Raw genomic sequence first — 144,179 nt, forward strand, 5'->3', positions numbered from 1 at the left:
GCTGAGCATGCGCGTCCGGAGCCTGTGCTCCGCAACGGGAAAGGCCGCAACAGTGAGGGGCCATCGTACCACACACACACACACACACACACACACAAAAGAAATGTAAAACCGAGCCACCATTCCATCCAGCAGGGCCAATGTTGGGCCTCTCACCTGAGAAGACCAGAATCGAGAAGACAGAGGCTGCAACAGCTGCACTGCAGCCACTTTCACAATAGCCAAGATACGGAAGCAACCAAAATGTCCATCAACAGATGAATTGATAAAGAAGAAGTGGTCCATGTACACAATGGAATATTAACCTTGGAAAACAATGAAACACTGCTCTTTGAGACACCATAGATGAGCCTAGAGATAATCACAGAACGTGAGGTAAGTCGGAAAGCAAAATACATATCCTATGATATCACTTATAGGCGTTATCTAACAACTGACCCCAATGAACATATTTCCACAGAGAAAGACACTCACAGACTTAGAAAACAAATTATGCTTATCTAAAAGGAAAGGTGGAGGGAATGGATAAATTACGACCAGGTTTACCGTACGTGTACAAATGCGTATTAAATACATATGTCAAAAAGACCGGCCGTATAGAAACAGAGGTCTACGGGACACTCTTCAATAATTTACATGGGAGGAGGATCTGCACATCTATATCTCTATATCTCTATATCTATATATATACACATATACATATACATATATATAAATATAATGTACAAATGAACCAGATTGTGTCACCTAGGACAAACAATATTCTAATCATTACCCTGATTAAAAAATTTCAAACAACGAACAAGAAGTAATGTGACATACACTTATGGGGTTTTTTCCTGGCACATTGCATTCTAACTTACAACCTGGTAACATGACTTCCAGAAAGGATCTGCTGCCCTAGTAACCGGATTTGGGGATGGAGAAATGCTGCAGACTTGTGGCCGTTTCCCACAACAGCAGCTTTAAAACCAGTGCTAAGGGTCACTAAATAGTCACACTCATTGCAGTCCTGTAAATGACACCTACCCTCAAAAAACATCCTGGCGTCGAAAATCGACCAAAAAAATCAAGAGGGCAACCTTCCAAGAAGACAATTTCAAGAGGTTTATTGTACTCACAGTTTTTTTTCTGTTTTTGTTTAACAGAATAAAAAAAGGTGTGGAAAAAAGCTGAACATTAGGAATTATTAAAGACATGCAAATCCAACTTACAAAAACCTATCAGCTCACCCCAGTCAAAATAGTCATCAGCAAAAGTTCTGCAAACAATAAATGCTGAAGGGGTTGTGGAGAAATGCACACCCTCGTTTCTAAGTGGGACATGGTAAGAACCAGTAATGAAAACACAAAGGAGGTGCCTTGATAAGGTAAATATTGAGCTACCATTCAATCAAGCATACCCACTCCTGGGCCTATCACCTGAGAGGATGAGAATCAAAAAGACACAGGGTGGCAATCCGGCACGCCAGCAATATTTACCACAGCCAACACTTGGAAGCAACAAAAATGTCTGTCAACAGAGGAAGGCACAACAGAGGAAGGCACAAAAAACAGAGGAAGGTCCATGTACACAATGGAATATTACTCCAATAAAAAATATATATAATTTCAATTTAGAAACCAAACGTAAGTAAGGAGACATCAGCTTTTGGGGCTTTGTCCGGGCACATTCCTCTCTAATATATAACCGAGGAACACCACTGGCAGGAAAGACTTTCCGTAATTCCCAGAATGGGGAAAGGAGAAATGCTGCCGCCCAATGGCCAGTACCTGCAACAGCAGCTTTAAAACCTGTGCTAATGGTCACTTCATATGCACAAGTACTGGAGGGCTGTAAATGAAACCTGCCCTCAAAATGTCTTCAGGGAGGTAATGGCCAAAATATTTCAAAATGTGACACATACTTCCAGAAAACCATTTGAAGAGGTAAGCGCTACTCACAGCTTGAAAAAAAAGAGGACATGCCTGGAAGTTCAATCTCAAGGGATTATGAGATGCATGCAAATCCAACCTCAAAGAGGTGTCAGCTCACACCTGTCAGAATAAACATCAGCAGAAAAGCTACAAACAATAAATGCTGAAAGGGTTGTGGACAAGGGCATACCCTCAAATTTAAGTGGAACATAACCTGGTAAGAGCCACTGATGAGAACAGAATGGAGACACCTTTACAAGGTAAACATTATGCTACCATATGATCCAACAGGCCCTCTCCTGGGCCTATAACCGAAGAAGACATAATTGAAAGACACAGGCAGGCAAATGTGCATTTCAGCAGTGTTACAATAACCAAGACATGGAAGCAACCAAAAAGTCCATCAACAGGTGAGTGGACAAGGAAAAACTGGTCCACGTACAGATGGAATATTAGCCAAGGACAAAAATGACACAATGCCATTTGCATCACCATAGATGAGTCTAGAAGTAATCACGCAACTTGTAGTAAGTCAGAAAGCGAAAGACACATATCCTATGATATCACTTATAGGTGTTACCTAAAAACCGATACCAGTGAAGATATTTCCACTGAGAAAGGCAATCACAGATTCATTAAACAAACTTATGGTTCACCAATGGAAAGGTGTGAGGATTGGATACATTAGGATGTCAGAGTTAAGAGATATACAAACACAGGTAAAGTATATAATCACCAAAGACCTACGGAATACCAAGAGAAGACTACTCAACATTGTGTCATAACCTAAAATGGGAAAAGGATCCAAAGAAGAAAAGAGATATGTATATGTGGAAAACAACCACATCTTGCACACCTAAAACAAGCAAAACATTGTAATCACACTTGCTGTGATAAACAATGAAAATTAAATTTAAAAAAAGAACAATATTTAGTGAGATATAAACTTAAGGGGCTTTTTCCTGGCCCATTCCATTCTAATTTGCAACCTAGAACAGGACTTCCATCGAGGCTCTGTTTCCCTAGTAACCAGATTTGGTTAATGAGAACTGCTGCCGCCTTGTGGCCGTTTCACACAACAGCAGCTCTAACTGCAGCTGTAACGGTTACTTGATAGTCAAAATAATTGCAGGCCTGTAAATGACACCTGCCCTCAAAACAATCCTTCGGTCGTAAATCGAGCAAAAATCTCAAAAGGCATCCATATTTGAAAACGACAATTTCAAGAGGCATATTTTATGCACATTTTATATTCTGTCTCTTTTTTTGTTATAGAAAAAGGCATGGAAAAACGCTCAACGTCAGGAATTAATAAAGCCATGCAAATCCAGTCTAGAAACACGTTCACCTCACAGCCGTCAGAAGGATCATGAGCAAAAAAGTCTACATAGTATAAATGCTGAAGGGGTTTTAGAGAACTGTGTACCCTCTAGCTGCTGATGGGATGTAACCTGGTAACAGCCAGTACAGAGAGCAAAATGGAGGTGTGTTTAAAGGTAAAACTTGTGATTAAAGCTACTATGTGATCTGGTAGGCCCACTAATGGGCCTATCAGCTGAGTAGACCTGAATCAAAAAGACACAGGCTGGCAATCCTTCACCGCAGCAACATGTACCATAGCCAAGAGCTGGAAGAAACCAAAATGTCCATCAACAGAAAAATGCACCAAGAAGAAGTGGTCCGTGTACACAATGGAATATTAGCCATGGAAAAGCATGGAACAGTGCCATTGGCACCACCATAGAAGGATCTAGAGATAATCACCCAACTTGAAGTAAGAAAGAAACCGAAAGACAGATATCCTATTACATCACTTATAGGTGTTACATAAAAGTTGATACCCACGAAATACTTTCCAAGAGAAGGACACTCATAGATTCAGAAAACCAAATTATGTTTAACCAAATGGAAAGGTGTAAGGAATGTATGAATTAGGATGTGGGGGTTAACAGACATGTACTCATATATATGAAATATATAATCACAAAATACCTATGGAATACCAAGAGAGGTCTACTCAACACTCTGTAATAACCTACATGGGAAAGGATCCAAAGATGAATAGATGTACACATAGATATAATGAAGCAGATTCTGTTCAGCTAGAACACACACAACAATTTTCTCAAATTTGCTCTTATAATTAATAAAAATTAAATTTAAAAAAACAAACAAGAATTATGGCGATATAAGCTCTTGGGCGTTTGCCCTGACACGTTCCACTCTAAATTGTAGCCTACAAACACGATTTCCAGGAAAGATCTGTTGCCCAAAAAACCCAGAATTGGAAACGTAGGAATGCTGTCGCCTTGTGCCATTTCCCGCAAGAGCGGCTTTAAAACCACAGGTAACCGTCACTTAACATTCACAAGGACTCACTCTGGGCTGTAAAGCACACCTGCCGTCAAAACTTGTGCTGAGGTATGGAATGGCCAAAAAAATTCAAATCTGGCAATTTTTTCAAGGAGATAGTATGAAGAGGTAAGTTTTACTCACTATTTTTCAAATAAAAAAAGAAAATGGATAAAAGCTCAACATCAGGAATTATTAGACTCATGCAAATCTAGCCTACAAAAAGGTTTCAACTCACGCAAGTCAACTACCATCAGCCAAAAGTCTACAGACAATAAACGCTGAAGGTGTTTTAGAGAACTGTGTATCCTCTAGTTGCTTGTGAGATGTAAAGTGGTAAGATCCGGTAATGAGAACAGAAAGGAGCTGCGTTTAAAAGTAAAAATTGAGATGTCGTTCGATCCGACACGCCCACCACTGGGCCTATCACCTAAGCGCCGAATCGAGAAGACACACGCTGACAAACCTGTACTGAAGTAATACTGAAAATAGCCAGGACATGGAAGCAGCAAAAATGTCAGTTAACAGATGAATGGACAAAGAAGAAGTGGTACATGTACCTAATGGAAGATTAGCTTTCAAAAAAATGAACAGTGTCGCTGTCATGACTACAGGTGAGTCTAGAAATAATCATATTACGTGAAGTCAAAAGTGTATGATATATATCCTATGATATAATTTATAGATGTTATCTTAAGATTCCTACCAATGAACATATTTCCAAAGGAAAAGACACTCAGAGACGTATAAAACAAACTAATGGTTAACCAAAATGAAAGGTGGGAGGATGAGTAAATTAGGATTATGGGGTTAACATACATACACTAATATATGTTATAAGTATATAAACTTATAATGTATACAAATTATATAATCATTAATATATATAAATTATATAATCACCAAACACCTACCAAATACCAAGGGAGCTCTACTCAACACTCTGTAATAACCTACATGGCAACAGAATCCAATGATGAACAGATATATGTATGAAAAATTGATCCTAATTGGTACATCCAGAGAATCACAACACTCTAATAAAATTTACTCCAATAGGGGCTTCCCTAGTGGCACAGTGGTTGAGAATCTGCCTGCCAATGCAGGGGACACGGGTTCGAGCCCTGGTCTGGGAGGATCCCACATGCCGTGGAGCAACTATGCCCATGAGCCACAACTGCTGAGCTTGCGCGTCTGCAGCCTGTGCCTCACAGCAAGAGAGGCCACAATAGTGAGAGGCCCACGCCCCTCGATGAAGAGTGGTCCTCGCTTGCCGCAACTAGAGAAAGCCCTCGCACAGAAACGAAGACGCAACACAGCCAAAAATAAACAAATAAATATTAAAGGCAAAGGAGAAAGGGGAAATTGTAGATCGAGGAAGAATCTAGTTTAAAAAACATTTACTCCAATAAGAAACATAAAATAAATGTAGAAAACAAACGTAAGTAGGAGACATAAGCTTTTGGGAGTTTGTCCTGGGACATTCCACTACAATTTGCAACCTAGGACCACAACTTCAAGGAAGGCCCTCCTGTCCTTGTAACCAAAGTTGGGAATGTAGAAATCTGCCGCCTTGTGGTCAATTCCCGCAACAGCAGCTTTAATCCCAGTGCTACTGGTCACTTAATATTCACAAGGACTGCAGGCCTTTGAATGACACCTGCCCTCAAAAAATATCTTGCGGTCAGGAATGGACATTAATATGCAAAACAGTAGAAAAGCCGGAGAAGACAATTTCGAGAGGTAAATTTCCTCACAGTGTTTTTTTTTTTAAGGACATGAAAAAATGTTCAACATCAAAAATTATTAGGGACATGCAAATTTAAACTACAAAAAGCTATCAGCTCACAATAGTCTGAATGGCCATCAGAGAAAAGTGTCTGCAAACAATAAGTGCTGAATGGGTTTCTGAGAATGGATACACTCATATGCTGCTGCTGGGATGTAAACTGGTAAGAGCCACTAATCAGAACAGAATGAAGGCGCCTTTAAAAGGTAAAAATTGAGCTACTATGTGATCCTGCCAAAACACTAATGGGCCTGTAACCCGAGAACACCAGAATTCAGAAATGCCCAGGTACCCAAAAATGCTCTTCAGCGATACTTACAGTAGCCAGACATGGATGCAAGCAAAATGTTCAAAAACAAATGAATGGGCAAAGAAGTGGTACATGTACACAATCGAATATTAGCCATGGAAATGATGAAACAATGCCTTTTCCATCACCACTGATGAACCTAGGGGTAAACATACTACGTAAAGTAAGTCACAAAAAGAAAGACAAATATCCGATGACATCATTTACTAGGGTTATCTAAAAATTGATACCCATGAATATATTTCCACTGCGAAAGACCCATACAGACTTTGGAAAAGGTGAAAGGAATGGAAAAATTAGGATGTTGGGGTTAACATGCATTTAATAATTCATATAAAATATATAATCAAGAAGGACCTACTGGATGCCAAGGGAGGTCTACTCAACTCTCTCTAATGACCAACATGCGAAAGAATCTAAACCTGATTAGATATATGTAGACATATGAATGAACCAGCTTCTTTACACCTAGAACAAACACAACATTGTAATGAAATTTACTCTGATAAGAAATAAAAATTAAATTAAACAAGAAGTAATGTGACACAAGATTTTGTGTATTTGTCCTGGCACTTTACACTCCAATTTACAACCTAGGAAGAGGAATTCCACGAAACCAATGTTTTACCTAGCAATCAAGGTGAGTATGAATAAATTCCACTGCCTTGTTGCCCTTTCCTGCAACTGCAACTTTAAAAACAATGCTTATGGGTACCTAATATTCAGAAGAACTGTTGGGCTCTAAATGACACCCACAATCAGGAAATGTCCACGGGTAGGTAAGCAAAATAAATTCCAAAGGAACAGACTTTCACGATCCTATCTCAATAGGTAAATTTTACACTGCTAAAAAGAAAAGCACTTGAAAAGATGTTCTAATTCCTATATTATTAGCGTCATGGAAATCAAAACTACAATGAGGGATCACTTCACATGAGTAAGAATAGCCACCATTGAAGCATCTGCAAACAAACAGTAAATGCTTGAGAGGTTGTAGAAAAAAGGCAACCCTCCTATGCTGCTGTTGGGATCTAAGAGTGGGTTGGGCAACAGCCACTATAAATAAGAGTATGGAGGTGCCTTTACAAGGTAAACTTAGAGGTACCATATGATCCAGCTGTCCCACTCCCAGGCGTATAACAGGAGAAAACCAGAACTGGAAAACACACATGCACCCATATGTGTGCCGCAGCACAATTTACAACGTCTAAGACATGGAAGCAACCAAAATATCCATCAGCAGATGGACGGATAAAGAAGCGGTACATGTTCACAGTGAAATATTACTCAGAAATGAAAAGAACGAAGGAATGCCATTTGCAGCATCATAGATAGAATTAGAGATAATCATACTAAGTGAAGTAAGTCAGAAAGAGAAAGTCAAATATCATATGATACTACTTATAGCTGGAATTTAAAAATTGATACCAATGAACTAATTTACAAGAGAGAAACAGGGACTTTCCAGGTGGTCCAATGGTTAAGAATCTGAGCTTCCAATTCAGGGGGCATGGGTTCGATCCCTGGTGTTGGGAGAACTAATATCACACATGCCTTGCAGTACAGCCAAAAAAATAAAATAAAAGAGAGAGAAACAGACTCACAGACTTAGAAGACAAACTTATGCTTACCCAATGAGAAAGGTGGGTGGAAGGAATAAATCAATCAGGAGGCTGGGGAAAATATTTACACACTAATACATATAAAATAGATTATCAACAAGGACCTACTGCATAACAAAGGGAAGTCTACTCAACACTCTCTAATAACCTATATGGGAAAAGAATCTGAAGATGAATACACATATGAGTATACATAACTGAACAAGATTCTGTACGCCTACCACAAACAGAATATTTTAAATCAACTTTACTCCAATAAAAAAGAAAAATTAAATTAAAACAAAAACAAGAAGTAACAAAACAGAAGATCTGGGGTGTTTCTTCTGCCACAGCCCACACTAATTTACCATCCAAGAGCCCGTCTTCCACAGTGGCTCTGGTTACCCAAGTAACCAGAGAGGGGCATGGAGGAAATCCTAACATCTGTGCCCATTTCCACAACAGCAACTTTAAAACATGTGCTTATGGGCACTTCATATTCACAAGGACTGCCAGGGTGTAAATGACACCTGCCCTTAAGAAATGTCCTGTGGTAGTTATCGAGAAAAAATTCAAAATAGTCAGACTTTCAAAAACCCAATGTCAACTGTAACTTTTCCTCACAGTGTTTAAAAAGAACACACGCAAAGATGCTCAAAATCTCGAATTATTGGACAGACACATGCAAATCAAAACTACAACAAGGTATCACCTCACACGGTCAGAATGGCCATCATCAAAAAGTTTACAAACCATAAATGCTGGAGAGGACATGGAGAAAAGGGAACCCTCCTATGCTGTTGGTGTGATGTAAGCTGGTAACAGCCACTATAAAGTACAGTATGGAGATGCCTTTTAAAAGTAAAACTAGAGCTACCATGTCATCCAGCAGTCTTACTTCTGGGTGTACATCTGCAGAAAGCCAGAAATGAAAATGGCAAATGCACCCAAACCCAAACATGCACTGCAGCAGCACTGTTTACAATAGCAAAGACATGGAGGCAACCAAAATGTCCATCAACAGATGAATGGATAATGAAGAAGTTGTACATGTACACAATCAAATAAATATTACTCAGAAATGAAAAAGCATGATCATCTCTAGGTCCATTCCTGTTGCTGCAAATGACATTATTTCATTCTAAGTGAAGTAAGTCAGATAGAAAAAGACAAATATCATATGATATCACTTATAGTGGAGTCTAAAAAATGATAGAAATGAACAAATTTATAAAACAGAAACAAACCAACAGACTTCATATATCCTTCAGGGAGAAAAAATTTTAAATGTTTCCAATCACTAAATGTCGACCTGAAAAATGTAAGCAATAAATAACACTGTAAAGGTATTAATTCTCCCCAAATTAACCTCTACCAGGCATTAGCAAACTAAACCTGGAGATCACATCCAGCCTATCACCTTCTTTTGTAAATTAAATTTAATGAATGATCCACAAGAAAACCCATAATGAGACGTCAGGTCACACCTCTCAACGTGGCTATTATTCCAAAGTATACAAATATGAAATGTCGTTCATGACATGGAGAAGGCAATCCTAGTACACTGGTGGTGGGATTGTAAGTTGGTACACCCACTATGAAAAGAATATGGAGGTCCTGATAAAAGCTAAAAGTAGAACTATCATATTAGCCAGCAATTCCACTGCTTGGTATATGTCCAAAGAAAATGAAGACACCAATTTGACAAGATACATGCATCCCAATGTTCATAGCAGCATGGTTTACAATTGCCAACATATGGAAGCAAACTAAATGTCCATCAACAGATGAGTGGATAAAGAAGATGTGGTATGTATACACAATAGACTATTACTCAGCCATTAGAAAGGATCAAATTCTGCCATTTGCAACAACATGAATAGGCCTAGAATATTTATACCTACTTAAGTTAGAGAAGGACAAATACACTATGTTCTCACTTCTCTGTAGAATCTAAAAATGCGAGAAATGTATGTATATAACAAAACAGAAATAGACCCACAGAGAACAAATTAGTGGTTACTGGTGGGGCGACTTAAAGGGGGAGGGAAAAACAGTAGTTTGTTTCTCTAAAGCCAGTACCCCTATGTATGAAATAAACAAACAAGGATATATAGTACAACACAGGGAAATATAGACATTATTGTGTAATCACTTTAGTGGAACATGATCTATAAAAATATTCAATCCATATGTTGTACCCCTGAGACTAATGTAATATTGTAAATCAACTATACTGCAATTTAAATAATCCATAGGGTGGCTGAATGGATTAAAGAAAGTTCAATTATACTGTGTACAAGATATTCATGTTAACTTCTAATCCATATATAGCATAAAATTGAAAGATTGGGAACAAAATACTCCATGAAAATGATACTTGACTGACTAGTCTATTATGAGATAAAAAAGACTTGAAGTCAAACCTCTCAAAGGAAAGAAGGTTATCATATAATGATAAATGGATTAATTCATCAAGAAATCATGACAATTATAAATATGTATGTATCCAGCTTTGGAGCCTCTCAACATATAAAGAATATATTAACCCACGTGAAGGGGAAAATGTGCAGAAATAAAATAATGGTAAGAAACATCGATACCCAACTTTCAACACTGTATAGATCATCCGGACATAATATCAATCAGGAAACACTGAACCTGAACACACACTTGATATCAAATGAACCTAACATACATCTACAGTATATTCCACTCAACAGCAGCAAACTTTCCATTGTTCTTAAGTACACATAGAACATTGCGTAGGGTAGATCCTATGTTAAGCCACAAAACAAGTCTTCAAAAATCCAAGAATATTGAAATCATATCAAGGATCATTTCCAACCACAATGGTATGAAACTGAAATTCAATATTAAAAAGAATAATTGAAAATTCAAGAACAATTAGAAATTGAACAATAAGCTCCTGAATAGCCAATGCATACAGGAATAAATCAAAGCGGAAATTTAAAAGAAATCTTAAAGCAAACAAAATTGGAAACACAAAGTACCTAAATTTATGGAATACAGGAACAAGACTGCAATTCAAAGAGTTATGTTTACAGTAATAAATGCATATATTTTCAAAGAACTCTTGAGAGGGGATCAAGATGATAGAGTAGGAAGATACTGAGCTCCCCTGCTGCCAAAGACACACCCAAATTACAACAACTTACACGGGAATTATCTCTGAAGACTAGCAGGGAATGTTTTCCACAACTAAAGATATAAGGAAGGAGAAACCACAAGGCAGGTAGGAGGACTGGAAACACAGTCTATTTGGAACCCACACATATAGCACAGTGACCCACAGCTGGAAGATATCACAATTGCATAGGTCCTCCACATGGAGGGAAGGGTATGAGCCTGGCATTAGGCTGCTCAGCCCAGGGTTCCTGCACTGGAAGAAAAGAACACAGCAGGTCTGGCTTTGAAAACTTGCAGGGCTTATTTTCAGGAAATCTGGAGACTAAAGGAAACTGAGACTGCTCTCATAGGGCACACACAAATCTCACATGTTCTCAGTCCCTGTGCAGAGCCAATAGAGTGAAAGACACGTGTGCCAGACCCACTTGCTAATCTCGGAGAGCTTCTTGGAAAGGCAAGAGGCAACTGGGACTCCCACTAGGAACTGAGACACGGGCAAGCAACATTTTAGAATCTTCCCTGGAACTGATTAGAATCAGGGGCCTGCCCCATTTACCACCATGCCCACAGCACTCCCGCACCAGAAGGCCTCACAACCAGACACACTGGGGGCCTAGGCTGTCCACCTGTGCACCTGGAGCACCACACAGCCACCCATAATGGAGGGCTGCCTTGGATATCAGCACACCCATGGCAATCAATCACATACTGCAGGGGCTCACAGCCATTTAGGCCAGGGTCCAATACCACCTACCGGCTCGTCTACAGCAGTTGGCCCTGCGTTGGCCGTAAGAGAAAGGTGTGTGCAGCCCACACAGGGGACACCCCTGGAGCATGTGGCTCTGCTGGCCAGAGGACAATGTGCTGCTGGGCCCTATCAGTCATCTCCTATATAAGGCCACTTCTCTGAGACCCGGGAATGTAACAACCTGAACCGAATGAATAAAGATGTACAGAGAATTAGGAAACATAAGGAAATAGAGGAATACGTTACAAATGAAGTAACAAGACACGACGTCAGAAAAAGAACTGAATAAAACAGGGATAGGCATTCTACCCGATAAAAAAAAGTGTTCACAGTAATGATTATAAAGACGCTCACCCAAGTCAGGAGAAGAATAGATAGACATAGTGAGAATTTCAACAGAGTAATAACATGTCAAAAAGAAGAAAACAGTGAACAATACAATAAAAGAGATTAAAACACACACACACATGTACATGAGAGAAGCCACATTATACTGTGTGATACAGAAGAACAGATCAGTGAAATGGAAAACAGAGTAGTGAAAATCACCCAAACTGAATAGCCCAAAGTAAAAGCAATTAAGAGTATACGTAAAGGGACCTCTGAGACAACATCAAGAATATTAACATGAGCATTACAGGGGCCCCAGAACGAGGAGAAGAGAGAAACGGGCAGATAACTTATTGGAGGATAGAGTAACTGATAACTTTCCTAACCTGGGGAAGGAAACACACATCCAGGTCCAGGAAAAACAGAGTCCCCAACAAGATGAAGACAAACAGGTCCACACCAAGACATATTATAAAGCTCCAAAAATTTAAAAATTTAAAGAGTGATCACAGAGGCAGTGAAATAAAAGGGTCTAGTTATGTTCAAGGTATTCCCATAAGACTGTCAGATGACTTCTCAGCACAATTTTCAAACTAGGAAGGAATGATAGGATATAATCAATGGGGTAAAAAGAAAAAGTCTACAACAGGAATACTCTACCAGCAAAATTATTATTCAGAATTGCAGGAGAGGGCTTCCCTGATGTCACAGTGGTTGAGAATCTGCCTGCCAATGCAGGGGACACGGGTTCGGGCCCTGATCCAGGAAGATCCCACATGCCACAGAGCAACTAAGCCTGTGTGCCACAACTACCGAGCCTGTGCTCTAGAGCCCATGAGACACAACTACTGAGCCTGCTAGCCGCAACTACTGAAGCCTGAGCACCTAGAGCCCATGTTGCACAACAAGGAGAGCCACTGCAATGAGAAGCCCATGCACCACAACGGCCCATGCACCACAACGAAGAGTAGCCTCCACTTGCCACAACTAGAGAAAAGCCCACGCACTGCAATGAAGACCTAATACAGCCAGAAATAAATAAATAAATTTATGGAGGAAAGAAAGAATTGAAGGAGAGATCAAGAGTTTCCCAGACTAGCAAAAGCTAAACGAGTTCGTCACTCATAAACCAGCCTTACATGCAATGTGGAAGGAATTTACTTAAGCTTAAAAGAAGTCTCACTAATTATTGATAGTAACAAGAAAACAAACAAAAGTAAAAATCTCACTGAAAAACCTATACATAGAGTAAGGGTAATAGATCAAACATTTTTTTAGCTTCTGTAAAGAACAAAAGACAATAGTAGTATGTTTTTTTTAAAAAGAGAGGGCCCAAATAAATCAGAAATGAAAGCGATGATGTTACAACAGACACCACAGAAATACAAAGTATCCTAAGATACACACAGGCTAACTCAGGGCTCAGACTGGACAGAGCCCAGTCTCCCTTCCACTGTACATGAGTTACAGGAGCCTCAGGAACTGAGGAGGGGGTCCCTGAGGGGAGGCACAAGATAGAAGATGTTAGGCATTAACCTGACTGTATTTATGTTAAACCTGCCTGAACTACATTCACATGAGATTGTTTTGTCCTGAATGTACATCGGCACCTTTAGTCTGAACTGCAGATCTTTGGCTTCACCACCTCCACCGACAGCATTAGCTTCACCTGCTGTGGACCGTCTCCTATAGGATTTCTAGAACCACAAAGCATCGAAGTTTCACAGGACACAGAGTCTGTGAGACTCCACTCAGTCTCAGAGTCTCAACCCCACTCAGAGACGTAGAGTCACAACAGAGACTCCACTCTTGGAGGACACACACAGTAGTGTGCACATCAGGACCCAAGGGAAGGAGCAGTGACCCCATAGGAGACTGAGCAGACCTACCTGCTAGTTTTAGAGGGTCTCCTGCAGAGGCGGGGGGTGACTGGGGCTCACAGTGCGGACAAGGACACTGGCAGCAGAAGTTCTGGGAAGTCCTCCTTAGCATGAGCCCTCCCAGAGTCCACAGGTAGCCCCACCAAAGAGCCAGGTAGGCCACAGTTCTGGGTCGCCTCAGGCCAAACAACAAACAGAGAGGGAACTCTGCCCCATGCATCAGCAGACAAGCGGATTAAAGTTTTATTGAGCTCTGCCCACCAGAGCCACACCCAGCTCTACCCACCACCAGTCCCTCACATCAGGAATGCTGCACAAGCCTCTAAGATAGACTCATCCAGCAGAGAGCAGACAGCAGAAGCAAGAAGAACTACAGTTCTTCAGCCTGTGGATGGAAAACCACATTCACGGAAAGATAGACAAAATGAAAAGGCAGAGGAATTTGTACCAGATGAAGGAACAAGATAAAACCCCAGAAAAACAACTAAATGAGGTGGAGATAGGCAACCTTCCAGAAAAAGAATTCATAATAATGATAGTGAAGATGATCCAAGACCTTGGAAAAAGAATGGAGGCAAAGATCAAGAAGATGCAAGAAATAGTTAACAAAGACCTAGAAGAATTAAAGAACAAACAAACAGAGATGAACCATACAATAACTGAAATGAAAAATACACTAGAAGGGGGCTTCCCTGGTGGCGCAGTGCTTGAGAGTCCACCTGCCGACGCAGGGGACATGGGTTCGTGCCCTGGTCTGGTAAGATCCCACATGCCACGGAGCGGCTGGGCCCGTGAGCCATGGTCGCTGAGCCTGCACATCCAGAGCCTGTGCCCCACAATGGGAGAGGCCACAAAAGTGAGAGGCCCACGTACCGCAAAAACAAACAAAAAAATACACTAGAAGGAATCAATAGTAGAATAACTGAGGCAGAAGAACGGATAACTGGCCTGGAGACAGAAAGGTGGAATTCACTGCTGCAGAAAAGAATAAAGAAAAAAGAATGCAAAGAAATGAAGACAGCTTAAGAGACCTCTGGGATAACATTAAACACAACAAAATTTGCATTATAGGGATCCCAGAAGGTGAAGAGAGAGAGAGAAAGGACCCGAGAAAATATTTGAAGAGATTACAGTCGAAAACTTCCCTAGCATGGGAAAGGAAATAGTAGCCACCCAAGTCCAGAAAGAGTCCCAGGCAGGATAAACCCAAGGAGAAAAATGCCGAGACACGTAATAATCAAACTGACAAAAATTAAAGACAAAGAAAAATTATTGAAAGCACAAGGGGAAAATGACAACATACAAGGGAACTCCCATAAGGTTAACAGCCGATTTCTCAGCAGAAACTCTACAAACCAGAAGGGAGTGGGCTGATATATTTAAAGTGATGAAAGGGAAGAACCTACAACCAAAAGAACTCTACCCAGCAAGATCTCATTCAGATTCAATGGAGAAATCAAAAGCTTTACAGACAAGCAAAAGCTAAGAGAACTCAGCACCACCAAACCAGCTTTACAACAAATGCTAAAGGAACCTATCTAAGTGGGAAACACAACAGAAGAGAAGAATCTACAAAAACAAACACATAACAATTAAGAAAATATTAATAGGAATATACATATCAATATTTACCTTAAATGTGAGTGGATTAAATGCTCCAAACAAAAGACACAGTCTTGCTGAATGGATACAAAAACAAGATCCATATATATGCAGTCTATAAGAGACCCACTTCAGACCTAGGGAAACCTACAGACTGAAAGTGAGGGGATGGAAAAGAATATTCCATGCAAATGAAAATCAAAAGAAAGCTGGAGTAGCAATACTCATATCAGATACAATAGACTTTAAAATAAAGAGTGTTACAAGAGACAAGGAAGGACACTACATAATGATCAAGGGATCAGTCCAAGAAGAAGACATAACTATTATAAATATATATGTACCCAACATAGGAGCACCTCAATACATAAGGCAACTGCTAACAGCTATAAGAGAGAAAATCGACAGTAACACAATAATAGCAGGGGACTTTAATGCTTTACTTACACCAATGGAGATCATCCGGACAGAAAATTAATAAGGAAACACAAACTTTAAATGACACAATAGACCAAATAGATTTAATTGATATTTATAGGACATTCCATCCAAAAACAGCAGATTACATGTTCTTCTCAACTTCACGCAGAACATTCTCCAGGATAGATCACATCTTGGGTCACAAATAAAGCCTCAGGAAATTTAATAAAACTGAAATCATATCAAGCATCTGTTCTGACCACAAGGTTATGAGATTAGAAATCAATTACAGGGAAAAAATATGTAAAAAACAGAAACACATGGAGGCTCAACAATACGTCACTAAATAACCAAGACATCACTGAAGAAAGAAAAGAGGAAATCAAAAACAACCTAGAGACAAATGACAACAAAAACATGATGATCCAAAACCTATGGGATGCAGCAAAAGCAGTCCTAAGAGGGAAGTTTATAGCAATACAAGCCTACTTCAAGAAACCAGAAAACTCTCAAATAAACAATCTAACCTTACACCTAAAGGAATTAGAGAAAGAAGAAAGAAACCCAACGTTAGTAGAAGGAAAGAAATCATAAAGATCAGAGCAGAAATAAATGAAATAGAAACAAAGAAAACAATAGCAAAGATCAATAAAACTAAAAGCTGGTTCTTTGAGAAGATAAACAAAAATGATAAATCGTTAGCCAGACTCAAGGAAAAGAGGGAGAGGACTCAAATCAATAAAATTAGATGTGAAAAAGGAGAAGTTGCAACAGACACCACAGAAATACAAAGCATCCTAAGAGACTTCTACAAGCAACTCTATGCCAATCAAATGGACAACCTGGAAGAAATGGACAAATTCTTAGAAAGGTATAACCTTCCAAGACTGAAAGAGGAGTAAATAGAAAATATGAATAGACCAATCACAAGTAATGAAATTGAAACTGCGATTAAAAATCTTCCAACAAACAAAAGTCCAGAACCAGATGGCATCAGAGGTGAATTCTATCAAATATTTAGACAAGAGCTAACACCCAACCTTCTCAAACTCTGCAGAAATTTGCAGGGAAAGGAACACTCCCAAACTCATTCTATGACGCCACCATCACACTGATACCAAAACCAGACAATGATACTACAGAAAAAGAAAATTAGAGACCAATATCACTGATGAATATAGATGTAAAAATCCTCAACAAAATACTAGCAAACAGAATTGAACAACACATTAAAAGGATCACACACCATGATCAGGTGGGGTCTATCCCAGGAACGCAAGGGTTCTTCAATATACACAAATCAATCAATGTGATACACCATATTAACAAATTGTAGAATAAAAATATCATCTCAATAGAAGCAGGAAAAAATTTTGACAAAATTCAACACCCATTTATGATTAAAAATTCTCCAGAAAGTGAACATAGAGGGAATCTACCTCAACATAATAAAGGCCATATATGACAAACCCACAACAAACATCATTCTCAATGGTGAAAAACTACAAGAATTTCCTCTAAGATCAGGAACAAAACAAGGATGTCCACTCTCACCAGTATTATTCAACATAGTTTTGGAAGTCCTAGACAGCGCAATCAGAGAAAAAAAGAAATAAAAGGAACACAAATTGGAAAAGAAGTAAAATTTTCACTGTTTGCAAATGATACGGTACTACACATAGTGAATCTTAAAGATGACACTAGAAAATTACTAGAGCTAATCAATGAATTTGGTAAAGTTGCAGGATGCAAAATTAATGCACAGAAATCTCTTGCATTCCTCTACACTAACAATGAAAGATGAGAAAGAGAAATTAAGGAAACAATCCCATACGCCACTGCAACAAAAAGAATAAAATATGTAGGAATGAACCTACCTAGGGAGGCCAAAGTCCTATACTCAGAAAACTATAAGACACTGCTGAAAGAAATCAAAGATTATATAAACAGATGGGAGTATTAACCATATGCTTGGATTAGAAGAATCAATATTGTGAAAATGACTATCCTACCCAAAGCAATCTACAGATTCAATGCAATCCCTATCAAATTATCAGTGGCATTTTCTACAGAACTGGAACAAAAAAAAACTTAAAATTTGTATGGAGACACAAAACACCCCGAATAGCCAAATCAGTCTTGAGGGAAATTAAAAGAGCTGGAGGAATCAGACTTCCTGACTTCAGACTATACCACAAAGCTCAGTAATCAAGACTATATGGTCCTGGCACCAAAACAGAAATATAGATCAATGAACAGGATAGAAAGCCCAGAGATAAACCTACATACCTATGGCTAACTCATCTATGACAAAGGAGGCAAGGATAAACAATGGAGAAAAGACAGTCTCTTCAGTAAGTGGTGCTGGGAAAACTGGACAGTTACACATAGAAGAATGAAATTAGAACATCCATAACACCATACGCAAAAATAAACTCCAAATAGATTAGAGATCTAAATGTTAAGACCAGACGCTATTAAACTCTTAGAAGAAAACATAGGCAGAACACTCTATGACATAAATCACAGCAAGATCCTATTTGACCCACCTCCTAGAGAAATGGAAATAAAAACAAAAATAAACAAATGGGACCTAATGAAACTTAAAAGCTTTTGCACAGCAAAGAAACACATAAAGAAGACGAAAAGACAACCCTCAGAATGGGAGAAAATATTTTCAAATGAAGCAAATGACAAAGGATTAATCTCCAAAATTTACAAGCAGCTCATGTAGCTCAATATCACAAAAGCAAACAACCCAATCCAGGAATGGGCAGAAGACCTAAATAGACATTTCTCCAAAGACGCTATACAGGTTGCCAACAAACACATGAAAGGATGCTGAACATCACTAATCATTACAGAAATGTAAATCAAAACTACAGTGAGGTATCACTCACAGCAGTCAGAATGGCAATCATCAAAAAATCTACAAAAAATAAATGCTGGAGAGGCATTTATTGGAGAAAAGGGAACACTCTTTCAGTGTTGGTGGGAATGTAACTTGATATAGCCACTAGGGAGAACAGTATGGAGGTTCCTTAAAAAACTAAAAATAGAAGTACCATACGACCCAGCAATCCAACTCCTGGGCATTTACACTGAGAGAACCATGATTCAAAAAGAGTTATGTTCAACAATGTTCGTTGCAGCTCTATTTACAATAGCCAGGACATGGAAGCAACCTAAGTGTCCATCGACTGATGAATCGATAAAGAAGATCTGGCACATATATACAATGGCATATTACTCAGCCATAAAAAGAAACAAAACTGAGTTATTTGTAGTGAGATGGATGGACGTAGAGACTGTCCTACACAGTAAAGTAAGTCAGAAAGAGAAAAACAAATAGCGTGTGCTAACACAGATATATGGAGTCTAAAGAAAAAAAAAGTTTATGAAGAACCTAGGGGCGGGACAGGATTAAGGACACAGACGTACAGAAAGGACTTGAGCACACGGGGAGGGGGAAGGGTAAGCTGGGACAAAGTGAGAGAGTGGCATGGACAAATATACATTACCAAATGTAACATCGATAGCTACTGGGAAGAAGCCACATAGCACAGGGAGATCAGCTCAGTGCTTTGTGAACACCTAAAGTGGTGGGATAGAGACAGTGAGAGAGAGATGCAAGAGGGAGGGGATATGGTGGTATGTGTATAGCTGATTCACTTTGTTATACAGCAGAAACTAACACATCATTGTAAAGCAATTATACTCCAATAAAGTTGTAAAATGAAAAAAAAAAAAAAGAAAGCCCAGAGATAAACCTACATACCAATGGTCAATAATCTATGACACAGGAGGCAAGACTATACAATGGAGAAAAGACAGTCTCTTCAATCAGTGGTTCTGGGAAAAATGGGCAGCTACATGTAAAAGAATGAAATTAGAATACTCCCTAACACCATACAGAAAAATAAATTCAAAATGGATTAGAGACCTTAATGTAAGACCGGACAGTATAAAACTCTTAGAGGAAAAAATAGGAAGAATACTCTGACATAAATCACAACAAGATCTTTCTTGATCCACCTCCTAGAGTAATGCAATAAAAAAGAAAAATAAACAAATGGGAACTAATGAAACATAAAAGCCTTTGCAAAGCAAAGGAAAGTAAAACCAAGACGAAAAGACAACCCTCAGAATGGGAGAATATATTTGCAAATGAATCAACAGACAAAGGATTAATCTCCAATAATATATAAACAGCCCATGCAGCTCAATATTAACAAAACCAAACAACCCAATACAAAAATGGCAGAAGATCTAAATAGACATTTATTCCAAGAAGAGAGAGAGATGGCCAAGAAGCACATGAAAAGTTTCTCAACATCACTAATTATTAGAGAAATGCAAATCAAAACTACAATGAGGTATCACCTCGCACCTCTTAGAATAGACATCATCAGAAAATCTACAAACAACAAATGCTGGGGAGGGTGTGGAGAAAAGGAACTCTCTTCCACTATTGGTGGGAATGTAAATTGATACAGTCACTATGGAGAACAATATGGATGTTCCTTAAAAAACTAAAAATAGAATTACCATATGATCCAGCAATCCCACTACTGGGCATATACCCAGAGAAAAACATAAATCAAAAAGACACATTCACCACAATGTTCACTGCAGCACTATTTACAATAGCCAGGTAATGGGAGCAACCTAAATGCACACAGACAGACGAATGGATAAAGATGTGGTACATATATAAAATGGAATGTTACTCAGCCATAAAAAGGAATGAAATTCGGTCATTTGTACAGACGTTGATGGACCTAGAGACTGTCATACAGAGTGAAGTAAGACAGAAAGAGGAAAAGAAATATTGTATATTAATGCATATATGTGGAACCAAGAAAAATGGAACAGATGAACTGGTTTGCAGGGCAGAAATAGAGACACAGATGTAGAGAACAAACGTATGGACACCAAGGGGGGAAAGCCGTGGGGGGGTGGGGTAGTGCTGGGATGAATTGGGGGTTTGGGATTGACTTATATACACCCATATGTATGAAATCGATAACCAGAAAGAACCTGCTGTATAATAATAAAATTAAAAATTAAAATAATACATAAACATACAAAAAGTAAAACAGAAAAAAAAAGTTCTTCCATTCCCATACATGTATTTATATGAATGAATGATTTCCATGCTTCTATCTATAAATACAAAAAAGAGGAATAAAACCTACATTGAACCAAAAAAGAAAAAAAAAAGCAGAACCCACCAGTTATAAACAGGAAAACCCTATCAGGGCACTTGCTCCAAAGGTAAAGAATCCTGAAGTTGGTCAGAGGTGGGTAATCGTCTCCCATGCAGCCAGGAGCAACCCCCCCCCCCGCAAGGAGCGTCCTCATTGTAAAGCTGGGGGACCTTGCTGAGGCATCTCTGAGTAAACGTGAGCTGAGCTCCAGGCCAGCTGCTGCTGAACTGTTCCCACACTTCCCAGGTAAAACACCTGAATCTGTGCAAGGACTTGAAAGCCTAGAGGAAGGGTCATGGAGCCACACCAGCGACAGCACCCAGGCCGACTTGGTGCCTACAGGCCAACCAGGATGGTCCTGGCCCCGGGTGCACTTCTGGAAGCTTTCCATTTCCCTGCCCGAGATACCCCTCCTGTCCCGGCCCCCACTGCTTTTTTCCTTACTCACCTCTGCCTGGGGAGAAATTCCAGCAGCAGATATGGGTGACACATCCTCTTCTTTAGCAGTTGGCAGCTTGGCAACTCCTGCAGAAAGCCCAGCAGAGCCCCACTCACACCGGGCCACCCAAAAAACCGTGGCCCCTCACTCCCTCCCACCAGCCCAGCGCCGACACTGCTGACGGGGCAGAGAGTATGGCGTCAGACACAACTGAAGGGGCTCTTGCTGCCTGGAGCGGTGTTTATATTGACCTCAAACCAGGCACACCTGTAGAGGGCTGGCCGGCAGTGTCAGGCTGCCCAGGTCAGCCAATCCTCACCCCTCTGGGGCTCACAGCAGCAGAAAATGGACCTTGATGAACCGACCAGGTCCAAGGAACAGGTGTGGGCTCCTGAGAGTCAGGATAGACAAGGGGCTGCAGCTCTGGCTTGTTTTCTAATCATCATTTTATCAGGCCCATGAGTGGGAGACAACTTCAAGAAGACCCTCTCCTAATGAGAGGAACCCAGGAGTCAGGGAGAGGAGGGGTGGTGGGTGGAGACAGAGGCCTGGTGCCCCGGCTGCAGTGGAAGTCTCTGGAAGACCAGGTGGAGGGAGGCCGCACAGAGTGACGCCCAGTGTCACAGACCTGTTGGAGCTGTTGTTTGTTCGTTCAAGTCGTGCTCTGAGGTGCTCTGTGTCAGCCCTGAGCAACAGGTGAGCTGGGGGTGCTCTGCAATGGGGGCTATGTGCACGGTTCCTGTGTGCCCAGTCTTGCTGGGTACCTGCACAGGAGAGCTCCATATCCTGGGAGGGGCCTGACCACGAGAGCCCCGTGGGCTGCTGGGTATCTGCACAGGTGAGCTCCAAATCCTGGGAGGGGCCTGACCACGAGAGCCCCATGAGCTGCTGGGTACCTGCCCAGGTGAGCTCCATATCCTGGGAGGGGCCTGACCACGAGAGCCCTGTGGGCTACTGGGTACTTGGTAAAGGACGTCAGGTCAGTGAAGCAACTGAGAATATACATCCAGTAGTTCCTAATTCCTACACACTGATGGTCATTCTACCATCCACCAGGACATGGTATTCTGTATTAGACTTAGATGATGTCTTCTTCTGTATTCCATTAGTCCCAGAGTCACAAGAAATTTTGAAGTAGCGAGGAGTCCAGCCAGTCTTATTGGCCGCCGTCACTGCAGTGTCTGCAGGTTTTTCTATAGTGACAGTGTGATATACGGTTCCCCCGCCAAGGTACGGGTTAGGATTAGGGTACGGGTTAGGGTATGATTTAGGGTTAGGGTTATGGTTAGGATTAGCGTTAGGGAATGGATACAGTTTATGGTACCAGTTAGTGTACGACAACGGGTTTGGTTAGAATCCATGTTAGGGTGTGGGTTAGTGTTAGTATATGGGTTAGGATTAGGTTGTGGGTTAGGGGACGGTTTAGGGTTAGGTTTAGCGTTAGGGAAAGGGTACGGATTAGGTCACTGTTTAGGGTACGACAACGGTTTAGGGTACCTGTTAGGGTTAGTGTTACTGTTAGTGTACGTGTTACAATTAGGACTTGGGTAAGTATAAGGTTTAGGGTTGGGTTAGGGTACGTGTTAGTGTTAGTGTATGGGTTATTATTATGGTACAGCTTAGTGTAAGGTTTAGGGTTAGGTTTAGGGAATGGGTACAGTTTTGGTTACAGTTTAGTGTAGGACAACATCAGCCTTTGGGGGTTTATCCAGGCACATTCACCTCTAGTGTATAAAAGAGGAACACCACTGGCAGGAAGGTCTGTTTCCCTGCTTACCAGAATGGGGAAAGCAGAAATGCTGCCGCCCAATGGCCGTTGCCTGCAACAGCAGCTTTACAACCTGTGCTAATCGGCACTTCATATGCACAAGTACTCGAGGGCTGTAAATGAAACCTGCCCTCAAAATGTCTTCAGGGAGGTAATGGCCAAGATATTTCAAAATGTGGCACATATTTCAAGAAAACCATTTGAAGAGGTAAGCTGTACTCACAGTTTGAAGAAAAAAAAGGACATGCCTGAAAGCTAAATTTCAAGGCATTATGAGACACATGCAAATCCAACCACAAAGAGGTATCAGCTCACAGCAGTCAGAATAAAAATTAGGAGAAAAACTACAAACAATAAATGCTGAAGGGGTTATGGAGAAGTGCATACCCTCAACTTTAAATGGGACGTAACCTGGTAAGAGCCATGAATGGAACAGAATGGAGGTGCCTTTACAAGGTAAACAATTGGCTACCATATGATCCAGCAGGCCCACTACTTGGTCTAAAACCAAAGATGACAGAATTGGAAAGACACAGGCAGGCAAATGTGCATTGCAGCAGTATTACAATAGTCAAGACATGGAAGCAACCAAAAATTCCATCAACAGATGAGTGGACAAAGAACTGCTACATGTACAGACCGAATATTAGCCAAGGAAAAAAATGACACAATGCCATTTGCAACACCGTAGATGAGTCTAGAAGTAATCACACAACTTGTCATAAGTCAGAAAGTGAAAGACACATATACTATGATATCACTTATAGGTGTTACCTAAAAAGTGACACCAGTGAAGATATTTCCACAGAGAAAGGCAATCACAGATTTATTAAACAAACTTATGATTCACCAATGGAAAGGTGTGAGGATTGGATACATTAAGATATCGGGGTTAACAGAGATATACAAACACAGGTGAAGTATATAATCACCAAAGACCTACAGAATACCAAGAGAAGACTACTCAACATTGTGTCATAACCTACATGGGAAAAGGATCCAAAGAACAATAGATATATGTATATGTGTAAAACAACCACATCTTGCACACCTAGAACAAGCAAAACATTGTAATCACACTTGCTGTGATAAAAAATGAAAATTAAATTTAAAAACCGAAGAAGTAGTGGGATATAAAGTTAAGGGGCTTTTTCCTGGCACATTCCATTCTAATTTACAACCTAGAGCACGACTTTCATATAGGCTCTGTTGCCCTAATAACCAGATTTCTTAAAGGAGAACTGTGCCTCTTTGTGGCCGTTTCACACAGCAGCAGCTCTAAACCCAGCGATAATGGTTACTTGATATTCAAAATAATTCCAGGCCTGTAAATGACACCTGCCCTCTAAACAAATCCGTGGTCACTAAATCGAGCAAGAATCTCAAAAGACGTGCATATTTCAAAATGACAATTTAAAGAGGCATATTCTTTCTTTTTCTCTCTTTTTTTTTTTGTTAAAAAAGGGGGCAAGGAAAAATGCTCAACATCAGGAATTAATAAAGCCATGCAAATCCAGTCTACAAAAACGTTCACCTCACAGCCATCAGAATGATCACCAGCAAAAAAGTCTACAACTTATAAATGCTGAAGGGGCTTCAGAGAACTGTGTACCCTCTAGCTGCTGGTGGGATGTAACCTGGTAACAGACAGTACTGAAAACAGAATGGAGGTGTGTTTAAAGGTAAAAATTGAGCTACCATGTGATCTGGTAGGATAACTGATGGGCCTATCACCTGAGTAGACCAGAATCAAAGAGACACAGGCTGGCAATCCTGCACTGCAGCAACATGTACCATAGCCAAGACTTGGAAGAAACCAAAATGTCCATCAACAGAAAAATGCACCAAGAAGAAGTGGTCCGTGTACACAATGGAATATTAGCCATGGAAAAGCATGGAACAGTGCCATTGGCACCACCACAGAAGGATCTAGAGATAGTCACCCAACTTGAAGTAAGAAAGAAACCAAAAGACAGATATCCTATGACATCAATTATAGGTGTTACCTAAAAGTTGATACCCATGAAATACTTTCCAAGAGAAGGACACTCATAGATTCAGAAAACCAAATTATGTTTAACCAAATGGAAACGTGTAAGGAAGGTATGAATTAGGATATGGGGATGAACAGACATGTACTAATACATATGAAATATATAATCACAAAATACCTACGGAATACCAAGAGAGGTCTACTCAACATTCTGTAATAACCTACATGGGAAAGGATCCAAAGATGAATAGATCGATACATACATAAAATGAACCAGATTCTGTACACCTAGAACACACACAACATTTTTATCAAATTTACTCTGATACTAAATAAAAATTAAATTTAAAAAACGAACAGGGAGTAAGGAGATATAAGCTCTTGGGGGTTTGCCCTGGCACATTCCACCCTAATTTGCAGCCTACTAACAGGATTTCCAGGAAGGCTCTGTTGCTCAAAACCCCAGAGTTGGAAATGTAGAAATGCTGCCACCTTGTGGCCGTTTGCGGCAAGAGCGGCATTAAACCCACTGCTAATGGTCACTTAACATTCACAGACTCAGGGCTGTAAAGGACACCTGCCCTCAAAAAATGTCCTGAGCTAGGGAATGACCAAAAATATTCAAGACATGCAAATGTTTAAAGGAGATAGTATGAAGAGATAAGTTTGCACACTCTTCTTCAAAAGAAAGGAAAATGGATAAAAGCTCAACATCAGGAATTATTAGACTCATGCAAGTCTAATCTACAAAAAGGTTTCAACTCACACACGTCAACTACCATCAGCAAAAGGTCTACAAACAATACATGCTGAAAGGGTTTTAGAGAACTGTGTACTCTCTAGCTGCTGGTGAGATGTAAAGTGGTTACAGCCAATAATGAGAACAGAAAGGACCTCGTTTAAAAGTAAAAACTGGGGCTTCCCTGGTGGTGCAGTGGTTGAGAGTCCACCTTCCGATGCAGCGGACACGGGTTCGTGCCCCAGTCCGGGAAGAACCCACATGCCCCAGAGTGGCTAGGCCCGTGAGGCATAGCCGCTGAGCATGCGCGTCCGGAGCCTGTGCTCCGCAACGGGAAAGGCCGCAACAGTGAGGGGCCATCGTACCACACACACACACACACACAAAAGAAATGTAAAACCGAGCCACCATTCCATCCAGCAGGGCCAATGTTGGGCCTCTCACCTGAGAAGACCAGAATCGAGAAGACAGAGGCTGCAACAGCTGCACTGCAGCCACTTTCACAATAGCCAAGATACGGAAGCAACCAAAATGTCCATCAACAGATGAATTGATAAAGAAGAAGTGGTCCATGTACACAATGGAATATTAACCTTGGAAAACAATGAAACACTGCTCTTTGAGACACCATAGATGAGCCTAGAGATAATCACAGAACGTGAGGTAAGTCGGAAAGCAAAATACATATCCTATGATATCACTTATAGGCGTTATCTAACAACTGACCCCAATGAACATATTTCCACAGAGAAAGACACTCACAGACTTAGAAAACAAATCATGCTTATCTAAAAGGAAAGGTGGAGGGAATGGATAAATTACGACCAGGTTTACCGTACGTGTACAAATGCGTATTAAATACATATGTCAAAAAGACCGGCCGTATAGAAACAGAGGTCTACGGGACACTCTTCAATAATTTACATGGGAGGAGGATCTGCACATCTATATCTCTATATCTCTATATCTATATATATACACATATACATATACATATATATAAATATAATGTACAAATGAACCAGATTGTGTCACCTAGGACAAACAATATTCTAATCATTACCCTGATTAAAAAATTTCAAACAACGAACAAGAAGTAATGTGACATAAACTTATGGGGTTTTTTCCTGGCACATTGCATTCTAACTTACAACCTGGTAACATGACTTCCAGAAAGGATCTGCTGCCCTAGTAACCGGATTTGGGGATGGAGAAATGCTGCAGACTTGTGGCCGTTTCCCACAACAGCAGCTTTAAAACCAGTGCTAAGGGTCACTAAATAGTCACACTCATTGCAGTCCTGTAAATGACACCTACCCTCAAAAAATATCCTGGCGTCAAAAATCGACCAAAAAAATCAAGAGGGCAACCTTCCAAGAAGACAATTTCAAGAGGTTTATTGTACTCACAGTTTTTTTTCTGCTTTTGTTTAACAGAATAAAAAAAGGTGTGGAAAAAAGCTGAACATTAGGAATTATTAAAGACATGCAAATCCAACTTACAAAAACCTATCAGCTCACCCCAGTCAAAATAGTCATCAGCAAAAGTTCTGCAAACAATAAATGCTGAAGGGGTTGTGGAGAAATGCACACCCTCGTTTCTAAGTGGGACATGGTAAGAACCAGTAATGAAAACACAAAGGAGGTGCCTTGATAAGGTAAATATTGAGCTACCATTCAATCAAGCATACCCACTCCTGGGCCTATCACCTGAGAGGATGAGAATCAAAAAGACACAGGGTGGCAATCCGGCACGCCAGCAATATTTACCGCAGCCAACACTTGGAAGCAACAAAAATGTCTGTCAACAGAGGAAGGCACAACAGAGGAAGGCACAAAAAACAGAGGAAGGTCCATGTACACAATGGAATATTACTCCAATAAAAAATATATATAATTTCAATTTAGAAACCAAACGTAAGTAAGGAGACATCAGCTTTTGGGGCTTTCTCCGGGCACATTCCTCTCTAATATATAACCGAGGAACACCACTGGCAGGAAAGACTTTCCGTAATTCCCAGAATGGGGAAAGGAGAAATGCTGCCGCCCAATGGCCAATACCTGCAACAGCAGCTTTAAAACCTGTGCTAATGGTCACTTCATATGCACAAGTACTGGAGGGCTGTAAATGAAACCTGCCCTCAAAATGTCTTCAGGGAGGTAATGGCCAAAATATTTCAAAATGTGACACATACTTCAAGAAAACCATTTGAAGAGGTAGGCGCTACTCACAGCTTGAAAAAAAAGAGGACATGCCTGGAAGTTCAATCTCAAGGGATTATGAGATGCATGCAAATCCAACCTCAAAGAGGTGTCAGCTCACACCTGTCAGAATAAACATCAGCAGAAAAGCTACAAACAATAAATGCTGAAAGAGTTGTGGACAAGGGCATACCCTCAAATTTAAGTGGAACATAACCTGGTAAGAGCCACTGATGAGAACAGAATGGAGACGCCTTTACAAGGTAAACATTATGCTACCATATGATCCAACAGGCCCTCTCCTGGGCCTATAACCGAAGAAGACATAATTGAAAGACACAGGCAGGCAAATGTGCATTTCAGCAGTGTTACAATAACCAAGACATGGAAGCAACCAAAAAGTCCATCAACAGGTGAGTGGACAAGGAAAAACTGGTCCACGTACAGATGGAATATTAGCCAAGGACAAAAATGACACAATGCCATTTGCATCACCATAGATGAGTCTAGAAGTAATCACGCAACTTGTAGTAAGTCAGAAAGCGAAAGACACATATCCTATGATATCACTTATAGGTGTTACCTAAAAACCGATACCAGTGAAGATATTTCCACTGAGAAAGGCAATCACAGATTCATTAAACAAACTTATGGTTCACCAATGGAAAGGTGTGAGGATTGGATACATTAGGATGTCAGAGTTAACAGAGATATACAAACACAGGTGAAGTATATAATCACCAAAGACCTACGGAATACCAAGAGAAGACTACTCAACATTGTGTCATAACCTAAAATGGGAAAAGGATCCAAAGAAGAAAAGAGATATGTATATGTGGAAAACAACCACATCTTGCACACCTAAAACAAGCAAAACATTGTAATCACACTTGCTGTGATAAACAATGAAAATTAAATTTAAAAAAAGAACAATATTTAGTGAGATATAAACTTAAGGGGCTTTTTCCTGGCCCATTCCATTCTAATTTGCAACCTAGAACAGGACTTCCATTGAGGCTCTGTTTCCCTAGTAACCAGATTTGGTTAATGAGAACTGCTGCCGCCTTGTGGCCGTTTCACACAACAGCAGCTCTAACTGCAGCTGTAACGGTTACTTGATAGTCAAAATAATTGCAGGCCTGTAAATGACACCTGCCCTCAAAACAATCCTTCGGTCGTAAATCGAGCAAAAATCTCAAAAGACATCCATATTTGAAAACGACAATTTCAAGAGGCATATTTTATGCACATTTTATATTCTGTCTCTTTTTTTGTTATAGAAAAAGGCATGGAAAAACGCTCAACGTCAGGAATTAATAAAGCCATGCAAATCCAGTCTAGAAACACGTTCACCTCACAGCCGTCAGAAGGATCATGAGCAAAAAAGTCTACATAGTATAAATGCTGAAGGGGTTTTAGAGAACTGTGTACTCTCTAGCTGCTGATGGGATGTAACCTGGTAACAGCCAGTACAGAGAGCAAAATGGAGGTGTGTTTAAAGGTAAAACTTGTGATTAAAGCTACTATGTGATCTGGTAGGCCCACTAATGGGCCTATCAGCTGAGTAGACCTGAATCAAAAAGACACAGGCTGGCAATCCTTCACTGCAGCAACATGTACCATAGCCAAGAGCTGGAAGAAACCAAAATGTCCATCAACAGAAAAATGCACCAAGAAGAAGTGGTCCGTGTACACAATGGAATATTAGCCATGGAAAAGCATGGAACAGTGCCATTGGCACCACCATAGAAGGATCTAGAGATAATCACCCAACTTGAAGTAAGAAAGAAACCGAAAGACAGATATCCTATTACATCACTTATAGGTGTTACATAAAAGTTGATACCCACGAAATACTTTCCAAGAGAAGGACACTCATAGATTCAGAAAACCAAATTATGTTTAACCAAATGGAAAGGTGTAAGGAATGTATGAATTAGGATATGGGGGTTAACAGACATGTACTAATATATATGAAATATATAATCACAAAATACCTATGGAATACCAAGAGAGGTCTACTCAACACTCTGTAATACCCTACATGGGAAAGGATCCAAAGATGAATAGATCTACACATAGATATAATGAAGCAGATTCTGTTCAGCTAGAACACACACAACAATTTTCTCAAATTTGCTCTTATAATTAAAAAAAATTAAATTTAAAAAAACAAACAAGAATTATGGCGATATAAGCTCTTGGGCGTTTGCCCTGACACGTTCCACTCTAAATTGCAGCCTACTAACACGATTTCCAGGAAAGATCTGTTGCCCAAAAAACCCAGAATTGGAAACGTAGGAATGCTGTCGCCTTGTGCCATTTCCCGCAAGAGCGGCTTTAAAACCACAGGTAACCGTCACTTAACATTCACAAGGACTCACTCTGGGCTGTAAAGCACACCTGCCGTCAAAACTTGTGCTGAGGTATGGAATGGCCAAAAAAATTCAAATCTGGCAATTTTTTCAAGGAGATAGTATGAAGAGGTAAGTTTTACTCACTATTTTTCAAATAAAAAAAGAAAATGGATAAAAGCTCAACATCAGGAATTATTAGACTCATGCAAATCTAGCCTACAAAAAGGTTTCAACTCACGCAAGTCAACTACCATCAGCCAAAAGTCTACAGACAATAAACGCTGAAGGTGTTTTAGAGAACTGTGTATCCTCTAGCTGCTTGTGAGATGTAAAGTGGTAAGATCCGGCAATGAGAACAGAAAGGAGCTGCGTTTAAAAGTAAAAATTGAGATGTCGTTCGATCCGACACGCCCACCACTGGGCCTATCACCTAAGCGCCGAATCGAGAAGACACACGCTGACAAACCTGTACTGAAGTAATACTGAAAATAGCCAGGACATGGAAGCAGCAAAAATGTCAGTTAACAGATGAATGGACAAAGAAGAAGTGGTACATGTACCTAATGGAAGATTAGCTTTCAAAAAAATGAACAGTGTCGCTGTCATGACTACAGGTGAGTCTAGAAATAATCATATTACGTGAAGTCAAAAGTGTATGATATATATCCTATGATATAATTTATAGATGTTATCTTAAGATTCCTACCAATGAACATATTTCCAGAGGAAAAGACACTCAGAGACGTATAAAACAAACTAATGGTTAACCAAAATGAAAGGTGGGAGGATGAGTAAATTAGGATTATGGGGTTAACATACATACACTAATATATGTTATAAGTATATAAACTTATAATGTATACAAATTATATAATCATTAATATATATAAATTATATAATCACCAAACACCTACCAAATACCAAGGGAGCTCTACTCAACACTCTATAATAACCTACATGGCAACAGAATCCAATGATGAACAGATATATGTATGAAAAATTGATCCTAACTGGTACATCCAGAGAATCACAACACTCTAATAAGATTTACTCCAATAGGGGCTTCCCTAGTGGCACAGTGGTTGAGAATCTGCCTGCCAATGCAGGGGACACGGGTTCGAGCCCTGGTCTGGGAGGATCCCACACGCCGTGGAGCAACTATGCCCATGAGCCACAACTGCTGAGCTTGCGCGTCTGCAGCCTGTGCCTCACAGCAAGAGAGGCCACAATAGTGAGAGGCCCACGCCCCTCGATGAAGAGTGGTCCTCGCTTGCCGCAACTAGAGAAAGCCCTCGCACAGAAACGAAGACGCAACACAGCCAAAAATAAACAAATAAATATTAAAGGCAAAGGAGAAAGGGGAAATTGTAGATCGAGGAAGAATCTAGTTTAAAAAACATTTACTCCAATAAGAAACATAAAATAAATGTAGAAAACAAACGTAAGTAGGAGACATAAGCTTTTGGGAGTTTGTCCTGGGACATTCCACTACAATTTGCAACCTAGGACCACAACTTCAAGGAAGGCCCTCCTGTCCTTGTAACCAAAGTTGGGAATGTAGAAATCTGCCGCCTTGTGGTCAATTCCCGCAACAGCAGCTTTAATCCCAGTGCTACTGGTCACTTAATATTCACAAGGACTGCAGGCCTTTGAATGACACCTGCCCTCAAAAAATATCTTGCGGTCAGGAATGGACATTAATATGCAAAACAGTAGAAAAGCCGGAGAAGACAATTTCGAGAGGTAAATTTCCTCACAGTGTTTTTTTTTTTAAGGACATGAAAAAATGTTCAACATCAAAAATTATTAGGGACATGCAAATTTAAACTACAAAAAGCTATCAGCTCACAATAGTCTGAATGGCCATCAGAGAAAAGTGTCTGCAAACAATAAGTGCTGAATGGGTTTCTGAGAATGGATACACTCATATGCTGCTGCTGGGATGTAAACTGGTAAGAGCCACTAATCAGAACAGAATGAAGGCGCCTTTAAAAGGTAAAAATTGAGCTACTATGTGATCCTGCCAAAACACTAATGGGCCTGTAACCCGAGAACACCAGAATTCAGAAATGCCCAGGTACCCAAAAATGCTCTTCAGCGATACTTACAGTAGCCAGACATGGATGCAAGCAAAATGTTCAAAAACAAATGAATGGGCAAAGAAGTGGTACATGTACACAATCGAATATTAGCCATGGAAATGATGAAACAATGCCTTTTCCGTCACCACTGATGAACCTAGGGGTAAACATACTACGTAAAGTAAGTCACAAAAAGAAAGACAAATATCCGATGACATCATTTACTAGGGTTATCTAAAAATTGATACCCATGAATATATTTCCACTGCGAAAGACCCATACAGACTTTGAAAAAGGTGAAAGGAATGGAAAAATTAGGATGTTGGGGTTAACATGCATTTAATAATTCATATAAAATATATAATCAAGAAGGACCTACTGGATGCCAAGGGAGGTCTACTCAACTCTCTCTAATGACCAACATGCGAAAGAATCTAAACCTGATTAGATATGTGTAGACATATGAATGAACCAGCTTCTTTACACCTAGAACAAACACAACATTGTAATCAAATTTACTCTGATAAGAAATAAAAATTAAATTAAACAAGAAGTAATGTGACACAAGATTTTGTGTATTTGTCCTGGCACTTTACACTCCAATTTACAACCTAGGAAGAGGAATTCCACTAAACCAATGTTTTACCTAGCAATCAAGGTGAGTATGAATAAATTCCACTGCCTTGTTGCCCTTTCCTGCAACTGCAACTTTAAAAACAATGCTTATGGGTAGCTAATATTCAGAAGAACTGCTGGGCTCTAAATGACACCCACAATCAGGAAATGTCCACGGGTAGGTAAGCAAAATAAATTCCAAAGGAACAGACTTTCACGATCCTATCTCAATAGGTAAATTTTACACTGTTAAAAAGAAAAGCACTTGAAAAGATGTTCTAATTCCTATATTATTAGCGTCATGGAAATCAAAACTACAATGAGGGATCACTTCACATGAGTAAGAATAGCCACCATTGAAGCATCTGCAAACAAACAGTAAATGCTTGAGAGGTTGTAGAAAAAAGGCAACCCTCCTATGCTGCTGTTGGGATCTAAGAGTGGGTTGGGCAACAGCCACTATAAATAAGAGTATGGAGGTGCCTTTACAAGGTAAACTTAGAGGTACCATATGATCCAGCTGTCCCACTCCCAGGCGTATAACAGGAGAAAACCAGAACTGGAAAACACACATGCACCCATATGTGTGCCGCAGCACAATTTACAACGTCTAAGACATGGAAGCAACCAAAATATCCATCAGCAGATGGACGGATAAAGAAGCGGTACATGTTCACAGTGAAATATTACTCAGAAATGAAAAGAATGAAGGAATGCCATTTGCAGCATCATAGATAGAATTAGAGATAATCATACTAAGTGAAGTAAGTCAGAAAGAGAAAGTCAAATATCATATGATACTACTTATAGCTGGAATTTAAAAACTGATACCAATGAACTAATTTACAAGAGAGAAACAGGGACTTTCCAGGTGGTCCAATGGTTAAGAATCTGAGCTTCCAATTCAGGGGGCATGGGTTCGATCCCTGGTGTTGGGAGAACTAATATCACACATGCCTTGCAGTACAGCCAAAAAAATAAAATAAAAGAGAGAGAAACAGACTCACAGACTTAGAAGACAAACTTATGCTTACCCAATGAGAAAGGTGGGTGGAAGGAATAAATCAATCAGGAGGCTGGGGAAAATATTTACACACTAATACATATAAAATAGATTATCAACAAGGACCTACTGCATAACAAAGGGAAGTCTACTCAACACTCTCTAATAACCTATATGGGAAAAGAATCTGAAGATGAATACACATATGAGTATACATAACTGCACAAGATTCTGTACGCCTACCACAAACAGAATATTTTAAATCAACTTTACTCCAATAAAAAAGAAAAATTAAATTAAAACAAAAACAAGAAGTAACAAAACAGAAGATCTGGGGTGTTTGTTCTGCCACAGCCCACACTAATTTACCATCCAAGAGCCCGTCTTCCACAGTGGCTCTGGTTACCCAGGTAACCAGAGAGGGGCATGGAGGAAATCCTAACATCTGTGCCCATTTCCACAACAGCAACTTTAAAACATGTGCTTATGGGCACTTCATATTCACAAGGACTGCCAGGGTGTAAATGACACCTGCCCTTAAGAAATGTCCTGTGGTAGTTATCGAGCAAAAATTCAAAATAGTCAGACTTTCAAAAACCCAATGTCAACTGTAACTTTTCCTCACAGTGTTTAAAAAGAACACACGCAAAGATGCTCAAAATCTCGAATTATTGGACAGACACATGCAAATCAAAACTACAACAAGGTATCACCTCACACGGTCAGAATGGCCATCATCAAAAAGTTTACAAACCATAAATGCTGGAGAGGACATGGAGAAAAGGGAACCCTCCTATGCTGTTGGTGTGATGTAAGCTGGTAACAGCCACTATAAAGTACAGTATGGAGATGCCTTTTAAAAGTAAAACTAGAGCTACCATGTCATCCAGCAGTCTTACTTCTGGGTGTACATCTGCAGAAAGCCAGAAATGAAAATGGCAAATGCACCCAAACCCAAACATGCACTGCAGCAGCACTGTTTACAATAGCAAAGACATGGAGGCAACCAAAATGTCCATCAACAGATGAATGGATAATGAAGAAGTTGTACATGTACACAATCAAATGAATATCACTCAGAAATGAAAAAGCATGATCATCTCTAGGTCCATTCCTGTTGCTGTAAATGACATTATTTCATTCTAAGTGAAGTAAGTCAGATAGAAAAAGACAAATATCATACGATATCACTTCTAGTGGAGTCTAAAAAATGATAGAAATGAACAAATTTATAAAACAGAAACAAACCAACAGACTTCATATATCCTTCAGGGAGAAAAAATTTTAAATGTTTCCAATCACTAAATGTCGACCTGAAAAATGTAAGCAATAAATAACATTGTAAAGGTATTAATTCTCCCCAAATTAACCTATACCAGGCATTAGCAAACTAAACCTGGAGATCACATCCAGCCTATCACCTTCTTCTGTAAATTAAATTTAATGAATGATCCACAAGAAAACCCATAATGGGACGTCAGGTCACACCTCTCAACGTGGCTATTATTCCAAAGTATACAAATATGAAATGTCATTCATGACATGGAGAAGGCAATCCTAGTACACTGGTGGTGGGATTGTAAGTTGGTACACCCACTATGAAAAGAATATGGAGGTCCTGATAAAAGCTAAAAGTAGAACTATCATATCAGCCAGCAATTCCACTGCTTGGTATATGTCCAAAGAAAATGAAGACACCAATTTGACAAGATACATGCATCCCAATGTTCATAGCAGCATTATTTACAATTGCCAACATATGGAAGCAAACTAAATGTCCATCAACAGATGAGTGGATAAAGAAGATGTGGTATGTATACACAATAGACTATTACTCAGCCATTAGAAAGGATCAAATTCTGCCATTTGCAACAACATGAATAGGCCTAGAATATTTATACCTACTTAAGTTAGAGAAGGACAAATACGCTATGTTCTCACTTCTCTGTAGAATCTAAAAATGCGAGAAATGTATGTATATAACAAAACAGAAATAGACCCACAGAGAACAAATTAGTGGTTACTGGTGGGGCGACTTAAAGGGGGAGGGAAAAACAGTAGTTTGTTTCTCTAAAGCCAGTACCCCTATGTATGAAATAAACAAACAAGGATATATAGTACAACACAGGGAAATATAGACATTATTGTGTAATCACTTTAGTGGAACATGATCTATAAAAATATTCAATCCATATGTTGTACCCCTGAGACTAATGTAATATTGTAAATCAACTATACTGCAATTTAAATAATCCATAGGGTGGCTGAATGGATTAAAGAAAGTTCAATTATACTGTGTACAAGATATTCATGTTAACTTCTAATCCATATATAGCATAAAATTGAAAGATTGGGAACGAAATACTCCATGAAAATGATACTTGACTGACTAGTCTATTATGAGATAAAAAAGACTTGAAGTCAAACCTCTCAAAGGAAAGAAGGTTATCATATAATGATAAATGGATTAATTCATCAAGAAATCATGACAATTATAAATATGTGTGTATCCAGCTTTGGAGCCTCTCAACATATAAAGAATATATTAACCCACGTGAAGGGGAAAATGTGCAGAAATAAAATAATGGTAAGAAACATCGATACCCAACTTTCAACACTGTATAGATCATCCGGACATAATATCAATCAGGAAACACTGAACCTGAACACACACTTGATATCAAATGAACCTAACATACATCTACAGTATATTCCACTCAACAGCAGCAAACTTTCCATTGTTCTTAAGTACACATAGAACATTGCGTAGGGTAGATCCTATGTTAAGCCACAAAACAAGTCTTCAAAAATCCAAGAATATTGAAATCATATCAAGGATCATTTCCAACCACAATGGTATGAAACTGAAATTCAATATTAAAAAGAATAATTGAAAATTCAAGAACAATTAGAAATTGAACAATAAGCTCCTGAATAGCCAATGCATACAGGAATAAATCAAAGCGGAAATTTAAAAGAAATCTTAAAGCAAACAAAATTGGAAACACAAAGTACCTAAATTTATGGAATACAGGAACAAGACTGCAATTCAAAGAGTTATGTTTACAGTAATAAATGCACATATTTTCAAAGAACTCTTGAGAGGGGATCAAGATGATAGAGTAGGAAGATACTGAGCTCCCCTGCTGCCAAAGACACACCCAAATTACAACAACTTACACGGGAATTATCTCTGAAGACTAGCAGGGAATGTTTTCCACAACTAAAGATATAAGGAAGGAGAAACCACAAGGCAGGTAGGAGGACTGGAAACACAGTCTATTTGGAACCCACACATATAGCACAGTGACCCACAGCTGGAAGATATCACAATTGCATAGGTCCTCCACATGGAGGGAAGGGTATGAGCCTGGCATTAGGCTGCTCAGCCCAGGGTTCCTGCACTGGAAGAAAAGAACACAGCAGGTCTGGCTTTGAAAACTTGCAGGGCTTATTTTCAGGAAATCTGGAGACTAAAGGAAACTGAGACTGCTCTCATAGGGCACACACAAATCTCACATGTTCTCAGTCCCTGTGCAGAGCCAATAGAGTGAAAGACACGTGTGCCAGACCCACTTGCTAATCTCGGAGAGCTTCTTGGAAAGGCAAGAGGCAACTGGGACTCCCACTAGGAACTGAGACACGGGCAAGCAACATTTTAGAATCTTCCCTGGAACTGATTAGAATCAGGGGCCTGCCCCATTTACCACCATGCCCATAGCACTCCCGCACCAGAAGACCTCACAACCAGACACACTGGGGGCCTAGGCTGTCCAACTGTGCACCTGGAGCACCACACAGCCACCCATAATGGAGGGCTGCCTTGGATATCAGCACACCCAAGGCAATCAATCACATACTGCAGGGGCTCACAGCCATTTAGGCCAGGGTCCAATACCACCTACCGGCTCGTCTACAGCAGTTGGCCCTGCGTTGGCCGTAAGAGAAAGGTGCGTGCAGCCCACACAGGGGACACCCCTGGAGCATGTGGCTCTGCTGGCCAGAGGACAATGTGCTGCTGGGCCCTATCAGTCATCTCCTATATAAGGCCACTTCTCTGAGACCCGGGAATGTAACAACCTGAACCGAATGAATAAAGATGTACAGAGAATTAGGAAACATAAGGAAATAGAGGAATACGTTACAAATGAAGTAACAAGACACGACGTCAGAAAAAGAACTGAATAAAACAGGGATAGGCATTCTACCCGATAAAAAAAAGTGTTCACAGTAATGATTATAAAGACGCTCACCCAAGTCAGGAGAAGAATAGATAGACATAGTGAGAATTTCAACAGAGTAATAACATGTCAAAAAGAAGAAAACAGTGAACAATACAATAAAAGAGATTAAAACACACACACACATGTACATGAGAGAAGCCACATTATACTGTGTGATACAGAAGAACAGATCAGTGAAATGGAAAACAGAGTAGTGAAAATCACCCAAACTGAATAGCCCAAAGTAAAAGCAATTAAGAGTATACGTAAAGGGACCTCTGAGACAACATCAAGAATATTAACATGAGCATTACAGGGGCCCCAGAACGAGGAGAAGAGAGAAACGGGCAGATAACTTATTGGAGGATAGAGTAACTGATAACTTTCCTAACCTGGGGAAGGAAACACACATCCAGGTCCAGGAAAAACAGAGTCCCCAACAAGATGAAGACAAACAGGTCCACACCAAGACATATTATAAAGCTCCAAAAATTTAAAAATTTAAAGAGTGATCACAGAGGCAGTGAAATAAAAGGGTCTAGTTATGTTCAAGGTATTCCCATAAGACTGTCAGATGACTTCTCAGCACAATTTTCAAACTAGGAAGGAATGATAGGATATAATCAATGGGGTAAAAAGAAAAAGTCTACAACAGGAATACTCTACCAGCAAAATTATTATTCAGAATTGCAGGAGAGGGCTTCCCTGATGTCACAGTGGTTGAGAATCTGCCTGCCAATGCAGGGGACACGGGTTCGGGCCCTGATCCAGGAAGATCCCACATGCCACAGAGCAACTAAGCCTGTGTGCCACAACTACCGAGCCTGTGCTCTAGAGCCCATGAGACACAACTACTGAGCCTGCTAGCCGCAACTACTGAAGCCTGAGCACCTAGAGCCCATGTTGCACAACAAGGAGAGCCACTGCAATGAGAAGCCCATGCACCACAACGGCCCATGCACCACAACGAAGAGTAGCCTCCACTTGCCACAACTAGAGAAAAGCCCACGCACTGCAATGAAGACCTAATACAGCCAGAAATAAATAAATAAATTTATGGAGGAAAGAAAGAATTGAAGGAGAGATCAAGAGTTTCCCAGACTAGCAAAAGCTAAACGAGTTCGTCACTCATAAACCAGCCTTACATGCAATGTGGAAGGAATTTACTTAAGCTTAAAAGAAGTCTCACTAATTATTGATAGTAACAAGAAAACAAACAAAAGTAAAAATCTCACTGAAAAACCTATACATAGAGTAAGGGTAATAGATCAAACATTTTTTTAGCTTCTGTAAAGAACAAAAGACAATAGTAGTATGTTTTTTTTTAAAAAGAGAGGGCCCAAATAAATCAGAAATGAAAGCGATGATGTTACAACAGACACCACAGAAATACAAAGTATCCTAAGATACACACAGGCTAACTCAGGGCTCAGACTGGACAGAGCCCAGTCTCCCTTCCACTGTACATGAGTTACAAGAGCCTCAGGAACTGAGGAGGGGGTCCCTGAGGGGAGGCACAAGATAGAAGATGTTAGGCATTAACCTGACTGTATTTATGTTAAACCTGCCTGAACTACATTCACATGAGATTGTTTTGTCCTGAATGTACATCGGCACCTTTAGTCTGAACTGCAGATCTTTGGCTTCACCACCTCCACCGACAGCATTAGCTTCACCTGCTGTGGACCGTCTCCTATAGGATTTCTAGAACCACAAAGCATCGAAGTTTCACAGGACACAGAGTCTGTGAGACTCCACTCAGTCTCAGAGTCTCAACCCCACTCAGAGACGTAGAGTCACAACAGAGACTCCACTCTTGGAGGACACACACAGTAGTGTGCACATCAGGACCCAAGGGAAGGAGCAGTGACCCCATAGGAGACTGAGCAGACCTCCCTGCTAGTTTTAGAGGGTCTCCTGCAGAGGCGGGGGGTGACTGGGGCTCACAGTGCGGACAAGGACACTGGCAGCAGAAGTTCTGGGAAGTCCTCCTTAGCATGAGCCCTCCCAGAGTCCACAGGTAGCCCCACCAAAGAGCCAGGTAGGCCACAGTTCTGGGTCGCCTCAGGCCAAACAACAAACAGAGAGGGAACTCTGCCCCATGCATCAGCAGACAAGCGGATTAAAGTTTTATTGAGCTCTGCCCACCAGAGCCACACCCAGCTCTACCCACCACCAGTCCCTCACATCAGGAATGCTGCACAAGCCTCTAAGATAGACTCATCCAGCAGAGAGCAGACAGCAGAAGCAAGAAGAACTACAGTTCTTCAGCCTGTGGATGGAAAACCACATTCACGGAAAGATAGACAAAATGAAAAGGCAGAGGAATTTGTACCAGATGAAGGAACAAGATAAAACCCCAGAAAAACAACTAAATGAGGTGGAGATAGGCAACCTTCCAGAAAAAGAATTCATAATAATGATAGTGAAGACGATCCAAGACCTTGGAAAAAGAATGGAGGCAAAGATCGAGAAGATGCAAGAAATAGTTAACAAAGACCTAGAAGAATTAAAGAACAAACAAACAGAGATGAACCATACAATAACTGAAATGAAAAATACACTAGAAGGGGGCTTCCCTGGTGGCGCAGTGGTTGAGAGTCCACCTGCCGACGCAGGGGACATGGGTTCGTGCCCTGGTCTGGTAAGATCCCACATGCCACGGAGCGGCTGGGCCCGTGAGCCATGGTCGCTGAGCCTGCACATCCAGAGCCTGTGCCCCACAATGGGAGAGGCCACAAAAGTGAGAGGCCCGCGTACCGCAAAAACAAACAAAAAAATACACTAGAAGGAATCAATAGTAGAATAACTGAGGCAGAAGAATGGATAACTGGCCTGGAGACAGAAAGGTGGAATTCACTGCTGCAGAAAAGAATAAAGAAAAAAGAATGCAAAGAAATGAAGACAGCTTAAGAGACCTCTGGGATAACATTAAACGCAACAAAATTTGCATTATAGGGATCCCAGAAGGTGAAGAGAGAGAGAGAAAGGACCCGAGAAAATATTTGAAGAGATTATAGTCGAAAACTTCCCTAGCATGGGAAAGGAAATAGTAGCCACCCAAGTCCAGAAAGAGTCCCAGGCAGGATAAACCCAAGGAGAAAAATGCCGAGACACGTAATAATCAAACTGACAAAAATTAAAGACAAAGAAAAATTATTGAAAGCACAAGGGGAAAATGACAACATACAAGGGAACTCCCATAAGGTTAACAGCCGATTTCTCAGCAGAAACTCTACAAACCAGAAGGGAGTGGGCTGATATATTTAAAGTGATGAAAGGGAAGAACCTACAACCAAAAGAACTCTACCCAGCAAGATCTCATTCAGATTCAATGGAGAAATCAAAAGCTTTACAGACAAGCAAAAGCTAAGAGAACTCAGCACCACCAAACCAGCTCTACAACAAATGCTAAAGGAACCTATCTAAGTGGGAAACACAACAGAAGAGAAGAATCTACAAAAACAAACACATAACAATTAAGAAAATATTAATAGGAATATACATATCAATATTTACCTTAAATGTGAGTGGATTAAATGCTCCAAACAAAAGACACAGTCTTGCTGAATGGATACAAAAACAAGATCCATATATATGCAGTCTATAAGAGACCCACTTCAGACCTAGGGAAACCTACAGACTGAAAGTGAGGGGATGGAAAAGAATATTCCATGCAAATGAAAATCAAAAGAAAGCTGGAGTTGCAATACTCATATCAGATACAATAGACTTTAAAATAAAGAGTGTTACAAGAGACAAGGAAGGACACTACATAATGATCAAGGGATCAATCCAAGAAGAAGACATAACTATTATAAATATATATGTACCCAACATAGGAGCACCTCAATACATAAGGCAACTGCTAACAGCTATAAGAGAGAAAATCGACAGTAACACAATAATAGCAGGGGACTTTAATGTTTTACTTACACCAATGGAGATCATCCGGACAGAAAATTAATAAGGAAACACAAACTTTAAATGACACAATAGACCAAATAGATTTAATTGATATTTATAGGACATTCCATCCAAAGACAGCAGATTACATGTTCTTCTCAACTTCACGCAGAACATTCTCCAGGATAGATCACATCTTGGGTCACAAATAAAGCCTCAGGAAATTTAATAAAACTGAAATCATATCAAGCATCTGTTCTGACCACAAGGTTATGAGATTAGAAATCAATTACAGGGAAAAAATATGTAAAAAACAGAAACACATGGAGGCTCAACAATACGTCACTAAATAACCGAGACATCACTGAAGAAAGAAAAGAGGAAATCAAAAACAACCTAGAGACAAATGACAACAAAAACATGATGATCCAAAACCTATGGGATGCAGCAAAAGCAGTCCTAAGAGAGAAGTTTATAGCAATACAAGCCTACTTCAAGAAACCAGAAAACTCTCAAATAAACAATCTAACCTTACACCTAAAGGAATTAGAGAAAGAAGAAAGAAACCCAACGTTAGTAGAAGGAAAGAAATCATAAAGATCAGAGCAGAAATAAATGAAATAGAAACAAAGAAAACAATAGCAAAGATCAATAAAACTAAAAGCTGGTTCTTTGAGAAGATAAACAAAAATGATAAATCGTTAGCCAGACTCAAGGAAAAGAGGGAGAGGACTCAAATCAATAAAATTAGACGTGAAAAAGGAGAAGTTGCAACAGACACCACAGAAATACAAAGCATCCTAAGAGACTTCTACAAGCAACTCTATGCCAATCAAATGGACAACCTGGAAGAAATGGACAAATTCTTAGAAAGGTATAACCTTCCAAGACTGAAAGAGGAGTAAATAGAAAATATGAATAGACCAATCACAAGTAATGAAATTGAAACTGCGATTAAAAATCTTCCAACAAACAAAAGTCCAGAACCAGATGGCATCAGAGGTGAATTCTATCAAATATTTAGACAAGAGCTAACACCCAACCTTCTCAAACTCTGCAGAAATTTGCAGGGAAAGGAACACTCCCAAACTCATTCTATGACGCCACCATCACACTGATACCAAAACCAGACAATGATACTACAGAAAAAGAAAATTAGAGACCAATATCACTGATGAATATAGATGTAAAAATCCTCAACAAAATACTAGCAAACAGAATTGAACAACACATTAAAAGGATCACACACCATGATCAGGTGGGGTCTATCCCAGGAACGCAAGGGTTCTTCAATATACACAAATCAATCAATGTGATACACCATATTAACAAATTGTAGAATAAAAATATCATCTCAATAGAAGCAGGAAAAAATTTTGACAAAATTCAACACCCATTTATGATTAAAAATTCTCCAGAAAGTGAACATAGAGGGAATCTACCTCAACATAATAAAGGCCATATATGACAAACCCACAACAAACATCATTCTCAATGGTGAAAAACTACAAGAATTTCCTCTAAGATCAGGAACAAAACAAGGATGTCCACTCTCACCAGTATTATTCAACATAGTTTTGGAAGTCCTAGACGGCGCAATCAGAGAAAAAAAGAAATAAAAGGAACACAAATTGGAAAAGAAGTAAAATTTTCACTGTTTGCAAATGATACGGTACTACACATAGTGACTCTTAAAGATGACACTAGAAAATTACTAGAGCTAATCAATGAATTTGGTAAAGTTGCAGGATGCAAAATTAATGCACAGAAATCTCTTGCATTCCTCTACACTAACAATGAAAGATGAGAAAGAGAAATTAAGGAAACAATCCCATACGCCACTGCAACAAAAAGAATAAAATATGTAGGAATGAACCTACCTAGGGAGGCCAAAGTCCTATACTCAGAAAACTATAAGACACTGCTGAAAGAAATCAAAGATTATATAAACAGATGGGAGTATTAACCATATGCTTGGATTAGAAGAATCAATATTGTGAAAATGACTATCCTACCCAAAGCAATCTACAGATTCAATGCAATCCCTATCAAATTATCAGTGGCATTTTCTACAGAACTGGAACAAAAAAACCTTAAAATTTGTATGGAGACACAAAACACCCCGAATAGCCAAATCAGTCTTGAGGGAAATTAAAAGAGCTGGAGGAATCAGACTTCCTGACTTCAGACTATACCACAAAGCTCAGTAATCAAGACTATATGGTCCTGGCACCAAAACAGAAATATAGATCAATGGAACAGGATAGAAAGCCCAGAGATAAACCTACATACCTATGGCTAACTCATCTATGACAAAGGAGGCAAGGATAAACAATGGAGAAAAGACAGTCTCTTCAGTAAGTGGTGCTGGGAAAACTGGACAGTTACACATAGAAGAATGAAATTAGAACATCCATAACACCATACGCAAAAATAAACTCCAAATAGATTGGAGATCTAAATGTTAAGACCAGACGCTATTAAACTCTTAGAAGAAAACATAGGCAGAACACTCTATGACATAAATCACAGCAAGATCCTATTTGACCCACCTCCTAGAGAAATGGAAATAAAAACAAAAATAAACAAATGGGACCTAATGAAACTTAAAAGCTTTTGCACAGCAAAGAAACACATAAAGAAGACGAGAAGACAACCCTCAGAATGGGAGAAAATATTTTCAAATGAAGCAAATGACAAAGGATTAATCTCCAAAATTTACAAGCAGCTCATGTAGCTCAATATCACAAAAGCAAACAACCCAATCCAGGAATGGGCAGAAGACCTAAATAGACATTTCTCCAAAGACGCTATACAGGTTGCCAACAAACACATGAAAGGATGCTGAACATCACTAATCATTACAGAAATGTAAATCAAAACTACAGTGAGGTATCACTCACAGCAGTCAGAATGGCAATCATCAAAAAATCTACAAAAAATAAATGCTGGAGAGGCATTTATTGGAGAAAAGGGAACACTCTTTCAGTGTTGGTGGGAATGTAACTTGATATAGCCACTAGGGAGAACAGTATGGAGGTTCCTTAAAAAACTAAAAATAGAAGTACCATACGACCCAGCAATCCAACTCCTGGGCATTTACACTGAGAGAACCATAATTCAAAAAGAGTTATGTTCAGCAATGTTCGTTGCAGCTCTATTTACAATAGCCAGGACACGGAAGCAACCTAAGTGTCCATCGACTGATGAATCGATAAAGAAGATCTGGCACATATATACAATGGCATATTACTCAGCCATAAAAAGAAACAAAACTGAGTTATTTGTAGTGAGATGGATGGACGTAGAGACTGTCCTACACAGTAAAGTAAGTCAGAAAGAGAAAAACAAATAGCGTGTGCTAACACAGATATATGGAGTCTAAAGAAAAAAAAAGTTTATGAAGAACCTAGGGGCGGGACAGGATTAAGGACACAGACGTACAGAAAGGACTTGAGCACACGGGGAGGGGGAAGGGTAAGCTGGGACAAAGTGAGAGAGTGGCATGGACAAATATACATTACCAAATGTAACATCGATAGCTACTGGGAAGAAGCCACATAGCACAGGGAGATCAGCTCAGTGCTTTGTGAACACCTAAAGTGGTGGGATAGAGACAGTGAGAGAGAGATGCAAGAGGGAGGGGATATGGTGGTATGTGTATAGCTGATTCACTTTGTTATACAGCAGAAACTAACACATCATTGTAAAGCAATTATACTCCAATAAAGTTGTAAAATGAAAAAAAAAAAGAAAGCCCAGAGATAAACCTACATACCAATGGTCAATAATCTATGACACAGGAGGCAAGACTATACAATGGAGAAAAGACAGTCTCTTCAATCAGTGGTTCTGGGAAAAATGGGCAGCTACATGTAAAAGAATGAAATTAGAATACTCCCTAACACCATACAGAAAAATAAATTCAAAATGGATTAGAGACCTTAATGTAAGACCGGACAGTATAAAACTCTTAGAGGAAAAAATAGGAAGAATACTCTGACATAAATCACAACAAGATCTTTCTTGATCCACCTCCTAGAGTAATGCAATAAAAAAGAAAAATAAACAAATGGGAACTAATGAAACATAAAAGCTTTTGCAAAGCAAAGGAAAGTAAAACCAAGACGAAAAGACAACCCTCAGAATGGGAGAATATATTTGCAAATGAATCAACAGACAAAGGATTAATCTCCAATAATATATAAACAGCCCATGCAGCTCAATATTAACAAAACCAAACAACCCAATACAAAAATGGCAGAAGATCTAAATAGACATTTATTCCAAGAAGAGAGAGAGATGGCCAAGAAGCACATGAAAAGTTTCTCAACATCACTAATTATTAGAGAAATGCAAATCAAAACTACAATGAGGTATCACCTCGCACCTCTTAGAATAGACATCATCAGAAAATCTACAAACAACAAATGCTGGGGAGGGTGTGGAGAAAAGGAACTCTCTTCCACTATTGGTGGGAATGTAAATTGATACAGTCACTATGGAGAACAATATGGATGTTCCTTAAAAAACTAAAAATAGAATTACCATATGATCCAGCAATCCCACTACTGGGCATATACCCAGAGAAAAACATAAATCAAAAAGACACATTCACCACAATGTTCACTGCAGCACTATTTACAATAGCCAGGTAATGGGAGCAACCTAAATGCACACAGACAGACGAATGGATAAAGATGTGGTACATATATAAAATGGAATGTTACTCAGCCATAAAAAGGAATGAAATTCGGTCATTTGTACAGACGTTGATGGACCTAGAGACTGTCATACAGAGTGAAGTAAGACAGAAAGAGGAAAAGAAATATTGTATATTAATGCATATATGTGGAACCAAGAAAAATGGAACAGATGAACTGGTTTGCAGGGCAGAAATAGAGACACAGATGTAGAGAACAAACGTATGGACACCAAGGGGGGAAAGCCGTGGGGGGGTGGGGTAGTGCTGGGATGAATTGGGGGTTTGGGATTGACTTATATACACCCATATGTATGAAATCGATAACCAGAAAGAACCTGCTGTATAATAATAAAATTAAAAATTAAAATAATACATAAACATACAAAAAGTAAAACAGAAAAAAAAAGTTCTTCCATTCCCATACATGTATTTATATGAATGAATGATTTCCATGCTTCTATCTATAAATACAAAAAAGAGGAATAAAACCTACATTGAACCAAAAAAGAAAAAAAAAAAGCAGAACCCACCAGTTATAAACAGGAAAACCCTATCAGGGCACTTGCTCCAAAGGTAAAGAATCCTGAAGTTGGTCAGAGGTGGGTAATCGTCTCCCATGCAGCCAGGAGCAACCCCCCCCCCCCCCGCAAGGAGCGTCCTCATTGCAAAGCTGGGGGACCTTGCTGAGGCATCTCTGAGTAAACGTGAGCTGAGCTCCAGGCCAGCTGCTGCTGAACTGTTCCCACACTTCCCAGGTAAAACACCTGAATCTGTGCAAGGACTTGAAAGCCTAGAGGAAGGGTCATGGAGCCACACCAGCGACAGCACCCAGGCCGACTTGGTGCCTACAGGCCAACCAGGATGGTCCTGGCCCCGGGTGCACTTCTGGAAGCTTTCCATTTCCCTGCCCGAGATACCCCTCCTGTCCCGGCCCCCACTGCTTTTTTCCTTACTCACCTCTGCCTGGGGAGAAATTCCAGCAGCAGATATGGGTGACACATCCTCTTCTTTAGCAGTTGGCAGCTTGGCAACTCCTGCAGAAAGCCCAGCAGAGCCCCACTCACACCGGGCCACCCAAAAAACCGTGGCCCCTCACTCCCTCCCACCAGCCCAGCGCCGACACTGCTGACGGGGCAGAGAGTATGGCGTCAGACACAACTGAAGGGGCTCTTGTTGCCTGGAGCGGTGTTTATATTGACCTCAAACCAGGCACACCTGTAGAGGGCTGGCCGGCAGTGTCAGGCTGCCCAGGTCAGCCAATCCTCACCCCTCTGGGGCTCACAGCAGCAGAAAATGGACCTTGATGAACCGACCAGGTCCAAGGAACAGGTGTGGGCTCCTGAGAGTCAGGATAGACAAGGGGCTGCAGCTCTGGCTTGTTTTCTAATCATCATTTTATCAGGCCCATGAGTGGGAGACAACTTCAAGAAGGCCCTCTCCTAATGAGAGGAACCCAGGAGTCAGGGAGAGGAGGGGTGGTGGGTGGAGACAGAGGCCTGGTGCCCCGGCTGCAGTGGAAGTCTCTGGAAGACCAGGTGGAGGGAGGCCGCACAGAGTGACGCCCAGTGTCACAGACCTGTTGGAGCTGTTGTTTGTTCGTTCAAGTCGTGCTCTGAGGTGCTCTGTGTCAGCCCTGAGCAACAGGTGAGCTGGGGGTGCTCTGCAATGGGGGCTATGTGCACGGTTCCTGTGTGCCCAGTCTTGCTGGGTACCTGCACAGGAGAGCTCCATATCCTGGGAGGGGCCTGACCACGAGAGCCCCGTGGGCTGCTGGGTATCTGCACAGGTGAGCTCCAAATCCTGGGAGGGGCCTGACCACGAGAGCCCCATGAGCTGCTGGGTACCTGCCCAGGTGAGCTCCATATCCTGGGAGGGGCCTGACCACGAGAGCCCTGTGGGCTACTGGGTACTTGGTAAAGGACGTCAGGTCAGTGAAGCAACTGAGAATATACATCCAGTAGTTCCTAATTCCTACACACTGATGGTCATTCTACCATCCACCAGGACATGGTATTCTGTATTAGACTTAGATGATGTCTTCTTCTGTATTCCATTAGTCCCAGAGTCACAAGAAATTTTGAAGTAGCGAGGAGTCCAGCCAGTCTTATTGGCTGCCGTCACTGCAGTGTCTGCAGGTTTTTCTATAGTGACAGTGTGATATACGGTTCCCCCGCCAAGGTACGGGTTAGGATTAGGGTACGGGTTAGGGTATGATTTAGGGTTAGGGTTATGGTTAGGATTAGCGTTAGGGAATGGATACAGTTTATGGTACCAGTTAGTGTACGACAACGGGTTTGGTTAGAATCCATGTTAGGGTGTGGGTTAGTGTTAGTATATGGGTTAGGATTAGGTTGTGGGTTAGGGGACGGTTTAGGGTTAGGTTTAGCGTTAGGGAAAGGGTACGGATTAGGTCACTGTTTAGGGTACGACAACGGTTTAGGGTACCTGTTAGGGTTAGTGTTACTGTTAGTGTACGTGTTACAATTAGGACTTGGGTAAGTATAAGGTTTAGGGTTGGGTTAGGGTACGTGTTAGTGTTAGTGTATGGGTTATTATTATGGTACAGCTTAGTGTAAGGTTTAGGGTTAGGTTTAGGGAATGGGTACGGTTTTGGTTACAGTTTAGTGTAGGACAACATCAGCCTTTGGGGGTTTATCCAGGCACATTCACCTCTAGTGTATAAAAGAGGAACACCACTGGCAGGAAGGTCTGTTTCCCTGCTTACCAGAATGGGGAAAGCAGAAATGCTGCCGCCCAATGGCCGTTGCCTGCAACAGCAGCTTTACAACCTGTGCTAATCGGCACTTCATATGCACAAGTACTCAAGGGCTGTAAATGAAACCTGCCCTCAAAATGTCTTCAGGGAGGTAATGGCCAAGATATTTCAAAATGTGGCACATATTTCAAGAAAACCATTTGAAGAGGTAAGCTGTACTCACAGTTTGAAGAAAAAAAAGGACATGCCTGAAAGCTAAATTTCAAGGCATTATGAGACACATGCAAATCCAACCACAAAGAGGTATCAGCTCACAGCAGTCAGAATAAAAATTAGGAGAAAAACTACAAACAATAAATGCTGAAGGGGTTATGGAGAAGTGCATACCCTCAACTTTAAATGGGACGTAACCTGGTAAGAGCCATGAATGGAACAGAATGGAGGTGCCTTTACAAGGTAAACAATTGGCTACCATATGATCCAGCAGGCCCACTACTTGGTCTAAAACCAAAGATGACAGAATTGGAAAGACACAGGCAGGCAAATGTGCATTGCAGCAGTATTACAATAGTCAAGACATGGAAGCAACCAAAAATTCCATCAACAGATGAGTGGACAAAGAACTGCTACATGTACAGACCGAATATTAGCCAAGGAAAAAAATGACACAATGCCATTTGCAACACCGTAGATGAGTCTAGAAGTAATCACACAACTTGTCATAAGTCAGAAAGTGAAAGACACATATACTATGATATCACTTATAGGTGTTACCTAAAAAGTGACACCAGTGAAGATATTTCCACAGAGAAAGGCAATCACAGATTTATTAAACAAACTTATGATTCACCAATGGAAAGGTGTGAGGATTGGATACATTAAGATATCGGGGTTAACAGAGATATACAAACACAGGTGAAGTATATAATCACCAAAGACCTACAGAATACCAAGAGAAGACTACTCAACATTGTGTCATAACCTACATGGGAAAAGGATCCAAAGAACAATAGATATATGTATATGTGTAAAACAACCACATCTTGCACACCTAGAACAAGCAAAACATTGTAATCACACTTGCTGTGATAAAAAATGAAAATTAAATTTAAAAACCGAAGAAGTAGTGGGATATAAAGTTAAGGGGCTTTTTCCTGGCACATTCCATTCTAATTTACAACCTAGAGCACGACTTTCATATAGGCTCTGTTGCCCTAATAACCAGATTTCTTAAAGGAGAACTGTGCCTCTTTGTGGCCGTTTCACACAGCAGCAGCTCTAAACCCAGCGATAATGGTTACTTGATATTCAAAATAATTCCAGGCCTGTAAATGACACCTGCCCTCTAAACAAATCCGTGGTCACTAAATCGAGCAAGAATCTCAAAAGACGTGCATATTTCAAAATGACAATTTAAAGAGGCATATTCTTTCTTTTTCTCTCTTTTTTTTTTGTTAAAAAAGGGGGCAAGGAAAAATGCTCAACATCAGGAATTAATAAAGCCATGCAAATCCAGTCTACAAAAACGTTCACCTCACAGCCATCAGAATGATCACCAGCAAAAAAGTCTACAACTTATAAATGCTGAAGGGGCTTCAGAGAACTGTGTACCCTCTAGCTGCTGGTGGGATGTAACCTGGTAACAGACAGTACTGAAAACAGAATGGAGGTGTGTTTAAAGGTAAAAATTGAGCTACCATGTGATCTGGTAGGATAACTGATGGGCCTATCACCTGAGTAGACCAGAATCAAAGAGACACAGGCTGGCAATCCTGCACTGCAGCAACATGTACCATAGCCAAGACTTGGAAGAAACCAAAATGTCCATCAACAGAAAAATGCACCAAGAAGAAGTGGTCCGTGTACACAATGGAATATTAGCCATGGAAAAGCATGGAACAGTGCCATTGGCACCACCACAGAAGGATCTAGAGATAGTCACCCAACTTGAAGTAAGAAAGAAACCAAAAGACAGATATCCTATGACATCAATTATAGGTGTTACCTAAAAGTTGATACCCATGAAATACTTTCCAAGAGAAGGACACTCATAGATTCAGAAAACCAAATTATGTTTAACCAAATGGAAACGTGTAAGGAAGGTATGAATTAGGATATGGGGATGAACAGACATGTACTAATACATATGAAATATATAATCACCAAATACCTACGGAATACCAAGAGAGGTCTACTCAACATTCTGTAATAACCTACATGGGAAAGGATCCAAAGATGAATAGATGTACACATAGATATAATGAAGCAGATTCTGTTCAGCTAGAACACACACAACATTTTTATCAAATTTACTCTGATACTAAATAAAAATTAAATTTAAAAAACGAACAGGGAGTAAGGAGATATAAGCTCTTGGGGGTTTGCCCTGGCACATTCCACCCTAATTTGCAGCCTACTAACAGGATTTCCAGGAAGGCTCTGTTGCTCAAAACCCCAGAGTTGGAAATGTAGAAATGCTGCCACCTTGTGGCCGTTTGCGGCAAGAGCGGCATTAAACCCACTGCTAATGGTCACTTAACATTCACAGACTCAGGGCTGTAAAGGACACCTGCCCTCAAAAAATGTCCTGAGCTAGGGAATGACCAAAAATATTCAAGACATGCAAATGTTTAAAGGAGATAGTATGAAGAGATAAGTTTGCACACTCTTCTTCAAAAGAAAGGAAAATGGATAAAAGCTCAACATCAGGAATTATTAGACTCATGCAAGTCTAATCTACAAAAAGGTTTCAACTCACACACGTCAACTACCATCAGCAAAAGGTCTACAAACAATACATGCTGAAAGGGTTTTAGAGAACTGTGTACTCTCTAGCTGCTGGTGAGATGTAAAGTGGTTACAGCCAATAATGAGAACAGAAAGGACCTCGTTTAAAAGTAAAAACTGGGGCTTCCCTGGTGGTGCAGTGGTTGAGAGTCCACCTTCCGATGCAGCGGACACGGGTTCGTGCCCCAGTCCGGGAAGAACACACATGCCCCAGAGTGGCTAGGCCCGTGAGGCATAGCCGCTGAGCATGCGCGTCCGGAGCCTGTGCTCCGCAACGGGAAAGGCCGCAACAGTGAGGGGCCATCGTACCACACACACACACACACACAAAAGAAATGTAAAACCGAGCCACCATTCCATCCAGCAGGGCCAATGTTGGGCCTCTCACCTGAGAAGACCAGAATCGAGAAGACAGAGGCTGCAACAGCTGCACTGCAGCCACTTTCACAATAGCCAAGATACGGAAGCAACCAAAATGTCCATCAACAGATGAATTGATAAAGAAGAAGTGGTCCATGTACACAATGGAATATTAACCTTGGAAAACAATGAAACACTGCTCTTTGAGACACCATAGATGAGCCTAGAGATAATCACAGAACGTGAGGTAAGTCGGAAAGCAAAATACATATCCTATGATATCACTTATAGGCGTTATCTAACAACTGACCCCAATGAACATATTTCCACAGAGAAAGACACTCACAGACTTAGAAAACAAATCATGCTTATCTAAAAGGAAAGGTGGAGGGAATGGATAAATTACGACCAGGTTTACCGTACGTGTACAAATGCGTATTAAATACATATGTCAAAAAGACCGGCCGTATAGAAACAGAGGTCTACGGGACACTCTTCAATAATTTACATGGGAGGAGGATCTGCACATCTATATCTCTATATCTCTATATCTATATATATACACATATACATATACATATATATAAATATAATGTACAAATGAACCAGATTGTGTCACCTAGGACAAACAATATTCTAATCATTACCCTGATTAAAAAATTTCAAACAACGAACAAGAAGTAATGTGACATAAACTTATGGGGTTTTTTCCTGGCACATTGCATTCTAACTTACAACCTGGTAACATGACTTCCAGAAAGGATCTGCTGCCCTAGTAACCGGATTTGGGGATGGAGAAATGCTGCAGACTTGTGGCCGTTTCCCACAACAGCAGCTTTAAAACCAGTGCTAAGGGTCACTAAATAGTCACACTCATTGCAGTCCTGTAAATGACACCTACCCTCAAAAAATATCCTGGCGTCAAAAATCGACCAAAAAAATCAAGAGGGCAACCTTCCAAGAAGACAATTTCAAGAGGTTTATTGTACTCACAGTTTTTTTTCTGCTTTTGTTTAACAGAATAAAAAAAGGTGTGGAAAAAAGCTGAACATTAGGAATTATTAAAGACATGCAAATCCAACTTACAAAAACCTATCAGCTCACCCCAGTCAAAATAGTCATCAGCAAAAGTTCTGCAAACAATAAATGCTGAAGGGGTTGTGGAGAAATGCACACCCTCGTTTCTAAGTGGGACATGGTAAGAACCAGTAATGAAAACACAAAGGAGGTGCCTTGATAAGGTAAATATTGAGCTACCATTCAATCAAGCATACCCACTCCTGGGCCTATCACCTGAGAGGATGAGAATCAAAAAGACACAGGGTGGCAATCCGGCACGCCAGCAATATTTACCGCAGCCAACACTTGGAAGCAACAAAAATGTCTGTCAACAGAGGAAGGCACAACAGAGGAAGGCACAAAAAACAGAGGAAGGTCCATGTACACAATGGAATATTACTCCAATAAAAAATATATATAATTTCAATTTAGAAACCAAACGTAAGTAAGGAGACATCAGCTTTTGGGGCTTTCTCCGGGCACATTCCTCTCTAATATATAACCGAGGAACACCACTGGCAGGAAAGACTTTCCGTAATTCCCAGAATGGGGAAAGGAGAAATGCTGCCGCCCAATGGCCAATACCTGCAACAGCAGCTTTAAAACCTGTGCTAATGGTCACTTCATATGCACAAGTACTGGAGGGCTGTAAATGAAACCTGCCCTCAAAATGTCTTCAGGGAGGTAATGGCCAAAATATTTCAAAATGTGACACATACTTCAAGAAAACCATTTGAAGAGGTAGGCGCTACTCACAGCTTGAAAAAAAAGAGGACATGCCTGGAAGTTCAATCTCAAGGGATTATGAGATGCATGCAAATCCAACCTCAAAGAGGTGTCAGCTCACACCTGTCAGAATAAACATCAGCAGAAAAGCTACAAACAATAAATGCTGAAAGAGTTGTGGACAAGGGCATACCCTCAAATTTAAGTGGAACATAACCTGGTAAGAGCCACTGATGAGAACAGAATGGAGACGCCTTTACAAGGTAAACATTATGCTACCATATGATCCAACAGGCCCTCTCCTGGGCCTATAACCGAAGAAGACATAATTGAAAGACACAGGCAGGCAAATGTGCATTTCAGCAGTGTTACAATAACCAAGACATGGAAGCAACCAAAAAGTCCATCAACAGGTGAGTGGACAAGGAAAAACTGGTCCACGTACAGATGGAATATTAGCCAAGGACAAAAATGACACAATGCCATTTGCATCACCATAGATGAGTCTAGAAGTAATCACGCAACTTGTAGTAAGTCAGAAAGCGAAAGACACATATCCTATGATATCACTTATAGGTGTTACCTAAAAACCGATACCAGTGAAGATATTTCCACTGAGAAAGGCAATCACAGATTCATTAAACAAACTTATGGTTCACCAATGGAAAGGTGTGAGGATTGGATACATTAGGATGTCAGAGTTAACAGAGATATACAAACACAGGTGAAGTATATAATCACCAAAGACCTACGGAATACCAAGAGAAGACTACTCAACATTGTGTCATAACCTAAAATGGGAAAAGGATCCAAAGAAGAAAAGAGATATGTATATGTGGAAAACAACCACATCTTGCACACCTAAAACAAGCAAAACATTGTAATCACACTTGCTGTGATAAACAATGAAAATTAAATTTAAAAAAAGAACAATATTTAGTGAGATATAAACTTAAGGGGCTTTTTCCTGGCCCATTCCATTCTAATTTGCAACCTAGAACAGGACTTCCATTGAGGCTCTGTTTCCCTAGTAACCAGATTTGGTTAATGAGAACTGCTGCCGCCTTGTGGCCGTTTCACACAACAGCAGCTCTAACTGCAGCTGTAACGGTTACTTGATAGTCAAAATAATTGCAGGCCTGTAAATGACACCTGCCCTCAAAACAATCCTTCGGTCGTAAATCGAGCAAAAATCTCAAAAGACATCCATATTTGAAAACGACAATTTCAAGAGGCATATTTTATGCACATTTTATATTCTGTCTCTTTTTTTGTTATAGAAAAAGGCATGGAAAAACGCTCAACGTCAGGAATTAATAAAGCCATGCAAATCCAGTCTAGAAACACGTTCACCTCACAGCCGTCAGAAGGATCATGAGCAAAAAAGTCTACATAGTATAAATGCTGAAGGGGTTTTAGAGAACTGTGTACTCTCTAGCTGCTGATGGGATGTAACCTGGTAACAGCCAGTACAGAGAGCAAAATGGAGGTGTGTTTAAAGGTAAAACTTGTGATTAAAGCTACTATGTGATCTGGTAGGCCCACTAATGGGCCTATCAGCTGAGTAGACCTGAATCAAAAAGACACAGGCTGGCAATCCTTCACTGCAGCAACATGTACCATAGCCAAGAGCTGGAAGAAACCAAAATGTCCATCAACAGAAAAATGCACCAAGAAGAAGTGGTCCGTGTACACAATGGAATATTAGCCATGGAAAAGCATGGAACAGTGCCATTGGCACCACCATAGAAGGATCTAGAGATAATCACCCAACTTGAAGTAAGAAAGAAACCGAAAGACAGATATCCTATTACATCACTTATAGGTGTTACATAAAAGTTGATACCCACGAAATACTTTCCAAGAGAAGGACACTCATAGATTCAGAAAACCAAATTATGTTTAACCAAATGGAAAGGTGTAAGGAATGTATGAATTAGGATATGGGGGTTAACAGACATGTACTAATATATATGAAATATATAATCACAAAATACCTATGGAATACCAAGAGAGGTCTACTCAACACTCTGTAATACCCTACATGGGAAAGGATCCAAAGATGAATAGATCTACACATAGATATAATGAAGCAGATTCTGTTCAGCTAGAACACACACAACAATTTTCTCAAATTTGCTCTTATAATTAAAAAAAATTAAATTTAAAAAAACAAACAAGAATTATGGCGATATAAGCTCTTGGGCGTTTGCCCTGACACGTTCCACTCTAAATTGCAGCCTACTAACACGATTTCCAGGAAAGATCTGTTGCCCAAAAAACCCAGAATTGGAAACGTAGGAATGCTGTCGCCTTGTGCCATTTCCCGCAAGAGCGGCTTTAAAACCACAGGTAACCGTCACTTAACATTCACAAGGACTCACTCTGGGCTGTAAAGCACACCTGCCGTCAAAACTTGTGCTGAGGTATGGAATGGCCAAAAAAATTCAAATCTGGCAATTTTTTCAAGGAGATAGTATGAAGAGGTAAGTTTTACTCACTATTTTTCAAATAAAAAAAGAAAATGGATAAAAGCTCAACATCAGGAATTATTAGACTCATGCAAATCTAGCCTACAAAAAGGTTTCAACTCACGCAAGTCAACTACCATCAGCCAAAAGTCTACAGACAATAAACGCTGAAGGTGTTTTAGAGAACTGTGTATCCTCTAGCTGCTTGTGAGATGTAAAGTGGTAAGATCCGGCAATGAGAACAGAAAGGAGCTGCGTTTAAAAGTAAAAATTGAGATGTCGTTTGATCCGACACGCCCACCACTGGGCCTATCACCTAAGCGCCGAATCGAGAAGACACACGCTGACAAACCTGTACTGAAGTAATACTGAAAATAGCCAGGACATGGAAGCAGCAAAAATGTCAGTTAACAGATGAATGGACAAAGAAGAAGTGGTACATGTACCTAATGGAAGATTAGCTTTCAAAAAAATGAACAGTGTCGCTGTCATGACTACAGGTGAGTCTAGAAATAATCATATTACGTGAAGTCAAAAGTGTATGATATATATCCTATGATATAATTTATAGATGTTATCTTAAGATTCCTACCAATGAACATATTTCCAGAGGAAAAGACACTCAGAGACGTATAAAACAAACTAATGGTTAACCAAAATGAAAGGTGGGAGGATGAGTAAATTAGGATTATGGGGTTAACATACATACACTAATATATGTTATAAGTATATAAACTTATAATGTATACAAATTATATAATCATTAATATATATAAATTATATAATCACCAAACACCTACCAAATACCAAGGGAGCTCTACTCAACACTCTATAATAACCTACATGGCAACAGAATCCAATGATGAACAGATATATGTATGAAAAATTGATCCTAACTGGTACATCCAGAGAATCACAACACTCTAATAAGATTTACTCCAATAGGGGCTTCCCTAGTGGCACAGTGGTTGAGAATCTGCCTGCCAATGCAGGGGACACGGGTTCGAGCCCTGGTCTGGGAGGATCCCACACGCCGTGGAGCAACTATGCCCATGAGCCACAACTGCTGAGCTTGCGCGTCTGCAGCCTGTGCCTCACAGCAAGAGAGGCCACAATAGTGAGAGGCCCACGCCCCTCGATGAAGAGTGGTCCTCGCTTGCCGCAACTAGAGAAAGCCCTCGCACAGAAACGAAGACGCAACACAGCCAAAAATAAACAAATAAATATTAAAGGCAAAGGAGAAAGGGGAAATTGTAGATCGAGGAAGAATCTAGTTTAAAAAACATTTACTCCAATAAGAAACATAAAATAAATGTAGAAAACAAACGTAAGTAGGAGACATAAGCTTTTGGGAGTTTGTCCTGGGACATTCCACTACAATTTGCAACCTAGGACCACAACTTCAAGGAAGGCCCTCCTGTCCTTGTAACCAAAGTTGGGAATGTAGAAATCTGCCGCCTTGTGGTCAATTCCCGCAACAGCAGCTTTAATCCCAGTGCTACTGGTCACTTAATATTCACAAGGACTGCAGGCCTTTGAATGACACCTGCCCTCAAAAAATATCTTGCGGTCAGGAATGGACATTAATATGCAAAACAGTAGAAAAGCCGGAGAAGACAATTTCGAGAGGTAAATTTCCTCACAGTGTTTTTTTTTTTAAGGACATGAAAAAATGTTCAACATCAAAAATTATTAGGGACATGCAAATTTAAACTACAAAAAGCTATCAGCTCACAATAGTCTGAATGGCCATCAGAGAAAAGTGTCTGCAAACAATAAGTGCTGAATGGGTTTCTGAGAATGGATACACTCATATGCTGCTGCTGGGATGTAAACTGGTAAGAGCCACTAATCAGAACAGAATGAAGGCGCCTTTAAAAGGTAAAAATTGAGCTACTATGTGATCCTGCCAAAACACTAATGGGCCTGTAACCCGAGAACACCAGAATTCAGAAATGCCCAGGTACCCAAAAATGCTCTTCAGCGATACTTACAGTAGCCAGACATGGATGCAAGCAAAATGTTCAAAAACAAATGAATGGGCAAAGAAGTGGTACATGTACACAATCGAATATTAGCCATGGAAATGATGAAACAATGCCTTTTCCGTCACCACTGATGAACCTAGGGGTAAACATACTACGTAAAGTAAGTCACAAAAAGAAAGACAAATATCCGATGACATCATTTACTAGGGTTATCTAAAAATTGATACCCATGAATATATTTCCACTGCGAAAGACCCATACAGACTTTGAAAAAGGTGAAAGGAATGGAAAAATTAGGATGTTGGGGTTAACATGCATTTAATAATTCATATAAAATATATAATCAAGAAGGACCTACTGGATGCCAAGGGAGGTCTACTCAACTCTCTCTAATGACCAACATGCGAAAGAATCTAAACCTGATTAGATATGTGTAGACATATGAATGAACCAGCTTCTTTACACCTAGAACAAACACAACATTGTAATCAAATTTACTCTGATAAGAAATAAAAATTAAATTAAACAAGAAGTAATGTGACACAAGATTTTGTGTATTTGTCCTGGCACTTTACACTCCAATTTACAACCTAGGAAGAGGAATTCCACTAAACCAATGTTTTACCTAGCAATCAAGGTGAGTATGAATAAATTCCACTGCCTTGTTGCCCTTTCCTGCAACTGCAACTTTAAAAACAATGCTTATGGGTAGCTAATATTCAGAAGAACTGCTGGGCTCTAAATGACACCCACAATCAGGAAATGTCCACGGGTAGGTAAGCAAAATAAATTCCAAAGGAACAGACTTTCACGATCCTATCTCAATAGGTAAATTTTACACTGTTAAAAAGAAAAGCACTTGAAAAGATGTTCTAATTCCTATATTATTAGCGTCATGGAAATCAAAACTACAATGAGGGATCACTTCACATGAGTAAGAATAGCCACCATTGAAGCATCTGCAAACAAACAGTAAATGCTTGAGAGGTTGTAGAAAAAAGGCAACCCTCCTATGCTGCTGTTGGGATCTAAGAGTGGGTTGGGCAACAGCCACTATAAATAAGAGTATGGAGGTGCCTTTACAAGGTAAACTTAGAGGTACCATATGATCCAGCTGTCCCACTCCCAGGCGTATAACAGGAGAAAACCAGAACTGGAAAACACACATGCACCCATATGTGTGCCGCAGCACAATTTACAACGTCTAAGACATGGAAGCAACCAAAATATCCATCAGCAGATGGACGGATAAAGAAGCGGTACATGTTCACAGTGAAATATTACTCAGAAATGAAAAGAATGAAGGAATGCCATTTGCAGCATCATAGATAGAATTAGAGATAATCATACTAAGTGAAGTAAGTCAGAAAGAGAAAGTCAAATATCATATGATACTACTTATAGCTGGAATTTAAAAACTGATACCAATGAACTAATTTACAAGAGAGAAACAGGGACTTTCCAGGTGGTCCAATGGTTAAGAATCTGAGCTTCCAATTCAGGGGGCATGGGTTCGATCCCTGGTGTTGGGAGAACTAATATCACACATGCCTTGCAGTACAGCCAAAAAAATAAAATAAAAGAGAGAGAAACAGACTCACAGACTTAGAAGACAAACTTATGCTTACCCAATGAGAAAGGTGGGTGGAAGGAATAAATCAATCAGGAGGCTGGGGAAAATATTTACACACTAATACATATAAAATAGATTATCAACAAGGACCTACTGCATAACAAAGGGAAGTCTACTCAACACTCTCTAATAACCTATATGGGAAAAGAATCTGAAGATGAATACACATATGAGTATACATAACTGCACAAGATTCTGTACGCCTACCACAAACAGAATATTTTAAATCAACTTTACTCCAATAAAAAAGAAAAATTAAATTAAAACAAAAACAAGAAGTAACAAAACAGAAGATCTGGGGTGTTTGTTCTGCCACAGCCCACACTAATTTACCATCCAAGAGCCCGTCTTCCACAGTGGCTCTGGTTACCCAGGTAACCAGAGAGGGGCATGGAGGAAATCCTAACATCTGTGCCCATTTCCACAACAGCAACTTTAAAACATGTGCTTATGGGCACTTCATATTCACAAGGACTGCCAGGGTGTAAATGACACCTGCCCTTAAGAAATGTCCTGTGGTAGTTATCGAGCAAAAATTCAAAATAGTCAGACTTTCAAAAACCCAATGTCAACTGTAACTTTTCCTCACAGTGTTTAAAAAGAACACACGCAAAGATGCTCAAAATCTCGAATTATTGGACAGACACATGCAAATCAAAACTACAACAAGGTATCACCTCACACGGTCAGAATGGCCATCATCAAAAAGTTTACAAACCATAAATGCTGGAGAGGACATGGAGAAAAGGGAACCCTCCTATGCTGTTGGTGTGATGTAAGCTGGTAACAGCCACTATAAAGTACAGTATGGAGATGCCTTTTAAAAGTAAAACTAGAGCTACCATGTCATCCAGCAGTCTTACTTCTGGGTGTACATCTGCAGAAAGCCAGAAATGAAAATGGCAAATGCACCCAAACCCAAACATGCACTGCAGCAGCACTGTTTACAATAGCAAAGACATGGAGGCAACCAAAATGTCCATCAACAGATGAATGGATAATGAAGAAGTTGTACATGTACACAATCAAATGAATATCACTCAGAAATGAAAAAGCATGATCATCTCTAGGTCCATTCCTGTTGCTGTAAATGACATTATTTCATTCTAAGTGAAGTAAGTCAGATAGAAAAAGACAAATATCATACGATATCACTTCTAGTGGAGTCTAAAAAATGATAGAAATGAACAAATTTATAAAACAGAAACAAACCAACAGACTTCATATATCCTTCAGGGAGAAAAAATTTTAAATGTTTCCAATCACTAAATGTCGACCTGAAAAATGTAAGCAATAAATAACATTGTAAAGGTATTAATTCTCCCCAAATTAACCTATACCAGGCATTAGCAAACTAAACCTGGAGATCACATCCAGCCTATCACCTTCTTCTGTAAATTAAATTTAATGAATGATCCACAAGAAAACCCATAATGGGACGTCAGGTCACACCTCTCAACGTGGCTATTATTCCAAAGTATACAAATATGAAATGTCATTCATGACATGGAGAAGGCAATCCTAGTACACTGGTGGTGGGATTGTAAGTTGGTACACCCACTATGAAAAGAATATGGAGGTCCTGATAAAAGCTAAAAGTAGAACTATCATATCAGCCAGCAATTCCACTGCTTGGTATATGTCCAAAGAAAATGAAGACACCAATTTGACAAGATACATGCATCCCAATGTTCATAGCAGCATTATTTACAATTGCCAACATATGGAAGCAAACTAAATGTCCATCAACAGATGAGTGGATAAAGAAGATGTGGTATGTATACACAATAGACTATTACTCAGCCATTAGAAAGGATCAAATTCTGCCATTTGCAACAACATGAATAGGCCTAGAATATTTATACCTACTTAAGTTAGAGAAGGACAAATACGCTATGTTCTCACTTCTCTGTAGAATCTAAAAATGCGAGAAATGTATGTATATAACAAAACAGAAATAGACCCACAGAGAACAAATTAGTGGTTACTGGTGGGGCGACTTAAAGGGGGAGGGAAAAACAGTAGTTTGTTTCTCTAAAGCCAGTACCCCTATGTATGAAATAAACAAACAAGGATATATAGTACAACACAGGGAAATATAGACATTATTGTGTAATCACTTTAGTGGAACATGATCTATAAAAATATTCAATCCATATGTTGTACCCCTGAGACTAATGTAATATTGTAAATCAACTATACTGCAATTTAAATAATCCATAGGGTGGCTGAATGGATTAAAGAAAGTTCAATTATACTGTGTACAAGATATTCATGTTAACTTCTAATCCATATATAGCATAAAATTGAAAGATTGGGAACGAAATACTCCATGAAAATGATACTTGACTGACTAGTCTATTATGAGATAAAAAAGACTTGAAGTCAAACCTCTCAAAGGAAAGAAGGTTATCATATAATGATAAATGGATTAATTCATCAAGAAATCATGACAATTATAAATATGTGTGTATCCAGCTTTGGAGCCTCTCAACATATAAAGAATATATTAACCCACGTGAAGGGGAAAATGTGCAGAAATAAAATAATGGTAAGAAACATCGATACCCAACTTTCAACACTGTATAGATCATCCGGACATAATATCAATCAGGAAACACTGAACCTGAACACACACTTGATATCAAATGAACCTAACATACATCTACAGTATATTCCACTCAACAGCAGCAAACTTTCCATTGTTCTTAAGTACACATAGAACATTGCGTAGGGTAGATCCTATGTTAAGCCACAAAACAAGTCTTCAAAAATCCAAGAATATTGAAATCATATCAAGGATCATTTCCAACCACAATGGTATGAAACTGAAATTCAATATTAAAAAGAATAATTGAAAATTCAAGAACAATTAGAAATTGAACAATAAGCTCCTGAATAGCCAATGCATACAGGAATAAATCAAAGCGGAAATTTAAAAGAAATCTTAAAGCAAACAAAATTGGAAACACAAAGTACCTAAATTTATGGAATACAGGAACAAGACTGCAATTCAAAGAGTTATGTTTACAGTAATAAATGCACATATTTTCAAAGAACTCTTGAGAGGGGATCAAGATGATAGAGTAGGAAGATACTGAGCTCCCCTGCTGCCAAAGACACACCCAAATTACAACAACTTACACGGGAATTATCTCTGAAGACTAGCAGGGAATGTTTTCCACAACTAAAGATATAAGGAAGGAGAAACCACAAGGCAGGTAGGAGGACTGGAAACACAGTCTATTTGGAACCCACACATATAGCACAGTGACCCACAGCTGGAAGATATCACAATTGCATAGGTCCTCCACATGGAGGGAAGGGTATGAGCCTGGCATTAGGCTGCTCAGCCCAGGGTTCCTGCACTGGAAGAAAAGAACACAGCAGGTCTGGCTTTGAAAACTTGCAGGGCTTATTTTCAGGAAATCTGGAGACTAAAGGAAACTGAGACTGCTCTCATAGGGCACACACAAATCTCACATGTTCTCAGTCCCTGTGCAGAGCCAATAGAGTGAAAGACACGTGTGCCAGACCCACTTGCTAATCTCGGAGAGCTTCTTGGAAAGGCAAGAGGCAACTGGGACTCCCACTAGGAACTGAGACACGGGCAAGCAACATTTTAGAATCTTCCCTGGAACTGATTAGAATCAGGGGCCTGCCCCATTTACCACCATGCCCATAGCACTCCCGCACCAGAAGACCTCACAACCAGACACACTGGGGGCCTAGGCTGTCCAACTGTGCACCTGGAGCACCACACAGCCACCCATAATGGAGGGCTGCCTTGGATATCAGCACACCCAAGGCAATCAATCACATACTGCAGGGGCTCACAGCCATTTAGGCCAGGGTCCAATACCACCTACCGGCTCGTCTACAGCAGTTGGCCCTGCGTTGGCCGTAAGAGAAAGGTGCGTGCAGCCCACACAGGGGACACCCCTGGAGCATGTGGCTCTGCTGGCCAGAGGACAATGTGCTGCTGGGCCCTATCAGTCATCTCCTATATAAGGCCACTTCTCTGAGACCCGGGAATGTAACAACCTGAACCGAATGAATAAAGATGTACAGAGAATTAGGAAACATAAGGAAATAGAGGAATACGTTACAAATGAAGTAACAAGACACGACGTCAGAAAAAGAACTGAATAAAACAGGGATAGGCATTCTACCCGATAAAAAAAAGTGTTCACAGTAATGATTATAAAGACGCTCACCCAAGTCAGGAGAAGAATAGATAGACATAGTGAGAATTTCAACAGAGTAATAACATGTCAAAAAGAAGAAAACAGTGAACAATACAATAAAAGAGATTAAAACACACACACACACACATGTACATGAGAGAAGCCACATTATACTGTATGATACAGAAGAACAGATCAGTGAAATGGAAAACAGAGTAGTGAAAATCACCCAAGCTGAATAGCCCAAAGTAAAAGCAATTAAGAGTATACGTAAAGGGACCTCTGAGACAACATCAAGAATATTAACATGAGCATTACAGGGGCCCCAGAACGAGGAGAAGAGAGAAACGGGCAGATAACTTATTGGAGGATAGAGTAACTGATAACTTTCCTAACCTGGGGAAGGAAACACACATCCAGGTCCAGGAAAAACAGAGTCCCCAACAAGACGAAGACAAACAGGTCCACACCAAGACATATTATAAAGCTCCAAAAATTTAAAAATTTAAAGAGTGACCACAGAGGCAGTGAAATAAAAGGGTCTAGTTATGTTCAAGGTATTCCCATAAGACTGTCAGATGACTTCTCAGCACAATTTTCAAACTAGGAAGGAATGATAGGATATAATCAATGGGGTAAAAAGAAAAAGTCTACAACAGGAATACTCTACCAGCAAAATTATTATTCAGAATTGCAGGAGAGGGCTTCCCTGATGTCACAGTGGTTGAGAATCTGCCTGCCAATGCAGGGGACACGGGTTCGGGCCCTGATCCAGGAAGATCCCACATGCCACAGAGCAACTAAGCCTGTGTGCCACAACTACCGAGCCTGTGCTCTAGAGCCCATGAGACACAACTACTGAGCCTGCTAGCCACAACTACTGAAGCCTGAGCACCTAGAGCCCATGTTGCACAACAAGGAGAGCCACTGCAATGAGAAGCCCATGCACCACAACGGCCCATGCACCACAACGAAGAGTAGCCTCCACTTGCCACAACTAGAGAAAAGCCCACGCACTGCAATGAAGACCTAATACAGCCAGAAATAAATAAATAAATTTATGGAGGAAAGAAAGAATTGAAGGAGAGATCAAGAGTTTCCCAGACTAGCAAAAGCTAAACGAGTTCGTCACTCATAAACCAGCCTTACATGCAATGTGGAAGGAATTTACTTAAGCTTAAAAGAAGTCTCACTAATTATTGATAGTAACAAGAAAACAAACAAAAGTAAAAATCTCACTGAAAAACCTATACATAGAGTAAGGGTAATAGATCAAACATTTTTTTAGCTTCTGTAAAGAACAAAAGACAATAGTAGTATGTTTTTTTTTAAAAAGAGAGGGCCCAAATAAATCAGAAATGAAAGCGATGATGTTACAACAGACACCACAGAAATACAAAGTATCCTAAGATACACACAGGCTAACTCAGGGCTCAGACTGGACAGAGCCCAGTCTCCCTTCCACTGTACATGAGTTACAAGAGCCTCAGGAACTGAGGAGGGGGTCCCTGAGGGGAGGCACAAGATAGAAGATGTTAGGCATTAACCTGACTGTATTTATGTTAAACCTGCCTGAACTACATTCACATGAGATTGTTTTGTCCTGAATGTACATCGGCACCTTTAGTCTGAACTGCAGATCTTTGGCTTCACCACCTCCACCGACAGCATTAGCTTCACCTGCTGTGGACCGTCTCCTATAGGATTTCTAGAACCACAAAGCATCGAAGTTTCACAGGACACAGAGTCTGTGAGACTCCACTCAGTCTCAGAGTCTCAACCCCACTCAGAGACGTAGAGTCACAACAGAGACTCCACTCTTGGAGGACACACACAGTAGTGTGCACATCAGGACCCAAGGGAAGGAGCAGTGACCCCATAGGAGACTGAGCAGACCTCCCTGCTAGTTTTAGAGGGTCTCCTGCAGAGGCGGGGGGTGACTGGGGCTCACAGTGCGGACAAGGACACTGGCAGCAGAAGTTCTGGGAAGTCCTCCTTAGCATGAGCCCTCCCAGAGTCCACAGGTAGCCCCACCAAAGAGCCAGGTAGGCCACAGTTCTGGGTCGCCTCAGGCCAAACAACAAACAGAGAGGGAACTCTGCCCCATGCATCAGCAGACAAGCGGATTAAAGTTTTATTGAGCTCTGCCCACCAGAGCCACACCCAGCTCTACCCACCACCAGTCCCTCACATCAGGAATGCTGCACAAGCCTCTAAGATAGACTCATCCAGCAGAGAGCAGACAGCAGAAGCAAGAAGAACTACAGTTCTTCAGCCTGTGGATGGAAAACCACATTCACGGAAAGATAGACAAAATGAAAAGGCAGAGGAATTTGTACCAGATGAAGGAACAAGATAAAACCCCAGAAAAACAACTAAATGAGGTGGAGATAGGCAACCTTCCAGAAAAAGAATTCATAATAATGATAGTGAAGACGATCCAAGACCTTGGAAAAAGAATGGAGGCAAAGATCGAGAAGATGCAAGAAATAGTTAACAAAGACCTAGAAGAATTAAAGAACAAACAAACAGAGATGAACCATACAATAACTGAAATGAAACATACACTAGAAGGGGGCTTCCCTGGTGGCGCAGTGGTTGAGAGTCCACCTGCCGACGCAGGGGACATGGGTTCGTGCCCTGGTCTGGTAAGATCCCACATGCCACGGAGCGGCTGGGCCCGTGAGCCATGGTCGCTGAGCCTGCACATCCAGAGCCTGTGCCCCACAATGGGAGAGGCCACAAAAGTGAGAGGCCCGCGTACCGCAAAAACAAACAAAAAAATACACTAGAAGGAATCAATAGTAGAATAACTGAGGCAGAAGAATGGATAACTGGCCTGGAGACAGAAAGGTGGAATTCACTGCTGCAGAAAAGAATAAAGAAAAAAGAATGCAAAGAAATGAAGACAGCTTAAGAGACCTCTGGGATAACATTAAACGCAACAAAATTTGCATTATAGGGATCCCAGAAGGTGAAGAGAGAGAGAGAAAGGACCCGAGAAAATATTTGAAGAGATTATAGTCGAAAACTTCCCTAGCATGGGAAAGGAAATAGTAGCCACCCAAGTCCAGAAAGAGTCCCAGGCAGGATAAACCCAAGGAGAAAAATGCCGAGACACGTAATAATCAAACTGACAAAAATTAAAGACAAAGAAAAATTATTGAAAGCACAAGGGGAAAATGACAACATACAAGGGAACTCCCATAAGGTTAACAGCCGATTTCTCAGCAGAAACTCTACAAACCAGAAGGGAGTGGGCTGATATATTTAAAGTGATGAAAGGGAAGAACCTACAACCAAAAGAACTCTACCCAGCAAGATCTCATTCAGATTCAATGGAGAAATCAAAAGCTTTACAGACAAGCAAAAGCTAAGAGAACTCAGCACCACCAAACCAGCTCTACAACAAATGCTAAAGGAACCTATCTAAGTGGGAAACACAACAGAAGAGAAGAATCTACAAAAACAAACACATAACAATTAAGAAAATATTAATAGGAATATACATATCAATATTTACCTTAAATGTGAGTGGATTAAATGCTCCAAACAAAAGACACAGTCTTGCTGAATGGATACAAAAACAAGATCCATATATATGCAGTCTATAAGAGACCCACTTCAGACCTAGGGAAACCTACAGACTGAAAGTGAGGGGATGGAAAAGAATATTCCATGCAAATGAAAATCAAAAGAAAGCTGGAGTTGCAATACTCATATCAGATACAATAGACTTTAAAATAAAGAGTGTTACAAGAGACAAGGAAGGACACTACATAATGATCAAGGGATCAATCCAAGAAGAAGACATAACTATTATAAATATATATGTACCCAACATAGGAGCACCTCAATACATAAGGCAACTGCTAACAGCTATAAGAGAGAAAATCGACAGTAACACAATAATAGCAGGGGACTTTAATGCTTTACTTACACCAATGGAGATCATCCGGACAGAAAATTAATAAGGAAACACAAACTTTAAATGACACAATAGACCAAATAGATTTAATTGATATTTATAGGACATTCCATCCAAAGACAGCAGATTACATGTTCTTCTCAACTTCACGCAGAACATTCTCCAGGATAGATCACATCTTGGGTCACAAATAAAGCCTCAGGAAATTTAATAAAACTGAAATCATATCAAGCATCTGTTCTGACCACAAGGTTATGAGATTAGAAATCAATTACAGGGAAAAAATATGTAAAAAACAGAAACACATGGAGGCTCAACAATACGTCACTAAATAACCGAGACATCACTGAAGAAAGAAAAGAGGAAATCAAAAACAACCTAGAGACAAATGACAACAAAAACATGATGATCCAAAACCTATGGGATGCAGCAAAAGCAGTCCTAAGAGAGAAGTTTATAGCAATACAAGCCTACTTCAAGAAACCAGAAAACTCTCAAATAAACAATCTAACCTTACACCTAAAGGAATTAGAGAAAGAAGAAAGAAACCCAACGTTAGTAGAAGGAAAGAAATCATAAAGATCAGAGCAGAAATAAATGAAATAGAAACAAAGAAAACAATAGCAAAGATCAATAAAACTAAAAGCTGGTTCTTTGAGAAGATAAACAAAAATGATAAATCGTTAGCCAGACTCAAGGAAAAGAGGGAGAGGACTCAAATCAATAAAATTAGACGTGAAAAAGGAGAAGTTGCAACAGACACCACAGAAATACAAAGCATCCTAAGAGACTTCTACAAGCAACTCTATGCCAATCAAATGGACAACCTGGAAGAAATGGACAAATTCTTAGAAAGGTATAACCTTCCAAGACTGAAAGAGGAGTAAATAGAAAATATGAATAGACCAATCACAAGTAATGAAATTGAAACTGCGATTAAAAATCTTCCAACAAACAAAAGTCCAGAACCAGATGGCATCAGAGGTGAATTCTATCAAATATTTAGACAAGAGCTAACACCCAACCTTCTCAAACTCTGCAGAAATTTGCAGGGAAAGGAACACTCCCAAACTCATTCTATGACGCCACCATCACACTGATACCAAAACCAGACAATGATACTACAGAAAAAGAAAATTAGAGACCAATATCACTGATGAATATAGATGTAAAAATCCTCAACAAAATACTAGCAAACAGAATTGAACAACACATTAAAAGGATCACACACCATGATCAGGTGGGGTCTATCCCAGGAACGCAAGGGTTCTTCAATATACACAAATCAATCAATGTGATACACCATATTAACAAATTGTAGAATAAAAATATCATCTCAATAGAAGCAGGAAAAAATTTTGACAAAATTCAACACCCATTTATGATTAAAAATTCTCCAGAAAGTGAACATAGAGGGAATCTACCTCAACATAATAAAGGCCATATATGACAAACCCACAACAAACATCATTCTCAATGGTGAAAAACTACAAGAATTTCCTCTAAGATCAGGAACAAAACAAGGATGTCCACTCTCACCAGTATTATTCAACATAGTTTTGGAAGTCCTAGACGGCGCAATCAGAGAAAAAAAGAAATAAAAGGAACACAAATTGGAAAAGAAGTAAAATTTTCACTGTTTGCAAATGATACGGTACTACACATAGTGACTCTTAAAGATGACACTAGAAAATTACTAGAGCTAATCAATGAATTTGGTAAAGTTGCAGGATGCAAAATTAATGCACAGAAATCTCTTGCATTCCTCTACACTAACAATGAAAGATGAGAAAGAGAAATTAAGGAAACAATCCCATACGCCACTGCAACAAAAAGAATAAAATATGTAGGAATGAACCTACCTAGGGAGGCCAAAGTCCTATACTCAGAAAACTATAAGACACTGCTGAAAGAAATCAAAGATTATATAAACAGATGGGAGTATTAACCATATGCTTGGATTAGAAGAATCAATATTGTGAAAATGACTATCCTACCCAAAGCAATCTACAGATTCAATGCAATCCCTATCAAATTATCAGTGGCATTTTCTACAGAACTGGAACAAAAAAACCTTAAAATTTGTATGGAGACACAAAACACCCCGAATAGCCAAATCAGTCTTGAGGGAAATTAAAAGAGCTGGAGGAATCAGACTTCCTGACTTCAGACTATACCACAAAGCTCAGTAATCAAGACTATATGGTCCTGGCACCAAAACAGAAATATAGATCAATGGAACAGGATAGAAAGCCCAGAGATAAACCTACATACCTATGGCTAACTCATCTATGACAAAGGAGGCAAGGATAAACAATGGAGAAAAGACAGTCTCTTCAGTAAGTGGTGCTGGGAAAACTGGACAGTTACACATAGAAGAATGAAATTAGAACATCCATAACACCATACGCAAAAATAAACTCCAAATAGATTGGAGATCTAAATGTTAAGACCAGACGCTATTAAACTCTTAGAAGAAAACATAGGCAGAACACTCTATGACATAAATCACAGCAAGATCCTATTTGACCCACCTCCTAGAGAAATGGAAATAAAAACAAAAATAAACAAATGGGACCTAATGAAACTTAAAAGCTTTTGCACAGCAAAGAAACACATAAAGAAGACGAGAAGACAACCCTCAGAATGGGAGAAAATATTTTCAAATGAAGCAAATGACAAAGGATTAATCTCCAAAATTTACAAGCAGCTCATGTAGCTCAATATCACAAAAGCAAACAACCCAATCCAGGAATGGGCAGAAGACCTAAATAGACATTTCTCCAAAGACGCTATACAGGTTGCCAACAAACACATGAAAGGATGCTGAACATCACTAATCATTACAGAAATGTAAATCAAAACTACAGTGAGGTATCACTCACAGCAGTCAGAATGGCAATCATCAAAAAATCTACAAAAAATAAATGCTGGAGAGGCATTTATTGGAGAAAAGGGAACACTCTTTCAGTGTTGGTGGGAATGTAACTTGATATAGCCACTAGGGAGAACAGTATGGAGGTTCCTTAAAAAACTAAAAATAGAAGTACCATACGACCCAGCAATCCAACTCCTGGGCATTTACACTGAGAGAACCATAATTCAAAAAGAGTTATGTTCAGCAATGTTCGTTGCAGCTCTATTTACAATAGCCAGGACACGGAAGCAACCTAAGTGTCCATCGACTGATGAATCGATAAAGAAGATCTGGCACATATATACAATGGCATATTACTCAGCCATAAAAAGAAACAAAACTGAGTTATTTGTAGTGAGATGGATGGACGTAGAGACTGTCCTACACAGTAAAGTAAGTCAGAAAGAGAAAAACAAATAGCGTGTGCTAACACAGATATATGGAGTCTAAAGAAAAAAAAAGTTTATGAAGAACCTAGGGGCGGGACAGGATTAAGGACACAGACGTACAGAAAGGACTTGAGCACACGGGGAGGGGGAAGGGTAAGCTGGGACAAAGTGAGAGAGTGGCATGGACAAATATACATTACCAAATGTAACATCGATAGCTACTGGGAAGAAGCCACATAGCACAGGGAGATCAGCTCAGTGCTTTGTGAACACCTAAAGTGGTGGGATAGAGACAGTGAGAGAGAGATGCAAGAGGGAGGGGATATGGTGGTATGTGTATAGCTGATTCACTTTGTTATACAGCAGAAACTAACACATCATTGTAAAGCAATTATACTCCAATAAAGTTGTAAAATGAAAAAAAAAAAGAAAGCCCAGAGATAAACCTACATACCAATGGTCAATAATCTATGACACAGGAGGCAAGACTATACAATGGAGAAAAGACAGTCTCTTCAATCAGTGGTTCTGGGAAAAATGGGCAGCTACATGTAAAAGAATGAAATTAGAATACTCCCTAACACCATACAGAAAAATAAATTCAAAATGGATTAGAGACCTTAATGTAAGACCGGACAGTATAAAACTCTTAGAGGAAAAAATAGGAAGAATACTCTGACATAAATCACAACAAGATCTTTCTTGATCCACCTCCTAGAGTAATGCAATAAAAAAGAAAAATAAACAAATGGGAACTAATGAAACATAAAAGCCTTTGCAAAGCAAAGGAAAGTAAAACCAAGACGAAAAGACAACCCTCAGAATGGGAGAATATATTTGCAAATGAATCAACAGACAAAGGATTAATCTCCAATAATATATAAACAGCCCATGCAGCTCAATATTAACAAAACCAAACAACCCAATACAAAAATGGCAGAAGATCTAAATAGACATTTATTCCAAGAAGAGAGAGAGATGGCCAAGAAGCACATGAAAAGTTTCTCAACATCACTAATTATTAGAGAAATGCAAATCAAAACTACAATGAGGTATCACCTCGCACCTCTTAGAATAGACATCATCAGAAAATCTACAAACAACAAATGCTGGGGAGGGTGTGGAGAAAAGGAACTCTCTTCCACTATTGGTGGGAATGTAAATTGATACAGTCACTATGGAGAACAATATGGATGTTCCTTAAAAAACTAAAAATAGAATTACCATATGATCCAGCAATCCCACTACTGGGCATATACCCAGAGAAAAACATAAATCAAAAAGACACATTCACCACAATGTTCACTGCAGCACTATTTACAATAGCCAGGTAATGGGAGCAACCTAAATGCACACAGACAGACGAATGGATAAAGATGTGGTACATATATAAAATGGAATGTTACTCAGCCATAAAAAGGAATGAAATTCGGTCATTTGTACAGACGTTGATGGACCTAGAGACTGTCATACAGAGTGAAGTAAGACAGAAAGAGGAAAAGAAATATTGTATATTAATGCATATATGTGGAACCAAGAAAAATGGAACAGATGAACTGGTTTGCAGGGCAGAAATAGAGACACAGATGTAGAGAACAAACGTATGGACACCAAGGGGGGAAAGCCGTGGGGGGGTGGGGTAGTGCTGGGATGAATTGGGGGTTTGGGATTGACTTATATACACCCATATGTATGAAATCGATAACCAGAAAGAACCTGCTGTATAATAATAAAATTAAAAATTAAAATAATACATAAACATACAAAAAGTAAAACAGAAAAAAAAAGTTCTTCCATTCCCATACATGTATTTATATGAATGAATGATTTCCATGCTTCTATCTATAAATACAAAAAAGAGGAATAAAACCTACATTGAACCAAAAAAGAAAAAAAAAAAGCAGAACCCACCAGTTATAAACAGGAAAACCCTATCAGGGCACTTGCTCCAAAGGTAAAGAATCCTGAAGTTGGTCAGAGGTGGGTAATCGTCTCCCATGCAGCCAGGAGCAACCCCCCCCCCCCGCAAGGAGCGTCCTCATTGCAAAGCTGGGGGACCTTGCTGAGGCATCTCTGAGTAAACGTGAGCTGAGCTCCAGGCCAGCTGCTGCTGAACTGTTCCCACACTTCCCAGGTAAAACACCTGAATCTGTGCAAGGACTTGAAAGCCTAGAGGAAGGGTCATGGAGCCACACCAGCGACAGCACCCAGGCCGACTTGGTGCCTACAGGCCAACCAGGATGGTCCTGGCCCCGGGTGCACTTCTGGAAGCTTTCCATTTCCCTGCCTGAGATACCCCTTTGTCCCGGCCCCCACTGCTTTTTTCCTTACTCACCTCTGCCTGGGGAGAAATTCCAGCAGCAGATATGGGTGACACATCCTCTTCTTTAGCAGTTGGCAGCTTGGCAACTCCTGCAGAAAGCCCAGCAGAGCCCCACTCACACCGGGCCACCCAAAAAACCGTGGCCCCTCACTCCCTCCCACCAGCCCAGCGCCGACACTGCTGACGGGGCAGAGAGTATGGCGTCAGACACAACTGAAGGGGCTCTTGCTGCCTGGAGCGGTGTTTATATTGACCTCAAACCAGGCACACCTGTAGAGGGCTGGCCGGCAGTGTCAGGCTGCCCAGGTCAGCCAATCCTCACCCCTCTGGGGCTCACAGCAGCAGAAAATGGACCTTGATGAACCGACCAGGTCCAAGGAACAGGTGTGGGCTCCTGAGAGTCAGGATAGACAAGGGGCTGCAGCTCTGGCTTGTTTTCTAATCATCATTTTATCAGGCCCATGAGTGGGAGACAACTTCAAGAAGGCCCTCTCCTAATGAGAGGAACCCAGGAGTCAGGGAGAGGAGGGGTGGTGGGTGGAGACAGAGGCCTGGTGCCCCGGCTGCAGTGGAAGTCTCTGGAAGACCAGGTGGAGGGAGGCCGCACAGAGTGACGCCCAGTGTCACAGACCTGTTGGAGCTGTTGTTTGTTCGTTCAAGTCGTGCTCTGAGGTGCTCTGTGTCAGCCCTGAGCAACAGGTGAGCTGGGGGTGCTCTGCAATGGGGGCTATGTGCACAGTTCCTGTGTGCCCAGTCTTGCTGGGTACCTGCACAGGAGAGCTCCATATCCTGGGAGGGGCCTGACCACGAGAGCCCCGTGGGCTGCTGGGTATCTGCACAGGTGAGCTCCAAATCCTGGGAGGGGCCTGACCACGAGAGCCCCATGAGCTGCTGGGTACCTGCCCAGGTGAGCTCCATATCCTGGGAGGGGCCTGACCACGAGAGCCCTGTGGGCTACTGGGTACTTGGTAAAGGACGTCAGGTCAGTGAAGCAACTGAGAATATACATCCAGTAGTTCCTAATTCCTACACACTGATGGTCATTCTACCATCCACCAGGACATGGTATTCTGTATTAGACTTAGATGATGTCTTCTTCTGTATTCCATTAGTCCCAGAGTCACAAGAAATTTTGAAGTAGCGAGGAGTCCAGCCAGTCTTATTGGCTGCCGTCACTGCAGTGTCTGCAGGTTTTTCTATAGTGACAGTGTGATATACGGTTCCCCCGCCAAGGTACGGGTTAGGATTAGGGTACGGGTTAGGGTATGATTTAGGGTTAGGGTTATGGTTAGGATTAGCGTTAGGGAATGGATACAGTTTATGGTACCAGTTAGTGTACGACAACGGGTTTGGTTAGAATCCATGTTAGGGTGTGGGTTAGTGTTAGTATATGGGTTAGGATTAGGTTGTGGGTTAGGGGACGGTTTAGGGTTAGGTTTAGCGTTAGGGAAAGGGTACGGATTAGGTCACTGTTTAGGGTACGACAACGGTTTAGGGTACCTGTTAGGGTTAGTGTTACTGTTAGTGTACGTGTTACAATTAGGACTTGGGTAAGTATAAGGTTTAGGGTTGGGTTAGGGTACGTGTTAGTGTTAGTGTATGGGTTATTATTATGGTACAGCTTAGTGTAAGGTTTAGGGTTAGGTTTAGGGAATGGGTACGGTTTTGGTTACAGTTTAGTGTAGGACAACATCAGCCTTTGGGGGTTTATCCAGGCACATTCACCTCTAGTGTATAAAAGAGGAACACCACTGGCAGGAAGGTCTGTTTCCCTGCTTACCAGAATGGGGAAAGCAGAAATGCTGCCGCCCAATGGCCGTTGCCTGCAACAGCAGCTTTACAACCTGTGCTAATCGGCACTTCATATGCACAAGTACTCAAGGGCTGTAAATGAAACCTGCCCTCAAAATGTCTTCAGGGAGGTAATGGCCAAGATATTTCAAAATGTGGCACATATTTCAAGAAAACCATTTGAAGAGGTAAGCTGTACTCACAGTTTGAAGAAAAAAAAGGACATGCCTGAAAGCTAAATTTCAAGGCATTATGAGACACATGCAAATCCAACCACAAAGAGGTATCAGCTCACAGCAGTCAGAATAAAAATTAGGAGAAAAACTACAAACAATAAATGCTGAAGGGGTTATGGAGAAGTGCATACCCTCAACTTTAAATGGGACGTAACCTGGTAAGAGCCATGAATGGAACAGAATGGAGGTGCCTTTACAAGGTAAACAATTGGCTACCATATGATCCAGCAGGCCCACTACTTGGTCTAAAACCAAAGATGACAGAATTGGAAAGACACAGGCAGGCAAATGTGCATTGCAGCAGTATTACAATAGTCAAGACATGGAAGCAACCAAAAATTCCATCAACAGATGAGTGGACAAAGAACTGCTACATGTACAGACCGAATATTAGCCAAGGAAAAAAATGACACAATGCCATTTGCAACACCGTAGATGAGTCTAGAAGTAATCACACAACTTGTCATAAGTCAGAAAGTGAAAGACACATATACTATGATATCACTTATAGGTGTTACCTAAAAAGTGACACCAGTGAAGATATTTCCACAGAGAAAGGCAATCACAGATTTATTAAACAAACTTATGATTCACCAATGGAAAGGTGTGAGGATTGGATACATTAAGATATCGGGGTTAACAGAGATATACAAACACAGGTGAAGTATATAATCACCAAAGACCTACAGAATACCAAGAGAAGACTACTCAACATTGTGTCATAACCTACATGGGAAAAGGATCCAAAGAACAATAGATATATGTATATGTGTAAAACAACCACATCTTGCACACCTAGAACAAGCAAAACATTGTAATCACACTTGCTGTGATAAAAAATGAAAATTAAATTTAAAAACCGAAGAAGTAGTGGGATATAAAGTTAAGGGGCTTTTTCCTGGCACATTCCATTCTAATTTACAACCTAGAGCACGACTTTCATATAGGCTCTGTTGCCCTAATAACCAGATTTCTTAAAGGAGAACTGTGCCTCTTTGTGGCCGTTTCACACAGCAGCAGCTCTAAACCCAGCGATAATGGTTACTTGATATTCAAAATAATTCCAGGCCTGTAAATGACACCTGCCCTCTAAACAAATCCGTGGTCACTAAATCGAGCAAGAATCTCAAAAGACGTGCATATTTCAAAATGACAATTTAAAGAGGCATATTCTTTCTTTTTCTCTCTTTTTTTTTTTGTTAAAAAAGGGGGCAAGGAAAAATGCTCAACATCAGGAATTAATAAAGCCATGCAAATCCAGTCTACAAAAACGTTCACCTCACAGCCATCAGAATGATCACCAGCAAAAAAGTCTACAACTTATAAATGCTGAAGGGGCTTCAGAGAACTGTGTACCCTCTAGCTGCTGGTGGGATGTAACCTGGTAACAGACAGTACTGAAAACAGAATGGAGGTGTGTTTAAAGGTAAAAATTGAGCTACCATGTGATCTGGTAGGATAACTGATGGGCCTATCACCTGAGTAGACCAGAATCAAAGAGACACAGGCTGGCAATCCTGCACTGCAGCAACATGTACCATAGCCAAGACTTGGAAGAAACCAAAATGTCCATCAACAGAAAAATGCACCAAGAAGAAGTGGTCCGTGTACACAATGGAATATTAGCCATGGAAAAGCATGGAACAGTGCCATTGGCACCACCACAGAAGGATCTAGAGATAGTCACCCAACTTGAAGTAAGAAAGAAACCAAAAGACAGATATCCTATGACATCAATTATAGGTGTTACCTAAAAGTTGATACCCATGAAATACTTTCCAAGAGAAGGACACTCATAGATTCAGAAAACCAAATTATGTTTAACCAAATGGAAACGTGTAAGGAAGGTATGAATTAGGATATGGGGATGAACAGACATGTACTAATACATATGAAATATATAATCACCAAATACCTACGGAATACCAAGAGAGGTCTACTCAACATTCTGTAATAACCTACATGGGAAAGGATCCAAAGATGAATAGATCGATACATACATAAAATGAACCAGATTCTGTACACCTAGAACACACACAACATTTTTATCAAATTTACTCTGATACTAAATAAAAATTAAATTTAAAAAACGAACAGGGAGTAAGGAGATATAAGCTCTTGGGGGTTTGCCCTGGCACATTCCACCCTAATTTGCAGCCTACTAACAGGATTTCCAGGAAGGCTCTGTTGCTCAAAACCCCAGAGTTGGAAATGTAGAAATGCTGCCACCTTGTGGCCATTTGCGGCAAGAGCGGCATTAAACCCACTGCTAATGGTCACTTAACATTCACAGACTCAGGGCTGTAAAGGACACCTGCCCTCAAAAAATGTCCTGAGCTAGGGAATGACCAAAAATATTCAAGACATGCAAATGTTTAAAGGAGATAGTATGAAGAGATAAGTTTGCACACTCTTCTTCAAAAGAAAGGAAAATGGATAAAAGCTCAACATCAGGAATTATTAGACTCATGCAAGTCTAATCTACAAAAAGGTTTCAACTCACACACGTCAACTACCATCAGCAAAAGGTCTACAAACAATACATGCTGAAAGGGTTTTAGAGAACTGTGTACTCTCTAGCTGCTGGTGAGATGTAAAGTGGTTACAGCCAATAATGAGAACAGAAAGGACCTCGTTTAAAAGTAAAAACTGGGGCTTCCCTGGTGGTGCAGTGGTTGAGAGTCCACCTTCCGATGCAGCGGACACGGGTTCGTGCCCCAGTCCGGGAAGAACCCACATGCCCCAGAGTGGCTAGGCCCGTGAGGCATAGCCGCTGAGCATGCGCGTCCGGAGCCTGTGCTCCGCAACGGGAAAGGCCGCAACAGTGAGGGGCCATCGTACCACACACACACACACACACACAAAAGAAATGTAAAACCGAGCCACCATTCCATCCAGCAGGGCCAATGTTGGGCCTCTCACCTGAGAAGACCAGAATCGAGAAGACAGAGGCTGCAACAGCTGCACTGCAGCCACTTTCACAATAGCCAAGATACGGAAGCAACCAAAATGTCCATCAACAGATGAATTGATAAAGAAGAAGTGGTCCATGTACACAATGGAATATTAACCTTGGAAAACAATGAAACACTGCTCTTTGAGACACCATAGATGAGCCTAGAGATAATCACAGAACGTGAGGTAAGTCGGAAAGCAAAATACATATCCTATGATATCACTTATAGGCGTTATCTAACAACTGACCCCAATGAACATATTTCCACAGAGAAAGACAGTCACAGACTTAGAAAACAAATTATGCTTATCTAAAAGGAAAGGTGGAGGGAATGGATAAATTACGACCAGGTTTACCGTACGTGTACAAATGCGTATTAAATACATATGTCAAAAAGACCGGCCGTATAGAAACAGAGGTCTACGGGACACTCTTCAATAATTTACATGGGAGGAGGATCTGCACATCTATATCTCTATATCTCTATATCTATATATATACACATATACATATACATATATATAAATATAATGTACAAATGAACCAGATTGTGTCACCTAGGACAAACAATATTCTAATCATTACCCTGATTAAAAAATTTCAAACAACGAACAAGAAGTAATGTGACATACACTTATGGGGTTTTTTCCTGGCACATTGCATTCTAACTTACAACCTGGTAACATGACTTCCAGAAAGGATCTGCTGCCCTAGTAACCGGATTTGGGGATGGAGAAATGCTGCAGACTTGTGGCCGTTTCCCACAACAGCAGCTTTAAAACCAGTGCTAAGGGTCACTAAATAGTCACACTCATTGCAGTCCTGTAAATGACACCTACCCTCAAAAAACATCCTGGCGTCGAAAATCGACCAAAAAAATCAAGAGGGCAACCTTCCAAGAAGACAATTTCAAGAGGTTTATTGTACTCACAGTTTTTTTTCTGTTTTTGTTTAACAGAATAAAAAAAAGGTGTGGAAAAAAGCTGAACATTAGGAATTATTAAAGACATGCAAATCCAACTTACAAAAACCTATCAGCTCACCCCAGTCAAAATAGTCATCAGCAAAAGTTCTGCAAACAATAAATGCTGAAGGGGTTGTGGAGAAATGCACACCCTCGTTTCTAAGTGGGACATGGTAAGAACCAGTAATGAAAACACAAAGGAGGTGCCTTGATAAGGTAAATATTGAGCTACCATTCAATCAAGCATACCCACTCCTGGGCCTATCACCTGAGAGGATGAGAATCAAAAAGACACAGGGTGGCAATCCGGCACGCCAGCAATATTTACCACAGCCAACACTTGGAAGCAACAAAAATGTCTGTCAACAGAGGAAGGCACAACAGAGGAAGGCACAAAAAACAGAGGAAGGTCCATGTACACAATGGAATATTACTCCAATAAAAAATATATATAATTTCAATTTAGAAACCAAACGTAAGTAAGGAGACATCAGCTTTTGGGGCTTTGTCCGGGCACATTCCTCTCTAATATATAACCGAGGAACACCACTGGCAGGAAAGACTTTCCGTAATTCCCAGAATGGGGAAAGGAGAAATGCTGCCGCCCAATGGCCAATACCTGCAACAGCAGCTTTAAAACCTGTGCTAATGGTCACTTCATATGCACAAGTACTGGAGGGCTGTAAATGAAACCTGCCCTCAAAATGTCTTCAGGGAGGTAATGGCCAAAATATTTCAAAATGTGACACATACTTCCAGAAAACCATTTGAAGAGGTAAGCGCTACTCACAGCTTGAAAAAAAAGAGGACATGCCTGGAAGTTCAATCTCAAGGGATTATGAGATGCATGCAAATCCAACCTCAAAGAGGTGTCAGCTCACACCTGTCAGAATAAACATCAGCAGAAAAGCTACAAACAATAAATGCTGAAAGGGTTGTGGACAAGGGCATACCCTCAAATTTAAGTGGAACATAACCTGGTAAGAGCCACTGATGAGAACAGAATGGAGACGCCTTTACAAGGTAAACATTATGCTACCATATGATCCAACAGGCCCTCTCCTGGGCCTATAACCGAAGAAGACATAATTGAAAGACACAGGCAGGCAAATGTGCATTTCAGCAGTGTTACAATAACCAAGACATGGAAGCAACCAAAAAGTCCATCAACAGGTGAGTGGACAAGGAAAAACTGGTCCACGTACAGATGGAATATTAGCCAAGGATAAAAATGACACAATGCCATTTGCATCACCATAGATGAGTCTAGAAGTAATCACGCAACTTGTAGTAAGTCAGAAAGCGAAAGACACATATCCTATGATATCACTTATAGGTGTTACCTAAAAACCGATACCAGTGAAGATATTTCCACTGAGAAAGGCAATCACAGATTCATTAAACAAACTTATGGTTCACCAATGGAAAGGTGTGAGGATTGGATACATTAGGATGTCAGAGTTAAGAGATATACAAACACAGGTAAAGTATATAATCACCAAAGACCTACGGAATACCAAGAGAAGACTACTCAACATTGTGTCATAACCTAAAATGGGAAAAGGATCCAAAGAAGAAAAGAGATATGTATATGTGGAAAACAACCACATCTTGCACACCTAAAACAAGCAAAACATTGTAATCACACTTGCTGTGATAAACAATGAAAATTAAATTTTAAAAAAGAACAATATTTAGTGAGATATAAACTTAAGGGGCTTTTTCCTGGCCCATTCCATTCTAATTTGCAACCTAGAACAGGACTTCCATTGAGGCTCTGTTTCCCTAGTAACCAGATTTGGTTAATGAGAACTGCTGCCGCCTTGTGGCCGTTTCACACAACAGCAGCTCTAACTGCAGCTGTAACGGTTACTTGATAGTCAAAATAATTGCAGGCCTGTAAATGACACCTGCCCTCAAAACAATCCTTCGGTCGTAAATCGAGCAAAAATCTCAAAAGGCATCCATATTTGAAAACGACAATTTCAAGAGGCATATTTTATGCACATTTTATATTCTGTCTCTTTTTTTGTTATAGAAAAAGGCATGGAAAAACGCTCAACGTCAGGAATTAATAAAGCCATGCAAATCCAGTCTAGAAACACGTTCACCTCACAGCCGTCAGAAGGATCATGAGCAAAAAAGTCTACATAGTATAAATGCTGAAGGGGTTTTAGAGAACTGTGTACCCTCTAGCTGCTGATGGGATGTAACCTGGTAACAGCCAGTACAGAGAGCAAAATGGAGGTGTGTTTAAAGGTAAAACTTGTGATTAAAGCTACTATGTGATCTGGTAGGCCCACTAATGGGCCTATCAGCTGAGTAGACCTGAATCAAAAAGACACAGGCTGGCAATCCTTCACCGCAGCAACATGTACCATAGCCAAGAGCTGGAAGAAACCAAAATGTCCATCAACAGAAAAATGCACCAAGAAGAAGTGGTCCGTGTACACAATGGAATATTAGCCATGGAAAAGCATGGAACAGTGCCATTGGCACCACCATAGAAGGATCTAGAGATAATCACCCAACTTGAAGTAAGAAAGAAACCGAAAGACAGATATCCTATTACATCACTTATAGGTGTTACATAAAAGTTGATACCCACGAAATACTTTCCAAGAGAAGGACACTCATAGATTCAGAAAACCAAATTATGTTTAACCAAATGGAAAGGTGTAAGGAATGTATGAATTAGGATGTGGGGGTTAACAGACATGTACTCATATATATGAAATATATAATCACAAAATACCTATGGAATACCAAGAGAGGTCTACTCAACACTCTGTAATAACCTACATGGGAAAGGATCCAAAGATGAATAGATGTACACATAGATATAATGAAGCAGATTCTGTTCAGCTAGAACACACACAACAATTTTCTCAAATTTGCTCTTATAATTAATAAAAATTAAATTTAAAAAAACAAACAAGAATTATGGCGATATAAGCTCTTGGGCGTTTGCCCTGACACGTTCCACTCTAAATTGTAGCCTACAAACACGATTTCCAGGAAAGATCTGTTGCCCAAAAAACCCAGAATTGGAAACGTAGGAATGCTGTCGCCTTGTGCCATTTCCCGCAAGAGCGGCTTTAAAACCACAGGTAACCGTCACTTAACATTCACAAGGACTCACTCTGGGCTGTAAAGCACACCTGCCGTCAAAACTTGTGCTGAGGTATGGAATGGCCAAAAAAATTCAAATCTGGCAATTTTTTCAAGGAGATAGTATGAAGAGGTAAGTTTTACTCACTATTTTTCAAATAAAAAAAGAAAATGGATAAAAGCTCAACATCAGGAATTATTAGACTCATGCAAATCTAGCCTACAAAAAGGTTTCAACTCACGCAAGTCAACTACCATCAGCCAAAAGTCTACAGACAATAAACGCTGAAGGTGTTTTAGAGAACTGTGTATCCTCTAGTTGCTTGTGAGATGTAAAGTGGTAAGATCCGGTAATGAGAACAGAAAGGAGCTGCGTTTAAAAGTAAAAATTGAGATGTCGCTCGATCCGACACGCCCACCACTGGGCCTATCACCTAAGCGCCGAATCGAGAAGACACACGCTGACAAACCTGTACTGAAGTAATACTGAAAATAGCCAGGACATGGAAGCAGCAAAAATGTCAGTTAACAGATGAATGGACAAAGAAGAAGTGGTACATGTACCTAATGGAAGATTAGCTTTCAAAAAAATGAACAGTGTCGCTGTCATGACTACAGGTGAGTCTAGAAATAATCATATTACGTGAAGTCAAAAGTGTATGATATATATCCTATGATATAATTTATAGATGTTATCTTAAGATTCCTACCAATGAACATATTTCCAAAGGAAAAGACACTCAGAGACGTATAAAACAAACTAATGGTTAACCAAAATGAAAGGTGGGAGGATGAGTAAATTAGGATTATGGGGTTAACATACATACACTAATATATGTTATAAGTATATAAACTTATAATGTATACAAATTATATAATCATTAATATATATAAATTATATAATCACCAAACACCTACCAAATACCAAGGGAGCTCTACTCAACACTCTGTAATAACCTACATGGCAACAGAATCCAATGATGAACAGATATATGTATGAAAAATTGATCCTAATTGGTACATCCAGAGAATCACAACACTCTAATAAAATTTACTCCAATAGGGGCTTCCCTAGTGGCACAGTGGTTGAGAATCTGCCTGCCAATGCAGGGGACACGGGTTCGAGCCCTGGTCTGGGAGGATCCCACATGCCGTGGAGCAACTATGCCCATGAGCCACAACTGCTGAGCTTGCGCGTCTGCAGCCTGTGCCTCACAGCAAGAGAGGCCACAATAGTGAGAGGCCCACGCCCCTCGATGAAGAGTGGTCCTCGCTTGCCGCAACTAGAGAAAGCCCTCGCACAGAAACGAAGACGCAACACAGCCAAAAATAAACAAATAAATATTAAAGGCAAAGGAGAAAGGGGAAATTGTAGATCGAGGAAGAATCTAGTTTAAAAAACATTTACTCCAATAAGAAACATAAAATAAATGTAGAAAACAAACGTAAGTAGGAGACATAAGCTTTTGGGAGTTTGTCCTGGGACATTCCACTACAATTTGCAACCTAGGACCACAACTTCAAGGAAGGCCCTCCTGTCCTTGTAACCAAAGTTGGGAATGTAGAAATCTGCCGCCTTGTGGTCAATTCCCGCAACAGCAGCTTTAATCCCAGTGCTACTGGTCACTTAATATTCACAAGGACTGCAGGCCTTTGAATGACACCTGCCCTCAAAAAATATCTTGCGGTCAGGAATGGACATTAATATGCAAAACAGTAGAAAAGCCGGAGAAGACAATTTCGAGAGGTAAATTTCCTCACAGTGTTTTTTTTTTAAGGACATGAAAAAATGTTCAACATCAAAAATTATTAGGGACATGCAAATTTAAACTACAAAAAGCTATCAGCTCACAATAGTCTGAATGGCCATCAGAGAAAAGTGTCTGCAAACAATAAGTGCTGAATGGGTTTCTGAGAATGGATACACTCATATGCTGCTGCTGGGATGTAAACTGGTAAGAGCCACTAATCAGAACAGAATGAAGGCGCCTTTAAAAGGTAAAAATTGAGCTACTATGTGATCCTGCCAAAACACTAATGGGCCTGTAACCCGAGAACACCAGAATTCAGAAATGCCCAGGTACCCAAAAATGCTCTTCAGCGATACTTACAGTAGCCAGACATGGATGCAAGCAAAATGTTCAAAAACAAATGAATGGGCAAAGAAGTGGTACATGTACACAATCGAATATTAGCCATGGAAATGATGAAACAATGCCTTTTCCGTCACCACTGATGAACCTAGGGGTAAACATACTACGTAAAGTAAGTCACAAAAAGAAAGACAAATATCCGATGACATCATTTACTAGGGTTATCTAAAAATTGATACCCATGAATATATTTCCACTGCGAAAGACCCATACAGACTTTGGAAAAGGTGAAAGGAATGGAAAAATTAGGATGTTGGGGTTAACATGCATTTAATAATTCATATAAAATATATAATCAAGAAGGACCTACTGGATGCCAAGGGAGGTCTACTCAACTCTCTCTAATGACCAACATGCGAAAGAATCTAAACCTGATTAGATATATGTAGACATATGAATGAACCAGCTTCTTTACACCTAGAACAAACACAACATTGTAATGAAATTTACTCTGATAAGAAATAAAAATTAAATTAAACAAGAAGTAATGTGACACAAGATTTTGTGTATTTGTCCTGGCACTTTACACTCCAATTTACAACCTAGGAAGAGGAATTCCACGAAACCAATGTTTTACCTAGCAATCAAGGTGAGTATGAATAAATTCCACTGCCTTGTTGCCCTTTCCTGCAACTGCAACTTTAAAAACAATGCTTATGGGTACCTAATATTCAGAAGAACTGTTGGGCTCTAAATGACACCCACAATCAGGAAATGTCCACGGGTAGGTAAGCAAAATAAATTCCAAAGGAACAGACTTTCACGATCCTATCTCAATAGGTAAATTTTACACTGCTAAAAAGAAAAGCACTTGAAAAGATGTTCTAATTCCTATATTATTAGCGTCATGGAAATCAAAACTACAATGAGGGATCACTTCACATGAGTAAGAATAGCCACCATTGAAGCATCTGCAAACAAACAGTAAATGCTTGAGAGGTTGTAGAAAAAAGGCAACCCTCCTATGCTGCTGTTGGGATCTAAGAGTGGGTTGGGCAACAGCCACTATAAATAAGAGTATGGAGGTGCCTTTACAAGGTAAACTTAGAGGTACCATATGATCCAGCTGTCCCACTCCCAGGCGTATAACAGGAGAAAACCAGAACTGGAAAACACACATGCACCCATATGTGTGCCGCAGCACAATTTACAACGTCTAAGACATGGAAGCAACCAAAATATCCATCAGCAGATGGACGGATAAAGAAGCGGTACATGTTCACAGTGAAATATTACTCAGAAATGAAAAGAACGAAGGAATGCCATTTGCAGCATCATAGATAGAATTAGAGATAATCATACTAAGTGAAGTAAGTCAGAAAGAGAAAGTCAAATATCATATGATACTACTTATAGCTGGAATTTAAAAATTGATACCAATGAACTAATTTACAAGAGAGAAACAGGGACTTTCCAGGTGGTCCAATGGTTAAGAATCTGAGCTTCCAATTCAGGGGGCATGGGTTCGATCCCTGGTGTTGGGAGAACTAATATCACACATGCCTTGCAGGACAGCCAAAAAAATAAAATAAAAGAGAGAGAAACAGACTCACAGACTTAGAAGACAAACTTATGCTTACCCAATGAGAAAGGTGGGTGGAAGGAATAAATCAATCAGGAGGCTGGGGAAAATATTTACACACTAATACATATAAAATAGATTATCAACAAGGACCTACTGCATAACAAAGGGAAGTCTACTCAACACTCTCTAATAACCTATATGGGAAAAGAATCTGAAGATGAATACACATATGAGTATACATAACTGAACAAGATTCTGTACGCCTACCACAAACAGAATATTTTAAATCAACTTTACTCCAATAAAAAAGAAAAATTAAATTAAAACAAAAACAAGAAGTAACAAAACAGAAGATCTGGGGTGTTTGTTCTGCCACAGCCCACACTAATTTACCATCCAAGAGCCCGTCTTCCACAGTGGCTCTGGTTACCCAGGTAACCAGAGAGGGGCATGGAGGAAATCCTAACATCTGTGCCCATTTCCACAACAGCAACTTTAAAACATGTGCTTATGGGCACTTCATATTCACAAGGACTGCCAGGGTGTAAATGACACCTGCCCTTAAGAAATGTCCTGTGGTAGTTATCGAGCAAAAATTCAAAATAGTCAGACTTTCAAAAACCCAATGTCAACTGTAACTTTTCCTCACAGTGTTTAAAAAGAACACACGCAAAGATGCTCAAAATCTCGAATTATTGGACAGACACATGCAAATCAAAACTACAACAAGGTATCACCTCACACGGTCAGAATGGCCATCATCAAAAAGTTTACAAACCATAAATGCTGGAGAGGACATGGAGAAAAGGGAACCCTCCTATGCTGTTGGTGTGATGTAAGCTGGTAACAGCCACTATAAAGTACAGTATGGAGATGCCTTTTAAAAGTAAAACTAGAGCTACCATGTCATCCAGCAGTCTTACTTCTGGGTGTACATCTGCAGAAAGCCAGAAATGAAAATGGCAAATGCACCCAAACCCAAACATGCACTGCAGCAGCACTGTTTACAATAGCAAAGACATGGAGGCAACCAAAATGTCCATCAACAGATGAATGGATAATGAAGAAGTTGTACATGTACACAATCAAATAAATATTACTCAGAAATGAAAAAGCATGATCATCTCTAGGTCCATTCCTGTTGCTGCAAATGACATTATTTCATTCTAAGTGAAGTAAGTCAGATAGAAAAAGACAAATATCATATGATATCACTTATAGTGGAGTCTAAAAAATGATAGAAATGAACAAATTTATAAAACAGAAACAAACCAACAGACTTCATATATCCTTCAGGGAGAAAAAATTTTAAATGTTTCCAATCACTAAATGTCGACCTGAAAAATGTAAGCAATAAATAACACTGTAAAGGTATTAATTCTCCCCAAATTAACCTCTACCAGGCATTAGCAAACTAAACCTGGAGATCACATCCAGCCTATCACCTTCTTTTGTAAATTAAATTTAATGAATGATCCACAAGAAAACCCATAATGAGACGTCAGGTCACACCTCTCAACGTGGCTATTATTCCAAAGTATACAAATATGAAATGTCGTTCATGACATGGAGAAGGCAATCCTAGTACACTGGTGGTGGGATTGTAAGTTGGTACACCCACTATGAAAAGAATATGGAGGTCCTGATAAAAGCTAAAAGTAGAACTATCATATTAGCCAGCAATTCCACTGCTTGGTATATGTCCAAAGAAAATGAAGACACCAATTTGACAAGATACATGCATCCCAATGTTCATAGCAGCATTATTTACAATTGCCAACATATGGAAGCAAACTAAATGTCCATCAACAGATGAGTGGATAAAGAAGATGTGGTATGTATACACAATAGACTATTACTCAGCCATTAGAAAGGATCAAATTCTGCCATTTGCAACAACATGAATAGGCCTAGAATATTTATACCTACTTAAGTTAGAGAAGGACAAATACACTATGTTCTCACTTCTCTGTAGAATCTAAAAATGCGAGAAATGTATGTATATAACAAAACAGAAATAGACCCACAGAGAACAAATTAGTGGTTACTGGTGGGGCGACTTAAAGGGGGAGGGAAAAACAGTAGTTTGTTTCTCTAAAGCCAGTACCCCTATGTATGAAATAAACAAACAAGGATATATAGTACAACACAGGGAAATATAGACATTATTGTGTAATCACTTTAGTGGAACATGATCTATAAAAATATTCAATCCATATGTTGTACCCCTGAGACTAATGTAATATTGTAAATCAACTATACTGCAATTTAAATAATCCATAGGGTGGCTGAATGGATTAAAGAAAGTTCAATTATACTGTGTACAAGATATTCATGTTAACTTCTAATCCATATATAGCATAAAATTGAAAGATTGGGAACAAAATACTCCATGAAAATGATACTTGACTGACTAGTCTATTATGAGATAAAAAAGACTTGAAGTCAAACCTCTCAAAGGAAAGAAGGTTATCATATAATGATAAATGGATTAATTCATCAAGAAATCATGACAATTATAAATATGTATGTATCCAGCTTTGGAGCCTCTCAACATATAAAGAATATATTAACCCACGTGAAGGGGAAAATGTGCAGAAATAAAATAATGGTAAGAAACATCGATACCCAACTTTCAACACTGTATAGATCATCCGGACATAATATCAATCAGGAAACACTGAACCTGAACACACACTTGATATCAAATGAACCTAACATACATCTACAGTATATTCCACTCAACAGCAGCAAACTTTCCATTGTTCTTAAGTACACATAGAACATTGCGTAGGGTAGATCCTATGTTAAGCCACAAAACAAGTCTTCAAAAATCCAAGAATATTGAAATCATATCAAGGATCATTTCCAACCACAATGGTATGAAACTGAAATTCAATATTAAAAAGAATAATTGAAAATTCAAGAACACTTAGAAATTGAACAATAAGCTCCTGAATAGCCAATGCATACAGGAATAAATCAAAGCGGAAATTTAAAAGAAATCTTAAAGCAAACAAAATTGGAAACACAAAGTACCTAAATTTATGGAATACAGGAACAAGACTGCAATTCAAAGAGTTATGTTTACAGTAATAAATGCATATATTTTCAAAGAACTCTTGAGAGGGGATCAAGATGATAGAGTAGGAAGATACTGAGCTCCCCTGCTGCCAAAGACACACCCAAATTACAACAACTTACACGGGAATTATCTCTGAAGACTAGCAGGGAATGTTTTCCACAACTAAAGATATAAGGAAGGAGAAACCACAAGGCAGGTAGGAGGACTGGAAACACAGTCTATTTGGAACCCACACATATAGCACAGTGACCCACAGCTGGAAGATATCACAATTGCATAGGTCCTCCACATGGAGGGAAGGGTATGAGCCTGGCATTAGGCTGCTCAGCCCAGGGTTCCTGCACTGGAAGAAAAGAACACAGCAGGTCTGGCTTTGAAAACTTGCAGGGCTTATTTTCAGGAAATCTGGAGACTAAAGGAAACTGAGACTGCTCTCATAGGGCACACACAAATCTCACATGTTCTCAGTCCCTGTGCAGAGCCAATAGAGTGAAAGACACGTGTGCCAGACCCACTTGCTAATCTCGGAGAGCTTCTTGGAAAGGCAAGAGGCAACTGGGACTCCCACTAGGAACTGAGACACGGGCAAGCAACATTTTAGAATCTTCCCTGGAACTGATTAGAATCAGGGGCCTGCCCCATTTACCACCATGCCCACAGCACTCCCGCACCAGAAGGCCTCACAACCAGACACACTGGGGGCCTAGGCTGTCCACCTGTGCACCTGGAGCACCACACAGCCACCCATAATGGAGGGCTGCCTTGGATATCAGCACACCCATGGCAATCAATCACATACTGCAGGGGCTCACAGCCATTTAGGCCAGGGTCCAATACCACCTACCGGCTCGTCTACAGCAGTTGGCCCTGCGTTGGCCGTAAGAGAAAGGTGTGTGCAGCCCACACAGGGGACACCCCTGGAGCATGTGGCTCTGCTGGCCAGAGGACAATGTGCTGCTGGGCCCTATCAGTCATCTCCTATATAAGGCCACTTCTCTGAGACCCGGGAATGTAACAACCTGAACCGAATGAATAAAGATGTACAGAGAATTAGGAAACATAAGGAAATAGAGGAATACGTTACAAATGAAGTAACAAGACACGACGTCAGAAAAAGAACTGAATAAAACAGGGATAGGCATTCTACCCGATAAAAAAAAGTGTTCACAGTAATGATTATAAAGACGCTCACCCAAGTCAGGAGAAGAATAGATAGACATAGTGAGAATTTCAACAGAGTAATAACATGTCAAAAAGAAGAAAACAGTGAACAATACAATAAAAGAGATTAAAACACACACACACATGTACATGAGAGAAGCCACATTATACTGTGTGATACAGAAGAACAGATCAGTGAAATGGAAAACAGAGTAGTGAAAATCACCCAAACTGAATAGCCCAAAGTAAAAGCAATTAAGAGTATACGTAAAGGGACCTCTGAGACAACATCAAGAATATTAACATGAGCATTACAGGGGCCCCAGAACGAGGAGAAGAGAGAAACGGGCAGATAACTTATTGGAGGATAGAGTAACTGATAACTTTCCTAACCTGGGGAAGGAAACACACATCCAGGTCCAGGAAAAACAGAGTCCCCAACAAGATGAAGACAAACAGGTCCACACCAAGACATATTATAAAGCTCCAAAAATTTAAAAATTTAAAGAGTGACCACAGAGGCAGTGAAATAAAAGGGTCTAGTTATGTTCAAGGTATTCCCATAAGACTGTCAGATGACTTCTCAGCACAATTTTCAAACTAGGAAGGAATGATAGGATATAATCAATGGGGTAAAAAGAAAAAGTCTACAACAGGAATACTCTACCAGCAAAATTATTATTCAGAATTGCAGGAGAGGGCTTCCCTGATGTCACAGTGGTTGAGAATCTGCCTGCCAATGCAGGGGACACGGGTTCGGGCCCTGATCCAGGAAGATCCCACATGCCACAGAGCAACTAAGCCTGTGTGCCACAACTACCGAGCCTGTGCTCTAGAGCCCATGAGACACAACTACTGAGCCTGCTAGCCGCAACTACTGAAGCCTGAGCACCTAGAGCCCATGTTGCACAACAAGGAGAGCCACTGCAATGAGAAGCCCATGCACCACAACGGCCCATGCACCACAACGAAGAGTAGCCTCCACTTGCCACAACTAGAGAAAAGCCCACGCACTGCAATGAAGACCTAATACAGCCAGAAATAAATAAATAAATTTATGGAGGAAAGAAAGAATTGAAGGAGAGATCAAGAGTTTCCCAGACGAGCAAAAGCTAAACGAGTTCGTCACTCATAAACCAGCCTTACATGCAATGTGGAAGGAATTTACTTAAGCTTAAAAGAAGTCTCACTAATTATTGATAGTAACAAGAAAACAAACAAAAGTAAAAATCTCACTGAAAAACCTATACATAGAGTAAGGGTAATAGATCAAACATTTTTTTAGCTTCTGTAAAGAACAAAAGACAATAGTAGTATGTTTTTTTTAAAAAGAGAGGGCCCAAATAAATCAGAAATGAAAGCGATGATGTTACAACAGACACCACAGAAATACAAAGTATCCTAAGATACACACAGGCTAACTCAGGGCTCAGACTGGACAGAGCCCAGTCTCCCTTCCACTGTACATGAGTTACAGGAGCCTCAGGAACTGAGGAGGGGGTCCCTGAGGGGAGGCACAAGATAGAAGATGTTAGGCATTAACCTGACTGTATTTATGTTAAACCTGCCTGAACTACATTCACATGAGATTGTTTTGTCCTGAATGTACATCGGCACCTTTAGTCTGAACTGCAGATCTTTGGCTTCACCACCTCCACCGACAGCATTAGCTTCACCTGCTGTGGACCGTCTCCTATAGGATTTCTAGAACCACAAAGCATCGAAGTTTCACAGGACACAGAGTCTGTGAGACTCCACTCAGTCTCAGAGTCTCAACCCCACTCAGAGACGTAGAGTCACAACAGAGACTCCACTCTTGGAGGACACACACAGTAGTGTGCACATCAGGACCCAAGGGAAGGAGCAGTGACCCCATAGGAGACTGAGCAGACCTCCCTGCTAGTTTTAGAGGGTCTCCTGCAGAGGCGGGGGGTGACTGGGGCTCACAGTGCGGACAAGGACACTGGCAGCAGAAGTTCTGGGAAGTCCTCCTTAGCATGAGCCCTCCCAGAGTCCACAGGTAGCCCCACCAAAGAGCCAGGTAGGCCACAGTTCTGGGTCGCCTCAGGCCAAACAACAAACAGAGAGGGAACTCTGCCCCATGCATCAGCAGACAAGCGGATTAAAGTTTTATTGAGCTCTGCCCACCAGAGCCACACCCAGCTCTACCCACCACCGGTCCCTCACATCAGGAATGCTGCACAAGCCTCTAAGATAGACTCATCCAGCAGAGAGCAGACAGCAGAAGCAAGAAGAACTACAGTTCTTCAGCCTGTGGATGGAAAACCACATTCACGGAAAGATAGACAAAATGAAAAGGCAGAGGAATTTGTACCAGATGAAGGAACAAGATAAAACCCCAGAAAAACAACTAAATGAGGTGGAGATAGGCAACCTTCCAGAAAAAGAATTCATAATAATGATAGTGAAGATGATCCAAGACCTTGGAAAAAGAATGGAGGCAAAGATCAAGAAGATGCAAGAAATAGTTAACAAAGACCTAGAAGAATTAAAGAACAAACAAACAGAGATGAACCATACAATAACTGAAATGAAAAATACACTAGAAGGGGGCTTCCCTGGTGGCGCAGTGCTTGAGAGTCCACCTGCCGACGCAGGGGACATGGGTTCGTGCCCTGGTCTGGTAAGATCCCACATGCCACGGAGCGGCTGGGCCCGTGAGCCATGGTCGCTGAGCCTGCACATCCAGAGCCTGTGCCCCACAATGGGAGAGGCCACAAAAGTGAGAGGCCCACGTACCGCAAAAACAAACAAAAAAATACACTAGAAGGAATCAATAGTAGAATAACTGAGGCAGAAGAACGGATAACTGGCCTGGAGACAGAAAGGTGGAATTCACTGCTGCAGAAAAGAATAAAGAAAAAAGAATGCAAAGAAATGAAGACAGCTTAAGAGACCTCTGGGATAACATTAAACACAACAAAATTTGCATTATAGGGATCCCAGAAGGTGAAGAGAGAGAGAGAAAGGACCTGAGAAAATATTTGAAGAGATTACAGTCGAAAACTTCCCTAGCATGGGAAAGGAAATAGTAGCCACCCAAGTCCAGAAAGAGTCCCAGGCAGGATAAACCCAAGGAGAAAAATGCCGAGACACGTAATAATCAAACTGACAAAAATTAAAGACAAAGAAAAATTATTGAAAGCACAAGGGGAAAATGACAACATACAAGGGAACTCCCATAAGGTTAACAGCCGATTTCTCAGCAGAAACTCTACAAACCAGAAGGGAGTGGGCTGATATATTTAAAGTGATGAAAGGGAAGAACCTACAACCAAAAGAACTCTACCCAGCAAGATCTCATTCAGATTCAATGGAGAAATCAAAAGCTTTACAGACAAGCAAAAGCTAAGAGAACTCAGCACCACCAAACCAGCTTTACAACAAATGCTAAAGGAACCTATCTAAGTGGGAAACACAACAGAAGAGAAGAATCTACAAAAACAAACACATAACAATTAAGAAAATATTAATAGGAATATACATATCAATATTTACCTTAAATGTGAGTGGATTAAATGCTCCAAACAAAAGACACAGTCTTGCTGAATGGATACAAAAACAAGATCCATATATATGCAGTCTATAAGAGACCCACTTCAGACCTAGGGAAACCTACAGACTGAAAGTGAGGGGATGGAAAAGAATATTCCATGCAAATGAAAATCAAAAGAAAGCTGGAGTAGCAATACTCATATCAGATACAATAGACTTTAAAATAAAGAGTGTTACAAGAGACAAGGAAGGACACTACATAATGATCAAGGGATCAGTCCAAGAAGAAGACATAACTATTATAAATATATATGTACCCAACATAGGAGCACCTCAATACATAAGGCAACTGCTAACAGCTATAAGAGAGAAAATCGACAGTAACACAATAATAGCAGGGGACTTTAATGCTTTACTTACACCAATGGAGATCATCCGGACAGAAAATTAATAAGGAAACACAAACTTTAAATGACACAATAGACCAAATAGATTTAATTGATATTTATAGGACATTCCATCCAAAAACAGCAGATTACATGTTCTTCTCAACTTCACGCAGAACATTCTCCAGGATAGATCACATCTTGGGTCACAAATAAAGCCTCAGGAAATTTAATAAAACTGAAATCATATCAAGCATCTGTTCTGACCACAAGGTTATGAGATTAGAAATCAATTACAGGGAAAAAATATGTAAAAAACAGAAACACATGGAGGCTCAACAATACGTCACTAAATAACCAAGACATCACTGAAGAAAGAAAAGAGGAAATCAAAAACAACCTAGAGACAAATGACAACAAAAACATGATGATCCAAAACCTATGGGATGCAGCAAAAGCAGTCCTAAGAGGGAAGTTTATAGCAATACAAGCCTACTTCAAGAAACCAGAAAACTCTCAAATAAACAATCTAACCTTACACCTAAAGGAATTAGAGAAAGAAGAAAGAAACCCAACGTTAGTAGAAGGAAAGAAATCATAAAGATCAGAGCAGAAATAAATGAAATAGAAACAAAGAAAACAATAGCAAAGATCAATAAAACTAAAAGCTGGTTCTTTGAGAAGATAAACAAAAATGATAAATCGTTAGCCAGACTCAAGGAAAAGAGGGAGAGGACTCAAATCAATAAAATTAGACGTGAAAAAGGAGAAGTTGCAACAGACACCACAGAAATACAAAGCATCCTAAGAGACTTCTACAAGCAACTCTATGCCAATCAAATGGACAACCTGGAAGAAATGGACAAATTCTTAGAAAGGTATAACCTTCCAAGACTGAAAGAGGAGTAAATAGAAAATATGAATAGACCAATCACAAGTAATGAAATTGAAACTGCGATTAAAAATCTTCCAACAAACAAAAGTCCAGAACCAGATGGCATCAGAGGTGAATTCTATCAAATATTTAGACAAGAGCTAACACCCAACCTTCTCAAACTCTGCAGAAATTTGCAGGGAAAGGAACACTCCCAAACTCATTCTATGACGCCACCATCACACTGATACCAAAACCAGACAATGATACTACAGAAAAAGAAAATTAGAGACCAATATCACTGATGAATATAGATGTAAAAATCCTCAACAAAATACTAGCAAACAGAATTGAACAACACATTAAAAGGATCACACACCATGATCAGGTGGGGTCTATCCCAGGAACGCAAGGGTTCTTCAATATACACAAATCAATCAATGTGATACACCATATTAACAAATTGTAGAATAAAAATATCATCTCAATAGAAGCAGGAAAAAATTTTGACAAAATTCAACACCCATTTATGATTAAAAATTCTCCAGAAAGTGAACATAGAGGGAATCTACCTCAACATAATAAAGGCCATATATGACAAACCCACAACAAACATCATTCTCAATGGTGAAAAACTACAAGAATTTCCTCTAAGATCAGGAACAAAACAAGGATGTCCACTCTCACCAGTATTATTCAACATAGTTTTGGAAGTCCTAGACAGCGCAATCAGAGAAAAAAAGAAATAAAAGGAACACAAATTGGAAAAGAAGTAAAATTTTCACTGTTTGCAAATGATACGGTACTACACATAGTGAATCTTAAAGATGACACTAGAAAATTACTAGAGCTAATCAATGAATTTGGTAAAGTTGCAGGATGCAAAATTAATGCACAGAAATCTCTTGCATTCCTCTACACTAACAATGAAAGATGAGAAAGAGAAATTAAGGAAACAATCCCATACGCCACTGCAACAAAAAGAATAAAATATGTAGGAATGAACCTACCTAGGGAGGCCAAAGTCCTATACTCAGAAAACTATAAGACACTGCTGAAAGAAATCAAAGATTATATAAACAGATGGGAGTATTACCCATATGCTTGGATTAGAAGAATCAATATTGTGAAAATGACTATCCTACCCAAAGCAATCTACAGATTCAATGCAATCCCTATCAAATTATCAGTGGCATTTTCTACAGAACTGGAACAAAAAAAAACTTAAAATTTGTATGGAGACACAAAACACCCCGAATAGCCAAATCAGTCTTGAGGGAAATTAAAAGAGCTGGAGGAATCAGACTTCCTGACTTCAGACTATACCACAAAGCTCAGTAATCAAGACTATATGGTCCTGGCACCAAAACAGAAATATAGATCAATGGAACAGGATAGCAAGCCCAGAGATAAACCTACATACCTATGGCTAACTCATCTATGACAAAGGAGGCAAGGATAAACAATGGAGAAAAGACAGTCTCTTCAGTAAGTGGTGCTGGGAAAACTGGACAGTTACACATAGAAGAATGAAATTAGAACATCCATAACACCATACGCAAAAATAAACTCCAAATAGATTAGAGATCTAAATGTTAAGACCAGACGCTATTAAACTCTTAGAAGAAAACATAGGCAGAACACTCTATGACATAAATCACAGCAAGATCCTATTTGACCCACCTCCTAGAGAAATGGAAATAAAAACAAAAATAAACAAATGGGACCTAATGAAACTTAAAAGCTTTTGCACAGCAAAGAAACACATAAAGAAGATGAAAAGACAACCCTCAGAATGGGAGAAAATATTTTCAAATGAAGCAAATGACAAAGGATTAATCTCCAAAATTTACAAGCAGCTCATGTAGCTCAATATCACAAAAGCAAACAACCCAATCCAGGAATGGGCAGAAGACCTAAATAGACATTTCTCCAAAGACGCTATACAGGTTGCCAACAAACACATGAAAGGATGCTGAACATCACTAATCATTACAGAAATGTAAATCAAAACTACAGTGAGGTATCACTCACAGCAGTCAGAATGGCAATCATCAAAAAATCTACAAAAAATAAATGCTGGAGAGGCATTTATTGGAGAAAAGGGAACACTCTTTCAGTGTTGGTGGGAATGTAACTTGATATAGCCACTAGGGAGAACAGTATGGAGGTTCCTTAAAAAACTAAAAATAGAAGTACCATACGACCCAGCAATCCAACTCCTGGGCATTTACACTGAGAGAACCATGATTCAAAAAGAGTTATGTTCAACAATGTTCGTTGCAGCTCTATTTACAATAGCCAGGACATGGAAGCAACCTAAGTGTCCATCGACTGATGAATCGATAAAGAAGATCTGGCACATATATACAATGGCATATTACTCAGCCATAAAAAGAAACAAAACTGAGTTATTTGTAGTGAGATGGATGGACGTAGAGACTGTCCTACACAGTAAAGTAAGTCAGAAAGAGAAAAACAAATAGCGTGTGCTAACACAGATATATGGAGTCTAAAGAAAAAAAAAGTTTATGAAGAACCTAGGGGCGGGACAGGATTAAGGACACAGACGTACAGAAAGGACTTGAGCACACGGGGAGGGGGAAGGGTAAGCTGGGACAAAGTGAGAGAGTGGCATGGACAAATATACATTACCAAATGTAACATCGATAGCTACTGGGAAGAAGCCACATAGCACAGGGAGATCAGCTCAGTGCTTTGTGAACACCTAAAGTGGTGGGATAGAGACAGTGAGAGAGAGATGCAAGAGGGAGGGGATATGGTGGTATGTGTATAGCTGATTCACTTTGTTATACAGCAGAAACTAACACATCATTGTAAAGCAATTATACTCCAATAAAGTTGTAAAATGAAAAAAAAAAAAAAGAAAGCCCAGAGATAAACCTACATACCAATGGTCAATAATCTATGACACAGGAGGCAAGACTATACAATGGAGAAAAGACAGTCTCTTCAATCAGTGGTTCTGGGAAAAATGGGCAGCTACATGTAAAAGAATGAAATTAGAATACTCCCTAACACCATACAGAAAAATAAATTCAAAATGGATTAGAGACCTTAATGTAAGACCGGACAGTATAAAACTCTTAGAGGAAAAAATAGGAAGAATACTCTGACATAAATCACAACAAGATCTTTCTTGATCCACCTCCTAGAGTAATGCAATAAAAAAGAAAAATAAACAAATGGGAACTAATGAAACATAAAAGCCTTTGCAAAGCAAAGGAAAGTAAAACCAAGACGAAAAGACAACCCTCAGAATGGGAGAATATATTTGCAAATGAATCAACAGACAAAGGATTAATCTCCAATAATATATAAACAGCCCATGCAGCTCAATATTAACAAAACCAAACAACCCAATACAAAAATGGCAGAAGATCTAAATAGACATTTATTCCAAGAAGAGAGAGAGATGGCCAAGAAGCACATGAAAAGTTTCTCAACATCACTAATTATTAGAGAAATGCAAATCAAAACTACAATGAGGTATCACCTCGCACCTCTTAGAATAGACATCATCAGAAAATCTACAAACAACAAATGCTGGGGAGGGTGTGGAGAAAAGGAACTCTCTTCCACTATTGGTGGGAATGTAAATTGATACAGTCACTATGGAGAACAATATGGATGTTCCTTAAAAAACTAAAAATAGAATTACCATATGATCCAGCAATCCCACTACTGGGCATATACCCAGAGAAAAACATAAATCAAAAAGACACATTCACCACAATGTTCACTGCAGCACTATTTACAATAGCCAGGTAATGGGAGCAACCTAAATGCACACAGACAGACGAATGGATAAAGATGTGGTACATATATAAAATGGAATGTTACTCAGCCATAAAAAGGAATGAAATTCAGTCATTTGTACAGACGTTGATGGACCTAGAGACTGTCATACAGAGTGAAGTAAGACAGAAAGAGGAAAAGAAATATTGTATATTAATGCATATATGTGGAACCAAGAAAAATGGAACAGATGAACTGGTTTGCAGGGCAGAAATAGAGACACAGATGTAGAGAACAAACGTATGGACACCAAGGGGGGAAAGCCGTGGGGGGGTGGGGTAGTGCTGGATGAATTGGGGGTTTGGGATTGACTTATATACACCCATATGTATGAAATCGATAACCAGAAAGAACCTGCTGTATAATAATAAAATTAAAAATTAAAATAATACATAAACATACAAAAAGTAAAACAGAAAAAAAAAGTTCTTCCATTCCCATACATGTATTTATATGAATGAATGATTTCCATGCTTCTATCTATAAATACAAAAAAGAGGAATAAAACCTACATTGAACCAAAAAAGAAAAAAAAAAGCAGAACCCACCAGTTATAAACAGGAAAACCCTATCAGGGCACTTGCTCCAAAGGTAAAGAATCCTGAAGTTGGTCAGAGGTGGGTAATCGTCTCCCATGCAGCCAGGAGCAACCCCCCCCCCCCGCAAGGAGCGTCCTCATTGTAAAGCTGGGGGACCTTGCTGAGGCATCTCTGAGTAAACGTGAGCTGAGCTCCAGGCCAGCTGCTGCTGAACTGTTCCCACACTTCCCAGGTAAAACACCTGAATCTGTGCAAGGACTTGAAAGCCTAGAGGAAGGGTCATGGAGCCACACCAGCGACAGCACCCAGGCCGACTTGGTGCCTACAGGCCAACCAGGATGGTCCTGGCCCCGGGTGCACTTCTGGAAGCTTTCCATTTCCCTGCCTGAGATACCCCTCCTGTCCCGGCCCCCACTGCTTTTTTCCTTACTCACCTCTGCCTGGGGAGAAATTCCAGCAGCAGATATGGGTGACACATCCTCTTCTTTAGCAGTTGGCAGCTTGGCAACTCCTGCAGAAAGCCCAGCAGAGCCCCACTCACACCGGGCCACCCAAAAAACCGTGGCCCCTCACTCCCTCCCACCAGCCCAGCGCCGACACTGCTGACGGGGCAGAGAGTATGGCGTCAGACACAACTGAAGGGGCTCTTGCTGCCTGGAGCGGTGTTTATATTGACCTCAAACCAGGCACACCTGTAGAGGGCTGGCCGGCAGTGTCAGGCTGCCCAGGTCAGCCAATCCTCACCCCTCTGGGGCTCACAGCAGCAGAAAATGGACCTTGATGAACCGACCAGGTCCAAGGAACAGGTGTGGGCTCCTGAGAGTCAGGATAGACAAGGGGCTGCAGCTCTGGCTTGTTTTCTAATCATCATTTTATCAGGCCCATGAGTGGGAGACAACTTCAAGAAGACCCTCTCCTAATGAGAGGAACCCAGGAGTCAGGGAGAGGAGGGGTGGTGGGTGGAGACAGAGGCCTGGTGCCCCGGCTGCAGTGGAAGTCTCTGGAAGACCAGGTGGAGGGAGGCCGCACAGAGTGACGCCCAGTGTCACAGACCTGTTGGAGCTGTTGTTTGTTCGTTCAAGTCGTGCTCTGAGGTGCTCTGTGTCAGCCCTGAGCAACAGGTGAGCTGGGGGTGCTCTGCAATGGGGGCTATGTGCACGGTTCCTGTGTGCCCAGTCTTGCTGGGTACCTGCACAGGAGAGCTCCATATCCTGGGAGGGGCCTGACCACGAGAGCCCCGTGGGCTGCTGGGTATCTGCACAGGTGAGCTCCAAATCCTGGGAGGGGCCTGACCACGAGAGCCCCATGAGCTGCTGGGTACCTGCCCAGGTGAGCTCCATATCCTGGGAGGGGCCTGACCACGAGAGCCCTGTGGGCTACTGGGTACTTGGTAAAGGACGTCAGGTCAGTGAAGCAACTGAGAATATACATCCAGTAGTTCCTAATTCCTACACACTGATGGTCATTCTACCATCCACCAGGACATGGTATTCTGTATTAGACTTAGATGATGTCTTCTTCTGTATTCCATTAGTCCCAGAGTCACAAGAAATTTTGAAGTAGCGAGGAGTCCAGCCAGTCTTATTGGCCGCCGTCACTGCAGTGTCTGCAGGTTTTTCTATAGTGACAGTGTGATATACGGTTCCCCCGCCAAGGTACGGGTTAGGATTAGGGTACGGGTTAGGGTATGATTTAGGGTTAGGGTTATGGTTAGGATTAGCGTTAGGGAATGGATACAGTTTATGGTACCAGTTAGTGTACGACAACGGGTTTGGTTAGAATCCATGTTAGGGTGTGGGTTAGTGTTAGTATATGGGTTAGGATTAGGTTGTGGGTTAGGGGACGGTTTAGGGTTAGGTTTAGCGTTAGGGAAAGGGTACGGATTAGGTCACTGTTTAGGGTACGACAACGGTTTAGGGTACCTGTTAGGGTTAGTGTTACTGTTAGTGTACGTGTTACAATTAGGACTTGGGTAAGTATAAGGTTTAGGGTTGGGTTAGGGTACGTGTTAGTGTTAGTGTATGGGTTATTATTATGGTACAGCTTAGTGTAAGGTTTAGGGTTAGGTTTAGGGAATGGGTACAGTTTTGGTTACAGTTTAGTGTAGGACAACATCAGCCTTTGGGGGTTTATCCAGGCACATTCACCTCTAGTGTATAAAAGAGGAACACCACTGGCAGGAAGGTCTGTTTCCCTGCTTACCAGAATGGGGAAAGCAGAAATGCTGCCGCCCAATGGCCGTTGCCTGCAACAGCAGCTTTACAACCTGTGCTAATCGGCACTTCATATGCACAAGTACTCGAGGGCTGTAAATGAAACCTGCCCTCAAAATGTCTTCAGGGAGGTAATGGCCAAGATATTTCAAAATGTGGCACATATTTCAAGAAAACCATTTGAAGAGGTAAGCTGTACTCACAGTTTGAAGAAAAAAAAGGACATGCCTGAAAGCTAAATTTCAAGGCATTATGAGACACATGCAAATCCAACCACAAAGAGGTATCAGCTCACAGCAGTCAGAATAAAAATTAGGAGAAAAACTACAAACAATAAATGCTGAAGGGGTTATGGAGAAGTGCATACCCTCAACTTTAAATGGGACGTAACCTGGTAAGAGCCATGAATGGAACAGAATGGAGGTGCCTTTACAAGGTAAACAATTGGCTACCATATGATCCAGCAGGCCCACTACTTGGTCTAAAACCAAAGATGACAGAATTGGAAAGACACAGGCAGGCAAATGTGCATTGCAGCAGTATTACAATAGTCAAGACATGGAAGCAACCAAAAATTCCATCAACAGATGAGTGGACAAAGAACTGCTACATGTACAGACCGAATATTAGCCAAGGAAAAAAATGACACAATGCCATTTGCAACACCGTAGATGAGTCTAGAAGTAATCACACAACTTGTCATAAGTCAGAAAGTGAAAGACACATATACTATGATATCACTTATAGGTGTTACCTAAAAAGTGACACCAGTGAAGATATTTCCACAGAGAAAGGCAATCACAGATTTATTAAACAAACTTATGATTCACCAATGGAAAGGTGTGAGGATTGGATACATTAAGATATCGGGGTTAACAGAGATATACAAACACAGGTGAAGTATATAATCACCAAAGACCTACAGAATACCAAGAGAAGACTACTCAACATTGTGTCATAACCTACATGGGAAAAGGATCCAAAGAACAATAGATATATGTATATGTGTAAAACAACCACATCTTGCACACCTAGAACAAGCAAAACATTGTAATCACACTTGCTGTGATAAAAAATGAAAATTAAATTTAAAAACCGAAGAAGTAGTGGGATATAAAGTTAAGGGGCTTTTTCCTGGCACATTCCATTCTAATTTACAACCTAGAGCACGACTTTCATATAGGCTCTGTTGCCCTAATAACCAGATTTCTTAAAGGAGAACTGTGCCTCTTTGTGGCCGTTTCACACAGCAGCAGCTCTAAACCCAGCGATAATGGTTACTTGATATTCAAAATAATTCCAGGCCTGTAAATGACACCTGCCCTCTAAACAAATCCGTGGTCACTAAATCGAGCAAGAATCTCAAAAGACGTGCATATTTCAAAATGACAATTTAAAGAGGCATATTCTTTCTTTTTCTCTCTTTTTTTTTTTGTTAAAAAAGGGGGCAAGGAAAAATGCTCAACATCAGGAATTAATAAAGCCATGCAAATCCAGTCTACAAAAACGTTCACCTCACAGCCATCAGAATGATCACCAGCAAAAAAGTCTACAACTTATAAATGCTGAAGGGGCTTCAGAGAACTGTGTACCCTCTAGCTGCTGGTGGGATGTAACCTGGTAACAGACAGTACTGAAAACAGAATGGAGGTGTGTTTAAAGGTAAAAATTGAGCTACCATGTGATCTGGTAGGATAACTGATGGGCCTATCACCTGAGTAGACCAGAATCAAAGAGACACAGGCTGGCAATCCTGCACTGCAGCAACATGTACCATAGCCAAGACTTGGAAGAAACCAAAATGTCCATCAACAGAAAAATGCACCAAGAAGAAGTGGTCCGTGTACACAATGGAATATTAGCCATGGAAAAGCATGGAACAGTGCCATTGGCACCACCATAGAAGGATCTAGAGATAGTCACCCAACTTGAAGTAAGAAAGAAACCAAAAGACAGATATCCTATGACATCAATTATAGGTGTTACCTAAAAGTTGATACCCACGAAATACTTTCCAAGAGAAGGACACTCATAGATTCAGAAAACCAAATTATGTTTAACCAAATGGAAACGTGTAAGGAAGGTATGAATTAGGATATGGGGATGAACAGACATGTACTAATACATATGAAATATATAATCACAAAATACCTACGGAATACCAAGAGAGGTCTACTCAACATTCTGTAATAACCTACATGGGAAAGGATCCAAAGATGAATAGATCGATACATACATAAAATGAACCAGATTCTGTACACCTAGAACACACACAACATTTTTATCAAATTTACTCTGATACTAAATAAAAATTAAATTTAAAAAACGAACAGGGAGTAAGGAGATATAAGCTCTTGGGGGTTTGCCCTGGCACATTCCACCCTAATTTGCAGCCTACTAACAGGATTTCCAGGAAGGCTCTGTTGCTCAAAACCCCAGAGTTGGAAATGTAGAAATGCTGCCACCTTGTGGCCGTTTGCGGCAAGAGCGGCATTAAACCCACTGCTAATGGTCACTTAACATTCACAGACTCAGGGCTGTAAAGGACACCTGCCCTCAAAAAATGTCCTGAGCTAGGGAATGACCAAAAATATTCAAGACATGCAAATGTTTAAAGGAGATAGTATGAAGAGATAAGTTTGCACACTCTTCTTCAAAAGAAAGGAAAATGGATAAAAGCTCAACATCAGGAATTATTAGACTCATGCAAGTCTAATCTACAAAAAGGTTTCAACTCACACACGTCAACTACCATCAGCAAAAGGTCTACAAACAATACATGCTGAAAGGGTTTTAGAGAACTGTGTACTCTCTAGCTGCTGGTGAGATGTAAAGTGGTTACAGCCAATAATGAGAACAGAAAGGACCTCGTTTAAAAGTAAAAACTGGGGCTTCCCTGGTGGTGCAGTGGTTGAGAGTCCACCTTCCGATGCAGCGGACACGGGTTCGTGCCCCAGTCCGGGAAGAACCCACATGCCCCAGAGTGGCTAGGCCCGTGAGGCATAGCCGCTGAGCATGCGCGTCCGGAGCCTGTGCTCCGCAACGGGAAAGGCCGCAACAGTGAGGGGCCATCGTACCACACACACACACACACACACAAAAGAAATGTAAAACCGAGCCACCATTCCATCCAGCAGGGCCAATGTTGGGCCTCTCACCTGAGAAGACCAGAATCGAGAAGACAGAGGCTGCAACAGCTGCACTGCAGCCACTTTCACAATAGCCAAGATACGGAAGCAACCAAAATGTCCATCAACAGATGAATTGATAAAGAAGAAGTGGTCCATGTACACAATGGAATATTAACCTTGGAAAACAATGAAACACTGCTCTTTGAGACACCATAGATGAGCCTAGAGATAATCACAGAACGTGAGGTAAGTCGGAAAGCAAAATACATATCCTATGATATCACTTATAGGCGTTATCTAACAACTGACCCCAATGAACATATTTCCACAGAGAAAGACACTCACAGACTTAGAAAACAAATCATGCTTATCTAAAAGGAAAGGTGGAGGGAATGGATAAATTACGACCAGGTTTACCGTACGTGTACAAATGCGTATTAAATACATATGTCAAAAAGACCGGCCGTATAGAAACAGAGGTCTACGGGACACTCTTCAATAATTTACATGGGAGGAGGATCTGCACATCTATATCTCTATATCTCTATACCTATATATATACACATATACATATACATATATATAAATATAATGTACAAATGAACCAGATTGTGTCACCTAGGACAAACAATATACTAATCATTACCCTGATTAAAAAATTTCAAACAACGAACAAGAAGTAATGTGACATAAACTTATGGGGTTTTTTCCTGGCACATTGCATTCTAACTTACAACCTGGTAACATGACTTCCAGAAAGGATCTGCTGCCCTAGTAACCGGATTTGGGGATGGAGAAATGCTGCAGACTTGTGGCCGTTTCCCACAACAGCAGCTTTAAAACCAGTGCTAAGGGTCACTAAATAGTCACACTCATTGCAGTCCTGTAAATGACACCTACCCTCAAAAAACATCCTGGCGTCAAAAATCGACCAAAAAAATCAAGAGGGCAACCTTCCAAGAAGACAATTTCAAGAGGTTTATTGTACTCACAGTTTTTTTTCTGCTTTTGTTTAACAGAATAAAAAAAGGTGTGGAAAAAAGCTGAACATTAGGAATTATTAAAGACATGCAAATCCAACTTACAAAAACCTATCAGCTCACCCCAGTCAAAATAGTCATCAGCAAAAGTTCTGCAAACAATAAATGCTGAAGGGGTTGTGGAGAAATGCACACCCTCGTTTCTAAGTGGGACATGGTAAGAACCAGTAATGAAAACACAAAGGAGGTGCCTTGATAAGGTAAATATTGAGCTACCATTCAATCAAGCATACCCACTCCTGGGCCTATCACCTGAGAGGATGAGAATCAAAAAGACACAGGGTGGCAATCCGGCACGCCAGCAATATTTACCGCAGCCAACACTTGGAAGCAACAAAAATGTCTGTCAACAGAGGAAGGCACAACAGAGGAAGGCACAAAAAACAGAGGAAGGTCCATGTACACAATGGAATATTACTCCAATAAAAAATATATATAATTTCAATTTAGAAACCAAACGTAAGTAAGGAGACATCAGCTTTTGGGGCTTTCTCCGGGCACATTCCTCTCTAATATATAACCGAGGAACACCACTGGCAGGAAAGACTTTCCGTAATTCCCAGAATGGGGAAAGGAGAAATGCTGCCGCCCAATGGCCAATACCTGCAACAGCAGCTTTAAAACCTGTGCTAATGGTCACTTCATATGCACAAGTACTGGAGGGCTGTAAATGAAACCTGCCCTCAAAATGTCTTCAGGGAGGTAATGGCCAAAATATTTCAAAATGTGACACATACTTCAAGAAAACCATTTGAAGAGGTAGGCGCTACTCACAGCTTGAAAAAAAAGAGGACATGCCTGGAAGTTCAATCTCAAGGGATTATGAGATGCATGCAAATCCAACCTCAAAGAGGTGTCAGCTCACACCCGTCAGAATAAACATCAGCAGAAAAGCTACAAACAATAAATGCTGAAAGAGTTGTGGACAAGGGCATACCCTCAAATTTAAGTGGAACATAACCTGGTAAGAGCCACTGATGAGAACAGAATGGAGACGCCTTTACAAGGTAAACATTATGCTACCATATGATCCAACAGGCCCTCTCCTGGGCCTATAACCGAAGAAGACATAATTGAAAGACACAGGCAGGCAAATGTGCATTTCAGCAGTGTTACAATAACCAAGACATGGAAGCAACCAAAAAGTCCATCAACAGGTGAGTGGACAAGGAAAAACTGGTCCACGTACAGATGGAATATTAGCCAAGGACAAAAATGACACAATGCCATTTGCATCACCATAGATGAGTCTAGAAGTAATCACGCAACTTGTAGTAAGTCAGAAAGCGAAAGACACATATCCTATGATATCACTTATAGGTGTTACCTAAAAACCGATACCAGTGAAGATATTTCCACTGAGAAAGGCAATCACAGATTCATTAAACAAACTTATGGTTCACCAATGGAAAGGTATGAGGATTGGATACATTAGGATGTCAGAGTTAACAGAGATATACAAACACAGGTGAAGTATATAATCACCAAAGACCTACGGAATACCAAGAGAAGACTACTCAACATTGTGTCATAACCTAAAATGGGAAAAGGATCCAAAGAAGAAAAGAGATATGTATATGTGGAAAACAACCACATCTTGCACACCTAAAACAAGCAAAACATTGTAATCACACTTGCTGTGATAAACAATGAAAATTAAATTTAAAAAAAGAACAATATTTAGTGAGATATAAACTTAAGGGGCTTTTTCCTGGCCCATTCCATTCTAATTTGCAACCTAGAACAGGACTTCCATTGAGGCTCTGTTTCCCTAGTAACCAGATTTGGTTAATGAGAACTGCTGCCGCCTTGTGGCCGTTTCACACAACAGCAGCTCTAACTGCAGCTGTAACGGTTACTTGATAGTCAAAATAATTGCAGGCCTGTAAATGACACCTGCCCTCAAAACAATCCTTCGGTCGTAAATCGAGCAAAAATCTCAAAAGACATCCATATTTGAAAACGACAATTTCAAGAGGCATATTTTATGCACATTTTATATTCTGTCTCTTTTTTTGTTATAGAAAAAGGCATGGAAAAACGCTCAACGTCAGGAATTAATAAAGCCATGCAAATCCAGTCTAGAAACACGTTCACCTCACAGCCGTCAGAAGGATCATGAGCAAAAAAGTCTACATGGTATAAATGCTGAAGGGGTTTTAGAGAACTGTGTACTCTCTAGCTGCTGATGGGATGTAACCTGGTAACAGCCAGTACAGAGAGCAAAATGGAGGTGTGTTTAAAGGTAAAACTTGTGATTAAAGCTACTATGTGATCTGGTAGGCCCACTAATGGGCCTATCAGCTGAGTAGACCTGAATCAAAAAGACACAGGCTGGCAATCCTTCACCGCAGCAACATGTACCATAGCCAAGAGCTGGAAGAAACCAAAATGTCCATCAACAGAAAAATGCACCAAGAAGAAGTGGTCCGTGTACACAATGGAATATTAGCCATGGAAAAGCATGGAACAGTGCCATTGGCACCACCATAGAAGGATCTAGAGATAATCACCCAACTTGAAGTAAGAAAGAAACCGAAAGACAGATATCCTATTACATCACTTATAGGTGTTACATAAAAGTTGATACCCACGAAATACTTTCCAAGAGAAGGACACTCATAGATTCAGAAAACCAAATTATGTTTAACCAAATGGAAAGGTGTAAGGAATGTATGAATTAGGATATGGGGGTTAACAGACATGTACTGATATATATGAAATATATAATCACAAAATACCTATGGAATACCAAGAGAGGTCTACTCAACACTCTGTAATACCCTACATGGGAAAGGATCCAAAGATGAATAGATCTACACATAGATATAATGAAGCAGATTCTGTTCAGCTAGAACACACACAACAATTTTCTCAAATTTGCTCTTATAATTAATAAAAATTAAATTTAAAAAAACAAACAAGAATTATGGCGATATAAGCTCTTGGGCGTTTGCCCTGACACGTTCCACTCTAAATTGCAGCCTACTAACACGATTTCCAGGAAAGATCTGTTGCCCAAAAAACCCAGAATTGGAAACGTAGGAATGCTGTCGCCTTGTGCCATTTCCCGCAAGAGCGGCTTTAAAACCACAGGTAACCGTCACTTAACATTCACAAGGACTCACTCTGGGCTGTAAAGCACACCTGCCGTCAAAACTTGTGCTGAGGTATGGAATGGCCAAAAAAATTCAAATCTGGCAATTTTTTCAAGGAGATAGTATGAAGAGGTAAGTTTTACTCACTATTTTTCAAATAAAAAAAGAAAATGGATAAAAGCTCAACATCAGGAATTATTAGACTCATGCAAATCTAGCCTACAAAAAGGTTTCAACTCACGCAAGTCAACTACCATCAGCCAAAAGTCTACAGACAATAAACGCTGAAGGTGTTTTAGAGAACTGTGTATCCTCTAGCTGCTTGTGAGATGTAAAGTGGTAAGATCCGGCAATGAGAACAGAAAGGAGCTGCGTTTAAAAGTAAAAATTGAGATGTCGTTCGATCCGACACGCCCACCACTGGGCCTATCACCTAAGCGCCGAATCGAGAAGACACACGCTGACAAACCTGTACTGAAGTAATACTGAAAATAGCCAGGACATGGAAGCAGCAAAAATGTCAGTTAACAGATGAATGGACAAAGAAGAAGTGGTACATGTACCTAATGGAAGATTAGCTTTCAAAAAAATGAACAGTGTCGCTGTCATGACTACAGGTGAGTCTAGAAATAATCATATTACGTGAAGTCAAAAGTGTATGATATATATCCTATGATATAATTTATAGATGTTATCTTAAGATTCCTACCAATGAACATATTTCCAGAGGAAAAGACACTCAGAGACGTATAAAACAAACTAATGGTTAACCAAAATGAAAGGTGGGAGGATGAGTAAATTAGGATTATGGGGTTAACATACATACACTAATATATGTTATAAGTATATAAACTTATAATGTATACAAATTATATAATCATTAATATATATAAATTATATAATCACCAAACACCTACCAAATACCAAGGGAGCTCTACTCAACACTCTATAATAACCTACATGGCAACAGAATCCAATGATGAACAGATATATGTATGAAAAATTGATCCTAACTGGTACATCCAGAGAATCACAACACTCTAATAAGATTTACTCCAATAGGGGCTTCCCTAGTGGCACAGTGGTTGAGAATCTGCCTGCCAATGCAGGGGACACGGGTTCGAGCCCTGGTCTGGGAGGATCCCACACGCCGTGGAGCAACTATGCCCATGAGCCACAACTGCTGAGCTTGCGCGTCTGCAGCCTGTGCCTCACAGCAAGAGAGGCCACAATAGTGAGAGGCCCACGCCCCTCGATGAAGAGTGGTCCCCGCTTGCCGCAACTAGAGAAAGCCCTCGCACAGAAACGAAGATGCAACACAGCCAAAAATAAACAAATAAATATTAAAGGCAAAGGAGAAAGGGGAAATTGTAGATCGAGGAAGAATCTAGTTTAAAAAACATTTACTCCAATAAGAAACATAAAATAAATTTAGAAAACAAACGTAAGTAGGAGACATAAGCTTTTGGGAGTTTGTCCTGGGACATTCCACTACAATTTGCAACCTAGGACCACAACTTCAAGGAAGGCCCTCCTGTCCTTGTAACCAAAGTTGGGAATGTAGAAATCTGCCGCCTTGTGGTCAATTCCCGCAACAGCAGCTTTAATCCCAGTGCTACTGGTCACTTAATATTCACAAGGACTGCAGGCCTTTAAATGACACCTGCCCTCAAAAAATATCTTGCGGTCAGGAATGGACATTAATATGCAAAACAGTAGAAAAGCCGGAGAAGACAATTTCGAGAGGTAAATTTCCTCACAGTGTTTTTTTTTTAAGGACATGAAAAAATGTTCAACATCAAAAATTATTAGGGACATGCAAATTTAAACTACAAAAAGCTATCAGCTCACAATAGTCTGAATGGCCATCAGAGAAAAGTGTCTGCAAACAATAAGTGCTGAATGGGTTTCTGAGAATGGATACACTCATATGCTGCTGCTGGGATGTAAACTGGTAAGAGCCACTAATCAGAACAGAATGAAGGCGCCTTTAAAAGGTAAAAATTGAGCTACTATGTGATCCTGCCAAAACACTAATGGGCCTGTAACCCGAGAACACCAGAATTCAGAAATGCCCAGGTACCCAAAAATGCTCTTCAGCGATACTTACAGTAGCCAGACATGGATGCAAGCAAAATGTTCAAAAACAAATGAATGGGCAAAGAAGTGGTACATGTACACAATCGAATATTAGCCATGGAAATGATGAAACAATGCCTTTTCCGTCACCACTGATGAACCTAGGGGTAAACATACTACGTAAAGTAAGTCACAAAAAGAAAGACAAATATCCGATGACATCATTTACTAGGGTTATCTAAAAATTGATACCCATGAATATATTTCCACTGCGAAAGACCCATACAGACTTTGAAAAAGGTGAAAGGAATGGAAAAATTAGGATGTTGGGGTTAACATGCATTTAATAATTCATATAAAATATATAATCAAGAAGGACCTACTGGATGCCAAGGGAGGTCTACTCAACTCTCTCTAATGACCAACATGCGAAAGAATCTAAACCTGATTAGATATGTGTAGACATATGAATGAACCAGCTTCTTTACACCTAGAACAAACACAACATTGTAATCAAATTTACTCTGATAAGAAATAAAAATTAAATTAAACAAGAAGTAATGTGACACAAGATTTTGTGTATTTGTCCTGGCACTTTACACTCCAATTTACAACCTAGGAAGAGGAATTCCACTAAACCAATGTTTTACCTAGCAATCAAGGTGAGTATGAATAAATTCCACTGCCTTGTTGCCCTTTCCTGCAACTGCAACTTTAAAAACAATGCTTATGGGTACCTAATATTCAGAAGAACTGTTGGGCTCTAAATGACACCCACAATCAGGAAATGTCCACGGGTAGGTAAGCAAAATAAATTCCAAAGGAACAGACTTTCACGATCCTATCTCAATAGGTAAATTTTACACTGTTAAAAAGAAAAGCACTTGAAAAGATGTTCTAATTCCTATATTATTAGCGTCATGGAAATCAAAACTACAATGAGGGATCACTTCACATGAGTAAGAATAGCCACCATTGAAGCATCTGCAAACAAACAGTAAATGCTTGAGAGGTTGTAGAAAAAAGGCAACCCTCCTATGCTGCTGTTGGGATCTAAGAGTGGGTTGGGCAACAGCCACTATAAATAAGAGTATGGAGGTGCCTTTACAAGGTAAACTTAGAGGTACCATATGATCCAGCTGTCCCACTCCCAGGCGTATAACAGGAGAAAACCAGAACTGGAAAACACACATGCACCCATATGTGTGCCGCAGCACAATTTACAACGTCTAAGACATGGAAGCAACCAAAATATCCATCAGCAGATGGACGGATAAAGAAGCGGTACATGTTCACAGTGAAATATTACTCAGAAATGAAAAGAATGAAGGAATGCCATTTGCAGCATCATAGATAGAATTAGAGATAATCATACTAAGTGAAGTAAGTCAGAAAGAGAAAGTCAAATATCATATGATACTACTTATAGCTGGAATTTAAAAACTGATACCAATGAACTAATTTACAAGAGAGAAACAGGGACTTTCCAGGTGGTCCAATGGTTAAGAATCTGAGCTTCCAATTCAGGGGCCATGGGTTCGATCCCTGGTGTTGGGAGAACTAATATCACACATGCCTTGCAGGACAGCCAAAAAAATAAAATAAAAGAGAGAGAAACAGACTCACAGACTTAGAAGACAAACTTATGCTTACCCAATGAGAAAGGTGGGTGGAAGGAATAAATCAATCAGGAGGCTGGGGAAAATATTTACACACTAATACATATAAAATAGATTATCAACAAGGACCTACTGCATAACAAAGGGAAGTCTACTCAACACTCTCTAATAACCTATATGGGAAAAGAATCTGAAGATGAATACACATATGAGTATACATAACTGAACAAGATTCTGTACGCCTACCACAAACAGAATATTTTAAATCAACTTTACTCCAATAAAAAAGAAAAATTAAATTAAAACAAAAACAAGAAGTAACAAAACAGAAGATCTGGGGTGTTTGTTCTGCCACAGCCCACACTAATTTACCATCCAAGAGCCCGTCTTCCACAGTGGCTCTGGTTACCCAGGTAACCAGAGAGGGGCATGGAGGAAATCCTAACATCTGTGCCCATTTCCACAACAGCAACTTTAAAACATGTGCTTATGGGCACTTCATATTCACAAGGACTGCCAGGGTGTAAATGACACCTGCCCTTAAGAAATGTCCTGTGGTAGTTATCGAGCAAAAATTCAAAATAGTCAGACTTTCAAAAACCCAATGTCAACTGTAACTTTTCCTCACAGTGTTTAAAAAGAACACACGCAAAGATGCTCAAAATCTCGAATTATTGGACAGACACATGCAAATCAAAACTACAACAAGGTATCACCTCACACGGTCAGAATGGCCATCATCAAAAAGTTTACAAACCATAAATGCTGGAGAGGACATGGAGAAAAGGGAACCCTCCTATGCTGTTGGTGTGATGTAAGCTGGTAACAGCCACTATAAAGTACAGTATGGAGATGCCTTTTAAAAGTAAAACTAGAGCTACCATGTCATCCAGCAGTCTTACTTCTGGGTGTACATCTGCAGAAAGCCAGAAATGAAAATGGCAAATGCACCCAAACCCAAACATGCACTGCAGCAGCACTGTTTACAATAGCAAAGACATGGAGGCAACCAAAATGTCCATCAACAGATGAATGGATAATGAAGAAGTTGTACATGTACACAATCAAATGAATATCACTCAGAAATGAAAAAGCATGATCATCTCTAGGTCCATTCCTGTTGCTGTAAATGACATTATTTCATTCTAAGTGAAGTAAGTCAGATAGAAAAAGACAAATATCATATGATATCACTTCTAGTGGAGTCTAAAAAATGATAGAAATGAACAAATTTATAAAACAGAAACAAACCAACAGACTTCATATATCCTTCAGGGAGAAAAAATTTTAAATGTTTCCAATCACTAAATGTCGACCTGAAAAATGTAAGCAATAAATAACATTGTAAAGGTATTAATTCTCCCCAAATTAACCTATACCAGGCATTAGCAAACTAAACCTGGAGATCACATCCAGCCTATCACCTTCTTCTGTAAATTAAATTTAATGAATGATCCACAAGAAAACCCATAATGGGACGTCAGGTCACACCTCTCAACGTGGCTATTATTCCAAAGTATACAAATATGAAATGTCATTCATGACATGGAGAAGGCAATCCTAGTACACTTGTGGTGGGATTGTAAGTTGGTACACCCACTATGAAAAGAATATGGAGGTCCTGATAAAAGCTAAAAGTAGAACTATCATATCAGCCAGCAATTCCACTGCTTGGTATATGTCCAAAGAAAATGAAGACACCAATTTGACAAGATACATGCATCCCAATGTTCATAGCAGCATTATTTACAATTGCCAACATATGGAAGCAAACTAAATGTCCATCAACAGATGAGTGGATAAAGAAGATGTGGTATGTATACACAATAGACTATTACTCAGCCATTAGAAAGGATCAAATTCTGCCATTTGCAACAACATGAATAGGCCTAGAATATTTATACCTACTTAAGTTAGAGAAGGACAAATACGCTATGTTCTCACTTCTCTGTAGAATCTAAAAATGCAAGAAATGTATGTATATAACAAAACAGAAATAGACCCACAGAGAACAAATTAGTGGTTACTGGTGGGGCGACTTAAAGGGGGAGGGAAAAACAGTAGTTTGTTTCTCTAAAGCCAGTACCCCATGTATGAAATAAACAAACAAGGATATATAGTACAACACAGGGAAATATAGACATTATTGTGTAATCACTTTAGTGGAACATGATCTATAAAAATATTCAATCCATATGTTGTACCCCTGAGACTAATGTAATATTGTAAATCAACTATACTGCAATTTAAATAATCCATAGGGTGGCTGAATGGATTAAAGAAAGTTCAATTATACGGTGTACAAGATATTCATGTTAACTTCTAATCCATATATAGCATAAAATTGAAAGATTGGGAACGAAATACTCCATGAAAATGATACTTGACTGACTAGTCTATTATGAGATAAAAAAGACTTGAAGTCAAACCTCTCAAAGGAAAGAAGGTTATCATATAATGATAAATGGATTAATTCATCAAGAAATCATGACAATTATAAATATGTATGTATCCAGCTTTGGAGCCTCTCAACATATAAAGAATATATTAACCCACGTGAAGGGGAAAATGTGCAGAAATAAAATAATGGTAAGAAACATCGATACCCAACTTTCAACACTGTATAGATCATCCGGACATAATATCAATCAGGAAACACTGAACCTGAACACACACTTGATATCAAATGAACCTAACATACATCTACAGTATATTCCACTCAACAGCAGCAAACTTTCCATTGTTCTTAAGTACACATAGAACATTGCGTAGGGTAGATCCTATGTTAAGCCACAAAACAAGTCTTCAAAAATCCAAGAATATTGAAATCATATCAAGGATCATTTCCAACCACAATGGTATGAAACTGAAATTCAATATTAAAAAGAATAATTGAAAATTCAAGAACAATTAGAAATTGAACAATAAGCTCCTGAATAGCCAATGCATACAGGAATAAATCAAAGCGGAAATTTAAAAGAAATCTTAAAGCAAACAAAATTGGAAACACAAAGTACCTAAATTTATGGAATACAGGAACAAGACTGCAATTCAAAGAGTTATGTTTACAGTAATAAATGCACATATTTTCAAAGAACTCTTGAGAGGGGATCAAGATGATAGAGTAGGAAGATACTGAGCTCCCCTGCTGCCAAAGACACACCCAAATTACAACAACTTACACGGGAATTATCTCTGAAGACTAGCAGGGAATGTTTTCCACAACTAAAGATATAAGGAAGGAGAAACCACAAGGCAGGTAGGAGGACTGGAAACACAGTCTATTTGGAGCCCACACATATAGCACAGTGACCCACAGCTGGAAGATATCACAATTGCATAGGTCCTCCACATGGAGGGAAGGGTATGAGCCTGGCATTAGGCTGCTCAGCCCAGGGTTCCTGCACTGGAAGAAAAGAACACAGCAGGTCTGGCTTTGAAAACTTGCAGGGCTTATTTTCAGGAAATCTGGAGACTAAAGGAAACTGAGACTGCTCTCATAGGGCACACACAAATCTCACATGTTCTCAGTCCCTGTGCAGAGCCAATAGAGTGAAAGACACGTGTGCCAGACCCACTTGCTAATCTCGGAGAGCTTCTTGGAAAGGCAAGAGGCAACTGGGACTCCCACTAGGAACTGAGACACGGGCAAGCAACATTTTAGAATCTTCCCTGGAACTGATTAGAATCAGGGGCCTGCCCCATTTACCACCATGCCCATAGCACTCCCGCACCAGAAGGCCTCACAACCAGACACACTGGGGGCCTAGGCTGTCCACCTGTGCACCTGGAGCACCACACAGCCACCCATAATGGAGGGCTGCCTTGGATATCAGCACACCCAAGGCAATCAATCACATACTGCAGGGGCTCACAGCCATTTAGGCCAGGGTCCAATACCACCTACCGGCTCGTCTACAGCAGTTGGCCCTGCGTTGGCCGTAAGAGAAAGGTGCGTGCAGCCCACACAGGGGACACCCCTGGAGCATGTGGCTCTGCTGGCCAGAGGACAATGTGCTGCTGGGCCCTATCAGTCATCTCCTATATAAGGCCACTTCTCTGAGACCCGGGAATGTAACAACCTGAACCGAATGAATAAAGATGTACAGAGAATTAGGAAACATAAGGAAATAGAGGAATACGTTACAAATGAAGTAACAAGACACGACGTCAGAAAAAGAACTGAATAAAACAGGGATAGGCATTCTACCCGATAAAAAAAAGTGTTCACAGTAATGATTATAAAGACGCTCACCCAAGTCAGGAGAAGAATAGATAGACATAGTGAGAATTTCAACAGAGTAATAACATGTCAAAAAGAAGAAAACAGTGAACAATACAATAAAAGAGATTAAAACACACACACACACACATGTACATGAGAGAAGCCACATTATACTGTATGATACAGAAGAACAGATCAGTGAAATGGAAAACAGAGTAGTGAAAATCACCCAAGCTGAATAGCCCAAAGTAAAAGCAATTAAGAGTATACGTAAAGGGACCTCTGAGACAACATCAAGAATATTAACATGAGCATTACAGGGGCCCCAGAACGAGGAGAAGAGAGAAACGGGCAGATAACTTATTGGAGGATAGAGTAACTGATAACTTTCCTAACCTGGGGAAGGAAACACACATCCAGGTCCAGGAAAAACAGAGTCCCCAACAAGACGAAGACAAACAGGTCCACACCAAGACATATTATAAAGCTCCAAAAATTTAAAAATTTAAAGAGTGACCACAGAGGCAGTGAAATAAAAGGGTCTAGTTATGTTCAAGGTATTCCCATAAGACTGTCAGATGACTTCTCAGCACAATTTTCAAACTAGGAAGGAATGATAGGATATAATCAATGGGGTAAAAAGAAAAAGTCTACAACAGGAATACTCTACCAGCAAAATTATTATTCAGAATTGCAGGAGAGGGCTTCCCTGATGTCACAGTGGTTGAGAATCTGCCTGCCAATGCAGGGGACACGGGTTCGGGCCCTGATCCAGGAAGATCCCACATGCCACAGAGCAACTAAGCCTGTGTGCCACAACTACCGAGCCTGTGCTCTAGAGCCCATGAGACACAACTACTGAGCCTGCTAGCCACAACTACTGAAGCCTGAGCACCTAGAGCCCATGTTGCACAACAAGGAGAGCCACTGCAATGAGAAGCCCATGCACCACAACGGCCCATGCACCACAACGAAGAGTAGCCTCCACTTGCCACAACTAGAGAAAAGCCCACGCACTGCAATGAAGACCTAATACAGCCAGAAATAAATAAATAAATTTATGGAGGAAAGAAAGAATTGAAGGAGAGATCAAGAGTTTCCCAGACTAGCAAAAGCTAAACGAGTTCGTCACTAATAAACCAGCCTTACATGCAATGTGGAAGGAATTTACTTAAGCTTAAAAGAAGTCTCACTAATTATTGATAGTAACAAGAAAACAAACAAAAGTAAAAATCTCACTGAAAAACCTATACATAGAGTAAGGGTAATAGATCAAACATTTTTTTAGCTTCTGTAAAGAACAAAAGACAATAGTAGTATGTTTTTTTTAAAAAGAGAGGGCCCAAATAAATCAGAAATGAAAGCGATGATGTTACAACAGACACCACAGAAATACAAAGTATCCTAAGATACACACAGGCTAACTCAGGGCTCAGACTGGACAGAGCCCAGTCTCCCTTCCACTGTACATGAGTTACAGGAGCCTCAGGAACTGAGGAGGGGGTCCCTGAGGGGAGGCACAAGATAGAAGATGTTAGGCATTAACCTGACTGTATTTATGTTAAACCTGCCTGAACTACATTCACATGAGATTGTTTTGTCCTGAATGCACATCGGCACCTTTAGTCTGAACTGCAGATCTTTGGCTTCACCACCTCCACCGACAGCATTAGCTTCACCTGCTGTGGACCGTCTCCTATAGGATTTCTAGAACCACAAAGCATCGAAGTTTCACAGGACACAGAGTCTGTGAGACTCCACTCAGTCTCAGAGTCTCAACCCCACTCAGAGACGTAGAGTCACAACAGAGACTCCACTCTTGGAGGACACACACAGTAGTGTGCACATCAGGACCCAAGGGAAGGAGCAGTGACCCCATAGGAGACTGAGCAGACCTCCCTGCTAGTTTTAGAGGGTCTCCTGCAGAGGCGGGGGGTGACTGGGGCTCACAGTGCGGACAAGGACACTGGCAGCAGAAGTTCTGGGAAGTCCTCCTTAGCATGAGCCCTCCCAGAGTCCGCAGGTAGCCCCACCAAAGAGCCAGGTAGGCCACAGTTCTGGGTCGCCTCAGGCCAAACAACAAACAGAGAGGGAACTCTGCCCCATGCATCAGCAGACAAGCGGATTAAAGTTTTATTGAGCTCTGCCCACCAGAGCCACACCCAGCTCTACCCACCACCAGTCCCTCACATCAGGAATGCTGCACAAGCCTCTAAGATAGACTCATCCAGCAGAGAGCAGACAGCAGAAGCAAGAAGAACTACAGTTCTTCAGCCTGTGGATGGAAAACCACATTCACGGAAAGATAGACAAAATGAAAAGGCAGAGGAATTTGTACCAGATGAAGGAACAAGATAAAACCCCAGAAAAACAACTAAATGAGGTGGAGATAGGCAACCTTCCAGAAAAAGAATTCATAATAATGATAGTGAAGACGATCCAAGACCTTGGAAAAAGAATGGAGGCAAAGATCGAGAAGATGCAAGAAATAGTTAACAAAGACCTAGAAGAATTAAAGAACAAACAAACAGAGATGAACCATACAATAACTGAAATGAAAAATACACTAGAAGGGGGCTTCCCTGGTGGCGCAGTGCTTGAGAGTCCACCTGCCGACGCAGGGGACATGGGTTCGTGCCCTGGTCTGGTAAGATCCCACATGCCACGGAGCGGCTGGGCCCGTGAGCCATGGTCGCTGAGCCTGCACATCCAGAGCCTGTGCCCCACAATGGGAGAGGCCACAAAAGTGAGAGGCCCGCGTACCACAAAAACAAACAAAAAAATACACTAGAAGGAATCAATAGTAGAATAACTGAGGCAGAAGAATGGATAACTGGCCTGGAGACAGAAAGGTGGAATTCACTGCTGCAGAAAAGAATAAAGAAAAAAGAATGCAAAGAAATGAAGACAGCTTAAGAGACCTCTGGGATAACATTAAACGCAACAAAATTTGCATTATAGGGATCCCAGAAGGTGAAGAGAGAGAGAGAAAGGACCCGAGAAAATATTTGAAGAGATTATAGTCGAAAACTTCCCTAGCATGGGAAAGGAAATAGTAGCCACCCAAGTCCAGAAAGAGTCCCAGGCAGGATAAACCCAAGGAGAAAAATGCCGAGACACGTAATAATCAAACTGACAAAAATTAAAGACAAAGAAAAATTATTGAAAGCACAAGGGGAAAATGACAACATACAAGGGAACTCCCATAAGGTTAACAGCCGATTTCTCAGCAGAAACTCTACAAACCAGAAGGGAGTGGGCTGATATATTTAAAGTGATGAAAGGGAAGAACCTACAACCAAAAGAACTCTACCCAGCAAGATCTCATTCAGATTCAATGGAGAAATCAAAAGCTTTACAGACAAGCAAAAGCTAAGAGAACTCAGCACCACCAAACCAGCTCTACAACAAATGCTAAAGGAACCTATCTAAGTGGGAAACACAACAGAAGAGAAGAATCTACAAAAACAAACACATAACAATTAAGAAAATATTAATAGGAATATACATATCAATATTTACCTTAAATGTGAGTGGATTAAATGCTCCAAACAAAAGACACAGTCTTGCTGAATGGATACAAAAACAAGATCCATATATATGCAGTCTATAAGAGACCCATTTCAGACCTAGGGAAACCTACAGACTGAAAGTGAGGGGGTGGAAAAGAATATTCCATGCAAATGAAAATCAAAAGAAAGCTGGAGTTGCAATACTCATATCAGATACAATAGACTTTAAAATAAAGAGTGTTACAAGAGACAAGGAAGGACACTACATAATGATCAAGGGATCAGTCCAAGAAGAAGACATAACTATTATAAATATATATGTACCCAACATAGGAGCACCTCAATACATAAGGCAACTGCTAACAGCTATAAGAGAGAAAATCGACAGTAACACAATAATAGCAGGGGACTTTAATGCTTTACTTACACCAATGGAGATCATCCGGACAGAAAATTAATAAGGAAACACAAACTTTAAATGACACAATAGACCAAATAGATTTAATTGATATTTATAGGACATTCCATCCAAAGACAGCAGATTACATGTTCTTCTCAACTTCACGCAGAACATTCTCCAGGATAGATCACATCTTGGGTCACAAATAAAGCCTCAGGAAATTTAATAAAACTGAAATCATATCAAGCATCTGTTCTGACCACAAGGTTATGAGATTAGAAATCAATTACAGGGAAAAAATATGTAAAAAACAGAAACACATGGAGGCTCAACAATACGTCACTAAATAACCGAGACATCACTGAAGAAAGAAAAGAGGAAATCAAAAACAACCTAGAGACAAATGACAACAAAAACATGATGATCCAAAACCTATGGGATGCAGCAAAAGCAGTCCTAAGAGAGAAGTTTATAGCAATACAAGCCTACTTCAAGAAACCAGAAAACTCTCAAATAAACAATCTAACCTTACACCTAAAGGAATTAGAGAAAGAAGAAAGAAACCCAACGTTAGTAGAAGGAAAGAAATCATAAAGATCAGAGCAGAAATAAATGAAATAGAAACAAAGAAAACAATAGCAAAGATCAATAAAACTAAAAGCTGGTTCTTTGAGAAGATAAACAAAAATGATAAATCGTTAGCCAGACTCAAGGAAAAGAGGGAGAGGACTCAAATCAATAAAATTAGACGTGAAAAAGGAGAAGTTGCAACAGACACCACAGAAATACAAAGCATCCTAAGAGACTTCTACAAGCAACTCTATGCCAATCAAATGGACAACCTGGAAGAAATGGACAAATTCTTAGAAAGGTATAACCTTCCAAGACTGAAAGAGGAATAAATAGAAAATATGAATAGACCAATCACAAGTAATGAAATTGAAACTGCGATTAAAAATCTTCCAACAAACAAAAGTCCAGAACCAGATGGCATCAGAGGTGAATTCTATCAAATATTTAGACAAGAGCTAACACCCAACCTTCTCAAACTCTGCAGAAATTTGCAGGGAAAGGAACACTCCCAAACTCATTCTATGACGCCACCATCACACTGATACCAAAACCAGACAATGATACTACAGAAAAAGAAAATTAGAGACCAATATCACTGATGAATATAGATGTAAAAATCCTCAACAAAATACTAGCAAACAGAATTGAACAACACATTAAAAGGATCACACACCATGATCAGGTGGGGTCTATCCCAGGAACGCAAGGGTTCTTCAATATACACAAATCAATCAATGTGATACACCATATTAACAAATTGTAGAATAAAAATATCATCTCAGTAGAAGCAGGAAAAAATTTTGACAAAATTCAACACCCATTTATGATTAAAAATTCTCCAGAAAGTGAACATAGAGGGAATCTACCTCAACATAATAAAGGCCATATATGACAAACCCACAACAAACATCATTCTCAATGGTGAAAAACTACAAGAATTTCCTCTAAGATCAGGAACAAAACAAGGATGTCCACTCTCACCAGTATTATTCAACATAGTTTTGGAAGTCCTAGACGGCGCAATCAGAGAAAAAAAGAAATAAAAGGAACACAAATTGGAAAAGAAGTAAAATTTTCACTGTTTGCAAATGATACGGTACTACACATAGTGAATCTTAAAGATGACACTAGAAAATTACTAGAGCTAATCAATGAATTTGGTAAAGTTGCAGGATGCAAAATTAATGCACAGAAATCTCTTGCATTCCTCTACACTAACAATGAAAGATGAGAAAGAGAAATTAAGGAAACAATCCCATACGCCACTGCAACAAAAAGAATAAAATATGTAGGAATGAACCTACCTAGGGAGGCCAAAGTCCTATACTCAGAAAACTATAAGACACTGCTGAAAGAAATCAAAGATTATATAAACAGATGGGAGTATTAACCATATGCTTGGATTAGAAGAATCAATATTGTGAAAATGACTATCCTACCCAAAGCAATCTACAGATTCAATGCAATCCCTATCAAATTATCAGTGGCATTTTCTACAGAACTGGAACAAAAAAACCTTAAAATTTGTATGGAGACACAAAACACCCCGAATAGCCAAATCAGTCTTGAGGGAAATTAAAAGAGCTGGAGGAATCAGACTTCCTGACTTCAGACTATACCACAAAGCTCAGTAATCAAGACTATATGGTCCTGGCACCAAAACAGAAATATAGATCAATGGAACAGGATAGCAAGCCCAGAGATAAACCTACATACCTATGGCTAACTCATCTATGACAAAGGAGGCAAGGATAAACAATGGAGAAAAGACAGTCTCTTCAGTAAGTGGTGCTGGGAAAACTGGACAGTTACACATAGAAGAATGAAATTAGAACATCCATAACACCATACGCAAAAATAAACTCCAAATAGATTAGAGATCTAAATGTTAAGACCAGACGCTATTAAACTCTTAGAAGAAAACATAGGCAGAACACTCTATGACATAAATCACAGCAAGATCCTATTTGACCCACCTCCTAGAGAAATGGAAATAAAAACAAAAATAAACAAATGGGACCTAATGAAACTTAAAAGCTTTTGCACAGCAAAGAAACACATAAAGAAGACGAGAAGACAACCCTCAGAATGGGAGAAAATATTTTCAAATGAAGCAAATGACAAAGGATTAATCTCCAAAATTTACAAGCAGCTCATGTAGCTCAATATCACAAAAGCAAACAACCCAATCCAGGAATGGGCAGAAGACCTAAATAGACATTTCTCCAAAGACGCTATACAGGTTGCCAACAAACACATGAAAGGATGCTGAACATCACTAATCATTACAGAAATGTAAATCAAAACTACAGTGAGGTATCACTCACAGCAGTCAGAATGGCAATCATCAAAAAATCTACAAAAAATAAATGCTGGAGAGGCATTTATTGGAGAAAAGGGAACACTCTTTCAGTGTTGGTGGGAATGTAACTTGATATAGCCACTAGGGAGAACAGTATGGAGGTTCCTTAAAAAACTAAAAATAGAAGTACCATACGACCCAGCAATCCAACTCCTGGGCATTTACACTGAGAGAACCATAATTCAAAAAGAGTTATGTTCAGCAATGTTCGTTGCAGCTCTATTTACAATAGCCAGGACACGGAAGCAACCTAAGTGTCCATCAACTGATGAATCGATAAAGAAGATCTGGCACATATATACAATGGCATATTACTCAGCCATAAAAAGAAACAAAACTGAGTTATTTGTAGTGAGATGGATGGACGTAGAGACTGTCCTACACAGTAAAGTAAGTCAGAAAGAGAAAAACAAATAGCGTGTGCTAACACAGATATATGGAGTCTAAAGAAAAAAAAAGTTTATGAAGAACCTAGGGGCGGGACAGGATTAAGGACACAGACGTACAGAAAGGACTTGAGCACACGGGGAGGGGGAAGGGTAAGCTGGGACAAAGTGAGAGAGTGGCATGGACAAATATACATTACCAAATGTAACATCGATAGCTACTGGGAAGAAGCCACATAGCACAGGGAGATCAGCTCAGTGCTTTGTGAACACCTAAAGTGGTGGGATAGAGACAGTGAGAGAGAGATGCAAGAGGGAGGGGATATGGTGGTATGTGTATAGCTGATTCACTTTGTTATACAGCAGAAACTAACACATCATTGTAAAGCAATTATACTCCAATAAAGTTGTAAAATGAAAAAAAAAAGAAAGCCCAGAGATAAACCTACATACCAATGGTCAATAATCTATGACACAGGAGGCAAGACTATACAATGGAGAAAAGACAGTCTCTTCAATCAGTGGTTCTGGGAAAAATGGGCAGCTACATGTAAAAGAATGAAATTAGAATACTCCCTAACACCATACAGAAAAATAAATTCAAAATGGATTAGAGACCTTAATGTAAGACCGGACAGTATAAAACTCTTAGAGGAAAAAATAGGAAGAATACTCTGACATAAATCACAACAAGATCTTTCTTGATCCACCTCCTAGAGTAATGCAATAAAAAAGAAAAATAAACAAATGGGAACTAATGAAACATAAAAGCTTTTGCAAAGCAAAGGAAAGTAAAACCAAGACGAAAAGACAACCCTCAGAATGGGAGAATATATTTGCAAATGAATCAACAGACAAAGGATTAATCTCCAATAATATATAAACAGCCCATGCAGCTCAATATTAACAAAACCAAACAACCCAATACAAAAATGGCAGAAGATCTAAATAGACATTTATTCCAAGAAGAGAGAGAGATGGCCAAGAAGCACATGAAAAGTTTCTCAACATCACTAATTATTAGAGAAATGCAAATCAAAACTACAATGAGGTATCACCTCGCACCTCTTAGAATGGACATCATCAGAAAATCTACAAACAACAAATGCTGGGGAGGGTGTGGAGAAAAGGAACTCTCTTCCACTATTGGTGGGAATGTAAATTGATACAGTCACTATGGAGAACAATATGGATGTTCCTTAAAAAACTAAAAATAGAATTACCATATGATCCAGCAATCCCACTACTGGGCATATACCCAGAGAAAAACATAAATCAAAAAGACACGGTCACCACAATGTTCACTGCAGCACTATTTACAATAGCCAGGTAATGGGAGCAACCTAAATGCACACAGACAGACGAATGGATAAAGATGTGGTACATATATAAAATGGAATGTTACTCAGCCATAAAAAGGAATGAAATTCGGTCATTTGTACAGACGTTGATGGACCTAGAGACTGTCATACAGAGTGAAGTAAGAAAGAGAAAAAGAAATATTGTATATTAATGCATATATGTGGAACCAAGAAAAATGAAACAGATGAACTGGTTTGCAGGGCAGAAATAGAGACACAGATGTAGAGAACAAACGTATGGACACCAAGGGGGGAAAGCCGTGGTGGGGGGTAGTGCTGGGATGAATTGGGGGTTTGGGATTGACTTATATACACCCATATGTATGAAATCGATAACCAGAAAGAACCTGCTGTATAATAATAAAATTAAAAATTAAAATAATAAATAAACATACAAAAAGTAAAACAGAAAAAAAAAGTTCTTCCATTCCCATACATGTATTTATATGAATGAATGATTTCCATGCTTCTATCTATAAATACAAAAAAGAGGAATAAAACCTACATTGAACCAAAAAAGAAAAAAAAAAAGCAGAACCCACCAGTTATAAACAGGAAAACCCTATCAGGGCACTTGCTCCAAAGGTAAAGAATCCTGAAGTTGGTCAGAAGTGGGTAATCGTCTCCCATGCAGCCAGGAGCAACCCCCCCCCCCCGCAAGGAGCGTCCTCATTGCAAAGCTGGGGGACCTTGCTGAGGCATCTCTGAGTAAACGTGAGCTGAGCTCCAGGCCAGCTGCTGCTGAACTGTTCCCACACTTCCCAGGTAAAACACCTGAATCTGTGCAAGGACTTGAAAGCCTAGAGGAAGGGTCATGGAGCCACACCAGCGACAGCACCCAGGCCGACTTGGTGCCTACAGGCCAACCAGGATGGTCTTGGCCCCGGGTGCACTTCTGGAAGCTTTCCATTTCCCTACCCGAGATACCCCTCCTGTCCCGGCCCCCACTGCTTTTTTCCTTACTCACCTCTGCCTGGGGAGAAATTCCAGCAGCAGATATGGGTGACACATCCTCTTCTTTAGCAGTTGGCAGCTTGGCAACTCCTGCAGAAAGCCCAGCAGAGCCCCACTCACACCGGGCCACCCAAAAAACCGTGGCCCCTCACTCCCTCCCACCAGCCCAGCGCCGACACTGCTGACGGGGCAGAGAGTATGGCGTCAGACACAACTGAAGGGGCTCTTGCTGCCTGGAGCGGTGTTTATATTGACCTCAAACCAGGCACACCTGTAGAGGGCTGGCCGGCAGTGTCAGGCTGCCCAGGTCAGCCAATCCTCACCCCTCTGGGGCTCACAGCAGCAGAAAATGGACCTTGATGAACCGACCAGGTCCAAGGAACAGGTGTGGGCTCCTGAGAGTCAGGATAGACAAGGGGCTGCAGCTCTGGCTTGTTTTCTAATCATCATTTTATCAGGCCCATGAGTGGGAGACAACTTCAAGAAGACCCTCTCCTAATGAGAGGAACCCAGGAGTCAGGGAGAGGAGGGGTGGTGGGTGGAGACAGAGGCCTGGTGCCCCGGCTGCAGTGGAAGTCTCTGGAAGACCAGGTGGAGGGAGGCCGCACAGAGTGACGCTCAGTGTCACAGACCTGTTGGAGCTGTTGTTTGTTCGTTCAAGTCGTGCTCTGAGGTGCTCTGTGTCAGCCCTGAGCAACAGGTGAGCTGGGGGTGCTCTGCAATGGGGGCTATGTGCACGGTTCCTGTGTGCCCAGTCTTGCTGGGTACCTGCACAGGAGAGCTCCATATCCTGGGAGGGGCCTGACCACGAGAGCCCCGTGGGCTGCTGGGTATCTGCACAGGTGAGCTCCATATCCTGGGAGGGGCCTGACCACGAGAGCCCCGTGGCCTGCTGGGTACCTGCCCAGGTGAGCTCCATATCCTGGGAGGGGCCTGACCACGAGAGCCCTGTGGGCTACTGGGTACTTGGTAAAGGACGTCAGGTCAGTGAAGCAACTGAGAATATACATCCAGTAGTTCCTAATTCCTACACACTGATGGTCATTCTACCATCCACCAGGACATGATATTCTGTATTAGACTTAGATGATGTCTTCTTCTGTATTCCATTAGTCCCAGAGTCACAAGAAATTTTGAAGTAGCGAGGAGTCCAGCCAGTCTTATTGGCCGCCATCACTGCAGTGTCTGCAGGTTTTTCTATAGTGACAGTGTGATATACGGTTCCCCCGCCAAGGTACGGGTTAGGATTAGGGTACGGGTTAGGGTATGATTTAGGGTTAGGGTTATGGTTAGGATTAGCGTTAGGGAATGGATACAGTTTATGGTACCAGTTAGTGTACGACAACGGGTTTGGTTAGAATCCATGTTAGGGTGTGGGTTAGTGTTAGTATATGGGTTAGGATTAGGTTGTGGGTTAGGGGACGGTTTAGGGTTAGGTTTAGCGTTAGGGAAAGGGTACGCATTAGGTCACTGTTTAGGGTACGACAACAGTTTAGGGTACCTGTTAGGGTTAGTGTTACTGTTAGTGTACGTGTTACAATTAGGACTTGGGTAAGTATAAGGTTTAGGGTTGGGTTAGGGTACGTGTCAGTGTTAGTGTATGGGTTATTATTATGGTACAGCTTAGTGTAAGGTTTAGGGTTAGGGTTAGGGAATGGGTACGGTTTTGGTTACAGTTTAGTGTAGGACAACATCAGCCTTTGGGGGTTTATCCAGGCACATTCACCTCTAGTGTATAAAAGAGGAACACCACTGGCAGGAAGGTCTGTTTCCCTGCTTACCAGAATGGGGAAAGCAGAAATGCTGCCGCCCAATGGCCGTTGCCTGCAACAGCAGCTTTACAACCTGTGCTAATCGGCACTTCATATGCACAAGTACTCGAGGGCTGTAAATGAAACCTGCCCTCAAAATGTCTTCAGGGAGGTAATGGCCAAGATATTTCAAAATGTGGCACATATTTCAAGAAAACCATTTGAAGAGGTAAGCTGTACTCACAGTTTGAAGAAAAAAAGGACATGCCTGAAAGCTAAATTTCAAGGCATGATGAGACACATGCAAATCCAACCACAAAGAGGTATCAGCTCACAGCAGTCAGAATAAAAATTAGGAGAAAAACTACAAACAATAAATGCTGAAGGGGTTATGGAGAAGTGCATACCCTCAACTTTAAATGGGACGTAACCTGGTAAGAGCCATGAATGGAACAGAATGGAGGTGCCTTTACAAGGTAAACAATTGGCTACCATATGATCCAGCAGGCCCACTACTTGGTCTAAAACCAAAGATGACAGAATTGGAAAGACACAGGCAGGCAAATGTGCATTGCAGCAGTATTACAATAGTCAAGACATGGAAGCAACCAAAAATTCCATCAACAGATGAGTGGACAAAGAACTGCTACATGTACAGACCGAATATTAGCCAAGGAAAAAAATGACACAATGCCATTTGCAACACCGTAGATGAGTCTAGAAGTAATCACACAACTTGTCATAAGTCAGAAAGTGAAAGACACATATACTATGATATCACTTATAGGTGTTACCTAAAAAGTGACACCAGTGAAGATATTTCCACAGAGAAAGGCAATCACAGATTTATTAAACAAACTTACGATTCACCAATGGAAAGGTGTGAGGATTGGATACATTAAGATATCGGGGTTAACAGAGATATACAAACACAGGTGAAGTATATAATCACCAAAGACCTACAGAATACCAAGAGAAGACTACTCAACATTGTGTCATAACCTACATGGGAAAAGGATCCAAAGAACAATAGATATATGTATATGTGTAAAACAACCACATCTTGCACACCTAGAACAAGCAAAACATTGTAATCACACTTGCTGTGGTAAAAAATGAAAATTAAATTTAAAAACCGAAGAAGTAGTGGGATATAAAGTTAAGGGGCTTTTTCCTGGCACATTCCATTCTAATTTACAACCTAGAGCACGACTTTCATATAGGCTCTGTTGCCCTAATAACCAGATTTCTTAAAGGAGAACTGTGCCTCTTTGTGGCCGTTTCACACAGCAGCAGCTCTAAACCCAGCGATAATGGTTACTTGATATTCAAAATAATTCCAGGCCTGTAAATGACACCTGCCCTCTAAACAAATCCGTGGTCACTAAATCGAGCAAGAATCTCAAAAGACGTGCATATTTCAAAATGACAATTTAAAGAGGCATATTTTACACACATTTTGTATTCTTTCTTTTTCTCTCTTTTTTTTTTTTGTTAAAAAAGGGGGCAAGGAAAAATGCTCAACATCAGGAATTAATAAAGCCATGCAAATCCAGTCTACAAAAACGTTCACCTCACAGCCATCAGAATGATCACCAGCAAAAAAGTCTACAACTTATAAATGCTGAAGGGGCTTCAGAGAACTGTGTACCCTCTAGCTGCTGGTGGGATGTAACCTGGTAACAGACAGTACTGAAAACAGAATGGAGGTGTGTTTAAAGGTAAAAATTGAGCTACCATGTGATCTGGTAGGATAACTGATGGGCCTATCACCTGAGTAGACCAGAATCAAAGAGACACAGGCTGGCAATCCTGCACTGCAGCAACATGTACCATAGCCAAGACTTGGAAGAAACCAAAATGTCCATCAACAGAAAAATGCACCAAGAAGAAGTGGTCCGTGTACACAATGGAATATTAGCCATGGAAAAGCATGGAACAGTGCCATTGGCACCACCATAGAAGGATCTAGAGATAGTCACCCAACTTGAAGTAAGAAAGAAACCAAAAGACAGATATCCTATGACATCAATTATAGGTGTTACCTAAAAGTTGATACCCACGAAATACTTTCCAAGAGAAGGACACTCATAGATTCAGAAAACCAAATTATGTTTAACCAAATGGAAACGTGTAAGGAAGGTATGAATTAGGATATGGGGATGAACAGACATGTACTAATACATATGAAATATATAATCACCAAATACCTACGGAATACCAAGAGAGGTCTACTCAACATTCTGTAATAACCTACATGGGAAAGGATCCAAAGATGAATAGATCGATACATACATAAAATGAACCAGATTCTGTACACCTAGAACACACACAACATTTTTATCAAATTTACTCTGATACTAAATAAAAATTAAATTTAAAAAACAAACAGGGAGTAAGGAGATACAAGCTCTTGGGGGTTTGCCCTGGCACATTCCACCCTAATTTGCAGCCTACTAACAGGATTTCCAGGAAGGCTCTGTTGCTCAAAAACCCAGAGTTGGAAGTGTAGAAATGCTGCCACCTTGTGGCCGTTTGCGGCAAGAGCGGCTTTAAACCCACTGCTAATGGTCACTTAACATTCACAGACTCAGGGCTGTAAAGGACACCTGCCCTCAAAAAATGTCCTGAGCTAGGGAATGACCAAAAATATTCAAGACATGCAAATGTTTAAAGGAGATAGTATGAAGAGGTAAGTTTGCACACTCTTCTTCAAAAGAAAGGAAAATGGATAAAAGCTCAACATCAGGAATTATTAGACTCATGCAAGTCTAATCTACAAAAAGGTTTCAACTCACACACGTCAACTACCATCAGCAAAAGGTCTACAAACAATACATGCTGAAAGGGTTTTAGAGAACTGTGTACTCTCTAGCTGCTGGTGAGATGTAAAGTGGTTACAGCCAATAATGAGAACAGAAAGGACCTCGTTTAAACGTAAAAACTGGGGCTTCCCTGGTGGTGCAGTGGTTGAGAGTCCACCTTCCGATGCAGCGGACACGGGTTCGTGCCCCAGTCCGGGAAGAACCCACATGCCCCAGAGTGGCTAGGCCCGTGAGGCATAGCCGCTGAGCATGCGCGTCCGGAGCCTGTGCTCCGCAACGGGAAAGGCCGCAACAGTGAGGGGCCATCGTACCACACACACACACACACACACACACACACACACAAAAGAAATGTAAAACCGAGCCACCATTCCATCCAGCAAGGCCAATGTTGGGCCTCTCACCTGAGAAGACCAGAATCGAGAAGACAGAGGCTGCAACAGCTGCACTGCAGCCACTTTCACAATAGCCAAGATACGGAAGCAACCAAAATGTCCATCAACAGATGAATTGATAAAGAAGAAGTGGTCCATGTACACAATGGAATATTAACCTTGGAAAACAATGAAACACTGCTCTTTGAGACACCATAGATGAGCCTAGAGATAATCACAGAACGTGAGGTAAGTCGGAAAGCAAAATACATATCCTATGATATCACTTATAGGCGTTATCTAACAACTGACCCCAATGAACATATTTCCACAGAGAAAGACACTCACAGACTTAGAAAACAAATCATGCTTATCTAAAAGGAAAGGTGGAGGGAATGGATAAATTACGACCAGGTTTACCGTACGTGTACAAATGCGTATTAAATACATATGTCAAAAAGACCGGCCGTATAGAAACAGAGGTCTACGGGACACTCTTCAATAATTTACATGGGAGGAGGATCTGCACATCTATATCTCTATATCTCTATACCTATATATATACACATATACATATACATATATATAAATATAATGTACAAATGAACCAGATTGTGTCACCTAGGACAAACAATATTCTAATCATTACCCTGATTAAAAAATTTCAAACAACGAACAAGAAGTAATGTGACATAAACTTATGGGGTTTTTTCCTGGCACATTGCATTCTAACTTACAACCTGGTAACATGACTTCCAGAAAGGATCTGCTGCCCTAGTAACCGGATTTGGGGATGGAGAAATGCTGCAGACTTGTGGCCGTTTCCCACAACAGCAGCTTTAAAACCAGTGCTAAGGGTCACTAAATAGTCACACTCATTGCAGTCCTGTAAATGACACCTACCCTCAAAAAACATCCTGGCGTCGAAAATCGACCAAAAAAATCAAGAGGGCAACCTTCCAAGAAGACAATTTCAAGAGGTTTATTGTACTCACAGTTTTTTTTCTGTTTTTGTTTAACAGAATAAAAAAAAGTGTGGAAAAAAGCTGAACATTAGGAATTATTAAAGACATGCAAATCCAACTTACAAAAACCTATCAGCTCACCCCAGTCAAAATAGTCATCAGCAAAAGTTCTGCAAACAATAAATGCTGAAGGGGTTGTGGAGAAATGCACACCCTCGTTTCTAAGTGGGACATGGTAAGAACCAGTAATGAAAACACAAAGGGGGTGCCTTGATAAGGTAAATATTGAGCTACCATTCAATCAAGCATACCCACTCCTGGGCCTATCACCTGAGAGGATGAGAATCAAAAAGACACAGGGTGGCAATCCGGCACGCCAGCAATATTTACCGCAGCCAACACTTGGAAGCAACAAAAATGTCTGTCAACAGAGGAAGGCACAACAGAGGAAGGCACAAAAAACAGAGGAAGGTCCATGTACACAATGGAATATTACTCCAATAAAAAATATATATAATTTCAATTTAGAAACCAAACGTAAGTAAGGAGACATCAGCTTTTGGGGCTTTCTCCGGGCACATTCCTCTCTAATATATAACCGAGGAACACCACTGGCAGGAAAGACTTTCCGTAATTCCCAGAATGGGGAAAGGAGAAATGCTGCCGCCCAATGGCCAATACCTGCAACAGCAGCTTTAAAACCTGTGCTAATGGTCACTTCATATGCACAAGTACTGGAGGGCTGTAAATGAAACCTGCCCTCAAAATGTCTTCAGGGAGGTAATGGCCAAAATATTTCAAAATGTGACACATACTTCAAGAAAACCATTTGAAGAGGTAGGCGCTACTCACAGCTTGAAAAAAAAGAGGACATGCCTGGAAGTTCAATCTCAAGGGATTATGAGATGCATGCAAATCCAACCTCAAAGAGGTGTCAGCTCACACCCATCAGAATAAACATCAGCAGAAAAGCTACAAACAATAAATGCTGAAAGGGTTGTGGACAAGGGCATACCCTCAAATTTAAGTGGAACATAACCTGGTAAGAGCCACTGATGAGAACAGAATGGAGACGCCTTTACAAGGTAAACATTATGCTACCATATGATCCAACAGGCCCTCTCCTGGGCCTATAACCGAAGAAGACATAATTGAAAGACACAGGCAGGCAAATGTGCATTTCAGCAGTGTTACAATAACCAAGACATGGAAGCAACCAAAAAGTCCATCAACAGGTGAGTGGACAAGGAAAAACTGGTCCACGTACAGATGGAATATTAGCCAAGGACAAAAATGACACAATGCCATTTGCATCACCATAGATGAGTCTAGAAGTAATCACGCAACTTGTAGTAAGTCAGAAAGCGAAAGACACATATCCTATGATATCACTTATAGGTGTTACCTAAAAACCGATACCAGTGAAGATATTTCCACTGAGAAAGGCAATCACAGATTCATTAAACAAACTTATGGTTCACCAATGGAAAGGTGTGAGGATTGGATACATTAGGATGTCAGAGTTAACAGAGATATACAAACACAGGCGAAGTATATAATCACCAAAGACCTACGGAATACCAAGAGAAGACTACTCAACATTGTGTCATAACCTAAAATGGGAAAAGGATCCAAAGAAGAAAAGAGATATGTATATGTGGAAAACAACCACATCTTGCACACCTAAAACAAGCAAAACATTGTAATCACACTTGCTGTGATAAACAATGAAAATTAAATTTAAAAAAAGAACAATATTTAGTGAGATATAAACTTAAGGGGCTTTTTCCTGGCCCATTCCATTCTAATTTGCAACCTAGAACAGGACTTCCATTGAGGCTCTGTTTCCCTAGTAACCAGATTTGGTTAATGAGAACTGCTGCCGCCTTGTGGCCGTTTCACACAACAGCAGCTCTAACTGCAGCTGTAACGGTTACTTGATAGTCAAAATAATTGCAGGCCTGTAAATGACACCTGCCCTCAAAACAATCCTTCGGTCGTAAATCGAGCAAAAATCTCAAAAGACATCCATATTTGAAAACGACAATTTCAAGAGGCATATTTTATGCACATTTTATATTCTGTCTCTTTTTTTGTTATAGAAAAAGGCATGGAAAAACGCTCAACGTCAGGAATTAATAAAGCCATGCAAATCCAGTCTAGAAACACGTTCACCTCACAGCCGTCAGAAGGATCATGAGCAAAAAAGTCTACATAGTATAAATGCTGAAGGGGTTTTAGAGAACTGTGTACCCTCTAGCTGCTGATGGGATGTAACCTGGTAACAGCCAGTACAGAGAGCAAAATGGAGGTGTGTTTAAAGGTAAAACTTGTGATTAAAGCTACTATGTGATCTGGTAGGCCCACTAATGGGCCTATCAGCTGAGTAGACCTGAATCAAAAAGACACATGTCCATCAACAGAAAAATGCACCAAGAAGAAGTGGTCCGTGTACACAATGGAATATTAGCCATGGAAAAGCATGGAACAGTGCCATTGGCACCACCATAGAAGGATCTAGAGATAATCACCCAACTTGAAGTAAGAAAGAAACCGAAAGACAGATATCCTATTACATCACTTATAGGTGTTACATAAAAGTTGATACCCACGAAATACTTTCCAAGAGAAGGACACTCATAGATTCAGAAAACCAAATTATGTTTAACCAAATGGAAAGGTGTAAGGAATGTATGAATTAGGATATGGGGGTTAACAGACATGTACTAATATATATGAAATATATAATCACAAAATACCTATGGAATACCAAGAGAGGTCTACTCAACACTCTGTAATACCCTACATGGGAAAGGATCCAAAGATGAATAGATCTACACATAGATATAATGAAGCAGATTCTGTTCAGCTAGAACACACACAACAATTTTCTCAAATTTGCTCTTATAATTAATAAAAATTAAATTTAAAAAAACAAACAAGAATTATGGCGATATAAGCTCTTGGGCGTTTGCCCTGACACGTTCCACTCTAAATTGCAGCCTACTAACACGATTTCCAGGAAAGATCTGTTGCCCAAAAAACCCAGAATTGGAAACGTAGGAATGCTGTCGCCTTGTGCCATTTCCCGCAAGAGCGGCTTTAAAACCACAGGTAACCGTCACTTAACATTCACAAGGACTCACTCTGGGCTGTAAAGCACACCTGCCGTCAAAACTTGTGCTGAGGTATGGAATGGCCAAAAAAATTCAAATCTGGCAATTTTTTCAAGGAGATAGTATGAAGAGGTAAGTTTTACTCACTATTTTTCAAATAAAAAAAGAAAATGGATAAAAGCTCAACATCAGGAATTATTAGACTCATGCAAATCTAGCCTACAAAAAGGTTTCAACTCACGCAAGTCAACTACCATCAGCCAAAAGTCTACAGACAATAAACGCTGAAGGTGTTTTAGAGAACTGTGTATCCTCTAGCTGCTTGTGAGATGTAAAGTGGTAAGATCCGGCAATGAGAACAGAAAGGAGCTGCGTTTAAAAGTAAAAATTGAGATGTCGTTCGATCCGACACGCCCACCACTGGGCCTATCACCTAAGCGCCGAATCGAGAAGACACACGCTGACAAACCTGTACTGAAGTAATACTGAAAATAGCCAGGACATGGAAGCAGCAAAAATGTCGGTTAACAGATGAATGGACAAAGAAGAAGTGGTACATGTACCTAATGGAAGATTAGCTTTCAAAAAAATGAACAGTGTCGCTGTCATGACTACAGGTGAGTCTAGAAATAATCATATTACGTGAAGTCAAAAGTGTATGATATATATCCTATGATATAATTTATAGATGTTATCTTAAGATTCCTACCAATGAACATATTTCCAGAGGAAAAGACACTCAGAGACGTATAAAACAAACTAATGGTTAACCAAAATGAAAGGTGGGAGGATGAGTAAATTAGGATTATGGGGTTAACATACATACACTAATATATGTTATAAGTATATAAACTTATAATGTATACAAATTATATAATCATTAATATATATAAATTATATAATCACCAAACACCTACCAAATACCAAGGGAGCTCTACTCAACACTCTATAATAACCTACATGGCAACAGAATCCAATGATGAACAGATATATGTATGAAAAATTGATCCTAACTGGTACATCCAGAGAATCACAACACTCTAATAAGATTTACTCCAATAGGGGCTTCCCTAGTGGCACAGTGGTTGAGAATCTGCCTGCCAATGCAGGGGACACGGGTTCGAGCCCTGGTCTGGGAGGATCCCACACGCCGTGGAGCAACTATGCCCATGAGCCACAACTGCTGAGCTTGCGCGTCTGCAGCCTGTGCCTCACAGCAAGAGAGGCCACAATAGTGAGAGGCCCACGCCCCTCGATGAAGAGTGGTCCCCGCTTGCCGCAACTAGAGAAAGCCCTCGCACAGAAACGAAGATGCAACACAGCCAAAAATAAACAAATAAATATTAAAGGCAAAGGAGAAAGGGGAAATTGTAGATCGAGGAAGAATCTAGTTTAAAAAACATTTACTCCAATAAGAAACATAAAATAAATTTAGAAAACAAACGTAAGTAGGAGACATAAGCTTTTGGGAGTTTGTCCTGGGACATTCCACTACAATTTGCAACCTAGGACCACAACTTCAAGGAAGGCCCTCCTGTCCTTGTAACCAAAGTTGGGAATGTAGAAATCTGCCGCCTTGTGGTCAATTCCCGCAACAGCAGCTTTAATCCCAGTGCTACCGGTCACTTAATATTCACAAGGACTGCAGGCCTTTAAATGACACCTGCCCTCAAAAAATATCTTGCGGTCAGGAATGGACATTAATATGCAAAACAGTAGAAAAGCCGGAGAAGACAATTTCGAGAGGTAAATTTCCTCACAGTGTTTTTTTTTTAAGGACATGAAAAAATGTTCAACATCAAAAATTATTAGGGACATGCAAATTTAAACTACAAAAAGCTATCAGCTCACAATAGTCTGAATGGCCATCAGAGAAAAGTGTCTGCAAACAATAAGTGCTGAATGGGTTTCTGAGAATGGATACACTCATATGCTGCTGCTGGGATGTAAACTGGTAAGAGCCACTAATCAGAACAGAATGAAGGCGCCTTTAAAAGGTAAAAATTGAGCTACTATGTGATCCTGCCAAAACACTAATGGGCCTGTAACCCGAGAACACCAGAATTCAGAAATGCCCAGGTACCCAAAAATGCTCTTCAGCGATACTTACAGTAGCCAGACATGGATGCAAGCAAAATGTTCAAAAACAAATGAATGGGCAAAGAAGTGGTACATGTACACAATCGAATATTAGCCATGGAAATGATGAAACAATGCCTTTTCCGTCACCACTGATGAACCTAGGGGTAAACATACTACGTAAAGTAAGTCACAAAAAGAAAGACAAATATCCGATGACATCATTTACTAGGGTTATCTAAAAATTGATACCCATGAATATATTTCCACTGCGAAAGACCCATACAGACTTTGAAAAAGGTGAAAGGAATGGAAAAATTAGGATGTTGGGGTTAACATGCATTTAATAATTCATATAAAATATATAATCAAGAAGGACCTACTGGATGCCAAGGGAGGTCTACTCAACTCTCTCTAATGACCAACATGCGAAAGAATCTAAACCTGATTAGATATGTGTAGACATATGAATGAACCAGCTTCTTTACACCTAGAACAAACACAACATTGTAATCAAATTTACTCTGATAAGAAATAAAAATTAAATTAAACAAGAAGTAATGTGACACAAGATTTTGTGTATTTGTCCTGGCACTTTACACTCCAATTTACAACCTAGGAAGAGGAATTCCACGAAACCAATGTTTTACCTAGCAATCAAGGTGAGTATGAATAAATTCCACTGCCTTGTTGCCCTTTCCTGCAACTGCAACTTTAAAAACAATGCTTATGGGTAGCTAATATTCAGAAGAACTGTTGGGCTCTAAATGACACCCACAATCAGGAAATGTCCACGGGTAGGTAAGCAAAATAAATTCCAAAGGAACAGACTTTCACGATCCTATCTCAATAGGTAAATTTTACACTGTTAAAAAGAAAAGCACTTGAAAAGATGTTCTAATTCCTATATTATTAGCGTCATGGAAATCAAAACTACAATGAGGGATCACTTCACATGAGTAAGAATAGCCACCATTGAAGCATCTGCAAACAAACAGTAAATGCTTGAGAGGTTGTAGAAAAAAGGCAACCCTCCTATGCTGCTGTTGGGATCTAAGAGTGGGTTGGGCAACAGCCACTATAAATAAGAGTATGGAGGTGCCTTTACAAGGTAAACTTAGAGGTACCATATGATCCAGCTGTCCCACTCCCAGGCGTATAACAGGAGAAAACCAGAACTGGAAAACACACATGCACCCATATGTGTGCCGCAGCACAATTTACAACGTCTAAGACATGGAAGCAACCAAAATATCCATCAGCAGATGGACGGATAAAGAAGCGGTACATGTTCACGGTGAAATATTACTCAGAAATGAAAAGAATGAAGGAATGCCATTTGCAGCATCATAGATAGAATTAGAGATAATCATACTAAGTGAAGTAAGTCAGAAAGAGAAAGTCAAATATCATATGATACTACTTATAGCTGGAATTTAAAAACTGATACCAATGAACTAATTTACAAGAGAGAAACAGGGACTTTCCAGGTGGTCCAATGGTTAAGAATCTGAGCTTCCAATTCAGGGGGCATGGGTTCGATCCCTGGTGTTGGGAGAACTAATATCACACATGCCTTGCAGTACAGCCAAAAAAATAAAATAAAAGAGAGAGAAACAGACTCACAGACTTAGAAGACAAACTTATGCTTACCCAATGAGAAAGGTGGGTGGAAGGAATAAATCAATCAGGAGGCTGGGGAAAATATTTACACACTAATACATATAAAATAGATTATCAACAAGGACCTACTGCATAACAAAGGGAAGTCTACTCAACACTCTCTAATAACCTATATGGGGAAAGAATCTGAAGATGAATACACATATGAGTATACATAACTGAACAAGATTCTGTACGCCTACCACAAACAGAATATTTTAAATCAACTTTACTCCAATAAAAAAGAAAAATTAAATTAAAACAAAAACAAGAAGTAACAAAACAGAAGATCTGGGGTGTTTGTTCTGCCACAGCCCACACTAATTTACCATCCAAGAGCCCGTCTTCCACAGTGGCTCTGGTTACCCAAGTAACCAGAGAGGGGCATGGAGGAAATCCTAACATCTGTGCCCATTTCCACAATAGCAACTTTAAAACATGTGCTTATGGGCACTTCATATTCACAAGGACTGCCAGGGTGTAAATGACACCTGCCCTTAAGAAATGTCCTGTGGTAGTTATCGAGCAAAAATTCAAAATAGTCAGACTTTCAAAAACCCAATGTCAACTGTAACTTTTCCTCACAGTGTTTAAAAAGAACACACGCAAAGATGCTCAAAATCTCGAATTATTGGACAGACACATGCAAATCAAAACTACAACAAGGTATCACCTCACACGGTCAGAATGGCCATCATCAAAAAGTTTACAAACCATAAATGCTGGAGAGGACATGGAGAAAAGGGAACCCTCCTATGCTGTTGGTGTGATGTAAGCTGGTAACAGCCACTATAAAGTACAGTATGGAGATGCCTTTTAAAAGTAAAACTAGAGCTACCATGTCATCCAGCAGTCTTACTTCTGGGTGTACATCTGCAGAAAGCCAGAAATGAAAATGGCAAATGCACCCAAACCCAAACATGCACTGCAGCAGCACTGTTTACAATAGCAAAGACATGGAGGCAACCAAAATGTCCATCAACAGATGAATGGATAATGAAGAAGTTGTACATGTACACAATCAAATGAATATCACTCAGAAATGAAAAAGCATGATCATCTCTAGGTCCATTCCTGTTGCTGTAAATGACATTATTTCATTCTAAGTGAAGTAAGTCAGATAGAAAAAGACAAATATCATATGATATCACTTCTAGTGGAGTCTAAAAAATGATAGAAATGAACAAATTTATAAAACAGAAACAAACCAACAGACTTCATATATCCTTCAGGGAGAAAAAATTTTAAATGTTTCCAATCACTAAATGTCGACCTGAAAAATGTAAGCAATAAATAACATTGTAAAGGTATTAATTCTCCCCAAATTAACCTATACCAGGCATTAGCAAACTAAACCTGGAGATCACATGCAGCCTATCACCTTCTTCTGTAAATTAAATTTAATGAATGATCCACAAGAAAACCCATAATGGGACGTCAGGTCACACCTCTCAACGTGGCTATTATTCCAAAGTATACAAATATGAAATGTCGTTCATGACATGGAGAAGGCAATCCTAGTACACTGGTGGTGGGATTGTAAGTTGGTACACCCACTATGAAAAGAATATGGAGGTCCTGATAAAAGCTAAAAGTAGAACTATCATATCAGCCAGCAATTCCACTGCTTGGTATATGTCCAAAGAAAATGAAGACACCAATTTGACAAGATACATGCATCCCAATGTTCATAGCAGCATTATTTACAATTGCCAACATATGGAAGCAAACTAAATGTCCATCAACAGATGAGTGGATAAAGAAGATGTGGTATGTATACACAATAGACTATTACTCAGCCATTAGAAAGGATCAAATTCTGCCATTTGCAACAACATGAATAGGCCTAGAATATTTATACCTACTTAAGTTAGAGAAGGACAAATACGCTATGTTCTCACTTCTCTGTAGAATCTAAAAATGCAAGAAATGTATGTATATAACAAAACAGAAATAGACCCACAGAGAACAAATTAGTGGTTACTGGTGGGGCGACTTAAAGGGGGAGGGAAAAACAGTAGTTTGTTTCTCTAAAGCCAGTACCCCTATGTATGAAATAAACAAACAAGGATATATAGTACAACACAGGGAAATATAGACATTATTGTGTAATCACTTTAGTGGAACATGATCTATAAAAATATTCAATCCATATGTTGTACCCCTGAGACTAATGTAATATTGTAAATCAACTATACTGCAATTTAAATAATCCATAGGGTGGCTGAATGGATTAAAGAAAGTTCAATTATACGGTGTACAAGATATTCATGTTAACTTCTAATCCATATATAGCATAAAATTGAAAGATTGGGAACAAAATACTCCATGAAAATGATACTTGACTGACTAGTCTATTATGAGATAAAAAAGACTTGAAGTCAAACCTCTCAAAGGAAAGAAGGTTATCATATAATGATAAATGGATTAATTCATCAAGAAATCATGACAATTATAAATATGTATGTATCCAGCTTTGGAGCCTCTCAACATATAAAGAATATATTAACCCACGTGAAGGGGAAAATGTGCAGAAATAAAATAATGGTAAGAAACATCGATACCCAACTTTCAACACTGTATAGATCATCCGGACATAATATCAATCAGGAAACACTGAACCTGAACACACACTTGATATCAAATGAACCTAACATACATCTACAGTATATTCCACTCAACAGCAGCAAACTTTCCATTGTTCTTAAGTACACATAGAACATTGCGTAGGGTAGATCCTATGTTAAGCCACAAAACAAGTCTTCAAAAATCCAAGAATATTGAAATCATATCAAGGATCATTTCCAACCACAATGGTATGAAACTGAAATTCAATATTAAAAAGAATAATTGAAAATTCAAGAACAATTAGAAATTGAACAATAAGCTCCTGAATAGCCAATGCATACAGGAATAAATCAAAGCGGAAATTTAAAAGAAATCTTAAAGCAAACAAAATTGGAAACACAAAGTACCTAAATTTATGGAATACAGGAACAAGACTGCAATTCAAAGAGTTATGTTTACAGTAATAAATGCACATATTTTCAAAGAACTCTTGAGAGGGGATCAAGATGATAGAGTAGGAAGATACTGAGCTCCCCTGCTGCCAAAGACACACCCAAATTACAACAACTTACACGGGAATTATCTCTGAAGACTAGCAGGGAATGTTTTCCACAACTAAAGATATAAGGAAGGAGAAACCACAAGGCAGGTAGGAGGACTGGAAACACAGTCTATTTGGAGCCCACACATATAGCACAGTGACCCACAGCTGGAAGATATCACAATTGCATAGGTCCTCCACATGGAGGGAAGGGTATGAGCCTGGCATTAGGCTGCTCAGCCCAGGGTTCCTGCACTGGAAGAAAAGAACACAGCAGGTCTGGCTTTGAAAACTTGCAGGGCTTATTTTCAGGAAATCTGGAGACTAAAGGAAACTGAGACTGCTCTCATAGGGCACACACAAATCTCACATGTTCTCAGTCCCTGTGCAGAGCCAATAGAGTGAAA

The sequence above is a fragment of the Stenella coeruleoalba genome (genome assembly GCF_951394435.1).
Source record: "Stenella coeruleoalba genome assembly, chromosome: 3".
NCBI lineage: Eukaryota > Metazoa > Chordata > Mammalia > Artiodactyla > Delphinidae > Stenella > Stenella coeruleoalba.